The following is a 144,179-nucleotide window of genomic DNA, read 5'->3' on the forward strand; positions in this document are numbered from 1 at the left end:
GTCTGCTGTAATTCTGATGGGTGTTCCCTTGTAAGTGATCTGTTTCTTGTCTCTGATGGCTTTTAATATTCTGTTCTTATATTGGATTTCTGGTATTTTGATTATTATATGCCTGGGTATAGCTCTGTTTGTGTTGTAGGTGGCTGGGGTCCTGTATGCTTCATACATCTGAGTATCTTTACCTTTTGCTAAATTAGGAAAATTCTCTTGGATTATTTCTGTGAGTAGCTTTTGTAGTTCATTTGTTTGTGTCCCTACCTCTTCCTTTATGTTCTTTATTCTTAGTTTATAGATCCTCTTATCATCTTCTAGTCTTTGTATTATTGCTGTTTGTTTCTTTGTTATTTTTAAGAAGTTTTTCATTTCATGCTCCCATATTACAAATCTGCCCTCCAGTTCAGATAATCTATCCTTAGTTTCTTTCAAGCAGTTATTCCAGTTTTCAGTAGAGCTTTTAGTTTCCTGGTAATGTCTTTGAACCTGCTTCATGTATTCTATGTTTTCTCTATTTTCTCCATCAAACAATTCTGCCCTTTTTTTCTGTTCATCCATTCCACCATCTGTTTTTTCTTGGGTAGTGCTTAGCATTTCTCTAACTATTCTGCTTATGTTTTGCTTCAGATCATTAATAACTTCATTCCTGAACTCGTCTATGAAGCTCTGGAGATAGCGCTTTTTGTCTATTGGTGCTGTGTCTGCTATTGCCTGTTTCTCAGGTTTGGGGTCGAGGAGCCTTTTTGTTGCTCCCTCTTCCCATATTCTTTGTTCCTTAAATACAAGCATATATAGGAGGCCCAGCTTCCTTTCCTGTCAGCCACAGTCTGTTTGAATTGCGCCAGCTAGGTGTTCCTGCCCACTGCAGGGCACCAGGGAGTTACGGACTGAGCAGCCTATTCGTGGCCACCTCTCCAGGTCAACCTACTGAAGGCTGCACCGCTAGGGTGCACCTCCAGGCACTGGGACCTGGGTTGTTCTAGCCTACTGGGTCTCAGCCAGCAGCGTCACGTAGGCTAGGCACTGCTCACCAATCCTGCTTGAGAGGGGGATATGTGACAAGGGTCACTGCAGTGCCCTATTCCGGCAAGTCTGCCTGGTCCCAGAATGTCCTCTGTTGGAGCCTCCTAAGACTGTGGAAGAGTCCCAGTTTCCCTCACTCACTGCAGGTCAATGCACAGCTCCCTGCCTGTCCCACTCTCAACTCCATTCACCAATTCCCATTCTCAGAGCTTTTGTGTGTCTCTCTCCCTGCTGAGCTGATTCAGACGCAGTGGCGGCGGCAGGAAACCCAAATCACATCTTCCAATGGCGTGGGCTCCAGCTTCCATGCTGAGGCTTTATCTGTTCCTGTTATAGCACCAGGATTGCATTTCCAGTTGGTTTCTCTCAACCCAGTTCGTTCTTGAGTCAGCAGGGTATATCTCCTCTTGCTTAGGTTTCCTCACTCCGCACCATTCCTGGATTCTAAGCTGGGTCTCTCAGAGAGCCTCGGTAGCTGCTGCTATCTGTCCGTCATGTTCTCCCGGAAGTCAGTTGCCTGTATTTCTAACTGACTCAGCTTCAATTGACACCATGACACCGGAAGAGTGAAAGGACAAAGTTAAAGTGTCATTTTTGCAGACTTTACTTATAAGACTCCATAAAACTTCACCAAAAGTCTCCTAGAATTATTAACCAAATTCTGCAATGTAGCAAGATAAAAAATAAACACAGAAATCAATAATACTCCTATGTACTAATAATGAATTCACTGAAAAAGAAATTAGAAAAACAGTATCATTCACGATAGCATCGAAACTATTAAGTACTGGCAAACCATTGCCATGCATGGGCCGCTGCCTGTAGGGGGACAGCCAGACCCAAGCCTTTTCCCATGAGACAGCACCATTCACATACTGTGTGGGGAGAGAAAGAGAATTCACCAGGAAGCAAGCCCTCCCTGCAAATCAGCATGGTGTGGGGGCTGCTACCCGCAGGGGACTGCCAGACCTAGCCCTTTCCAATGAGAAAGCTGGCAAACAAGAAGAGCTAATCCCACCCACCCTGGTAAGCAACCAGCTGATCTGGAGAAACACAGGCTGCAATGATAGCTATTGAAGTGAAATGAAATTTGATGCTTGTGATGTTTTGGTGTTTCACTGACCTTGCATCTCTAGGAAAAAAAGATGAACAAAACAACTGGGTATGCAGTCTATTCAATAGCATTCCCTCCCTTCTACCAATCACACTTGTGAAAGCTGTGTGTGCTAACTGAAGCCTGCGTAACCACAATTATGATTTCCATCGGGAAGTGACCATGAATAAGATGGAACTCTTTTTATTGGAGAAATGTGGGGCTAGCCAAAGGTTAATGGGGGACAAAACGGGCTAGCCTAGAATTCTTGATAGATTTATACGAATTTGTGTGGTGGATGTTAAGTGCTGCATGGGCTTCCAAAGGAAATGCAGGTGTCTGAGGATTCTGGACAAATAGTAAGGTAAGAACAAGAGCAAAGACAACCTATGCTCCACTCAACCCAGGCAAATTATAAGGGTGAAGTGGTCACTTTTGCCAAGAGTGAATCACACCTGTAAGCCCAGCACTTAGAAGGCAGATCACTGCAATTTTGAGGCCAGCCTGAGCTACAAAGTGAGTTAGGGGCCAGCCTGAGCTAAATAGTGAGTTTGGGGCCAGCCTGGACTACATGGCAAGACCCTATCTCAAAAACAAAATGGTCACTCTCTGAGGGTCAAGATCTTTAACCCTTGAAAACTCACCTGACATTACTCTGAGAACATATGAAACCCATGATACAACTGTTCTTGCCATTACCTAAGCCTGTGATCAAGATGAGAGTAAAGATACCTAAAATAAGGTATTGACCAATCAAGTGGATTCTCACTGCAGACAATGGATGTAACAGTTCCAGTGAGTTCTGATCATTGCTGGCAATAAAGCTTGACAAGTTGTAACTCTGCCCCCACTGCTTACTAGAACCCAATCATAGCTTTGCTGCAGCTATTCTGGTCTTTTTCCAATCCCCTAGAGAAGTCCGATTTCCTCCTCTGAGAAGTTTCCTCTTCCCACAATCAGTATGATCATTCTCCAGGTTCTGCGATGTCCAAGTGCTTTCCTTTTGTCAGATACCAATGCATAAATCAATACCATAGAGTGGACTTTTCACACAACCCTTTTTAAAGAACAGTCTTCCTGGGATATTCTGCCAAGTTCACATTTGTTTCCCTCACTGTATGCCACAAAATGATTTTGTTTATTTATGTTTATTTGGCCATTGTTTGTATCTCCACAAAATATTTTTCATGAGCACAGGGCTGCTTTTTTGTATTGTGCATTACATTCGTCATACCTGGGTCAGTGGCTGGCACATAGTATTTGTTGAATGAATGAATGGTATCTATAGATGAAAGAGCACAAAGACCTTCAGGGGAAGATAGTCCCCCCATATCATCCTAATGTAGGAAAAAAGACTTGTTCAAGTAAGAAAGAATATAACTGAAGGATCTCCTTGTTGGATATCCAGCACGCCTAGTGCTGCATGATGAAAGAGTATTCAACTTCTTCAAAAACATTCTAACCATGGACTGAAAACTATGCGAAGTCCAAGATGGACTTGTCTACAATCCTCATGTCTGAAAGGTTCCATTCCCATAAGCAAAGTAAAATGTTGGGCAGGGGTGGGTTCAGTCAATTACCAAGCAATTCATGGAAAAGGATTTAGTGAGGAAAGGGGCGGGGAGAGTAGAGGGATTTAAGTAGGTTGGGAGCAAATACTGCAGTGTACTGAATCTATCAGTTCTGATGTCTATTCTGAACACATTTGCTATTTTACTCGTGCTCTACTCCACGCTGCATGGTCAGACATTGTCACAGGCTCAGGAAGCTGCTTAATCCCTTCAAATTTTCGTTTTCTCATCTGGAAAAGGATAATAGGGAATCACCTCCCCAGATCCTGTAAAAGGGGGAAGAGTGAGCACTTGGCAGTTGCAGAGGGCTCAAAATGCTAACAAGCACCGTAGTTTGATGGTTTCAAGCCGCGCAAGTGATGATGCAGAAAAAACGTCCACAAGACAAATGCTGTTATCCATCAAATCACGCCATGATTCCCACCCTGCTTCAGAGACAAACGCTACAGTAATGGGCAAGAGTCACTGTCCTGTCGCATTTAGATTTTTAAATGTGGTTTACCTAAGAAAGAGCTATTTAATCACACAACAATACAAAAGTATTGCATCTTTTGCTGTGGATTTATAAAAGGAAAATTAAAGTGATAATAGCTAAGCAAGACGAATAACAGAACCAGGGTAATGTCAATGATCGGGATGGATCCTACTTCAGCCTGTTTTCAGCATGAATTACTAAAGAGCTGTGATATCAGAGGTAAAGAAAGGCAGGGCTTTTTAACCATGCTGCTTGCTTAAAAATTGATTTCTTTCCAACTCGTAACTGCTTTTGAAGGATATTTCCTGAAATATCCCTGAAGCTCTATGTTTAATTTCATCATCACCATAATAATACTGTCAAGGTCACAGTAGTGACTGTTCCAAGGATTAGAGTCACTTGTAACGATAATTGTTACAAACAGCATATGAAATCTACAATGTAATTTTGGTCAGATATAAAAAGGATTATTTGATTTGATTGTAGAATTATGAACTCAAATGTTTCTAATATAGGAGACTGTATTAGTGAAATCAATGACCTTTCTAACACATCTCAAGTTTAGTTCTTAAATTTCAATAATAGGAAATGAAACTTTTATTCTGCAATTTTAATATATTCTTGATCTACCATTGTATACCTAGAGAATTTCTAACATGGGCTTATTTTTAAGCCATGCTTTCATATGTGTTTGTTCATAAATTAGCATGTCATAGACTAAATCAAATTTTAAGACTCTAAACCTGAAAACTTAGTTATTTGAGAACTGAGTCCTAGATAAACACTATCATCTTCACATGATACAATAAAACTTGTGAGTGACAAACACTTTAAAAAATATTCTGGAGTAAATTTAAGCCATTAACAATGTAGCTAATGTCTGAGGACACTGAGGAGGAGGCTTTATAAGTGTATTCAACACTGAATACATGCACAGAAGCATGATCCCTGGTGAGCACCTGTGAAGCCATCCTGCCACTATAGGTTCGGGCAGTACAGAGAGCCCTGATCCAAGTCACCAATGTTTTCCCTTTCAGGACATTCTTTGTTTATGCTCATAACAGCAATGCTTTGCATTTGAGTTTTTTGTCTGAAGTGTGCCGTTAGGTAAATGTAACACTTGGCTAACCAATCCCTTGTCCTCACTAGTGAACCTGATGGCAGATGGTTGGGCCTGCAGATGCTGGCACACGCTCGCTTTGCCACAGTGTGCATAAAAGCCCTTCCTGGATCTATAGAACAATCTGAAAACCCTTTCATCGCATTCCTTGTGTAGGATACAGAAGACCTGTTAGGAAGGGTGACTCCGAAAAACTTTACCTGTGTTCGTCAAGAAAAACAAAGAATAAGCAACATAAACATGGGAGCCTACTCTGCAGGTAACAGTATAGCAAATCCAATCAAAGCTTACAATATCCACTATTTATTTTAATGCTGTTGATGTTTAATTATTATATAATTTTTACAAAGTTAGAGGTTGCTTTTGTTTTCTACTTATTTTATAAAGAATTTCAAAACTGGTTAACATTCTTAGTCTAAATGCTTAAAGGCTTTGACTTTATCATAAATGATAACTAACCTATTTGACATTTTGTTGTTTTAAACTATTATAAATGTCTATTTTCCCACTTGCACAAATAAAAATGAACATTTTCATAAAAAATACAGAAAATCATAACAATTTTTAAAATTACCTAGAATCCAACTAACTTAAATTACATGGCATTGCATTTTGCTGCATTTTATTCCCATTTTTTTCTTTTTTCATTTATTTCAAAGTAGATGAACTGACTCAGAACCAAATGAAAATTTCCCTGCATTATAATTCTTTGTGGAAGAGAAGCCAAAAAAACAAACATCATAAGGTTTTAGCTTGGGGCTACTAACTAAAAGTTCCACTTCTTTTAATAAACATTTAACATCTACTATGTACTCAGTAGTGTACTCTGTATGGACAACACAGACATACGGAGGCCAGATCTGGTACAACCACCTGGAGGAGGCAGCGAACTAAAGGCACACACGTGGTATGCAGAGTCCACAGCAGAGGGAAACAGGGGAGGGTATCAGGGGAGGTCTCTCTGCAGTGGGTGGCACTGGGCTTGAGTCACAGGGATAGAAAAGATAGCAAGATTATAAAGCCTGTATATGCCACACAGCCTGCACAAAACCTCAAAGTTTTTGACAGATTCAAGAAACAATCATTATACACATTTGGGCAAATAAGATGGTTTTCAGTTGGAGATATATTCAACTCAGTGGTTTACTATTAAGGTTTGGAGAAATTATATTATCCTTATCTAGAAAACTCTGTTTTAAATGCTCTATCATCTTGTTGAGATATTGATACCAATACTGACCTTTTGGATTTGAAGTTACGATCTGTGGATTTTTCTTATGTCCTTGACTTAATCCAATCATTTTCAAGGTTGGTCAATGTCCAGTTTGGTTCAAGACTTTTGCTAAAACTCAGCTCAGAAAGAAATTAATCTTGATCAAATTTCTTTTCTTTTCTTTCTTTTTCTTGAAATCTATTATTACAATTAGCTATATAGGTAATACTCCCTGAGTGAGAAAGAAAAGGCTTCTAACTTATCTGCTTTAAGAGTCATAAGCAATCAGATAATAAATGATTCCTTCCTTTATTTATATTTGGTCGGCAACCATGATGAATGCTAATACAGCTAATAAAAGCCACCATAGATGATCAACAGGTTGTGTTAGACCAGAAAGTGAAATAAATATTACTTCCCCTTCAGGACCCAGCTGATTTGGAATGATTGCCTACCAATCAATGGCCAGCAATCTTTTCTTTAGAGTAAGATATTTTAGGCATTGTGTGCCATATCTATGGCAATGTTTCAGCTCTCCCATTATAGTAAGAAATCAACCATATGTAGTACATAAATAAATATCTGTTCCCAATAAAACTTTATTCACTGATTATGGATCATATTTGGTTTGCTGACTCCTGGCATGTAGTACTAAATGGAGAAACATCTCAGCTAAGTTGGAAGGGTAAACCCACAAACTTGCTGTCCTTGTGTCAGATTAATGCCATCTATGCACTGAAACTTGGAAATGAGGCAGCTTAGTTTTGGGGGGGTTTTGTTTTGTTTTGTTTTTTTTAATTTTTGGCACCAGGGATCAAACTCATGACCCTGTACTTGTCAGGCAAGCGCTTGCACCACTGAGCTAAATCCCCAGCCCAAAGCAGCTTAGTTCTAATTCCAGTTTTTTCTCTAATTTACTGGATAATTGTAAACCAATTATTTACAATTCTTACATTGGCTCATGTTTATTTATGATGGCTTAGATGTGCTTTGTCTCTGCCAAAACTCATGTTGAAATTTAGGGGAAGAGGGAAGGGAAAGGGAACTTAAAAAAAAAAAAAAAGAATTAAGATGTGTTATGTGCATGCACTAACTTCACACAAGATATGTAAATATTAAGTACTGAAAACATGTACTAATAACAATTAAAAGTTTTTTTAAAGAAATTTAATTTTCAACATAACAGTGTTGAGAGGTTCCAGGACCCGAAAGAGGTAATTAGGTCATGGAGATGCCACCTCCACAAAAGGATTAATACCTGCTTCCCACAAGAGTTGGTCGGTTGGCATGAGAGTGGGTTATCACCACAAGAACAACTATTTTGTCTTTAGAGACAGCGCCTCACTACACAGTTTAGACTGGCCTTGAGCTTACTTTGTAACCCAGGCTGCCTCGAACTCACAGCGATCCTTCTGCCTCAGCCTCCCAAGTGCTGGGATTACAGGCATGTGCCACCATGCCTGGCAACACAAGAATAGCTTTGAAGAGAAGAGAAAATAGGTAGAAATCTTGAAGACATAGGTGCAGAGAGACTTCATGAACAAAACCCAGACTGCATAGGAAATAATACAAAGAATCAACAACTGGAATTCCATTTACTAAAAAGCTTTTGCACAGCAAAAGAAACTACCAACAAAGTGGGAAAAATTATAGCCAGGTGTCCCTTAAAGAACTTATATCTAGAATATAAAAAGAATTTTAAAAACCTGAGGCTCCTCAAATCAACGATCCAATTCAAAAATGGGCAACTGAGTTGAATAGTCACTTCTCAGATGAACAAATGCAACTGGTAAATAAACATGAAAAACATTCAACATCATTGGTCATTTGAAAGATGCAACACTGAGATTCTGTCTTGCCCAAGGAAAATGGCTATCATCAAGAAATCTACCAAAAATAAATGCTGGAGGGGCTCTGCGGGAAAAAAAGAACCCTTCTTCACTGTTGGTGGGAGTACAGACTGGTGCAACCACTGTAAAAATCAGTACAAAGATTTCTCAAAAAACTAGGATTAGAAGTCCCATCCAACCAACCTATTCCCCTTCTGAATATTTTCCCAGGAGAACTAAAAACATCATTACACAACAATATATGTGCACCTATCTTTGTATCAACACCATTTGTAATTGAAAACAACCCAAATCATGAAAACAACCCAATTGCCCATCAACCAAGGAATGTATATACAGTGGAATACTAATCAGCTATAACAAAAGATAAACTTGAGACCTTTATAAGTAAATGAACACAACTTGAGACCTTGATTTGTAAGTGAAATCAATTGGTAACATGTATGTAAACATCATATTAACTCCTTGGTGTGAAAAGTTGAAAAAGTAAATAAGGTCCAAAATGTACAGTAGATACTATGAAATGGGAAGGAACTCTTCAAAAGGAAAAAGAAATTGGGGTGGGGGCAGGGAAAGAAAGGAAGGGAAGAAGAAAAAAGAAATGCAAGACAGTTAAGATAGTCATACTACTAGTTTTTCTTAGTTCATTGAAAAGAAAAGTTTGTACTAATATTGTTTGGGCAATTTTTCATGCTTATATCTTGTACTCTGAGTAACTCCTTTAATGATAATAAGTCCACAATGGGTAACTATTGGTAGTCTGCTATTGTTTTGTTTGGAAATTTTAAATTTTTTAAAAATTTCTTTAAAATAAACAAAATGAGATTGGCACCTCCCTCCTACAAGGCTCCTTCTGCACATGCCAGCTTCTCCTTTTTGCTCCTGTGTGACACAGAACATGACCCTCACCAAAAATCAGGAAGACACCATCACCTTCCCTGCCTCTAGAACCATAAACCTCTTTCTTTATAAATCACCCACTCTCCAATGCTCTGTCTAGCAACAGAAAATGTAATAAATACTGTTCTTGGTTATAAGTGCTAGTTTGCACTTCAAAGTTATAATTGACCAAGCTAAGATCAACATGCTAACTAAGGAGTAGGTATTCTATCACAGACTCCTTGAAACCAAATCCCTTCACCACTGTGATGACCTGACTAGTGGATCACCTTACCAGGACACCATCACCTACGGCAAGGCGATCTACTGGTCAGCACAGTGTACTTATTTCTGTGTTCAATATCAGAGTGCATGCCTAGCATACAAGAGTTTCAAGGTGCAACACCCAGAATGAGGGGGATCCTGGGAAGATGGTGGACCAGTAAGCAGCAGAGCAAATAGCCTCTCTGAGAGAAACAGTCTAGATGCAGGAATATAGCTTTCTGGAGAAGACAAGAAGGAAAGAAGTGGGTCCCCTCAACACAGGAAGAAACTAAAGTGAGAATTGAAGCCCACTGAGAGAAAGAATTTTTAAAATCCTTAAACAGAAGGTGGCAACTGGTGGTGCTTTCATTGGAGCCCAAACCACCATGCCAGAAGCACTGTTGGAATCCGGAGATGCATGGACACAGTGAAGCTGGTGGCTAGCAAGCCTGAAGGCCTTGGTAGGGAGACACAGTGGCAGAGGACAGCAGCAGACCAGAGAACTGCACTGGCTGGCGATGAGTGTGGGGGACTCAGTCCTCCCACGGGAGTGGGCAGTTGGGAGTGGGTGCCATATTGGAGTTGGGCAGGATAAGCCTGGAGACAAATTAGTGGAAATTTCTTGGACTGAGTCCTGCCTCTCTTTGTAGTCCAATAGCCACTGCCAAGCTAAAGCTATTCCTAACCAACCCAACCACCTGGCGCACACTAATGTGCTGAAGATTTCCTGTGGCTAATCAGCTCAGAAGGAAGAGGCCAGCCTGCCACTCCCCTGCTTATACTCCAGAGCCACCAGCAGACTGGGGAAAGCAGCAAAGAGCACAAACACCTAGCCAACACACTTCACGGTAATTATAACCAATACAGGAAGTGCCTGGGACACCACTACCACTTATCCAGAACAAACTCGAACATGACAAGATGAAGAAGCAAAAGGCAGTCTCTGGCCTCCAACCCAAGCAGTCCTGGTCCAGGAGATGTAAACGCAGAGGAGATCGGGAATTGCACACCTGAAGCTTTCGAAGCAACGGCAACTAAAAATAATGAAACAACTCCATGAAGCTATAAAAGAACTTAAACTGGAAATACTATTACAGGTAAAAGAAGATATGAGAAACATAATAAAAGAATTGCTAAACACCTTTAAAGAAGACACAGATGAAAGAAAAGAGGAGCATAGAAAAAGGAGGGAAACCTTCAGTGAAAAATATAAAACAATTTAGAACACATGAAACAGATTCAAAGAGATTACCAGGAAATTAAAAACTCCATTGAAAGCTGGCAAAATAGCTTGAAAGAAACTAAAGACAGACTATCAAACCTTGAAGACAGGTTTGCAGCTTGTGATCGCAAAAGGAAAGATCTCTTAAAAATAACAAGGAACCAAGAAGTAACGATACAAAGGCTAGAAGATGACAAGAGGATCTATAACTTAAGAATAAAAAATGTGAGTGAAGAAGCAGAGGTAAACACAAAGGAAATACACAGTGTATTTACAGAAATAATTAAATAAAATTTTCCAAGCATAGGAAAAGGAAACGATATTCAAATATATGAGGCATACAGAACTCCAGCCAGCTATAACCAAAATAGATCTATACCCAGACATATAATAATGAAGATGCCAGAAATTAAACACAAGAACAGAATATTAAAAGCTGTCAGAGAAAAGAAACAGATCACCTATAAAGGAAAATCCATCAGAATTATGACAGACTTCTCGACACAAACCATCAAATCAAGAAGAGCTTGGAGTGAAGTATTCCAAGTCCTGAAAAAAAATAAACCTCCAACCCAAATTGATGTATGCTGCAAAACAATGTCTCAAAAGTAATGGAGAAACAGGATACTTGCATGACAAAGAGGAACTTGGGGAGTTCATGACCACCAAATCAACCCTACAAAAAATACTGAAGGATATTCGAGAGAGAGAAAAAAAATGACCATGGTTTCAGGAACAGCGGCAGAGGGGGCTCACTGAATGGGGCAGACAGTGGAATGAAGGGGAAAAGTAGACAACCAATGGTAGAAACATAATGTGGCAGAGCTAAGGCAGAGAAGGTTGGCTATGACCACTAATATGGGTGGCCTCAGTTCACCAATAAAGAGAAACACAGGCAGAGTGGATCAGGAGACAGGTTCTATCAATATGCTCTTTATGAGAAATACAATTAACCCTAAAGAGGGTGTATAGACTGAAAGTCAAAGATGAGAAAACAGTGCTCTGTGTGACAGGGAACTAGATAAAAGTGAGGGTGGCTTGCCCAACAGCTGCAGATTGGTTAGAAAGCCATCACACTTTTATACAGTGAACTACTCAGCTATAAAGAAAAAAACTTGAGGCCCTTATAGGCAAATGGATACAACTTGAAATCATGCTCAAGGGTAAAAAGATTCAGAATCACTTAGAGGAAGAGCAGGCTGCTCCCTAATCTAAACAGTAAAGGAATTAGTGGGATGCAAAATGTACAATGCACTCTGTGAAAGTGGAAGGGGAGGAATTGTCTAAAAAGGGAAGGTGGTGGCCATTGTTAATCATTTATCATGATTTGAAAGCTATATTGTTTTTCAACATTCTGTTCAGTTTGGTTTTATTCTGTTCCGGTTTGTCTTGTATTAGATTTGATGGCATGGAAAGCTATCCTAAAGGTAGCAGGATATTATGGTAACTGTTTCTGATTTCCTATTAACTTAAGTTGAAGCCCTGTATTGCTTTCACTGTCTTGTTTTGACTGATTTTACTCTGTTCTGTTTGATAGTATCAAGTCTGAGGGTACAGGCAACTACTTTGAAGACAATAAGACTCACTATGATACCCATTCTGGTTTGTTTTAAATCCTATAATGTCTCCAATGTTTCATTTTTATTGGTTTTGTTCTATACTGTTTTGTTCAACTTTATTATCCTGATGATGTGGGCAATTGTTTTGAAGATAGCAAGAGACATTATGGTAACCATCGTTAATCACCTTGCATTTTGTTTTTAAGTCATGTAATATGTCCATCTTTTTGTTTTGACTGACTCTATTTTGTTTCGTCACATTTGGTTTTATTCTCTTCAAAAAAAAGTAATAAGAACTGTAGGAGTAATAAAATCTAAAATGTGTAATTGTTATTGTAAAAAAGAGAGAAAAAGAAAGTGCTCTAAAGGATATAACTGCATGTATGTTTAAGTATGTAAGATAGATAACCATATTATTAATTTTTTTGGATCATTGAACAGAACTGTTTGCAGTCTCACTGTTTGAATTTCCACTTTGTATGCTTTAATTTTGTAACTTGAATAACTATTTCTAAGATGACAATATGTAATCTATTAACTAGTGATTTCTTACTGTTTATTTTTTTGAAATTCTGTATTACTTGTATTCTTTTTCCTGTTTTGCTTTTTTTTCTCTTTAAATAAAAAATTTTTTAAAATACCCAGCATGAAAGAGAGAGAGAGAGAGAGAGAGAGAGAGAGAGAGAGACCGCTCCCAATGTTGTGCATTTGAATGACAATGTTTAGATGATTTATCTGTCCTAAGAGTCTGAAAAATAAAAGTTTTGGACTCTGTCTTGGGAAAACAATACTCACTTGTATGAAAAAACCATCAAATTTAAAAATAGTGTGAAAATGGCACTGGGCAGCCATGCATGACAGAAGTCTTTTTATTCTATGTGAATTTCTTTCTAATATAACTGATGTCCCATTGAGACACCAAACTGCTTTAATGTGGTAATGTGATGGATGATAATAATGATGTAAATGTTTAACTGTTAAAGTAAGAGGATATACTTTACTTTGACATAATCCATTGTTTAAAAACTTCCCAAGATTCCAACCTGCCATGCAAGCAGATGCTGAAGTTCATAATAAGCACAGAGCTTAAAGCCTAATTTTATTCTACTTGAAATTCATTCTTTTCATCTCATCTCTAAAGCAATACATTCAGCATGCACCAAGAGGTAACAAAAATCAGGGGAGGTACTACTCTTAATAATAAGCTACTAATAAGCCTTTTCCTAATATACTCTTAACTTCATACAGAAAACCAGCTGATGACATTTTGATTTAGCAAGTTGGAATCTATCTTTACTCTCCTTTTTTTAAGGTCTAGCAGACCAGGGCCTTTGCATCCCTGTGTCCTGTTTGCCAGTCGTGGCAAGTGTCCGTCACACCTTAAGTACTTCATCTCCTGCAGGCAGCCTCTCCCACAAGCCAGGCAGGCACGTTGTTGGCAGCTGCTGTGTTGCTTCCTCACACGCCTTTATTGCTGTTCTCCTCTTCGTCTATAAAGAAAGAGGCCTTTTTATGGTTGTGGAGATAATTGATTCACCAGACTTCCCTCAAATCTTTCAAAAAGCTTCTGACCTTATACCTTATTATGATTGCAATATTCTCTTGTAATTCAAGTAGTAGGGTAATCCTCCAGGCTTGGTGAAATCTTCCCGTCTTTCACTTTTTAATATGAGCTTCTCTGAAGTATTCCCTGATCTGAGGAATGTCCATTCCTACCGCCAGTCATTATAACTTCTGCAATTAAAATCCCTCTTGTTTGCCTCCTTCTTCCAGACTCACCAAGTGTTCTTTTAGAGCATATTTCCCTAATCCAGAAAACAGCTACTGTCATTTTTTAAAGGAAATAAAAGGTAAAATACGCATCTACTCCTCCAAGTCAACTTTAGCACCCATGGAGAACCTGCTCCTTTTTGAAAAAAGACATGTAGCTGGGCATGGTCTATGCCTGTTATTCAGCTATTCAGGATGCTGAAGGAAGAGGCTCCTAAGTTCAAGGCCAGCCTGGGTAACGTAGAGGAACCCCAATCAGTTGTTCAGTCAGGCTGAGTACTTAGTTAAAACTAAGTGAAAGAGAACTTGGGCCATCAGATTCAGGATTCAGTATCACAAAGAAGAGTAAGAGAGACAGAGAGATTATTCCAAATCACCTGCCTTTTATTATTGCTGCAATAGCGGGGCTTGTCACATTGAAATTTTCAACAAATAACTTGATGAATTGATAAATAAATGAAATAACAAAGCCTAAATATCTATATGCATTGTCCCAAACTGTTCTTCTGAGCCTCTATGTTCTACAACTTTCAAGAGCCTAAAATTAAATAAAAATATTGATCGTGAAAATGGAAATTTTCATTAACATCTTTCTTAAAATAAGAGAAATAGAAAGTCATTCACCAAAAGTTGAATTATTTTGGATAGAACATTACATTGCTAGCCTACCCACTAAACGTACCATATCCATTTCCCTTGATGTGAGTGAATAAAACAAAAGTCAATAATGTTTGGGCAAGTCCCACTGCCCTTCAGTTCATTAAGCTAAGGTATCCAGAACTCTCAGATAATAAATCACTCTCTGGTTACAGTTTTTTGAGCCACTGTATATAAGATATGGATTGTTCATTTCATTTTACATTTTGCAGTATAATACCTAATGCCTGGATTATTGATGGGAGCTCATAGCTGTGTTCCAGAGTGTTAATGCACAAAATGTTGTTTGTATGTGTAATATAGGAAAGCAAGAAAAGAATCTATAGATTTGGTGGCAGCTTATCAAATAAGTTAGTAACCAAAAACAGTCCTGCCCTCTAAATGTGATTTCTAGCTGTTTTTGGTTTTTCTTCTTTGTTTGATATGGCCTGACTCAGATGGTTTGAAAGGAGCTAGTGATGATTTCTAAACTACTAGCTTCCTAAGAATTCTCCAGAGCATTATTGACTCACGATATTAACTAATTTAAACTCCTTGTCAAAAACTGTACTATGGAAGACAATGTACAAGAAATTATTCATCCAAGTTGGTAAAAGAAAAAACAAACTTTTATGAGTTTTAAAATGCTTAAATAGTCTCTCCAAAAGTGCCAGTCTGTCATGCAGTCCATACACTACCCAAACCATGGGATTAAAACAGAAAGAGAGAAAGAAAGTTGGCAGCAAGAGGCACAATGTGGCATGTAGAAAGTCTGCACTTTTGGCCATGAAACTGGTGCAGAATGGACTTACTGTAGGAGCTGCTATAAAGAAAACGACTCCCTAAGGACAGGGATAAAAGGCATGTTCATGTAAAACTCAAGTGATGCAAGAGGATGCAGTCTCCAGAAAACAAAAGCCAGTAGATTCACACGAAGAAATGATGGTCCTTTTGTAGTAAATATATAAGCTTTTCTGCTATTATAAATAGGCAGACAGAATTCTTCCCTGTTTACACATGTTTGAGTTTCTGTCTATACCCTGCTGCAGAAATTATCTTCACCTGTGCTTTTCAGCTTGCATCGCTTTACGTTCCCCATGCCACACACAGCTTCAGGGGAAGGCATTTGCCAGGGCTGGGACTAAATCATATTTCTTTCACACCACATGTACCAAGGCACAGTGTGCTTTCTAAGAAATACACCGTACACATAAAAAACCAGAGAAATTCAGAATCAGTATTCTAATTTGTTTTACTCTAAAACAATAAAAAAGAAACCACTTATATTTTTCCTGCACTTCAGGATATAGAACCTTTTTTCTTCCTAAACAAACTCAGATTCTAATTATAAAACCCAATTCCTCATTTAGCAAAACCCTAAATGTCACCTTGGAAGGTGGAGAGCGGACTGAAGAGCATGGAAAGCAGAGCTGGTACATTTTGATTGATAGCACAGCAGGCAAGGGGTGGGCTGCAGCGTTGAAACGGTCTTGAGTGGGAAAGTGCAAACTAAAGTAGCCAGTAACTGGATAATTAGCCAAAACGATCTCCCGGATAGAATTAGGTTTTGCATTTTCAATTACCCAGAAAATTGCCTCAATTTCTATTTCACACCACAGATAGAGATCTGGAAAACCTCTTACCTGGTCAGAGTGGAGGATGAGGATGTCGGGAACAAGTGAATCAAGGGAAAATGGAGGACCACAAAGTTTCTAATAGCTTTAAACAATCATTCTGCATAACTTAACACCAGAAATATAATTTTATACACGGAGTATTTCTCTAGCATCCATAAGATTCAGCAAAAATAATAAAGTATTAAAAAATAAAGCTAACCAGGTGTCATTTCATTTTACATAAAACAGAGATTGCATTCCCAGCTGGTCTGAAGTTAAAACAGCGATTTCCATTTACTATGTCCCTTAAAGCAGTTTTAAAAGTATCAGCTTCTCTGCTCAATTGTAAAATTCCTGCTAGTTTTTGAAGGAGTACTTTGAAGGATGAGAAAGATTCAACTCTAAAATGGCTAAAAGACAGTTTTACGAATCTCACCGTGTCTACAAGATGAAGTATTCAGGCCATTATCATGTACTTATATTTCCAGGATAGGAACAGACAGCTCCTGCCTCTGTATTGATGACTGCTTACTATGCTGGCACCTTTTGTGCTGCACAATAGGTAACACATCTGCAAAACCAGTCTCAGAAGCGGGAAAGGCAGCTGTTAAAATTACACTCTTCCTGCATTAAAACCACCACACCTAGTTGTAAGCCTTGAGAGGACCATTAATAAGTCATCTTACCTCATCCCTCTTGATGAACTGTATATCTATAGCTTTCAGAAAATATTATTGAGGCCTGTTGTCAGTCTTCTGTCATTTGGAAGAAGTCTATCTCTTGTGAAGCAATAGAAGCCAATCCACTACAGTTTATAGATCCCCTAATTCCTATTAGGCAACCAGTTTCCCATTGGGTTGGAAAAGACTAAAATTTGCATGCATATACAGCTTAAACAGAAATATTTATTCCCGTGGAAGAGGACGTCTCAAGGAGGTACAAATAGAAAGTATCCCATTCCTGGCCTCTTATACAAAATCCTAGGTCACTATCCCTAGCAGTCCACCGAATCTTAAGGTTCACCCTGGATTGTGTTCAACACTACACCAGAGCAAACGGGTGTCTTACATGGTTTCCTACAATGAAACCAGTGTCTGTGATTAAAACTGGAGATTGGGTAGAACTCTTCATGGAAATTTCTGCCATTTTCTAGGAGACTGGGTGCCGGGCCAGCAACACTCAAACAGCAATAGCCCAACAGCCTCTCACATTTTTTCATAAGAAATGTGTATTTGTTTCCTGGGGCAATAGTAACAAATTATTGCAAAAGCAACAGAAATTTATTCCCTCACGGTTCCAAAAGTCAAAAGTCTGAAATCAAATCCTCAGCAAAGTCCTTCTCCCTGCAAGTCTCTGAAGGAGAGTCAGTCTTTCTTTGCCTCTTCCATTTCTGGTGACTTAAAATTGTGACCACGTCACTCCAAACTCTGTCTCCATCACAGGGCCTCTTCATTTACTCTTTTTTATAAGTATACTTGTGGTATTTACAGCTCACCCAGATGATGTAGATTAATCTTCCCATCTCAATGTTCTTAACAATTACATCTTCAAAGTCCTTTTTATTAAAAAATAATAATAATGTGACATTTACAAGTTCTAGGGATTAGGATTTATTTCTGAGTGCTCATTTTCAACCTAATATCCAAGACCCTAAACCTTGAATAACTACAAGTTTCTGAGAAGTCCTCAAATGGCCAACTTTGCCACTGTTGACTGACATGAAGCTATTGGATTTATGTTTTTCCCCTAGCATGCAAAGTTTCTGTTTTCTTGGTGCTCCTTAAGGTTTGGATCTCAAATGTCCCCCCAAAACTCACATACTGAAAGCTTGGTCTCCAGCTGAAGGTGCTGTAGAGAGACAGTAGAAGCCAACTGGGCTCTCCTGCGAGAAGGGAGGTCTTGAGAGTCAGGCGGCCCAGGGCTTGCTCTCTCCAGACCTTCACTCCTGCAGCTCGTGGGTGGCAGCTTCCCTGGGCCACACTTCTCTGCCACGATCCTCTACCTCGTCCCAGGCAAAGAAATATAGGAGCCAGTTGATCATGGACTGGAAACTCTGAAACACTGAACCAAACTAAATATTTCCTTCTTTGGGTTATTTATCTCACATTTTTTTCCTTTGGTGATGGAAAAATCATGTGGTGTTTAAGGGCTGACCGAGTCCTTGGCTTGGCTTTCCTTGAAGCTTCATCCTCTCTCCGGTCACCTTCCCTGTGTCCAGCACAATGTTGTCACTTCTGTTAAAAAGAAGGGGAGCCTGTAAAAGGATTTATCATTTTACTGTACTTGCTTCTTCTCAGATGAGTAGTCAGGAAGATGGTATACTCTCCACAGCATCTGTACTCCACAGTGACCCTCTGTTCTATCTCAGTCAGCACAAAACACATTCCTTGTACACCACAGTCTGCTCCATGCTTATTTCTATGCCTCCCTGTTCATAACTGAACCAGGCTAAGAGAATGTGGCTGCCTACGTTTTCTGGCAGTAATAAAGACTGGCAGATATTGAGGTTAGGGGAGCGTGTAAGGCCACAAGTTCCCCCCCAAAAAATATCCGCAAAGGAATAAACACAAAGGGTGTTTTCCAAATTTGGTTGTCTCCTTAAACCTATGATTGCTTGAAATTTGGTTCAGGATCTGGCCTCACTTTCCAACACATCTACAATAAGGAAGAAAGGAAGTCAGTGCAGTCACACCACATCATAGCACCTGACAGTTAGGGCAGTGCAGTGTGCCAGGTGGACAAGAGGGCTAAGGAGAAAACATGAAGTCCTGGGGGTGTTTCTACCACCAATCCATGCATCAAGTGGGATGTATGAATTTGTATTTCCTCAATCAATGTGGCTTCAGTTCCCTAGTAGATTTCAAAATATAAGTACCTTGCTGCTCTGAATATTATTCTAGAATTTAAAAATACACATTGCTACACAATGTGATCCTTAAAACATAGTCCAACTACTTCATTGTAATCATATATGTAACCCTTACAGAGTTGTACATATTTATTGTTCTTTGTAGGTATTTTTTAAAGAATAATCATGACCACTAATGATTTTTCATTGACTTTAAACTTCTGGGGTTAGAACTGAGCTGTGAGGAAAGAAGTAATTAAATAACTAGAAATAAAAGATACTATTGGTAAAATCACATCCTGAAATTGGTCTTATCAAAATATTTTAAAAATCTCAACTAGGGTCAGGGATTTAGCTCAGTGGCATAAGCACCTGCTTAGCAAGTGCAAGGTTGTGAGTATGATTCCCGGTACCAAAAAAAAAAAAAAAAGAAAAACAAAAAATCTCAGCTATAGAAGTGATTTTTCAGGTCACCTAAATCCAGAAGAGATTCTGTATTTGTCAAGATAAACTCAGTTATGCCTCAGTAGTATATAACCCCAAATCATAACAGTTCAAAAAGCTTCAGGTTTGTTTCTTTTTCATATTTATTGGTACCAGGGATCGAACTCACAACCACTTGCTTGCAAGGCAGGTGCTTTTCAGGTTTGTTTCTACTCAAGCTACAGGTAGATTACCTGAGATTCTGACTAATCCTATTCACTGGGGTTGGGGCTGAGCATACACTGGCAGTCGTTTCTCATAAAGGGGCACAGCAAACCACGTCACTTTTATTAAACCTTCTACTTGTGTCCCCTGTCACTTCTGCTTATATCTCATTGATCAGAGCAGGTCACATGATCATTCCTGAGTTCAACAGATCCTGGCATTAGAGGGAAATTGAATACTTAGCAAACTTCCTAAGATTTTCTCTTTAATATTTTCCCAAAAGTTCATTAGATTGAGAGGTATCAGTCCATTGTCAGGTAACTCCAGGGCAGGAACATCATGACAGAAAGTTATGGCAGAGCAAAGCAGCAGAAAGACAGACAGACAGACGGATACCGACAACAGAGAGACAGAGACAGAGACGGAGAGAACATGTTGATGGCTTCCACCTTCTCCCACTTTTATTCCTTCTGGGCCTCCAGCCTAGTGGACTGTGCTACCCACATTTGAGATGAGCCAACAGTCTCCAGAAACACCCCACAGACAGCCTCAAAAATGTGTTTCACTAATTTCCTAGATATCTCTCCATCCAATCAAGTCGACAATTAAAATTGGCCATCACAGTTCCTCATTTTGTAGTCTTATGACATTGAGGATAAAACTTGTTATTTTCTTAGACAGCTCTTCAAATACTAGAAATATCTAAACTCTTCAATTATTTCTCATGTAACAGGGCATTTACTCTCTCCTCGACACTTTTTGGTTTTATAAATCCCTATTCTGCTCATAAATTTCCTTAGAGTTCTCTCTGCCTCACAGAATTTTCTACACTTTTGGCTTCTAGCAATGTGTCTTTACCATCAAATTCACTCTACTCAGCTCAAACGTCTGACAGTGCCTTCCCTACATCCAACAAACAAGATGCAGTGGAAGATATGCGCTTATGGCACCCTAGCTATCTGTGTTCCGTGGCACTGTTTGTACCTCATTAGTAAACATTTTCTTTAAATTATCTTGGATACTCATTAAATATTATCAGCTACTTAGAACCAGAGGATAATTATGAGTTTAATGAAGCGTGCACCAGCTTGCTCAAGTCTAACGTTTGTTTCTCTGCTGGGACTCCATTTTACTTTGCACTTATCCTTCAGCAAAGCTACTCTACAAAGTCACTTTGGCAATAAGAAGTATTTAATTAGATTAATGAATTTTTATCGCCTCTCCTAGGGATTAGGCTTGTTAAATCCTGGCGACCAAAGAACAACAGATTTTTTATTACTAAATGTTTGGGGATGCGCTGGCTGTGCAGCAGTGACAGTCCTCATAAGTCAGCCTGCTCTGGGCAGTTCTACCTTAGATCCCTTGGTAGGCAGTCGATATTTGGCAGAAACAACCTGTGCCTTCAGTTAAATCACAGAAATCAAAATGCAAATGAAATCATGTGCATCCCAGGCAGAGCTTTCGGCAGCTGTCTTGCTGTCAAAGGCTGCTGCCTTATTGTGCCCTCAGAAAATGTGTCTCCTCTTCTTCTCTTTGCAAGTGGTTTGGAGGGAAGCGAAACGTCTACAGTTGGTGCTTCTAGCTCTTCACGACAGTGTGGGTATCCTCTGACATTTTCCTAAGTCACTGGTATAGTGATTAATAATAAAGCACACAAGGTAAATTTTTTTCAGGAGACTTGTGCTATTCATTTAAAGATGTTAAGCAATTATACATATGTAAAACAATTTGGTATGTTTCTTAGCTGATGCTTTGAATTATGGCGATATCTTTCATCTAGGAACTTCAAAGCTCTTTTAAAAACCCAACACATCTCTCTCCAGATGCCTATGAGGCAGTTTTCAAGCACTGATATCCCCACTTAGCAAATTGAACAACTGAGGCACAAAAGCACAGAGTGAGCCAAAGCTGCAAAATAAACCAGCAGGATAAGAAAAGAATGGCCTTGTGATGACAAGGTTGGTGTTCTTTCAGAAGTATACAAATCCAAATGTAAGCATAGGTTTATTGGGAATGGGCCCTCAAAGGAGCCAGTAGGCTTCCTAGGGTGATAAATTTTTTATCAGAGCAGAGAGGGAGAAAACAGAACTAGAGATGTTGAAAGGAAGCATGATGCTACTCCAAGGGAAATGTGCACTGAAAAATTAACTAGGAAGAAATCCTTAAATTTAGACAATTTGTAAACATTTAGGGCTGATTATACAACATCTAAAGTGACCAGATAATTTATCAACCAAACTGAGACATTTCTGAGAAAGAATATATCGTTAACAATTTACACTCCTTGTACCTTTCCCATTACGGTGTAGTTAGCCTAGTAAGCAATGTTTGTCTTTTGAATAAGCATTTTCATTTAAACATTTTCTAAGTTTTACAAAATCTCACATTTTGATGAAGGAACTAGGAAAGAAGTAAAAAGGTTGACTATGGAGACAGAGTTTCCTAACGGCAAAAAAATGCAAACCAAGTTTACAACTGTTTTCTTACCAAGTATTAGTCTTCTTTTCTAACATAGTGTAAGAAACAGTACCTGGGAATAGACTGTACAAGGCTAGTTGCTAAGCTGGGTTCCTCTGCTTTCTATTTTTTAAATAGTACTCTCAGCAGCCCACGTGAGCTGTTTGACTAAAGGAGCAGCAAAGAATGTGCCACTGAAGCGTGCACTTACCTGTAGACACAGACTTATCACCATGACAACACTGTCACTGTTTATGTCCTTTCTGAGAGTTTGGGATAGGATGACTATGAAGAAGGAGAAGCCTCTCTGCCTGCTCACCTTGGTGAAGTGACTTAACAGAAACAGCAGCGTGGAGAAGCTCTTCTCAAAAGTTTTGCTTAAGGATCCAGCATAAGAACCTGCACACCGCCCCTACCTCAGTTCTGTCCTCCAAAGTTTACTGAGCTGATGAAAGTGTTCTCTACCTGTACAGTCATGTATGATAGCCACTTTCCTTGTGAGATATGGAGCACTGAAATGAATCTAGAATGATCAGAGAACTGAACCTTTGATTTTATTTCATTTTAATGAATTTAGATTTAAAATTATGTGCAAATTCAGGCCACCATAATGGACAATACAAATCTAGACTCTTGAGTTTATAAACATTTAATAACATGGATTCCTTGAAATATGGAGATGTTTCACTCTTTCAAGTTTTCAACACTTAAAAGCAGTTAGAAATTCTCTTTAACGAGAAGGAGTCCAAGACTTGGTTCAGCCTGCCAAGCCAGGAGCAGGACACCACGTGTTCTATGGCTCATGATGTTGTCCACCTTCACAGTAATGATACTCCAGCAGGGCTTCAGTGCCCACATCATGGCTCTAAAGGACGCACTCCTGGAGGGGGAAAGAAAGGAATGCACCTACACCTACCCACGAAGTAGAAACAGATGTGAATCTGCCAAAGCACAAGATGCTCATGAAAGAGACTAAATGCTATCTATCACGTCTTTTACCTACAGTTAAGATGTAGTTTGAAGTAGCTGAGTGGTTACCTTTGTGGTGATATAATTTAACACTGTGTTTGAGTGACAGGTCTGATTCATCAGGATAGAAAGATCTGTCCTGGTTTGGATGGCTCATCCTCCAGTGGTAGACAGCTAAAAGACTACAGATTGAGAACTCTTTTTCACGCCTTTTGTACACAACTCTGATAGCAGGCTTCCCTCTACTGGACAGAAAAGGAAGAAAAAACCAAGTATGGTTAAAAAGGACCACACTACTTCCTACATGGGTGTCCTATTTTGTTTGTGATTCAGGAATCTAGCACCACAGGCAAAGTGGATAAAATCATAAGACAGATCTTCATGACATCCTTCTGTTTTGCTAGATCTTGAAAAGTGTGACACTGAGAGATGGCTCACCATGAGCAGCCTGAACTGGATTCTGTGTCTTTTTATAGTAAGTTGCCTTTTTATAATAGGCTCTATGGGTTTTTTTAAAAGGAATAACACACGTCTTATGAAAAATCTGAGTCAGAAAAGCCCTGGAGGAATTTAAATTTATCCAGTTCACAAATGCACACACACACACACACACACACACACACACACACACACAGGCACAAATCAGTTCAACTCATGGATACCAGTTGCCTAACTACCTGATATTATGCCCTTTCATTGCTAAACCATGCTACAGATACAAACATGGGAACTATTTGGCCTTAACCTATATTTGCAGCACCAAAACATCTGTTTTGCTCCTAACACATAACAAGGTCAACTTCCCTTTGCTGTGACATGGTGTCCTAAAGGCCAAAGTAAATCATAGCACATTTCTGACCCAGAGTCATAATATGTACTAGTTCCAAAGGAAACTGAGAAATAAGCATCTATTTCTGACTTTAATTTATTGAACTCTTTAATCTTAACTATTCTACTTTTTTAAAAATTGTGGCATTATGTACATCTATTTTCCCCCATTTCCAAGGCAGAATAAAATATAGAATTAAATATAAACTCAACTAAGTTAAAAAGAATTCATCTTCTTATATCCTTAACAAACAGAAATCATAGCAAGAATTTTATCAAAATAACCAAATGGTATGTAAACAGCCATGATATGCTAGATACTATTTAGCTTCATTGAAATAGATCTCACGCCTGGCCTTGAAGTTTTAAGCCAGACAGTGCTGAAGATAGGTTGCATTCAGAGAAACAGTAATAATCTGGATATTGTTAGAAACAACCTACCACCAATTAATAACAAAGTTAGACAGGTTACCCATTTCATTCATTTTCCCCTGGCTTTATGATAATTGTGCTTTGCCAAAATCCTCACAAAAAATTTCCATTGATGAAAATTATATCACTTCAAACACATTAATAAAGGTTTTCATTTGTTAAAAATGAGCTATTCAAAGGTGGAGGCATGTGCCAGAAACCTTAGTAAACCAAATTCAGTTTCTGGAAAAAATTGAGACTTTTCTAAAACAATTATGCATCCAATTATTAAATCTGCTAACTAGATCTATTAAAAAATCAAGTAATGTCGCTCGCAAAACCACCCATCTGCTAAAGGACAACTGCTTGCAATGACTAAGACAGGCACAGGGCATGAAGAACTATACTATTCTGGGACAGGGGAAGCTTACCCCGTAATGGAGCTTCTTACTCACAGAAGGAGAAATGAGGAGACAGTGTAGATCAGAGCAATAAGGTAGACCAGAAGCCCAAAGCTAAGTTTGTAATTCATTTCCTCTTTAAAGAATAGAAATCATTACAGTAAATGCCCAGCCATAACACGATCAAACTTCAGTACACCAAAGAGTTGCATGGAGGATGGTTGTCTCTAGCTTGTACTTGCCTCTTGTACAGGAGTTCATGATGGACACCACTCCCCACCTCAGGGCTGCAGGCACACGGGTAGGTAACATGTGTCTGTCTTGAAGGCTTCTATATTCCTGTAGGTCTGACAGTCACAGGACAGACTGGTTTTTTTCTTTTTCTTTTTCTTTTTTTTTTTTTTTTTTCTTCAGAATAGTGGTTTCTAGTTAGAATCCTAAGGCCTAGGCCTCCATATACATGAAGAGAGTATTTTTGGACCTGGTCATTCTGTCACTTGATTTTAAAAAAGGCATAGCAAGTGAATGGAGGTAGAGAAATCTGCCTCTCCTGCATTTAGAAACAGTCTCTACCAATGCATTCATTTACAATAATATTTGGAGAGAATGAGGCAAATCTCTTTTTTTCTTCCATCTTTATGGAATGTTTATTTCTCTGACAGAAGAGTTTTAGCAATGCTTGAGAGAAACAGCCTTGGTGGTGAGAAGTGATAGGCACCCCCAGAGTGAAGTTCTGAGGCACAGTGGAGCCGGACTCAGCTGGATCTGGGTCCCCCAGGAATGAGTGGTGCCCCAGGAGATTCTGTTTGGACCCAAGCACTATACCTCATCCTATCTCTTTCTCTCTTCCTCACATACTTTTCCTCTAAAATGAGCAAATATTGACAGCCACGAGGAAGAGGGCCACAGTTCCCCTCTCAGGGGCCACTTCACAGCTTTCTGAAGACTTCTAAAAGCCTAGGCAGATGAGGAGATAATGGCAATGGTGAGCAACAACTATTTCCCATGACAGCATTCCCGTTGATGAGGATTCTATATCTCCTAAGCAAAGAGATTAATTACATTAACAAAGGCTTTCATTTGTTAAAAACCAAGCCATCCAAAGGGAAAGGCATATGGAAGAAAAATCTCTTTAACAGTCATCCATCTTGGGGCCAGGGATTTAGTTCAGCAACATAAGCACCTGACTGGCAAGTGCAAGGTCATGAGTTTGATCCCTGGTACCAAAAAACATTTCTATCTCCTTAAAATTTGACAATGATAATAAAAAGATTAATTGATAAGTCCTTTTGGTAGAAATTCACTTAAATTCATGAAATGAATAGGTCACATTTAACCAATCTAGTATATTGGTCACTTTCATGATCAATGTAGATGAAATCTCATTTTAGTTAGACTATTTAGTTGGGGTTTTTTTCAGAATAGTGGTTTCTAGTCAGAATCATATGAACCACACTTTAATTAATCTGTTCCACACCAAACTACCTCATGGCAACTAGCACATATTACATACTTAGTATGTGTCAGCCACCACCTGACACTGTACATGTATTATCACATTCAGTCCTAAGGGTAGCCTTACAAAGAGGGTTCTTGGTTAGCAGTTTGTAGATGGGGAAATAAAGAACATAGCCAAGGTGGCCTATCAGGTAGGCCAGATCCACAAGATCTCTTTCAACCCCAGATAACACTGACCTTGTAACCACTGTGATGTACTTCATGTGAAACACAGAATCAAGTCATCAATGCATATACATCCATATAATGTATATATGATCAATCACACCTGAATGTTTAGATATACTCAGATACTCAGAGCTGTGACACTTAAGAAATGCACATGTACATCTCTAAAATTTTAAAAGGAGTGGACAGTTGATCTCGGCATCTAGAAAGCAGCCAGTATAAATCTGGTCCATTCGGCTTTATTAACCTATATGTGCAATAATAAAAATTAAAGGAGCTGAATGTCTTTGCTACAATCCTTAGCTGCATTTCTCTTCATAATCTATAACACTATGTATGTTAACAAAAGGGTCTTAATTTCTCTCACCAATCTTTGACAAACCTTGCCTTGGAAGTCTCATTCAGTATTTCTGGTGTCTGATTTAATACCAAAAACCATCCCAACACAATATATCTCTTTATAGAACAAGACTAAGAAAAAGAGGCAGGCGTGAGTGTGTTTTCATGTTCTGGTAGTGCAGATGCGAGTTTAATCAGACATAAAGTTTTCACTCCATTTGCTGAAATGTACTGTGTCAGTGAGGCCATCTCTTTCTCTGTGACAAGGATGATATTAATTTCTCATGAGTCACGTGTGAAGTGACCAGGGGAAGAAATACAATCAATCCATCCAGAACCTGGATCTGAAAGGTACCCGCTAATGGAATGGAAATACCACAGAATCTGCTTAGTGCTAAGGTCTTGACAACATCTATTCTGCTTGGCACTGAGAAGAATTTTTTAAAAGAGAAGAAAGGGGAGAAGGATAAAGTGGAAATTTAATTTTGAGAAATAAGGATTAAAGGTTCCATTATTCGTGCTGTTTTCGCTGTATATACTGAGTTAACAACATGTGATTTTACTGGATGAAAATGTGGGCTTCATGCAAGGTGAGTGTGGTGCAGATAAATCCCCACAGCGACAGTAATGAGTGAGGTTTAGTGTCTGGTCGGCACGAGGCTGTAAACAGTCCTGGGTTTTGAGCTGGTATAATAAGTGGAGATTGTTCCTGGACTTACTGGGGAGCACAGATAGTTTCTGCCACATGAAAAGCAACCCCCCTTGAGGCAGACAGGCACAGCCCTGCTACCTTCCTGCTTATCCTGTTGTAATGTGTGAATTGTGGGCCCCGAAGTGTGAACTCCTGGCAGGGGGGCAGGGCTGCAAGCTCCTCAGAGTTGGCTGACTGTCTTCTTTTATTTATTTATTTAGTCTTTCTACATACTGTTTTGTCAATACTTGAGAGGTAAGTGTTTCTCCTTCTTACTCAACCCATTCCCACCCCCAGGGTGAGGGGTCACGAGAAGAAAAACCACTTAACAAGTTAAGTAAAGGGAACTCTGAGAAGCTCAAGTGTGAATCAATCCAGTATGAAGGGGAAAGAAGAAGGAAAACAGGTTAAAAACCTGATTTCTGAGCCCTGTAATGAATCCAAATCTGTGCAACCTGTACTGAACCCTAAGATCAGATGGCTAACGACAAGTCATGTACAGGGGGAGGATGGCAGCAGGTCAAAATGCTCTGTCAGGCTAAAGAACAAAAGGACTTAACCTCAATATTGTATAGTGCCTGGAATTAAGAAGAAAAAGGAAAGGAACTTTATATTTTCAAAACTGATCCTGGATATAAGTTGCATACATTGCTAAACTAATTAAGTGTCTTTTGACTACCTAATATTAACCATTGAAAAGCGCGCACATCAGCATTAGGGTGAAGATTGGATCAGGCAAGAATCATCAATGGATTTTAAAATAGGAAAAATTTAATGCAGAGTAAAATATCCATGTGGTCTTAAAGTGTCTTTCACATACTATTTATTAATTGCAAGAAAAAATTACTTATACACTGGAAAGTTCAGGCAACATCCTGACCAGATGATCAAAATTAACATCATCTGCGAGAGGAGATGCATTTGCCTTTGGTTAAGCAAACAGGATCCGGCTATTGAGCATGCTGGAAAAAAATGGGCATTCAAGTTAGCCAGAAACTAATCATGAGAGGGCCCTGACAGGAGGAAAAATGTTTTATTAGGAAAAAGATAAGGGCCTGTATTCTGCAAAAATACCAATGTCAAAAAAGATGGGTATGAAAGTGCTCCACAATAAAGGAGGCTGCAGATATAACAACTCATTGCAACGTGTGACTCAGACTGGATTCTCTATTTTAAGAGGAAAATGCCATGCAGGCCACTGCTGGGACAATTACCAAAATTAAAACACGGATCCTAACCTAGACAAAAGGACACAATTGTTAAATTTCCTGAAGCTGAAACTGTACTGGGATTATATAAGAAAATATAATGGTCTGCTCACAAATACTTACGGACAAAATGCAGTACTATGTGTAAATTACCTTTAAATGGTTCAGGAAATAGTGTGAGTATATATGCATATATATAACATTATAGAAAAAGATATATGTACATATGGAGAAGGATTACAAAGAAAACAAATGGAACAGAGTTGTAACAATAGGCAAACATAGTGCAGACTTTGGCATGTTCTTTATATTATTCTACTTTCTGCAAGTTTTCTGTAAATTTGAAATATTTTCAAGTAAGAGGTTTCTTTCAAGAATTTTAAGTTTTCAGCTTGATACGACATCTTCCGTGCTTCATTTGAATAGAGAACATGACACAGAAATGCACTGGAAAATTTTACCCAGTTACTTTGAGTATATCAGTGTACTAGATCCAGCAGATCCTGTTGGATCCCTCACCAATAAAGTAGTTGTAAATGACAGTCACGTACTATATTGACAAAGTTGCATGCATAAAAAAAAACAAATAAAACCTCTTTCTACCTCTCAGAGCCATGTTCACTTCATGGAATTCTAAAGAAATTTTATATTTGGAAATTTCCAATTATGGTTATACATGACATATATTAATATTCCAACCCCAAAATAAGCTATATAGATATACTACATTCTAAAACAATTCGGTGTAAGACAGTGAAACATATATATATACCAGTATATATTATATTCAAGTATATATTATATTCAATTACATAATATATTATATATATATATATATATACACAGTAATATCTCAGTTCATGAACACTTCTGTTCACAAACAATTTGATTCCCAAACAGAACAGTTTAGTAAAATTTTGCTTCCCCCATTAATGAATTCTGCCTTGGATGCCAACACCACCATGAACTTCTTCCCCAGAATCAGAGGACGAATTCAGTTTGTGAGCCGAGATTCCGCTGTATCAGTGTAAGCTGTATTGCTATTGTCCTTTTACTTAACCAGCAACGTGTTTAACTCCTCCGCACTGATATTCCATCAAAAGCCAAGCTGCTGGTCACTTGGTTTCAACTCTTATGAGGCCTGAATGGCAGTCTTTCCTCTCTGTCTTTTTAACCTCTTTCTGATCCTGGTTTGATGAAATTGCCACCATTCTCTTGGAAAACACCCTCTCCTTGCCAAAATGGCAGCTTTTCTTTTCCAGCTGTGCGTCAGTTGTTTAGAATGGTGGAACCAGGTTAATCTACTGCACAGACACATTCAGGGGCGACTGGGGTGCTGGAAGGAAGAACAGTGTGCAAAGATTAGCTGTAGAGGGTGCAGCTGAGGTGCCGGATTGAAGTCCTCCTCTTTGGTCCTGAACCTCAACTATCCACTCAGACCTGTGAGAGCTGGCTCTGTACTTCACTTAGTGGCCCAGTCACTTTCCACGTGGCCTATCAGCCACCTAGCTGCCACTTCTCAGTAAGCAAATTTCTAACAGCCAAGCTCAGTTCACCCCTCCGAAACCTCGCTTCTTCTCAAGATCTCAGTAATCTCTAATCCTTGCTGAGTCCCTGGTTTTTCAATGCCTTTAGATAAATGGTTTAACACTGGTCCATTATTCTCACCAGGTGACTGGGCCAAAATTAATAGTCTACTATTGCTGCATGTATCAATATTATAACTAAGTGGACAAAGGAATACGTAAAGCTTGACCAGAGAGAAACTTTCATCAAGCATTGCAAGTTATGAAAACAAATATTAGAAAGATATAGGTTTTATAGACATATAAAGAACTGAAATACAGAAAGAACTGAATGTACTTATTCTACAAGATATGATGTATAATGGTTGACTGATCATGTCAACCTGAGAAGTTTAGAAGCTTGCCTGAACTGGCTCAGCAGCTCCACACCCCAGGGTGTGGATGGCCGACCCTAGGACAGCTCCTCGCCTGAACGGTATAAGAGGGAGATGCACAAGGACACCCTGGCTTCTGTTCTTCAGAGGAGCTCTTGTTTTGCCTTCAGCTTGGATGTCGTCTCCTGGCTTCTATCACATACTCTTAAGCTCTTACCTTGGATCATTCAGTCTTCCTGTGTAGACTCTTCAGACTTTCACTGCATACCCATCAGCCTCCTGCAACAGACTTGCACGGGACACTGCAGGGAGCTCCAGACTCTGGACTGAACCCTTCAGCCTCCAGTGGCAGACATGCTTCCTCATCCAGCTCTGTGCATGACCACTGTTAGCCAATCTTGTAATTTCTTACACATTTATATGTTTCTCTAATAAAACACTGACTGATACAATATGATAAAGTAAAAACAAATTTACATCTGTTACTGTAAAAGACACATTGTCACTAATCTCCATCTTAGTTACTTTCTTGTTAAGACACAGTGCCCAATACTCACCATTTAAAGGAGAAAAGGTTTATTTTGGCTCAACTGTTTGGTAGAGGTTTCAGACCACAGTCAGCAGGCTCCAAGGCAGGGCAACATGGCACAGGGAGATGGCAGAGGAGAAACAGATTGACAGACAGGAAGCAGTGAGCCATTCAGGGAGGAGAAAGAGAGATACACACCCTTCCGGGCCACACCCCCAGCAGCACACCAGGTGCTCCCTCCTACTTCACACCTAGCCATAAACCCACCAATTGGCTAATCCAGTGTCATCCACACGCATGATCCATGGGTACCTGCAACTTTGGGGGAACATCTAGATATAAACCCTACAACCCCCCTCAAAACACCCCCTCACAAACTGAAGCTTTGATCCCCTGTGCAGCAACATGCAGAGGACGGGACTAGAGAACCAGACTGGATGTTAGCATCATCAATGGATTAAGTGGCACCACAGCTGGAGGAACTGGAGCATGTCTTTGAAGGGTGCATCTCTTCTGAGACTTTCTTCACTCTCGTGATTCTTGGCTTTCATGAGCTGAACAGTCATCCTCTGCTGTGCCCTTCTGTCATGCTTCTGCTTTCAAGTCAACTGACCATAGCCTGACACCTCTGAGACTCTGGGCCAAAATAAACCTTTTCTCTTTTCAGTTGTATACATCAGGTATTTTGCCCCAGCAATGGAAGAATGATTCAGTGAGTTAAAGTAGTTTTTCCCAGCTGTACAACATGAATAATATAGCCGGAGATACTTCCTAGCCTAGGGGCCATATGATAACATTTACTGAGCACTTACTGCATGCTAGGTACCATAGAAGTACTTCACATTTATTCCTTATTACATCACTTGAAGTGGAGACCATTATTACCTCCATCTTACAGAGGAGGAAATGTGGGGGGGGGGGAATTTGCCCAAAAAACACACAATTATTAAGTACTATAACTAGGATACAAAGCCTGGCAGTCAAAAGGTGTCAGATAGAGCTTTGCATATGCACAGAACTCTGTAAAATTGGCCAATATATGTCTGGGTATCCTGGAATCAAAGCAGTGGAGATGGTTACAACTCACTGCTCTTTTATTTTAGTTTATTATTACATGTGTGCAGTACATAATGTTTGCATTCCTGAGTGGAGTTGGTCCATATATATATATATAACACACCCAACTCCTGAAACTTACTTCTGGTAAAGGTGAAATGCCATGTATTTTGGACTCTGCCAGGTTCCTTCCCTGTTTCCAGCATTTGGTGACCCTTGCTATCAGTTCCCAGCCTCTGGCCTTTGCCAATCTCTTCCACTCCCCAGAATATGAAAGGTGCTGACATTTGACTCCTTCCTTGTACCAGTGCTGGGACTGGCACTGCACACCTGTCCCTAATTTGGCCATCACGACCACCCATGAGGTTGGCTTTATCATACCTATTTAATCATCAAGGAATCAAGGACCTGAACCATTCAGCAACCTCTTTTGTCTACCCAGAGCCTAATTTTTTTCACTTATTTGTATGATTCCAGTCCTTACCTGAAAGATAAAATTTGTAGGTGATAGTCTACCAAGAAGCACTTCTGGGATGCTCTAAAATCAGTATCTCAAAAAATAAATAAATAAACAGAAACAAAAACAAACAAAAAAAGAGGTAGAGTCCTGAACTAGAAATAAACCCTTACCAGGGAAACTTCTTTAAGAGTTTTTTTCCTAGATGAAAATCTTCTTTAGAAATAATGAATACCCTAGAGTTCTTAAAAGTTTAACCTATAAACAATGGGAAAACCAACATTGCTATAAAACATGACACAACATACTGAATAAAATAATACAGCTCTAAAGAGTGTGGCACCTGAATTGCCCTGTGTACAGGGAAGGAGACTCTCTTCCTTCCCTTTACCCAGAGTGACCCAGAAAAGGGATGTCCATGTCCACATCACGTATGAGGGCAGCAGCTAACATTGGTTCACAGCTGAGAAATACTGGGGCTCTCCCCGTGGGAGGTTAAGAGAAGCCCAAATAAATGTTAAAGAAATGGGAATTAAACTCTTTCTGTTCATGCCTGGTTATAATGAATAATGTCTGGGGACTGTTTGACAGAGAAAGTAAAATCTGCATTTCATGTTTTAGTGAAAAGAATTCTAATTTTCAGTCACGATAAGGAGGACTCGGGCTGGCTCTGTTGCTTCCTCACACGTCTAGTGTGGCCTTGAACAATCTGCTTAAACTATCTGTGGTTCATTGGAATTACTCTCTCTGTCTCTCCTGAGAATGCTATGGGAACGCAGGCAAAAAGACCTGGGCACCATATAGCTCCCCGACTTTCCTATGCTAACCTGTTAGGATAGGGACCAGTGGGCCCTAAGGCAGTAGGTCTGCCTTTACTAGAGTAGTTCTGAAACTTAACTATGCAAAAAGTCAGGAGGACACGTGTCCTTATTCTGATGCTGTGCATCAACAGTATGACTATAGGCCAGATTCCCCAGGCCCCACTTCGAGGAAGAACAACCAAGGTCTCTTTAACAGTACCGCTGTGGAGGCCAGAATCACACTGGCATTGTACTTCTCTAGATTAAACTCATGAATCCACTCTTTCCCCCTTGTCTGTCTGTTTGCATGGTCAGGCTGCCCCGCAGTCCCAGGTTGCTCCACTCAGGAGTGTTCCTTGTGACATTCGGACACACAGAATGTACTGCCAGTTCCAAGCACACTCCCTGGCTGGTCAGATTTATGGCATCATCAGCTGCTTCCAAAAACCTAAATCATGCCTTTGACAATCTGCAGAGGGGACCTTGAGGCAAACAAAGTTAAGTAGGAAGTGGAATCACGCCATGGCAATTAAAGTCCTTTGAAATGACTTTCACTTCTCCTAAGAACCTTAAAGAAATATTATTACCCACCCCAATGCTTGTGAAGGTTTGCTGATATTACTCTTTAGGAAATATACATATAGATGGTAGTGGAAGCCTACGATTGTCTGAATCATCAAATTCCACAAGCACAACTTAGGTTTCATTTTAGTCAAAGATTTTGTTATTGTCTTTTATATGCTAAACAAAAACAGCCAGTAAGTTAACATGTTCAACCTCATGTACGTGTCCTTTCTTCCATTTTCTCCTGAGTGATTACAGGGAAAACAAACAGTGGTTGATCCACTACAGGAGGAGGAGGAAGAGGGGAGAGGGGAGAGAGGAGAGCACTGGGGTCTGCGTTCCTTTTTATTGCAATGGCAGCGCAGCACACAGGGAGTGTCTGCTCATGCAGCTGCACATAGCTACAGATCCTACTAACGTTTCAGACCCTCGTCTTCACTTCAGATTAAATCAGTGCGTCAAAGCCAGTACCGCAAAATCCTGGCTGTGGATGCAACCATTCCAGCTACTGTTACTGTCAGCTATCGAACAATACATTACAATTGCTGATTGTCCCTGAGTTAACTGTGTCTGTTTTACTGGTGATCAGCTGCTATATGACAATAATTTCTAGGACTATACTCAGTGTTATATGACAGGAAATGTTGTGGCCATAACAATGAAAAAATCAGCCCTTACTCACACAGGTCATGTGCAAGTAGTCCTTCTCATAATAAGTAAGAGTCTTTCTTCCTTTCTCATTCCTCCTCTTCTGTTTCCTCACTTTCATATTCACACAGAAATTCTTCTTGTTCCAAAACACTAAAATCAACATCAATGAGTTGTGTTTTGTTCAGCCCCAGTGTCTTCTCATACCCATTCCTGAAATAATATCCTAAAGCAATCACTTGTTGCTGCAGGGTGAAAGGCACAGCATGAAAAAGAATATCAAATGAGGACTGTGAAATCTCTGAAATTTTCAGATGTGACTGAACTAAACCATCGATACATCTTAGTCAAGTGCAGAGCTCCCCCTAATGATCCATCCATGAGCCATAAGCTTTACATCGTCCTGCATTTCCATCTGCAGATAACGAATAAGCTGCTTGCCCAGTGCTAATCATGTTTAAGATAATAATACTCTCCTTGTTCCCTCACACCTGCCAGCCTGCCAGCCCTAGGCTCCACATTAGAATGCCACTTGTCAAAGTCATCTGGGGGTGGGTCCCCAGGTCCCCCACTGAGACCCAGCTTGTGGCGCAGTGAGACTTTTCACTCTGAACCTAGCCTAGATGGAATCACCTAGTCATAAAGTGTCAGACTTTCACCGTGGACTCCGGAGACCCATTTGAAAAGTTATATTTTTGGTCCTGAATTAAAAGATTGCATTTCTCCTGCAGGCCAGCTGTTGGCTGACGCCAGTGCCAAGAAGATACTCTTGGAGGTGCATTTGTGTTTCTTTACATCACTGCTAATCCTCTTGCTGGAAACCAGCCAGGAAGCCTCACTCAGGGCTTATTTGCTTACTGATAAGGCAAGACCTTTTTACCTACTCTGTGAAGGAACACCTCAAAAACCAAGCAAATATACACAACCCTCCAAATAACAGCAGCCTCCACATCAAAGGAGAATGCGTGTCACTTTCTGAAGTTGGCAGAAACTCCTAGTCTGAGACTCAGAGTCTCAACCCAAGAATAAATAAAACATGGCTTCTACCCAGACATCTCTGTCTCTCATCTTCGCTCAAGCTGTATTCCATTCAACTCTGTAGGTCCTGGGTCCTGCACTTAGGTTCCCATATTTTATGCCCGGTCTTACAACTTGGACTTTAAATGGCCTTCAAAGTCCCCTATGCTAAGTACTTGGTCAAGCCTCTCCTGTTACTGGGAAATGGCGGAGCATTCAAGAGGTGGATCCTCATGGAAGGAAGTTAGGTCACTAGGGCTGTGCCTCGAGATCCACCCCTTCCTGTCCCTTTCTGTGTTTCCCAACTGCCAGCCTACCACACTGTACTCACCTTGCCACCAACCCAAAGTAAAGGGGCCAAAAAACTGGGGTCTGAAATCTTTGAAACCATAAGCAAAAATCTTTACTCCTTTTGAGTTGATTTTCTGAAGTATTTTCTCACAGCGCCAGAAAGCTGAGTAGTAGTAGTACCCCTAGATATCTGCACCCCAGCCCTCAGTCAGAGCACAGCACAGTAACCTGCTCTGAGACCTGCCGTGGGGATAGTTTCACTAACGCACTGACCAGGGGTAGCTCATTGCCAAATCAGCGTAACCAGAGAGAGTTCTAGTTTGTCTACACCTTCAACCTTCACATCACCAGGAGTGAGCCACACACCACGAGGGAGCTGACCCCAGAGGATCCAGAGGCTAGCATGCTGCCCAGCCCACCCTAGCCACCCTGCCACAAGCCACTGACCACAAGCCACGGCAACCATGAATTAATCAGAGATATAGCACATTGACACAGATTGGTTTATTTGGCATCTCTCCCAGGTAACATTTTAACCCAGTTAAGATGCCGGTCTACAGAAGGTTCCTAAGAAATACTTCAAATTAAATCTGATAATAGGAGGGTCAATGGGGGAAAACACTACAGCTTTAAGGGGCTTTCCAGCAGTCCCTCTAATTTCTCAATGATGGTTTCCTGCCACGTTTTCAAAATAGGACCTACTTTGTACTGTCTGGTGGATTTCTTCAAATTAGTTTCACTGAAGACCTAAAAATAGAGAACACGTAGTAACTTTAAACCTTTTTTGGAACAAAGTAGATGGTGCATAAATAAACATAAAATTTTGAGATCAATGGACCTGAACATAAACTCAAGTTCAGGACCTCAAAGAAATACAATATTTTGTTTATGTCTTTTCTGTGTCCTATTTTGCTTCTGATTGGCTTTTAAATAAATCTGTATTCACAAGATAATGCAAAGATGTTTCCTTTGGACAAATACAGTGTTGTGTTCAGCTAAGAAATTAAAAAACCCTGAGCAGACCAAGAGTTATCAAAATATCAATCACTAATTTCAAAGTGCAGACAGCTCAAGTAAAATTTTCAGGGAAAGCAGAACTTAAATTATTTTGTGAAAGAAATTTCAAGGCTACTGTTTTATCTTTCATTCTTTAAAACAGAAGCTTGCTTGGGTGTGTTTATTTTTTTAATTAAATAAATACTGTATTCAGTAGATATGCTGTTTGAGGAATACAAATCTTACATGAGACTGTAAATGCTTTGAAAATAGAAAGTACTCAACTTTTATTGTTTTCCTACAAGCCCTTAACCCAAAACTCTGATACCTCAGAATCACACTAAAATACTTATTGCCTGACCATATACATGAAGCCCTGCTTCACAGCCTATTATGACAAAGCTTGTCCTGTTTTACCTGAAGGACTTTTCCAATTAGAATGGTATAATCAGGAGTTAATCAGGCAGAACATTCATAATACTGTCTCTAATTTTACCAGGAAAAATATATTTGTTCTAAACATTAGTTTCTTAGTTTCTCTACCTTTTACAGTTCTAGAATAGGGTTTTTAAAAATTAGATGAATTTTAAAGTAATTATAAAAATGATATAAAATCTTTTTCATAAAGATGACTAGAAAGGTTTTTTTGAATGGTTTTAAATGTCTTCCCCTGAATCTTCAACTTGGGTAAAAATTTTCACTGACCCAGTCAATTTACCAAATAGTTTTCTAATTTTACCAAAAAAAAAAGCAGCAACAATAAAAATTGTTCATTGGAAATGTAATTTCAAAACCAAATAGCTAATTCAATTTCAACACCTTACATGGATACTATGAGATTATAAAATAAGCAATCATGATTACAACAGAGGCCTTAAAGCACTGACAGGTAAAATCTTAGAAATGACAGAAATTTAGAGGTCATCTAATCTAATACCTCCTTTTAATAGAAAAGGAAGCCCAGGCAGAGGAAGCTGAAATGAACAGTCTAGAGAGTCATACTGTTTAGCAACAAACCAGAGATGCATTCTGGCCTGATATGCCTCCAGCATGAAGAGTCAGTATGTTGAGTATTCTGCATTAAATTAGTGCGACCAAATGTCTTAAACTAACATCCCTCCTACTGGATTCCAGTCCTTGACAGGCTCTTAGAATAAGAATCAGTGACCACGCCCAGCTGTCTTCTAGAAATAGGAGCACTCGTTTATTCACTGATGTTTATTTCTACTTACCATAATGTGCACTTCCTAGACTATGAACTGAAAAAATGACAAAAGAAATGAGATTCCTCCCCACACCTATAGCAACTGACCTTCTCTTAGAAGAGACAAGAAATAAACATGCAAAGTAGTTAACAGACAAGAAACATAATCACACTAAACCATTAGTAGGGTATTGTCACAGGATTAGCCAAAAAACAGAACAGACAGGAGACATCACAAGATGTCCTCTGAGAAGCTGATGCTTGAAATAAGACTCAGACAAAATGTTAAGAGGAGGAGACACAGGAGAAATCAGGTAGAGTTAGACTTAATGCAGTAAAAGGCGTTTGACTAACCTGTTTTCCTCCTTAAATTCATTGCTATCAACAACTATGGGTTCTCAAAGAAGGATCATCTCAGTCCTGAACTCTAGAGGTTCCTGACACACTCCCTCCCCCAGCGCGTGCTCAAGCAAGCAGCATCTGTTCAGCATCTTCTGCACCAGGCTCCTATATTACACGTTAGTGGGCAGAGACTTAGAAGGAACTTCACAGTGTGTTTCTGGTCAGGTTTGGTACACAGGTGTAAATTAACATTCCTAGCAATTGTCAAATGCCCAGTGCCCGTGGCTGAAGGAGGAATGATTTAAAGAAGATGACCACCCTGGAAACCTTCACTGCTTTCTTGTGTAGACACAGGGTCTATCACTTCCATTGTGGCATCAGGGAAATTTTGAGCTAGCACCACAGACCTAAGAAAATGAAAACTGCGACCATTTCATGCTATCTGACAGCTAACAGGCTACACAAGCTCACACTGTCCTCACAGCATCGCTACACGGCGCTGTTGGCACCTATTGAAACAAACTCTTATACAACTTCAACAACATACCTGGATCACATCAGAAGTTAGCGCTGGCCTGAGTGTGAAGTCCGGTGGGCCTGACCGCCCAGTGTGCATTTGCATGAACATCCGCACCTCCCTGAAGAGCATTCAAGGTCAAGAGCCAGAAAGAGAAGAAGGAAAAGGAGAAAGAGGGAGAAGGGTTAGGGCTGAAGGGGGAGGAGGAGAGAGGAGAAAGAGAGAGACAGAGAAAGAGAGAGCCACAGAGAGAGAGAGAGAGAGAGAGAGAGAGAGAGAGAGAGAGAGAGAGAGAGAGAGAGAGAGAGAGAGAGAGAGAGAGAGAAAGAGAGAGAGAGAGAGAGAGAGAGAAAGAGAGAGAGAGAGAGAGAGAGAGAGAAAGAGAGAGAGAGAGAGAGAGAGAGAAAGAAACAAAGTCAAGAAAGAGAGAAAAGAAAAGAAAAAAGAAAGAGAGATTCCATTTGTGGGAGATACAGCTGTTCACTAAAATTAACACTTACCGGGTCACTGTCAGTTAGTGGCTGAGTAATTCAAGAAGGGGGATTCCTCTAATGACTGATAGCTGGACCCGAAGGAAGCCTGGCATGTTATGAGTTCCTGTAGGGGAGGATCGAGTCATCATCCTATCCCCCTGCCCCATTTAGGCAGTGTTTTCCTTGTTCAGTCACAAGTTTTAAAATAATGAATCTTCAGATTTTTGCTTTATGATATAACTATTTTATCTATACTGTCCTTTTAGTTTGCCTTTTAAACTTTTTGTTTTTCCTAGGATGGTGATATAATTTGCTAAAATCTGAACCACAGGCAATTATCAGAAAGGGTGACACCTGCTAGTGTAAATACTGTGAAAAAGAGTGCCCTGCAGTTCCTGGCAGAGTGACAGTTTGTGGCAGACTGAAGGGCATCTCTGGGCATTTGTAGAGTCTGTTCTAAACAAAATGTTCTGTCCTTGGCATGGATCTTTGAATTCAGTATAGATCCTGGTTCAAGTTTTCTTGGCCATGCCCGACATTTAGCCAAGCAGGCTGATGGCCCTACAATATGTTCTGACGTGAGGTCAGCAAGCGGGTGATATGAGAAAAGACTGGCATCACAACAGAATTTTACTTCTTGTACTTGCTCGAGATTCTCTTTTTCCTTTCTCCAAGTTTATCAACAACAGATGAAATTCCAAGGGTCACAAAAGGAATAACAACACTAATCTACCATATTAGAACATGTTTTTTAAAATAATGACAAAATGTTTACATTTTAACTTTGCACACACCAATTTACACATAAAAACTCTCAAAATCCATAATACTGAATTCTGGACTACACTGTTTCTAATATTCTGCTCAGAAAAACTCCTGAAGACTGAGACCTCATGTAGAACAGTTAATCAAGCAGATATTTAACAACATACATATGATCATTGTTATGGCTCTGAATAGTAATTGGATATTAAGACTAAATGGTTCACATAAATTATAGAAAAATGAAAAAGTCACATTATCTCTTCCTCTATATCATGGGTCCCCAAAATGCGTATCTGCAATCCATTTATACCCGGCTTATCTGGAGAGTATTTGGACATTGTAAAGTTCTGCCCCACACTCAAGAGTCAGAGCCAGTAGATCTCGGACACAAGTTTATTTGCACCATAACAAGGATCCGAAGTTCAAATGCCTTGAAGGGTGAGTAAGAAACTTTGTGTATTGGACAATGTAAGTCTATATATAAGAAAATAAATATTTCATGCAGAGGCATTTAGAACGAGAAACTTTTAATACTGTGCATCACATCTACCACCACTTTCTTACCTAGTACCTCTGGAAAATTCATCTGTTACTGAATTGAGGCTGATAGCCTGAAACCTCAGGAGACACTGACATATTGCCTGTATCTTAAGGATTACCCTTGTTGGCACCTGGTAAGTAGCACACAAAGGTATTTCCATCTGGGTACGGCCATGCCCTAGGTCAGTGTTATGCATATGCCTTCGCTCCTTTCTCCACTGAGTGAATTTTCACTGGGCACCTACTATGCGCATCCTCCAGCCTCAACACTGAAAACACAAAGCACAATTTGCAGAGGTAGATCTCATTTTAATGGCCAGAACGGTATAAAATTATTCTTTTGAATGGACATATAAAAACTGACTACTCATTGCCCGAGGGCTGGGGACATAGATTACAAGAAGATGTTTTGAAAGATATTACTCCCCCCCCCCCACATTCCAAGACCCGTTCAGAGGACAGGCTGACTTCTGAGCCCTAAAACTCTTAGAAGCAGACGTTACCTCATGCTACATGGCCTTCCGGTTCAGGGTGGCTCCCAGAGAATGGGGCTTCCAGGACACTCCACCCTGCCAGCAGCTAGGTGATGTATTTGAAATTGCCCATTCCTGGGGCTTTCTAATGAGTGACATTTATAACATGTCCTGCTTTTCCTTGCAAATGATATGGAGATTTCTTTTATCTTACACTCCACCAGCCTTACTTAGTGTTTATATGGTCAAACTCCGGAGCAAGTTACTCAATTTCATTCCAGCACTCACTATTCCGCTTCTGAAATGCAAACTCCCTTGGGTAATTCCAGGCAATTTCTTTGCCCAGAGATCATCCCTGGCCACAGAGCAGCTCAGCTGCAACCCATGCTGTGTGCACTGCATAATACTGTAACATTTTCAGAGTCAGGGAAGATTTATTCAGTGATCAACTGCTTCAGCATCCTGAATCACTCCAGAGACAGTCTGTTAAAGAAGGGACCTTGAGGGAACTGGAAATGTAAGCAAGAAGAGAAATAATCCTCTCTTTCCCTTTTAACCCCCTAAGCCCTTTAAGAAAATAACATTAGCTTTTTATATGCATGGGGGAAGATGCAATCCCCTAAAAAACAGTGAGAGCATTTATCTGCAAAAGGTGAAATTAAATGCGATTTGAGTCTGTTTTTTTATTTTTGCTTATTTATAATTTCTATAATAAACTTTAACTCTGTAGTAAGAAAAATATCTTAAGATGCATAGTAACATATTGCTCTTCAAAAAAACTTGATAAGGGAAAATAGTTGTCTTAGAAACTAGGTCAGAATCTCAAAGACCAGCACGTTACTCACGCAAATGACTGAAAAGTTAAGCAGAACCAGGAAGTAAAGGCAAAGATTGTAAATGATTGAAATCTATATAAGTCAGAATGATTTTCATTGACAATATCCACTAGGTATAGATGCAAAATTAATGTCCATTTGCTTACAAATTCAGAAATAGGTTGGAAGTGTGCTCTACTTGATTAACAAAGATGTGACCCTGGGTCACAGGCCCCACACCAAGGAAGAAAGAAAGAGAAAGGAAGCAAGCAAGCAAGCAAGCAAGCAAGCAAGAAAGAAAGAAAGAAAGAAAGAAAGAAAGAAAGAAAGAAAGAAAAAGAGGGAAGGAGGAAGAAAAGAAGAAAGAAAGAAAATTTGGAAATTCAGAAAACAATGTGTCCAATGAGTGTGAAGAAATGTACAATGCCATGTACAATCCTCTAAGACATTCTAAAGTGAATGTCTAATTTTCCATCTATGATAGAAATAGGCACGTTCCTACAGCCTTGTTCCTAACTGAATGAAAACCTTGAGGGATAAATGACATAATCTTCTGCCTCTGTACACTTTTGGAGCACAGATGTCTTCAAGGACGAAAAAAGAGCAAACTGCAACTTGGATAGTCTTCGAAGTCAAGGTCAAGGTGAGCTGTTTCTTATACACAGACCTACTTTCCTCCAATATCCTGCAGCCAGTCTATGCCCAGGTACACAACTATTTTGATATAATTCAGCTTTTTACAAAAAAAAAGTGTTACTCAGTGTCGTATTTGTCCACATGGTGGCAAGATTTTTAACATTTTTTGTCATCTGACCTCACATGTAGCAGCCATGAGCAAAGGCCCAACAAAGTGTACCTAAGAATAGACACCAAGAAAAATAACTACTAATAAGTGGGTGCAAGCAGACAAGATCCCAAAGAAGGTCACTCAACTGACTACACGGGCGAGGAGTGGCATGGTTTTCAGATGGCAATAAACCTATACATGATCCAATAAAGTCAGACAAACAGATTTATAAAGCCACTAGATGCCAGCAGCAAAATTCAGGTCAGGAAACAGCCATTCACAAACTATGGACTTTGTTTAAACTTTTAACATGAGGGATGATCATTTAGAACTTTAAAAAAGAAAGAAAAAGTCTCCCCATAAAAACAGATCAAGCATGAGCCTCTACTGTAAAGTGAGATAGGCATTAAATTTAAAGCTATTGATGGAAATTTAATTAATTATCATTTCACCAATGTAATAAAAGCACAAACAAGTAGCTTTTTTTAACGTCAAATAAAAATGGCACTCCGTGTAATTAATCATCTTTACCAAGTAAATATTAATCAGTGTCTGGTCTAATTATGACATATCCAATCAGCTCTCCTGGAAAGTTAAAACTATCAGTGTCACAGTTTTATCTTTTTCTCTTAGTAATTGTGAAGAAGCAAAATAAAAGACTTGAAATTAAAAAAAAAAAAAAAAGGAACCAGACAGACAAGGTGAGACAAGGGGAAAGATCACCATTTCCATAGAATTATTTTACCTTGACAGAATATACATTTTTCCCCAGCGCAATTTGCTCTTTAACCATCCCGTGAATCTCTCTTCCTGTGACGAGCGTCCTGCACTCTATCTCCTGATCTTGACAGATGCATCAAGGACGGCACTCAAAAATCAATGTGCCCTCTGAAACAGGATGAAATGAAGATTTTAAAGCCAGATACTTATGTTTATGTGGCTTTAGATTTTTTAATCCCTTTAAAGAAATGTTTCACCAATGTTATCAGATTTGACATTATTTTCTGTTTTTCTAATCACATCTCATAATAAATTTGAGTACCAATGCAAGATTAAAAATGTTTTGAATAGAAAAAAACAGAAAGAGAGAAGGGAGGTGTTACTTAAGAAAAATGTAAGCAGACACCAGGCTCCCTAGCATTCTACCATTCCAACTTCTATCAAGTGCTAAGACTGAAACACCTACCAGGATAATCCGCGCTCTTCTGAGTCATCTAAGACCATCACTGATGAAAATAACTGCTATCTCTTGAGATGGGTTCATGAACAACAATATAGGAATCCAAGCAGCCAAATTGATAAATTTGGAATTTAATTAACTGAGCTCAGGACCACTCGTATACAGACCCTCCTGGGTCAGGGTCCAAATAAGTGGCACCAAACTGGAAAGTAAGAGTTTTTTGTTTTGTTTTTTTTTTAATTGGTACTGGGGATCGAACTCATGACCGCCTGCTTACAAGGCAGGTGCTTATGCCGCTGAGCTAGATCCCTAACCCCAAGTTACAGAGTTTTTAAAATAGAGAATCACAAAATACATCCTGTTGGAAACAATTTAGTTCAAATCTTTCATTAATTTTCAGTTGACACTTGTATCCTGCTTCTTTTGTTGAGCAGGTTATTTCTACTGTAGGTACAGCTCATTCTGCTTTTCTCATGGGACTTATACCCTGAGTAATTTTCCATTTTCCTGAATACAAGGCACTAGTTAAATGCATCCCTTAAGATGGCATCAGTTAGGCCAAGCTACAACATCTCTCTCATCCACAAACATGTGCACGCGCATGCGTACACACACACACACACACACACACACACACACACTCTTGAAAGATGTCACCATGAACAATCCCAAAGGCTATGCATTTATTCATTTCTAAATGCTATACGATTTCACTTGAAGGACAATTAAATATGTATTTGCATTAATGAGTATACACTGGTGTGTGATGTGTGCAAGCCAGAGAAACTCTGCAGAGGTTTGTAGCCAGATTTTATTCACATCAAACCTACCCCTGAAAAACATCCTTGTTTTCTAGATCTTCCTTATAAATTTTCTATTTAATAAGAATGTGAATGCAGCATTTTCTTCTTTTTTTCTTAATTTGCCTCCAAAATAAGCAATTTTGGGGCACAATTTTGACTTAGATTCGCTATGTGGTGATTCTAACTTCCATATAAGTGTGTTAATAAATAAGACACTCCCTCGTTGGCTCTAGCGAATATCTGTAGGTTATAATCTTTACTCCTCTCGCCATTCGTCCATTTGGCACCCATCTCATCTAGCAGCCACAAACAGTCAAGCAAAACTACTCTAACCATTGTGTCTAACCAAGACACGTGGCAACATTTCACTGTTAGGGTGGCAGCACTGTAGCAGAGCCCTCGGTGACATGAAAACCATTTCACTAGCTGTCTTCTCAACTGTGACAGGCCTTAGTCAAAAAACCAGGGAGTGTGACCTGCAAATCACAGGAGCAAGAGACCCGAGGGCCGTATGTCACACAATTCCACAGCCTCCTCTGACTTCCCGTATGAGTAAAGCCCCGTCAGCAGGTTTTCTTACCCATGAGCTGCAGAAACAAGGCTCTTTCTACCCTCAGTTGTAACTTGTTTGGTCATAGAGTCAGGTGAGTTTTGCTGTGGAAATTATTTCCCTTGTGGTATCTGTCATTGTTTGAAATATGCAATTATTGATCTTCTAGGTCCACAATTCCCCAGAAAAGATCATTGATCCAATCAGAGAGCAGCGGAATCTGTGTGTGGCACTAGCAAGATTTTGCCCATCACTACACTGCCAGAAATGTGGCACTGAAGCAGGGGCCATGTCTCTCCTAGAGTGGAAATCAGTCTGTTAAGTTGCTAAGCCCCAACTCCAAGCATCACGACCTTTCATCCACGGATGCAAGCTCCAAGCTTCAAATGAGAAAATGTTGTGAAAACACTCAAATGCCAACACTGCTACACACGTGTTATTATTGCTATTGCTACTAGTAATAATGATATCAGACTCTTTGCTTTGACCTACTGGTACCAGGACTTTTTGCAAAATGTCCTGCAGGTGTAAAGAGAACTTTGGCCTTGACAGTTCAAGGCATTTGAGGTAACTGTTCCCTACATGACCTCAAAGATTTTCTAAATCCTTTCATAATTTCCAGAAGGCTTATCAAAACCCGGATTGCTGGGCCCCCCTAAATAGTTTCCAATTGAGTGAATCCAGGGTCAGGCCTCAAAATTAAATTTTGAACAAATTCTCACATGATTAAGTTCTTCCACTTTAGATTCCTATAACATAACACCTGAGGCTGAATAGCTCATAATAAAAATAGGTGTATTTGGCTTACAGTCTCAGCATGACACCTGCACCTGCTCAGCTCTGATGAAGATACGTTGAGCTGTGTCACATGTAAGATGGCATCATGGCGGGAGCACATGGATATGGGGGGAGATCACAAGAAGCCAGAGAGTGATAGTTTTTGACAGGGGACCAAGCAAAGATGGCAGATAGATAACAGCTGGCTACAAAGGCTCCCTGAGATAGTCAACTTAGAATTCAACATAATACAGTGTGGGGAGACCTGGACAGAGGGAGATGAATTCTCTTATCACAAGAAGAAACTAAGGGGAGAAGAACCAACCAAACATACTGTCCCAGTGCTATTATTGGAACAGCTAAAGGTTCAGTACTCCTGCCACAGTGGGTAATTTGCTGAGCCATCTGAGGTCCCACCAGTTCAACTCACTGGAGGCGCAGTCACACTGAGGTCAGGGTCAGCCAGCGGAATGGAGAGCTGAGCTGGTGAGGAGGCTGCATTGACCTGTGGTGAGTGACGGGAGTGGAGCATTCCATAGAAAGGGGGGCTCCGGCAGATGACATTCTGAGACCAGGCAGGACTGACAAGTACAAAAGGCAGCAGTGACTTCAGTCAGCTGTTCTCTTCCTGAATGGGACTGGTGGAGTGAGCTAGGCCTGGGTCATGCAATGTAGCTAAGAGCCAATAGGTTATACTAATTCAATTCCCTATAGCAGCTGTGCACACGAACCACACTAACGCAGTGAAGCCTCAGAAGTTTGACTGATCTGGAGGGGAAGGGCCGGCATATGTTGCCCTGTCTGCAGTTCACTAGCACAGTGCAGTGGTGCTTCAGAAGAATTGTAACCAACAAAGAAAGAAACTGGGGCCTCCTGGAAGAAACAAAAAAGATGGGAAGAGGAAGCAACAATAAAAAGTCCCCAGGTTCCAACCCTGAAAACATTGACCCAGGACAGGTAAATAAAAAGGACAATGAGAACAGCAAACATGTAATATCAGACACAGCACCAGTGGACATAAGGAGATATCCTCAGGACCTCATAGACGAGTTCAAAAGTGAAATATTTAGCCAAGTAAAGCAAGACATAAGAATATTAATAAAAGAGATGCTAAGCCCCCTCAAGCAGACACAGATGGAAGAATGGAGGAACTCAAACAAAGGAGAGAACCATTTGATGAAGAATATAAAGAAAATATAGACTACATGAAGCAGATTCAAAGAGATTATCAGGAAATTAAAAACTCTATGGAAAGATGGCAAGTCTGCTTGAAAGAAACTAAGAATAGATTATCCAAACTGGAGGACAGTTTTGCAATGTGGGGTTATGAAAGGAAAAACTTTTTTAAAATAACAAGGAAGCAAGCAGTAACAATACAAAGGCTAGAAGACGACAAGAGGATCTATAACTTAAGAATAAAGAATGTGAATGAAGAAGCAGGCTGCCCCCCCCCCAATTTAAAACCAAAGGTCTTGGTAAGACCCAAAAACTGTACAGTGTACCCTGGGGAATTGAAAGGGGAGGGAGAGTCTTTAAAAAGATGGCAGAAGATATTGTTAATAGTGTATCAGGATTTAAAACCCACAGTACTCGCACCACTCTGCTTAGAGAGATTTTATTCATTTTTTAAGATTTTATTCTGTCCCAATTTGTCTACTTGCATTAGATTTGAGGGCACAGAAAGCTATCCCCAAAACATCAAGATATAGCACAGTAATCATCTTTAATTTCCTATTATCTTAATCTAGCACCCTGTATGACTTATGCTGTTTTATCGTGACTGATCTTAGTTAAATCCAATTTGTTTGATCAGTTTGATATTGACAGATTTTATTCAAAACTGATATGATTGATAGTATCAAGTCTGAGAGTATAGGCAACTACACTGAAGATGACAAGACTCTATGATACATATTCTGGTTTGATAACTGCCTGTTTTTGAAGTTTTATATTATATACAAAGTTCTGTTTTTATTAATACTGTTATGTACTGATATATTCAATTATACTATGTCTGATATATAGCCAATTCTATTGAAGATAACGAGACAACACAGGAACTATGGTAGAACTCCTTGTACAACGGTCTTATATGTCTTTTTTGTTTCATGTGTTTATAGGAATATGTTTTGTTTTGTCTTGCTTTGTTTTGTTTCTCCCTCTAATATAGAAAGGATAGAAATACATGTCAAGACTCATGCTTGTAGAATCTATAGACAGTTTGAGAACTGATCTCATGACACATGATGAAACTAACAAATACTTTGAAGAAAAAGAGACACTACAATACCCAGTGCTGATCCTGGAGGGTCATAATATAAAACCCAGCAACAGTATCATTCTTTGTTCAGAGTGATATTAGCCTGCTTGGGTTTGTTCAATCTCAACATAATTGAAGATATGGATAACTGCTTATATGTTTAAGTGTATAAGGTTGATAAAAATATTTCTAAGCTTTTGTTGGATAGTTGAACAGAACTGGTTGCAGTCTTACTGTTTGAATCCCCACTTTATATGCTCCACTTTAGTATCTTGAATAACTATTTGTAAGAGGACAAATCTGTAATCATCAACTAGTGATTTCTTATTGTTTATTTTTTCTTTGAAAGTATGTATTATTTCTACCCATTTCATTTTGTTTAGTCTTTCTTTATATCAATTTTTTTAAAAAGACACTACAGTACCCAGTGCTGATCCCACAGTATCATGATGTGAAATCCAGCAATACTATTATTCTTTGTTCAGAATAACTTTAGCCTGCTTTAGCTGGTTTTATCCCAACATAAATGAAGATATGGATAACTGCATGTATGTTTAAGTGTATAAGATTGACAACCATATTATTAAGTTTTTGTCGGATAGTTGAGCAGAACTGTTTGCAGTCTTGCTGTTTGAATTCCCACTTTATATGTTCCATTTTTGTAAATGAACAACTAAAAGGACAATATGTAAACATTAACTAGTGATTTCTTACTGTTTATTTTTTTCTCTTAACATATGTATTATTTCTACCCGTTTTCTGTTTTATTTAGTCTTTCTTTAAATAAAAAAATTTTTTTTAAAATGAAGAAGCCAGAGAGCAAGAAAGTGGTCAGTGTTGTTCTTTTATACAACACTCTTGAGAGACCTAACCAAGTTCTACAAAAACTACCTTAATCTTGGCAGCATACCCAATGATCTGAGCACCGCCCAGTAGGCCCCACCTCATAAAGGTCCACTATGTCAATGCCAACACACTTGGGACAAAGCTTCCCATACATGAGCCCTCAGGGAACAAAACAAAGTCCAAATTGTAACAGCAATACCACTGGCACTGATTTTGAGACTGCTCTTCAAGATAAGTGGTTATAAACAAAGAAATATTTATTTGGAAAATTAAGTGAAGTAAAAACAACACATTATAAGCTGAAATGTGTGTTATAGGTGAAGAGAGGATGCCAAATGTTTGTATTAAAGAATTACCAGGCTATCATATATAGAGCTCATCTAGTTTAAGTTTCATCTAGATGTGAGTTAGCTGAGGCAATGGGCTGGCCCATCAATAACAGAGCCAAACCTAAAATGTAGTTCTGTATTATAACTGGATACTTTCCAGTGCAAAATATTTCCAGTAGTTAAAGCACAGAGACTTCTTGTCCAGGGGAAAAAATTTTCACTGTTTTTGACAGAGAACTTGACCTCATATTTGATCTGTTTAAGGAAGAATAATGCTCAGACATCCCATTCTGGTCACTCACACTGGAAAGGAAGAAGAAAAGACAAGGCACCATGAGATAAAGTGAACCAAGCTATGCACAGCAAGGTTGCCAAGGAATAAGAAATTACTGACCAGCATTGGTGATGTAATAGTTGACCTAACATTGATTTTTGAACTATCTTCAGTACCTTGAATTCACTATCCCAAAGGTTCTAGGGTAGCACCATTTCCTGCATGATTTTTAACAGTGTCCGCTTTCACCAACCATTCCATTTCCACCTGTGCTTGGCAGAGACTGAGGCTGCACTTGCCCTGGAAGCCTGGGCCAGCTCCCGGGACTGAGTGACAAATCTCCACTCTTTTTAGGAACGTCTCCACATAAGAACTGTCTGGTAAACTGACCAGAGGCCGCCCACTGCTGTTTAATCTGCTTCATACTGGCTGGAGAGAATAGCGTCTTCCCTCCTGTTTGCTGTGAAGATACCGATGTCCTCTTCAGACCTGAGAGCTTGTGAATGGAGCAAATAAATGGGCATGAATTCATTTTGAAACTACAAAAAGTTAAAAGCATGAGACAACTTTTAGTATTGTTAATTGAGGTGGGTTGCTATAATTCAGTGCCTTGATAATAAGTGCATTTTAATTGGTTGAATTGTAAAGACACATTTACTATAGGGGCATTTCTTTTCTTAGGAACTAACACAGTTCATGCTTTCATTTCTTCATCTGGAAAAAGCAATCAGTATTAACTCCCAGATACTGTATGGCAATGTGATGAATGCATTAACTACTCTGAATTTCTTCCAGGTAGCAGATATATATTTCAGGTATAAAATACTGTCTATAATAGTAGTCAGACAGTTCTAGAAAGACACATCTAATGTGTTCATCACTACTAATAACAATAATGGAACAATACTGTCAGATTACTATAGTGTAGACTTACTATAGAATTGCTTACATGTCTTACTGGGCATTCCCCAACACTAGAAGTATCAAACTCTAAACTTTCTTTTAGTTTGTTTTCTGGTATCAGGGAAGTTAGTAAAACAAGGGCGGGAGCAGTAGACTGCGGGTGTATGCTGAGCAAATGGCTCTCCGGGGAGTGAATGACCTGAGTCACAATGTTCGCCAATTTCTCTGGTGTAAATACTCCACTATGTTCAATTTTAGGCTGTCAACCATTTAACAACTGACTTGCAAAGTTTCTGACAAAAATTGGCTCTCATGAGCTGCTACAGGCTGGCACTAGCACAGCACTAGATAGAGAAGAAATCGTATGTGGTAAAATCAGCCCTCATTGACAGGACTGCCCCCACCAAAATATATATATATATATCGGACTGGTGAACTGAAAAAAGATTACTGTTTTAGGAGGTAGGTACTGTAAATTATAGTTATTTTTAACAAACAAATAGGTAAATAGCTCAGTAATATAAACAGTTAACTGAATTGGTACCAACTCATTGTATCTGGAACTCAGTAAAATAAAGCATAAGTAATTATTTAATGAGGACTGAAGAAAACCCTCAAATGCCTGTCTTGACATTGGCACGAATTGATCTACCTGGCACAACATTTTAAATTACCAGCCACGTGATTGCCTGTGCTGTATTACCAGGATCAAATGGAACAGTGAACTGGGACGAAAACATGCCAGACACTGAACAAAATGCAGTTTTAGTACCTCTATCAGATGATCTTCAGACAATGTAGCCATTCTAGGTCCTCGTTTGTGCTATCTGTAAAGTATATACTCCCCCTAGATTTTCTTCTGACTCTACTGTGCTAAACTTCTAAACAGAATTTTGTTTTAAAATTATTTCTTTGGAGTTTAAAACTATGCTGTCTTCAGGGTACTGGCAGGGGTAGGGGGGGACAAACCTTTGAATAAAAACAACAAACGTGTCATTAGGGCTTCATTTGGAATTGATATACACTCAGGCAGAATCACCACTAAGAGCCAAAGTGAAAGGAGGGAGGGGTGCGGGGAGACCATCATCCTTATTCTGTAATGGTTTCAGTCTGGAGGACTGGCATTCGTTTCTGAGCTGCACGTCCACCCAATGTAGTGCCTGCTAATGACCTAAATGGTCAGGTACACACATCACCTCTCCCCAGAGCACAGAAGGCCTGTCAAAAACAGCTTTGTTATTTAAGGCCCAGTGGCTTCCTTACCAATGTAGCCAAGTGTCTTCTTGATGCAAAGTGTTAATTTTATGAGATGAATTCAAATCTTTATCACTCCAACTAGCTATTAAAACTACATTAAAGGTAACATTCTGGACCAACTGCATATAATACTGTTGTCTGTTCATTGTGTGATCCATTCTTGAAGCTTCCTTAAATTTTTGAGCCTACTTTTAAACAATGAATGGGAGGGCGTGGGAGTTTCCAGATGGGGTACACAGACCTTGTTATATAAGTCTGTGAAGTCTGGACCTAGGTGTCTAGAGATACAGTTCACAGAACAGTGAACAACAAATGATCTTAAAAGCAGAGCCAGGTCAGAATTTTAGATTCAAAATAACAGCTGTAATCCAAAGTTCTCCAGGTATTATTAATTCATGAATTAAAACTATACTTACTAAAGCTTAAATATTTTGATCTCCCTGATTCAATCACATTTATTTATCTAAAACAACTAAAATAAATATAATATTAAGCAAAATTACCAAGATCATGCTCTAACAGTTTTTGTAAAACGGGGAAATGAGGCAGTGTCAGAAACAGGGTGCAAAGGACCCAGGCTCTGGGTAGAAGGAAAGACTGCAAACCAAGAAGTAAGATTCCAGGGCATTTACAGTGTAACAGTCCTAGAACAAGAAAAGCCTAGCTTTGAGTCTTCCTGGTTATAAAATTTTCAAGGAACAACAACAGCAACAGAAAAGAACTTCATTTAATCAGGCCCTTAGCGGGTTGGCTAAGCACACAGAACCCTCGCTCGCCCTACAGATGTCTGTCGGAGCTGCCACATGGCAAGGATCGGCGAGGGCCCCAAGGAGCCCAGCACAGGACCCGAAACTTATTTTGGTGCGAGTTCCAAAACTCCTCAGCCCCTTCCAGTTCATTACAAACACCTATTGTTTGCCATATTTATCTGCCATCACTGCTGTTTGTTAGCAAATGGAAAGCGAACTGCCAGGACTGAATTTCAGCCTGCCCTCAGAATAGTGCGAAGGCGCTCCAGGAATTGCTCGACAGATGGTCTCTGAATGATATACAGAACCTCTGCCCTTGGGCCCGCTTTGGAGGAGATGTTTTGGATTGTTGCTTGTAAGAGTGGGAGGTTGTTGTGTGATATGTGATTATCCTATAATAATTTTAATTATTTTGCCTGTTTTCAAACAATAGTCTCAGCCTTTTTTAATTTTTACACTCACTGAGTTGTGACAAGAGCATTCTTCTCTCTATGTTAGCAAGGATTAAAATCAACCCCTGTATCCCTTCCCATTTTTTAAATAATCCATGTTTAAATAAATTACCTTGGTCTGGAAAACCAAGTTATGTGGAGCTCTCCTGGCGTGCATGCTAGCAAGAAAAAACACTCCTTATTGTGGTGTCTGGCTTGAGATTGTCACAGTAACAAGTTTCAAGAAAAGCCTGCTCTTTGCCTCTTTGGAGCAAGGCTCTGGCGAAGGAAGCTTCATTTACATGCATGTGGGGATCCGATAGGAACTGCTCAAAGGTACAGTCCGAGGCAGTCAGACAGCATCTGATGTGCATGTAAATGAAGCTCCCAAAGTGGGGTGTAGGCTTCTGGAGAGACACAGAAAATATGCCATCTCCGTCTCATCCAAATCCAGAAGAAACTTCTGAGTGTTTTCTACAGCAGCAGGAGCCAAGGAGAAGCAGATGCTAAACTTTCAAGGCATTCAAATACATTTTTCTTTACCAGATAGATTTGTTAGCTGAGCACAGACAAAAAAAAAAGAAGTGTGAGGTCAGAATCTGGGCTTCTGGTTTCTGGTGGCTTTCAGTTCCCAGTGATCCAGACCCCAGGGGTCTGTAGCAGCCTGCAGTAGATTCCTGCTCCTCACCTAACAAAGGACACCACCCTGGGAAATTCCAGGGCTGCCAGGAGCTGCATAAAATATAAAACATGCAGTGACTCTAGACCACGGGAGAGTCTGGGAGTGAGTTAATATTCAAAAGATGGCATTTTACAGAACATACGAATGTGTGGCTTTACCTGGAGTTTCTTAGTCATGAAATTCTCCCCTACAGTTGAATTCTGTCTTCCCAAATAGGCTTGTGATTCCAGTTGTAAACAAAATCAAGCTTTGGATAGCTTCCAAGCTGACTGATCTGAACCTTGGTAATAAGAAAGAAATTCTCCCCCTTGGTTTCCAGCTAAGAGATGGAGTTACCTGGAAAACAAGACCCTCTGAGAAGTGGGTTTACTAGGAGAGAGAAACAAAACAAATCCTAACCTTATTATTTGATAGAGAAATCCCCCATACAGTCTTAAGTGCTTCCCAACAACTGTGGGTTTAATCCAATAACAGCAGCTCCTCTAACGGAGAGAAACCCAACTCACACAGCAGTTAATACCCAAATGAAATTCAGATATCTCCCACTGTGCTGCCAGAAAGGATTGGGGAAATGTCCTCTACTCCTGCCCAAGGAAGACGTGCCTGTGGTGAGATCCAGCCTGTTTATCTTCCTAGAAAATAGTCCTACTACCCTTTCTACCAAAGGCTGGTGTGCAGGGATTTTCTGGCTACAGGGAGCACACATTCTGAGAGGAAACACATAAATTAATGTGTAATGTCTCAAGGAGCGACAAGTACTTGTCTTTCAAGGCGTAAAGGATGCTATCAACGAGGACTTGCCCTGCTTGCTGAACTATAATAGCTTTTGTAAGAATGCAATTGTTAAAAATTTTCATTAAAATGTGTGATTGAAACAATAGCTTTCACTAAATCAGTAATCAAAACAGTGGAGAACTACGTTCCTGACCTATCTAAAACAGTGAAACTCTCACCTAAAATGTATTTATACGTGAAAACCAAATTCCAGTACAGGTCCAAGCGCTACACACACAAGGTACTTACACATTATTTCTATCTTTTTAACAGTCAAAAAGATAGTTAAGAAGATAGTTATTAGGACACCCAGAGAAGGACTGCAAATCCAAGTCCAGTCTGAGCAATATAGTAACTTAGCAAGAGTCTGTCTTCTTTATTTTGATTTTAAAAAAATTAAAAAGGCTGGGTATGTAGTTCAGTCCAAAAACCATGGGTTTAAATTCCAATAAATAAAAAGAAAGAGAGAAAAAGGATTACTTATTGTCCTTATATAAATCAAATGAGGAAATAAAGAGTCTCATACTGATTAAATGACTTAAAGGTCACACACAATAAAAAGATGAGTTGGAATTTGAACTTTTATTTGTTTAATTTTGAAGACTATAGATTTTCATTGACCCATGTATGTATGGGGCATATGGAAAGGACGGAGGAAATATTTCACATATGGCATATAGCTTTATGAAAACGAATGCAAATTTCAGCATACTTTGGATTCCTAAGGAAAGAGACTAACTATGTACATTCTCAATGTTTGGTATGTGAATTCTTATTAAGTACTTATTAAGTGGAATAGTCCTTTAAAGATATATAATTAACAAATAATTGTTTGTTTCAATCATATTGGCTTTATTTGTTATTTCAGATTTTTATCCTGGCTAAACTTGAATTCTGGAATATTTCCCTGGTTGGGAAAAGAGGATTCAGCCAATGCAAGTTCACATGGACCAATTCTAGGTAAGGTACTGTCCATACCTACGCTAGAAATGAAGTCAACTAGGATCTAATAAATACCTGCTGAGTGTCCATGGTCAACTGTACCCAAATTTCTTCTGATAAAGAAATATGGCAAAACTTAATAAATAAAAAATTTAAATCTCTGTCAAACACAATCAGTTCTGATAATCTGACAAAAAATATTTATTGATTGTACAAAAGAATGAGACAAATTATATTCAAATAACAAATTTCACCTTGCATTTTAATATTAAAGGCTTTGTATTAAATTCACATTATCTAGAAAATAATGCTGTTTTAATATGAACACACAAAATAGATGGTTATTTGCTTCAAAACAATATACCCTATTCAAGTTCAAAACATGAATAGTGTAGGTCATGGTTAGATGAGTATCACTGAAACAGATGCATTTTTTTTAAAGCTACATTCATATGTTTGCTATTTTGTCACATTTTCTGTGAGCTCTTTTTTTCACTAAGATCAGTAGTCAAAAGAGTGACACTGTTGGGACCCTGCAAAACCTCTATGGGTGACAATCTTAACCGTTAAAAGATTGCACAAAGTGCTTTCCTTCTGATCCACATGTGAATTGGGCTCAAGCATAAAGCAAAAATAAATAGGAATTAGAGGGCAACTCACAGAGGCATTCCAGCTGGGGAGCAAATACCACCAGGAAGTCCCAGATGTAATTTGCAAATACAGCATTTGAATTTTCTGTTTTACAAAAAATGAGGCTAATGGAATTACATTGGAACCAGCCATTTAATCACACACAAATTTGCTGACCAGTGTCTCTACATCCAATCCTAAACTCCTGTTCATGTCTGTAACCTTGCCAAACTTTCAGGCCAACAAGAGAAAGCTTTCACCTTTTATTCATTTTCTTTTTAACGATGGGTAGGAATATAAGCAGTTGGTGATTCCAAGTACTCTATGTCTCATGGTCAAATAGGATCTCTCCGCTGTTAGAGAGAAATATGAAGTGGGAAGAGGGCTCTGAAGATTATCTATGGCAATAGTTTTCAAAGTGGGAAGTACTTTGGAACTGCTTTCCACACTGATTGTCTTGTCACTTCACTGGTCCCACATGCATTCTACAGGGAACCGGACAAAAGGAAGTTCCACTGGATGAGGTGCACCACAGGTGATGATAGGTGACAAATGTAAATTACTGTTTTATAACAAGAATGACGAACATTCGCTTTTATGTAGCAGTGTTTAAATCTTGCAACAGACTTCTCAAAACCCTTTACCCGAGACTAGACCCCAATGGGTCTGCAAATTTCCATGTACTTATTGCTCCTATAAGTTAAAAAGCTTATGTCTACATGGTGAAAAAGCATTCATTCATCCATCCCAACAATTATTTAATTTCAGATAAGCCAAGGAGTAAGAATTAACTGTTTTGTCTCTGAAAACATAAGAGAGCACAGCAATGACCATTCAAATCGGGAATTGCGATGTGTCCTACATTCTTGTTGAGACACAGTACCAGACACCCACATCTTAAGGGAGGAAAGGTGTGTTTTGATTTACAGTTTGTAGAGATTTCAGTCTATAGTCCACAGATTCCAAGGCAGAGTAGCATTGCAGAAGAGCATGGCAGGAGAGAAACAGCTCATAGAATGGCAGTCAGGAAGCACAGTGATCAAAGAGCTATATCCTGCCAGGCCACGTTCCCACTTCTGCCTCCCAAAGGCACACTCATTTATCAACTCATCAGTGGACAAATTCACTTGTGAGTATCACGCCCCAGTGATCCAACTGCCTCCCTAAAGCCCCATCTCTGAGCACATGAGGTTTTGAGGAGACATCCAGGTATAAGTCATAGCACTATGTGGCAAAAGTTTCCTGGTTTGACAATTCGGTGTACTTCACCACAGAAGCTCCCACACTAAGGTCTCCTCAGTCATTTCATGGCTGCTCCATGTCGCTCCTCTCCCTTCAGATCCAAATGCTGCCACCACTGAGCTGGAATCCAGAGTCTTTCCTAAGGCTCAGCCAGAGCTGCTTTCAGAGTTATTGGAGGCCATGCTGTTACCAATGGACAGTGTCAGGGAAATCAAGTCCCACAGAATTGAGCAGGACAATCACAAGAACAATAAGAGAAAGATTTATTAAAAGTGAAAGCAGTAAAAGCACCCTCCTCGGGATGGACCAGGAGCAGAGCTCACGTCCTGACAGGACCAGGTACTAGGTAGGACTCCTAAGGTCTTGAGTTCAACAGGAGCATAGCCAACTGTGTACCTGAATTGTCCCACCTACGGAGGGGTAATTTTTGGCCATGCGAGGTTTGTAGAGGTGTCCAAAGATGAGGACAGGGTGTCAAAACCAAACACAAATGAGGTTGGACACAGGCCATGGCCATGTGCTTTTGGTTTATCTGGGTGACCTTTGTTTGTTGGTTTTCTAATATTTGGCATAATCATCCACGTTCTCTGTTTCCTCAATTCTTTCCCCACTGCTTTTCACTGTTTGCTGGTTCTTCCTCTGAATCCTGCTCTAGTGTCACTCCGTTCTCCTGTCACCTTCCCCACTCCTCCAGCACCTTCCTCAGCACCAAGCTGACCTGCGGACCTTTTCCTGCTTGCATTTCATAATGTTTTGGATCCTAAAGAAATTCTATAAAATGTACTACAAAGTAATTTAAGGCCTTTCCCTTCACGATCATTGGGTTCAGACCCACAGAAATGGGACAATGTGAGCTTATCTAAGAAATGAATCAAAGCCTCCCAGGAGACTTCTTGGCCTCCTTGAAAGATTCTCAAGCTAGGCCAGCCACTCTGCCAGCTGTGCAGACATCACCAGATTTGCCTGAATTTTGAAAAAATACAGAGCTTGACTTCTTTTCCCAGGAGGGCTCTTGGCTGCAATGCCCACCCATATGTACGGGGGTCTCTCTTCCACCAGGTTACAGATATGCCTTGGTGCACGTGACTTCCTCTTCTGCCCCATAAGGCAACACCAGTGAACCCAGGAAGGAGTGCAGCTGGGGAAAAAGTGGCCACATCTGTAAAATACCACTGAGAAGATAAGAGTTGGAAGGCCAGTTGTACTTATTAGTCAGACAATCAGTATGCATCACGGAGGGTGAGATGCCAAGAACATAAAGAAATATTGGATCAGAATGGAAAGACTAAAATAAGTATTGTTTATTCAGAGCAATATATGTCCACTTGCTGCAGCGTGATAATTGATGTTGCGAGGCGAGATGCAAGCAGAGTAGTAAGGGTCTTTATGGCGTGGGACAGTTTTTATGTTACACAAAAGAATTCGTTTCATGAGCAACCTTCAAAGAATGAACTGAGTGATGGTTTAGTCATATTCATCCATCAAAAATATCACTTTGCTAATAGTGGTGGATTCAAGGCTAGGTGGACTAGGAGAGGAAGAATCAGGAAGACCTGAATGAAAGGGGCTACCATGTGAGAAAAGAAGTGATTAGATATTGTGGCCAGAAATCTGAGATGGCCCAGAATTCCTGCCCACCACTGACCACATGCTATATAATTCCTGCTCCTGAGTATGGCTGGGGCCTGTCAATGTGATGAAATTCACTCTTATGATACGTGATATGGCAGAGGAGACGTAACTGAAATCTCTGATCCATTGATTTTTTTTTTTTTTTTGGTTTATCAAAAGCAAAACCATCCTACATAAGCCCATCCAAATTGGTAAGCCCTTCTTAAAAGTATCTGGAGGTCAGAGACTAGAAAAAGCAGAGACATTGTTGGTCTCAAAGAAGCACATTGGTGTATTACAAAGGAGACTGTGAGAGGCCACACAATGAGGACTTCCAGAGGCCTCCAGGAGCAAGGAGCTGGTGAGTTGTGTCTAGGCTTCAAACATTTGTGAGCCTCTCAGTTTCTGATAATTAGTTATGCAGCAACAAAAAACAAATACAACTCAAAAGAGACAAATAAATAGCATATTCAGGACAGAAAACTGGTAGGAAGCAGTTACATCCATAAGAAGAGAAAAACAGTCTCTGAAGTGACGGTCTGAAATTATAAGTGGTTTTATTTTGGACATGCTGAGTTTGCTACGTCTGTAGGATATTTAGGTGGCCATGTCTAGCATGCAATTTGGATGTAATGGTTTAACACCGAGGAGAAACCAAAGTCCAAACCACAGAAAATAGATCGAGCTTCAGTGTTCACAGCTGGGGGCCAAGACCAAACGTGGGAGCCTGGGTGAGGCAGGCAAGTGTAACCCCGATGGCTTAGCAACATGGGAGATGGAAGCGCAGTAAGGAGCCAGCTGAGAAAGTGGCCTGAAGGGCTCACGAGGACCCCAGTGTTAGTGCAATGGCTCTGGACGGTGTGGCTCTCTGTGTTGTTGTCTAAAAGAAGCAATTTAAATCAGATAGTAATGTGATCTCCAGGGAAAATATAAGGAGAAAAGGAAGAAGGCAGGCTTGAAGGCTGTGGTTGAAGAATCATCCAAGAGAGATTAAGAAGAAGCCCAAGAGGCAAGGAAAGAATGAGAGAGGTCATGGTACTGGCTGGGATATGTGAAAGGATTTTCCCTACATAGGACATTACAGCAGTGGGAGGCGGGCCAAGGGACTTTTACCTGGAGGTCATTTTCCCCACCTTTAGGCAACTTACCTGTGGTGTGAAAAGAGCTCCAATCAGCTACTCGTGGATCAGCAATGCCACCATTAGGCACCACCCCAGACAAAAGCTCTATGTGTTCCCTCCACATCATGTGTCCAACAGAGAAAGCCAGGCCCCCGACAGTCACGGGATTTCTCGCCGAGTTCTTAGAATAAAGGCCATTTTTACTTTATATTCTCTTTCTTCTACTGTGCTAAAAATCATATCATCTGGTTTCCCGACCAGGAACAGCAGTTTGAATGACTCCTGGGGTCCTCCCAGGTTGAGTCTCCCTGCCAATTCATGGGCTGGACCACATCCTGGATTAATTCCTCATCTCTCGACACTTGGGAGCTGCTCAACTTGTCGCCTCTGGCCTGCAAACAATACCAGCCTAATTCATTTACCTCAGGTGAGCCAACCTCCATCCCAGGGTTTCTCCGTGACCATGGGCCAGGCTCACACCAGATTACCCATTCTGTCCCTGAACTGGAGTAGCAATTCTCACGTTCCTTGGACAGTCTGAGGCAGAATCGTTACTGTGGTCCTCTGGGACTCCACCCATGCCTTTTGGTGATGGCCAATAGGCACGAGTTGGAGCCCTGTGTCCAAAAATAGGTGACAATCTTTTTTCTGGTTAGGCATGGTCTGGCTTTTGGCTCACCTTTAATTCAAGTGTGGGAAGTACTTTTTCCTCTCCCCAAAAAACACACCTCTGGGTCGCCTGGTTCATAACCTTGGTATCCTTGGCCTAAAGAAAACCATAAGAATTAAACAATTAATCTTTTACTGTCAGGAGGCTGGCAGACCTATGCGAACTTAATGGCTGAAAGAGGGGACTTTGACCCCTGTATTCTCAAAAATTTATATGACTTTTGTTACACTGGTGATATGTTAGCAGAAATTCCATATGTACAGGCCTTTCTTACCCTAAGGACGTGCTCTTCTCTCATTAAATCATGTATGGCAGCTCAAATATTTTTAGCTAGTTCTACTGCACCACAAACTTTCCCCTCCTGACCCCCAAGACACCTTAGATGATGTGCCCCCCATCTTTAACACCCCCATCCCTGAAACCCCAGCAGCCTTCTCAGCCAAAGGTTTCTGTACCCCCAGGGCAGTCCTCTCCTCATCCCTCCCCTAGGGTCTCTAATCCTTCCCTTAGACCTCTGATCCTTCCCCTGGGGCCTCTGACCCTTCCCTGAGGGTCTCTAATTCTTCCGCTGGGGCCTCCAATCCTTCCCCTAGCATCTCTAATCCCTCCCCCAGTGTTTCTATCCAGTCTCCACCAACTTCTCTCTCCCTGCTGCTGGAGCTGTCTCTCCTGTTTGAGGGTTCTTTGTCCCCTTCCTCTGCATTGCCATTTTCTCTACCTGCTCACCATACTCTGTCTCAGGTGTTCCAGCCTTCCGGTGGGCCACACGGTGGCTGCAGCTAGTGTGGAGGACAGCCACCATCTTACGGCCCTCCACCACGTGGCAAGGTACCACCATCTTGGGACCGGTCTCACGGTCAATGGCAGCCCCCTGGGGGCTCCTCGTGTAATCAGCAAAGCATCCTACTGCGGGTCACATCACATGATAACTCACCATGCTGCCAGCAGCAGCTGGATCGCTGTGGGGCACACAGTGACACGCCAGCAGCTCGTATTTCCTTGTCTCATGGTGATGAGCAGCCGCTTTGTAGCCAGTCATTGGATAATTGCTCGCACATGCCTGCCGGTTGGTTGGCTGCTCGATGACCATCTACTCCACAGTCTTTCCTGGCTCAATCTCTGCTGCTATTTCAAGAATAGGTTGGCTATGTGGGACTTGTTAATATACATGTACTTTTCTCCCTTTCCGACTTATCTCAGATTAGGTATAAATTAGGTTGCTTCTCTGTTGATCCACGGAATTATATCAGAGAATTTGGATTTATAACTACTTGTTATGACTTACATTTTAAGGATATATATGTGATTCTGAACTCCACCCTCAGCTCACAAAAGCGATCTCAGCTGTGGCAAGCAACTCGAGAAGAAGCCAATCGCAGACATAAGGCAAATACCACTGAAAATGACTCTGGGCCTACTGTGGTGCCAGAACAAGATCCTAACTGGAATTACCAAAATGGAGAAGGTTCTCATAAAACGCATAAGATGACTGAATGCCTAATTGTGAACCTTAATAAAATTGCTCACAAACATACTAACTATAAAAAACTTTTAGAACAGGTCCAGGAGGCTAAATGAAAACCTAGCTGTGTTCCTAAATTGGCTTAGGAACACCTTAATTAAGCTTACTAATGTAAACCCAGACTCTCATGAAGGGATGATTGTTGTTAACTCTTATTTTATTTCTCAGTCTGCTCCTGATATTCGTGCAAAGTTACAAAAGGCTGAAAATGGCCCTCAAACTGCACAAGGAGACCTTCTTAATTTAGCTTTCCCTGTCTTCGACAACAGTGAAAAAACTCAAAAAGAGGAAAAAGAGGCACAGAAAAAGAATTTTGCTAAATATCAGTCTGATCTCTTAGCAGTGGCACTTGGGGCTCCCAAAACAGAAAGCCAAAACAAGGCAGAGTTGCCTGAGTCCCTCTCGGACCATGCTTCAAGTGCAGCATAAAAGGACATTGGGCAAGAGAATGCCCCAGTCCTGACATTCCTTTGGGGCCTTGCCCCTATTGCAACCTCAAGGGCCACTGGAAGAGCAACTGTCCTAGCCACCAGAGGGCAGGTAAGCCGTCCTCTAATTCCTCACCCTCACAGGAGACGCCATCACCACCAGATTCATCACTGACTGATCTGCTTGGACTTGCTGCTGAGGATTGACGGGGCTCAGGGCCCACAGCCTCCATTAAGGTATCCTTCTTGGAGCTCTAAGTCTCATTGGAGGTCTCAGGTAAGACACTATGTACTTGTGGACATGAGGGTGACTTTTAGTGTACTTCCTGAGTTTTCAGGTCCTTGTATTAAGTCCTCAGTCTCTGTGGTGGGTGTGGATGGCCAGCCTACGCAGCCTTGGCCTATTCCATGCAGATTCCAGACTCTCTTCTTTACCCATAGCTTCCTAGTCATTCCAACATGCCCCACACCCCTTTTAGGTAAAGACCTCCTTCAAAAGCTTAACTTCTCCTTTACCTTCTCCCTCCCTACAGCTCTAGTCCTCCAAACAGCCTCACAGTGTGCCGCAAAGTCATCCCCTCCCCTTTCTTCTTCTCTGGTTGATCCCATAGTTTGGGATATTTCCAGTCCCACCCGCACTCCCCATGCCATGCCTATTTTAAATCATCTCAGGTATCCTTCAATTTTTCCTTGTGTTCCCCAATATCCCGTAGCTCCCAATCATTTACAGAGGCTTAAACCTATAATTAAGCTCCTTTTAGACAATGGTTATCTTAAACCTACCCATTCCCCTATAATTCTCCTGGTACTCAAGCCTGATGGGTCCTATCGCTTAGTGCAGGACCTTAGGGTAATCAATAGTGCTGCTACCCCAACTCACCCAGTGGCGCCAAATCCTTATACCATGCTGTCTCATATCCCTCCTTCCACCACTCACTTTACAGTTGTAGATCTTAAAGATACATTTTTTAACATCCCCCTACACCCTGATTGTCAGGATCTCTTTGTGTTTACATGGAGCGATCCAGACACTCTCAGGTCTCAACAACTTACTTGGACAGTGCTCCCCCAAGGGTTCAGTGATAGTCCCCACTTCTTTAGCCAAGCACTCACTGCTGATTTTACAGAACTTGATCTCAAACCTAGCATCCTCCTTCAATACATAGATGACCTTATCTTATGTTCTCCATCCCATACGCTGGCCACACAGCATTCAGCTAGTTTCCTTAATTTCCTTCCCAGTCGTGGATACAGGGTCTCTCCTGCTAAAGCCCAAATAGCTTCCCCAAAAGTCAAATATGTAGGTCTCTCTCTCATGCCTACCACTCGTTCCATCACTACAGATTGTATAAGGCTGTTCTTCTAGATCTCCAGGCGCCCACAACTAAACAACAGGTTACATCTTTCCTAGATTTAGCTAATATCTTTCATCTCTAGATTCCTAACTTTGCAGCTCTAGCTCAACCCCTCTACAAGGCCTCTAAGGGTCCCTTATTAGGACCCCTAGACCCCACTATGCCCATACATGCCTCCTTTCATAAATTAAAAGAGGCTCTCCTAAGAGGTCCAGCCCTTACCCTTCCTGACCCCACCCAACCTTTCACTCTATATACTACCTCTCAAGGCCACAATGCTGTAGGTATATTAGGACACAAGAAGCAGTAGCCTACTTGTCAAAACAGTTAGACAATACAGTAAAAGGATGGGCTTTCATCAGAATAATGGCAGACTTCTTGACACAAGTCATCAAGTCAAGAAGATCCTGGAGCAAACTATTCCTGAGAGAAAGCCCTGAAAGAAAATAACCTCCAACCCAGATTGATATACCCTGATAAATTGTCCCGAGAAATTAACAGAGAAACAAGATGCTTCCAAGACAAAGAGAAATTTGGGGAATTCACAACCACCAATCCAACTCTACAGAGAATACTTTAGGGCATTCTAGAGAGAAAGAAACGTACTAGGATTCCAGGAACCGCGACAGAGAAGCCTCAATGAATGGAGCAGAAAACAGAACAAAGAAGATAAGCAGACAACTGATGGCAAAAAAGAGCTTAACAGAAATGAGGCCGAGACGGTTGGTTATAATCTCTAATATAGATGGCCTTGATACACTAAATAAAAGAAAAAAACACACGTGGAGTAGATCAGAAGGCAGGGTCCACTGACATGCTATTTATAGGAAATATAATTAACATGGAAAGAGTATATGGACTAACAATCAAATATGAGAAAACAATGCTGTATGTGACAGAGAACCAGAGAGTAACAGGGGCAACTAGACCAGTATTTGTGGATAGGTTGGGAAGACAGGCTTTAATAGGTAAAGGAATACAATTACAGATCAAGTCCAGGAGAGAGAGGGTTCAGAACCACTTAGGTAAATAGCAGGTCCCCCCCCCCAAATTTAAAACCAAGGGCATTCATTGGTCAGACCCAAAAATGCACAGTGTAATCTGGGGAAGTGAAAGGGGAGGGAGAGTCTTAAAAAGATGGCAGAAGATATTGTTAATAGTGTATCAGGATTTAAAACCCACAGTACTCGCACCACTCTGCTTAGATAGATTTTATTCTTTTTTTGATAGATTTTATTCTGTGCCAGTTTGTCTACTTGCATTAGATTTGAGGGCACTGACAGCTATCCCAAAAACATCAGGATATAGCACAGTAATCATCTTTAATTTCCTATTATCTTAATCTAGCACCCTGTATGACTTATACTGTTTTATCATGACTAATCTTAGTTAAATATCGTTTGTTTGATTACTGTTTGGTATCTACAGATTTTATTCAAAACTGACATGATTGATAGTATCAGGTCTGAGAGTATAGGCAACTACACTGAAGATGACAAGACTCTATGATACATATTCTGGTTTGATAACTGCCTGTTTTTGAAGTTTTATACTATATACAAAGTTCTGTTTTTATTAATATTGTTATGTACTGATATATTCAACTATACTATGTCTGATATATAGCCAATTCTATTGAAGATAATGAGACAACACAGGAACTATGGTAGAACTCCTTGTACTATGGTCTTATATGTCTTTTTTGTTTCATGTGTTTATAGGAATATGTTTTGTTTTGTCTTGCTTTGTTTTGTTTCTCCCTCTAATATAGAAAGGATAGAAATACATGTTAAGACTCATGCTTGTATAGACTCTATAAACAGTTTATGAGAACTGATCTCATAAAAGAGACACTAAAGTACCCAGTGATGATCCTGGATTGTCATAATGTGAAACCCAGCAACAGTATTATTCTTTGTCCAGAGTTATATTAGACTGCTTGGGTTTCTTCAATCTCAGCATAACCGAAGATGTGGATAACTGCATATATGTTTAAGTGTATAAGATTGATCACCATATTACTAAGTTTTTGTTGGATAGTTGAACAGAACCGTTTGCAGTCTCGCTGTTTGAATTCCCACTTTATATGTTCCAGTTTTGTATCTTGAACAACTTAAAAGGACAGTATATAAACATTGATGAGTGATTTCTTACTATTTATTTTTTCTCTGAACATATGTATTATTTCTACCCATTTTCTGTTTTGTTTAGTCTTTCTTTAAATAAAATTTTTTTAAAAAGAAGGGATGGAGACACAGACATGAACAGGAAGAACACCACGTGATGATTGAGAAAGCGACTGGCATTATGGAGCTGCAGGCATGCTGAGGGCTGTTGGCAGCACCAGATGCTGAAACAAGCAAGGAATGATCACCCCTGAGGACCTCCACAAGGAGCTAACCTTACCAACACACCTTGACTGGAAACTCTTAACCTATAGAATTGTGAGAGGATTAATTTCTGTTATTTTAAGCTACCCAGAAAAATGATGGGCTCCTTGTGTCTGAGCTCTTGCAGCTGCAGCCCTACTGACACAGGAAGCTAAGAAGTTTACGTTAGGGCAGTCTATTACAGTACACTCACCTCATCATCTAAACAAGCTCATCTCACACAAGGCACTCCCTGCTCTGATGGCCCGTTCTCAGCTTCAACAGGTACACCTAGCCCTCTCTCAGGACCCTTGTATCTCTGTTGCAACTAGTGGCCCTCTTAATGTGGCAACTTTACTTTCCACCTCCCAGGGCCATCCTCGCCGTGATGTGTTGAGGTCTTACAGATGACTCCCACCCCTTTCCCTCACATTAGTAGCACACCTCTCTCTTTAGCCTTTGACACATGGTTCATAGATGGCAGTTCAACAAACACAGACAGCCAAAAAACAGCAAGATATGCAATAGTTAACTCTTCAGTAATCTGAAGAATGGTAGCCTTTAGAGAAGGATGTGTGACTACTGGAGCTGAGTCAAAGTTATAGTCAAAAGTTATGAGTCAAAAGTTATAGAGGCAAATCCACTGCCACCTAGGACCTCTTCCCAGAGGGCAGAACTTGTTGCACTTACAAGGGCTCTTACACTAGGAAAAGACAAAGTCATAAATATATACACTGATTCAAAGTATACGTTTAGCATTTTACACTCTCATGCCTCTATCTGGCAAGAATGGGGTTTTATTAACTCTCAGGGCACCCCCATCATTAATGTACCTCTTATCCTTAAACTCCTAGAGGCAGCACTGCTCCCAAAGCAGGCAGCAGTTATTCATTACAGGGGACACCAGAATTCTGCAGATCCCATTGCTCAAGGCAATGCTTTTGCAGATTCACAAGCCAAGTTAACTTCACAAAGGCCGCATCCTTCTCATCTTCTCCCAAACAGTCTACCTCAACCTAATTATTCACCAGAGCAGCTACAGCTACTTCATAAGCCAAGTTACATGCACAACACTCAGGGATGGATTTTCCAGGGATCAAAACTTGTTCTCCCAAATCAACAGGTTTTAGACATCATTGCTGACTTACATAACTGTTTTCATATAGGATAGCAGGCCCTATACAAATTCAGCCCCAGTAGTCACACATCCTTCTCTAAAGGCTACCATTCTTCAGATTACTCACACCTGTCATCTCTGTGCTAGGACCTATCGTCAGGGACACATACCACCCCCTTCCTTTCCTACTCATCAATTTCGAGGACACACCCCTGGTCAGGACTGACAGGTAGGTTTTACACCTACCTGAGTTTTACACTACAAAACTCTCAAATATCTTCTCATCTTTGTTTGTACTTTCTCTTGATGAATATAGCATCCTAAGGTTTGGCCTACCTCAGAGTATTCAGTCAGATAATGGTCCAGCCTTTATTTCTCAAATCACTCAACAGGTATCATCAAGCTTACACATCACCTGGCACCTATACATTCTGTACCATCCACAATCCTCAGGAAAATTAGAAAAGGCAAATGGCCTCATAAAGACACACCTTAAAAATCTCATTTTAGAACTACACCAACCTTGGCCCCAACTTCTGTCCTTAACTTTAGCCAAGCTCAGGGCACTTCCTGGGCTCCTACATTTTTAAGTCCTTTTGAACCTTATGTATGGCTGACTGTTCCTACCTCACAGTCTTCCTACTCCCCAAAGTCCCCCTCCTCTTGCTGACTATATCCCAATCCTCTCCTTCCTCCAACACCTTTTAGGATAACATGCTTATCTCTGCCTTCCTCAGCTCTCTAAAGGGGCCAAACCAGATCCTCCCGTGTCCCCAGGAGATCTAATTTATCTCAAATGTTCTAAATCCACAGGACTACAACCAAGGTGCAACGGCCCCTACTTGGTCTTCTTGGCAACCCCTACAGCAGTCAAAGTTGCTGGACTGCCATCCTGGTTCCACATCACTCAGGCTAAGCGGTGCCCTCCCAGCCCTAAATCTAACCATCCTGAGTGGTCATCTCATCTTCTGTCGCCCACCCATCTCTGCCTCACCAAGGCCTCACAGCCACAACTCTCAGGCTAAAGTCATGTTTTATTATCCAATTTGGTTCCTAATTTCTTACATTCTATTAATTATCTTTTTTACAGCAGGACTCCTCCCACATCATGTGTAAGATTGTCCTTATGTTGTTCTATATGACAACTGTCTTAGTTCTCTCCACCCTCAGCTGTTTAGTCAAAGTGAGACCCCTGAAGGCCTGGGCTCTTACCTTCCTTATGTGACACAGCCATGGCCCTCACCACCCCTCTTATTCTTTCCAGCTCAACTGCTGGACCAGAGATAAGCCCTACCTACCTACACTCTTAACTTCTACACTTTCAGATGGGGGAATAGTCACCTCTCATAACTTCACTCCTAGAATAATCACCTCTCATAAGTTCACTCCTCCTAACTACACTTATTTTTCAGAATTCTACTTCACCATGGCAATGATTCTATCTCACCGTGGTCCTGATAAAATGACATATCTAAATCAAAGACACAGTTCCTTCTACGTCACCTGGGTCCTTAAATATGACCTCCTCAATGCACCTTGTCTTTTTGTTTTTCCAGTCTAACGTGCAGGCATTCACCAACGATAAAGTTGTTCTGGCTGAAACACCTGGCACCAGCTTCTTCATGGGCATCAACCTTCATCCCATCCACCTTCTTAAACCCCAATCAGCAGGAAGTAGTAAGAGAGAGAGACTTCACCCTTTTTCTAACAATAAAAAGACAAGAATGAAAGGATTTTTCCCTACATAGGACATTACAGCAGTGGGAGGCAGGACCAAGGGATGTTTACCTGGAGGTCATTTTCCCCGCCTTTAGGCAACTTACCTGTGGTGTGAAAAGAGCTGCAATCAGCTACTTGTGCATCAGCAACGCCACCACTAGGCACCACCCCAGACAAAAGCTCTGTGTGTTCCCTCCACACCACGTGTCCAGCAGAGAAAGCCAGGCCCCTGCCAGTCATGGGGTTTCTCTCTGAGTTCTTAGAATAAAGGCCATTTTTACTTTATATTCTCTTTCTTTTACCATGCTTAAAATCCTATCAATATGGTCATCTGGAAGGCCATCACTGAGAGGAGGCTGAGCATGCCCATGGGATTACAAAAAGAGTGGAATTTAATGTCAGTAAAAAGCTAAAGTCATGCCCTAGAAGCCACATCATAGCAAATGCTTCACTCTCAGCCTCTGTAAAATCAGAGTAATAAAGGTAGATTAAATACCTGCCTTATTTTTCTTATGAAGTCAGGAATTCTCCCCTTTTCTACTCTGAAAGTTCAAATGCACAGGGACTAACTTTTTTTAGCTTTTATAAATCTAGTGAGTTCAAACTTGTTGCAAGCTGCTGTTATGGTTTACATCTAAAATGTTTCCCAAAAGTCTCGTGTGTTTGGGAGGTGGTTGGATGACAAAGGAACTCTTCTCATCAGTGGATTGATTCACTGATGAATTCAAGGCCAAATGAATTGTTAGAAGCTGGATCCTGGTTGAAGAATGTGGGTAACTTGGAGTGTAAGCTAGAGATTCTCTCTCTCTCTCTCCTCTCTCTCTCTCTCTCTCAGTCTGTGCCATGCTACCATGCCATTTCTGCTAGCCAGCCACAGACTAAACTCTCTAAAGCCATGAGCCACAATAAACCTCTCCTCCTTTAAGCTGCAAGTATCAGTTATTTTGTCCCGGTGACAAGAACATGACTAATACAGTAGCTTTTTCAGTTTTTGAGTTATTCCCAACCAATGCCTTTCTGAAAGGAGAAGCACAAAAACAGAAAATTTTGCTGACCATTCTTAATCACCAAGAAGTACACAAAATTGGAATGTAGAAAAAAGAAATCACACTTCTCTTTAAAGATACATCAGCATTTTGTTTACTTGGCACTTGCTTTATTGAAAATAGCTGAGAATCAAGAAACAAACAAAAGAGACCTCTGAGCAGCCAACATCTGCATCACAGAGCCCACCCTTGGTAATGAACTTCATGGAAAAAAAAATGTCCTAGGGCCCTGAGTTTCCTCTTCAGAATATTTTAAAGGTTTGTTGATGTGGCTTCCAATTGAACAGCCCGATGAGAACAGTAAATTAAAATAAAAGGACTACGGCAGAGAGAAAGAGACAGAGAAAAAGACAAAGACAGAGACAGACAGAGGAAAGGAAGAGGGGAGAATGGAGGAGGGGAGGGAAAGGAAGGGAAGGGAAAAGGGGAGGACTGCAGGCGCATCAATCAGCAAGAGTGAGCTGATGGCCCACAGCAAGGGTGGGAATGGGGAGGCCAACTACACACAAACAAAAGCAGCTTAGGATCATTTAGTACAAAATAAAAACATTTTACATACTACCACAGACTCCTGAGGGCACTACAACTCAGCATGGTGGCCTAAGCTGTCATTATAAAAAGTTAGATTACATTTGGTATACTTTTAAAAGGCAGAGATGTTCACAAACTATGATAACAGTAAGCAGAGACTTATAGCGTGATCCATTTGTTCCTCAAAAGGCATTTCTTGTGGAGCAGACATGTGCCAGGAAACGTGCCAGCAGTAACCATGTGCCAGGCAGAAAAACATAAAGGAACAAAACTACAATTGTGTCTGTTCTGAGTAATCTTCAGATATCTGAGCAGCTCAGCTACGGTAGTCAGAGAAATGGATTCTCTGTGAGACATCCTTGGGAGTGTGCTTGGAGAGAACATTTATTAAAATACCAATGTTCTCAGAAAATCTAAATGATTCAGGCTTCCCTCATTGGCAAAATCAGGCCGACTTTATCTAAATGGATTACATTTGCTGGAAAAACAAACAAAATGTGAAAATGATTCTTTCAGTAGAAGGACTCTTATTGTTTACTTATGTGTAGAAAATATCTTCAATAGTAAGAAATTAATTTCATGACTTTTTTTATAGTTTTGAGGTTTACAGATTAGAAAAAGGAGACACTACTCCAAAAATATTTCTTACACAGCTATATTTTAACTGTATCATATTTTGTTATTATGGGTAAACTCTCTTGGCAATAACAGGAAAGTCACAGGAAACCTGAAACTTTTCTTGTAAAAATTAAAGTGCCAAATAATGCTTGTCAGACTTTGAAAATAATGCCAAGTCTCTCCCTTTTCTCTGTCTGTCTGTCTCAGAGTGTGTGTGTGTGTGTGTGTGTGTGTGTGTGTGTGTGTGTATTCATGCTTTTGCAAACCCAGATAAGATGAGAAGATGAAAGAAAAAAAATGAAGAAGCCAGAAATAGTCTCATTAAAAAGGTTTACGGACCCTGTGGAATGTAATGAGTTAGAGAAACTGACATTATATGTAATTAAGATGTCTAGTATTTATTTCAGCCCAGGGGACAATGCAAATGCTATGAATAGCAATAGTTAAATAACAGTAATCTGAGTTCTTAGATCCTGAGGTTGGGTTTTATTTTGCTTTGCTTTGCTTTATGTTGAGTGGCTGTTGCTTGTGAAGTTCTGAGACATGAAGCAGAAGTTATCCGCCTTGGTTTCACATGCTGACTTCCAAGCTGGAAGAAGATGACTGCATACATGTCTCCTGCCTGTCCTAAAAGCAAAGCTTTTCCTACCCTCCTGTCTCATCTGGAACAAAGTGGAGGACAGACAGGATACAGTGGTGACTCCACAGTGCACACTGCTCTCTAGCAGACGAGAATGGCTTAAGTCCTTTGCTTGCCTGGTGTAGATGCTGCGTTAGATCTCCCTGGGCATTTGGCACGAGGAGTGAACTGGTGAGCCAGCAAGAACTCTCTGTCCACAGGGCAATGCGCAAGGAGCAGCAGGCGATGGATACTTCACCACACTAGAGCATGGCTCTGTCTTCAAGGAAATCAAAATCTAGCTGGAGGGAAAACCACAAACATCAGTTAGGGAATTGTATGCCATAATTCATGATTAAGTAATAAATTAATATCATACTTGTTCAGCGAAGGAAAATTAAAATGAGAACAATTGGGAAAAACTTCATGAAATTCATGCACTTGGGCTTTGAAGGACGGTGCCAAAATTAATCTCAAATGCATATGTAAGGGAAGGACTGGCCTTCCTGTGTGGAGTTACTTGTGTGCAAAATGACCTTTAAGATTTTTCCCTGCTTTTTATTTCTCATTAATTAAAAAATAAAAGAATGCCTGTGCCCATGACCATCACCTGCAGGCATATATAAGACAAAGTAGTCAATTTAACAGATTCTGTGTTCTCTAGTCCATCTCCAAGCCTTTCAAGGTTTTAGGAAACACAAATCAAAAACAGTAAGCAGAAGACAGAGAAGGCTGCTGTTGGAAGCAGAGAGCAGTGGCTGCTAATGACCGCGAATGAAACAGAACAAAGAAAGCTGAGCAATTCGGGCCTGTGCACAGCTGGGGAAACGCCACGCACTCCCCTCACCCAGCCCAGTAGCCCCGGGCATCAGAGCTCTCCTGAACGCGCTTTCTCTCCTGGCTCCAATCTTCTTTTCTTTCAGTAAAGAAAAATAAAAAGGAGAAAAGAAAGCAATAGAGGTTATTTTATTGATTCATTCATTTAGTCAAGAATCATTTACTGAACACCTACTATTACTTCAAGTGCTCTAAACAGAGCCATAAATAAAAGAAACAAAATTCTTAGTTTTGAAGCTTTAATTCCAATGCAAAGAGAATTCTCCAGCTTAGTTTTTTTTAAAGAATGAGACTAAGAAACATGGACTCTATCTTGGATCCACTTCCCCATGAATCATTAAAGGTCAACCTAGATTTAAAGAAGAAACAGAACAAACACATCTATCCCACAGGGAGAGTTCCCTCTCTCGATCGGAGTCGTAGGCACGTACCTGTGGGTCCCCTTTCTTGCTCCCAGTTAGCAGTCTCAGGCTCTTCCGTGTGGTGGAGCTGGCCTTCTTTGGTTCACTTTTCCTCCACTTCTGCATCTTGTTTTCCTCAAACTCCAAAAGGTCATACACGTAGGCAACTGTGAAACTCCAAATTAAATTACCTGACTCCTTCATCCAGACCGAGGATCTGATGGGCTGAGCCTGCTGTCAGCAGCAGCCATGAGGACTTCATAGGCGCGTGGCCCTGGTGTACTTCAGGGGCTGAGAGCAAATGTCCTGGTTTGCAAGCTGTTCTTTTAAAATGGGAACCTAAAACCCTTTTCTTTTCTTTAATGAATTATTCTAGTTTTTCTTTGAGGCCACAGTGCTTGTTATATTTTCAGTTGTCTTTTTTCCATAACTCCTTTTAGAAATAAAAATAGGAAATGTTATCTAGCCCCTAGGAAGAAATATGTACATACATTCAAAAAGCAGTTTCATGCAACCTTAATAACCTGAATTCTATTTCCCTTTCTGTACATGATGGATGAAATTACTTTGATTATGCTGGCTTTCCAATTATTCATTTGTGCCAAGAAAGCTAGCCCTTGGAACCTAGTCACCTTGTTTATTTCTTCCTAACCTTGCCCTTCACAATCAGAAAATCAAAGAGCGTTGGAGTGGAAGGAGCTTCTGTGATTCCCAAAGGAAGGATTAAACTTAAAAGTCATACATACTGATTGACCGAAGTTTCCTAAAATTAAACCTGAGTGATTATTTCAATACCAATTTTTAAGCTGTAAAAATGATTTGGAGGTTCAGAGCTCTGAGTCATATGAAAACCTTGTACATATATAACCCATTTCTGTATGATGTATTTGGAAAAGATTTATTCTCATGTGTTCACTCTGTCGAAATCAGTGCTTTTCAAACTGGGTTCCTTGGAGACTCAGGATCTACCACACCCAGTGATGACAAGGAACCAGTTTCAAAAACTTCACATTCTCTGCCTCTATTTTGGCCATAGGTTCTCTGCTTTTCCTCTGTCTTATAGGTTAGGTTCTCAAGCACAAGTTTATATAAGTAAAACTCCTATTACTATTAAAAGATCAAAAAGAGGTATGAAAAGATGAACTTATGGAAATGAATGTATACACACACAAAAATACAGAGAGTCAATCATAATTATTGTTTTTCCACAAATACACAGACTAGAGCTAACAAAGGGTCTAGGATTAGACATGCATAATTATCCCTACTTGGAGGAATTCTTCACCATCAAACCCCAGTGCTCACCACTAACTTCCTAAGAGTCAACTCAAAAAGCATAAACAGTTTTGGCTACTTAGAATCCTGCAAATCTGTCTGTAATTTGTACCCATTATTACTCTAGTTAATTCAACAAAGCTTAAAGTAGGACTCAAAGATAATAAAGACGTACTACTTGTAGGCAACAATTTTTTAAGCCAGTGGGAAGCTAGACATGTAAGCAGATTAAATTACATGTTTTAAAAGAAGACCACCATTTTATACAAGCTATAAAGATAACCTGTCTTGATTATTTTTCCGGGTGCTAGGACCAAATATCTGACACCCAAAGCTGAAGAAGGAAAGGATTATTTAGTCCATCATTTGCAGAGGTTTCAGTCCATAATTGGCTGGCTCCAAGGCAGAGTGGCATGGCAGAGGGGCATCACAGAGGAGAAACAGTTAATGGCAGTCAGAGGTTGCAAAACAAGGAAACTTACCAGCTTTTTTTGTGCTTTTATATCCATGCCAGGCATTTTATATCTAAGCTACCAAAATTAGTGCAGTCAATGGACTGATTTAGTAATCACCCATCCTTAACCAAGTACCCTTAATCCTAGCTTTGTACCATTAATCAATCACACTCTCTAGTTTCAGCCATTACTTGAAAAGTCCCACCTGTGACCACATGAGGCTTTGGGGGAACATCTAGACACAAGCCATAACATCCCACCACTGGTTCCCCAAATACTCATGCATATACATTTTCCAATAAATAAACAGATTAAATGACAATATATTTTAAAAGGAGACCATCATTTTAAAATGATATGCACAAGCTATAATAGGAATCCCAAAAAGCCATACTTTGGAAGAGCCAGGAAAACCTCACAGAAGCAATGCTGGCAGTGCTCCAGGTCGAAGCACAATGTGAGGGGTGCCAGGAAGAGACCGGCTGGACAGGCCTGGAAGCGTGTGGTTCTGCAGTCACACCACGTAAACGACCTCATAGTCTACCTAGTTTGCAGAAAATGGGTAACCAACAAGCTTTTTGACCTAGCATTATTAAAAAATGGATAATTTGTCTACATAATGTGCAGAAGATGCGTAACCAACAAGAGTTTGACCTAGTATTATTGAAAAATGGAAGTTGTTTCCATCACGTTTTTCTTTTGTACTTTAACCCATTTCTATAAATACCAACTGCACCACTACCCCAGTCATAAAGAAACCTCAAAGTCATTACGTTCCCTGAGGCCACAGATATGGTGTCACCTCCCCATCTAACCTAGTAGCCCTTTCAATATTCACTCCAATTGCCCAATATTCCCTGAGCGAATAGTCTTCTCTTGATTATAGTTGCTGATTGCTATTGAGATTTTCAACCACGAATCAGCAATGGAATTTTTTTAAACTGCAGAAATACATAATACAAGTAAGGAAAAGAGTTAAAAAGGAAGCTCTTGAAAACATTTAAAATAGCTGCACAGCACTGAAAATCAGCTTAAGGGATGGCAAATGCAAATGGGCGCTCAGACGGGCCCGCTCAGTTTGCAAATCCTTTGGTAATGAAAATAGATCCACACTTTAATTTTTCAAACCATAAACCTCCCCGAAGCAAGTAAGAAAAGAGAAGAAACGGAGGGAAATGTTCTACAAAGAAAGTGGGTTTTGCATTTGATGTTTTTGAAGAACTCAGGACAGGGCTCCAGAAGCCGTGAAGGAGGCGGGGTTGGGCTGCCACCCCGGCTGCCAGCTGCCATCTCCGCTGTCTGCTTGGGTTGGGAGCAACTTTCCAGGGTCCTTCACTGTCCTGGGTCCTCTCATCTCCCTTCTTCCCTCAACAATCACATCAAACACCACTGCCTGGAAAGGAGACAGTACCTTCCTGACATTAAGCAATGAATGATTGATAACAGCTTTAAAATGCTATTTCTTCGATGGGGTATTTGCATTTTAACAGAGTACAAAATCTCCAGCCAAAGGAAGACTCTTATAGATGTGAACACATGAAAACAGTTTGCAATGATTTTTGCCATTTCCCCACAGACTCAAATTTACCTGGCAAAAAGTAGCTTGATTATTTAACAAGGAAGAAACTGAGATTTAGAAGTCACTGAGCTCTACCTGGAATACTTTCACAGTGTAAATACAAAATGAGGGTCAATGCATGTGGCTCCACCAGTGCTAGATGCCTACAGAGTCTCCTGGTTCCCTCTCCGGGGTGTCAGACAGCGTTTAGAGGTGCTGTGCTTCCCAGCAGAGAAAGGCCTTTCTCTGCGTTCCAAAGGCTGTTTCCAGCAAATTCCTGTTGCACACCATCTCAGCAAGCCAAAGCCATGCCCCCTAACAAGGTCTGGACCGCTGCCCTGGGCCTAGGAGGAGGGCTCTGCCTGAGATGCTCCTAGCCACGTAGGGGAAAAATGACAGCTGTCCTTTCTGTCTGTTATTCCTGTCTCAGAAATTCGCTTTTTATTCATTAGTCAATTCTCCATTGTTACAGTCTCCTATTAACATCAATAACACTTTGCATGACCCTTTCCCTGTTCAAGTTAAGATAAAAACAAAATAAAGTTTTTGTATTTGCCTGAAACTTGATGTTACAAAATTCTGCTCCCTTGTCTCCTTCATATATGTTCATCTCTGCCCTTCTGACGGTACCAGCAGATATCATTAATTTTTGCCAAGTTATTCAAACAAAGCAAAACACCTACTTCTATGGCCCATGTGTAACATTCTGGTGTATGAATTCACCAACAGGCACTGGCTCTGGGCAATGTCCTGAGCGTGTTGCCTTCTTCGAGGCCCACGTCCTGGAGGAGCCAGGTAATCTTAGTCATTGGGACCGCTGTTGGCTTTCCTACAAGTTCTCTGAAAAACCCAGAAAAATGGGCCATGGAAAAAGTAAAAATAAATAACTACTCTGGATTATGATAAATAAGTCATTTATAGAAAAATGGATACACTTGAGAACATAATATTAAGTGAAATAAATAAGACACCCAAACTTAAACATCACATGATTTGTCTTACGTGAGAAATCCAAGTTGTAGATAAAAATAAAAACAAAAATTAATAGGAAATAGGGAGCTATATCTTTCTCAAAATGGAAAGGGATCAAGAGATGAAGAGAGAGCAGGAAAGGGGGATGAAAGATGAAATGCAGGTGTGTTATGTACAAATACTAATACACACAAGGAATAAAACATTATGTACTTCAAACATGCACTAATAAATAAGAAGTAAAACAAAAATTGTGTGTTTACTTGTCACATAATATGCTGAAGAAATCAGCAAGCAAATGTCATGGTTACTTTCTTCATTGCTGAGACAAAATACCCACCACCCAAAATTAAAGGAGGAAAGGTTTATTTAGCTCACAGTTTGCAGCGGTTTCCGTTTATGGTTGGCTGGCTCCAGGCAGGGTGACTTGGCAGAGGAGGGCTGCAGGGGAGAAGCAGTACATGGTGGAAGCAGAAAGCAACAGAGCTGAGAAGTAGGACAGAAGCATCACCTGGCCTGCCTTCCTCCTGCCTGTCTATACTACGCACTGTTTGAGTGCCGTCATCCACAATCCAGCTCGGTCTTCCCATTGTCCACACCTAGAGCTATGCCACATAAATCAGTGAGCTGATTTAATAATCCCACATCCTTAACCTCAGGACCACACACCTACATCCAGCCACCTCTGAACAGCACACCTACGATTGCATGAGGCTTTGGAGGGACATCCAGACACGAGTCATAGCAATGACGAAGACAGAAAACAAACTGCCTAGGGTGTCGGAAAAAGCTGTGAAGAAGAAAGAGACTTAGAAAACGATAGCTTCTGTAAAGAAGCTTTCTGGAAAAGAGAGGCACAATCTTAGTAAGTACTATTGTAAGTTACAAACTAAATCTTTTTAACACTTCATGAGATACAAGCAAAGATTGAAGTCACTTTTTCTTGTGGTTGCTGGATTGTTTCTTTAAATACAAGACAAGTCTCATGGATTCTTGGCTACAACCAATAGGCTACCCAGTGTTGTTAATACTTTAGTACACAGTCTTTCAAAAACCCTACTAAAGTGCCTAAGATTCTAATTGTGAACCTGAGAGATTCAAGTCACCCATGGTGATCATACTTAACCCTCATAAGCTAAGCTCCAACACTTGAAATCCCTCTGAAAGACACATCTGTGTCCAACAAAATTATCTATGCATGTCAGTCATAGATGGATGTCCATAGGTCTCATATGTCAGCCTGTAAACCTCTCCAGTGTTTTGGTGGGGTTCTTTCAATGTGCCAAATGCTTTCTCAACTAACTGGTAAAGATTGTCACTATATAATAGATCAGCATAGATGCAAGCATTAGTTTACCACCCCCATCTGTTGCACCTTGCCAATTGATGCATGCGTATTTCAGACTAATGCAATAAGCATATAGTAAAAGAGTATGCACCTCACTTTTGTAAGAGGAATGATGGGATCCGTTCCATTTACCTTGTTCTCAAAAGCATATGGGAGAGAGTTAGGCACACTCCTGAGCTTTCCGCTTTTTATCTTCCATGGTTGCCTCCTGCCTGGTACACAGGACCTATCATCCAAGACCTTCAGTGAGGTGCCTGCTTCTCCAACAAGTTACTTCCATGAGTCTCCAGTAAGTAAGATTTCTCAGATTTAATTCATGTTGGAATCCTTTCACCATACTGCTCCCATAACTGCGTTTTCTAATGCATATCGATCATTCTGGATGGCTACTACCCATTCCTTTTCCTTGCTCTTCTCTGCTATCTCATATCCAGACTTTGCTTTGGGAGAATAATACCCTGGCTATCACCATCATGACTCTCTCTGCCAAGGGTTAGTAACTTGTCTTATTTCTTACAATCCTATTAATCCACTATTTTCTACCCCAGCACTGAACCAGACCATTATTTTCAATTCCTCGTTTTTCTCCCCTCATTTTAGACCAAAAAGATCTCATTTAATGCAATGGTTACGATTTATCCATTTTCCCAAAGCCTCTTCATTAAAATAAATACATAGTTCATCTAGAGGTTGCTGCCACTAACATACTTTTATATTTCTCTAAAGCAGAAGAAATCATGGCAGCTGATAAATGCAAGGAGAACTTTGAAAACAAGTCAGTGCTTTTTATAACCTAATTCTAAGTCCCTGAGATCATGGCGGTAACCTTTGCTAACTGGCTGGTGCAAACCCACACCCCATTTCTTACTTCCATGATTCCTCCCACTATAAATCAGACAACAGTTAAGTACACCTCCTCCTAGGATCCCTTATAGATAGGAGCAGCCTTGTGCACAAATCTGAGCGAGAATATGTGCCAGAAATCTGCTGAGGTCCTGGAAAAGCTTTTGGTTTCCTGAGAAAAAGCTTTTTCCTGAGAAAAGCAGCAAATATAACTGGTTTCATCCCATTTCCCCGTCTTTCTGCTTTGAAGTGAAGACATTACCTGGATCTGAAGCAGCCACTATGGGACTGTAAGTAACAAACACAAGAGAAACTCTGTCTTGACCTCGTTTCTGACCAAATCTATCAGCAACTCTGATGCTTTTTCTGTGTGTGAAAAAAGTAACAAACAGTGGTTTTCTATAGCACTCTTTAAAAGTTTCTCTACCTTTTCTCACTATGAAAAAGACCCCATCTTAAATAATCTCCATTTTTCTGAAAAATCATTTTTTTCCACTTCAGCATGAAAGATTTTTAGGAATTTATTTTAGGAATAAATTCTTAGACTTTGTGAGCTCTTGAGCTTTACTATATCTATCACTAAGCTGACATTGTGTTATATCATTATTACAATTATGTTAGTTATTCTTAAATACATTAAAATTGTTATTAAGCCCTCCCTGCAAACCAGCAGCATGCGCAGGCTGCCACTGTCAGGGAGACAGCCAGACCCCAGCTTTTCCCTGTGATTTAGCACCATTCATGAAATACGGGGAAGAGAACAAGAAGTCTCCAAAAAGCAAGCCCTCCTTGCAAATCAGCAGCATGCACAGCAACTGGCTGGTCCAGAGAAACATAGGCTGTGATGATAGCTATTGAAGTGAAATATAATTTGATGCTTGTGATGTTTAGTATTTTACTGATTCTGCAGATCTAGGGTCTAGGATCATCTAGAGGATAACAATATGCAATATAGCATTTATGAGGTGTTTCCTTCTGAAGGCAGTAGCCATTGTTAATTCCCTATTAACTTGTTTTGAAGTCCTATATCATTTTCATTGTTTTGTTGGGTTGGGTTTTGTTCTGTCTTGTTGTTTTTGTTGTTTGTTGTATCTGATAGCATGGGAAGCTATTTCAAAGATAGCAAGATATATTGTGGTAACCATTTTGGATTTAATATTGTCTTGTTTTAAAGTCCTTTATTGCATCCATTGTTTTTTTTTTATTGGTTCTATTCTGTTTTGCTTGATTTTTACTACATCTGAAGTTTTCTGCAGCTATCTTGAATACAACAAGAGACATTAGGGTAACCATTGTTGATTTCAAATTGTTTTGAAGTCCTATGTCACTCTGGTTTGTTTTGGCTGTTTTGGTTGGCTTTATTCTGTTTTATTTTCTTGGCTTTATTCTTTTTAAAATGATAAAAATATATAAATAAAACTAATGTGATTGATGTTGCTATATATTTCATAAGTAAATTTTGTTAAATAAAATTATCATTCCATCTATCATATTTATTGTCAATATATCATTATATTCTCATACTATATAACACAGTAATTGTCTATTTATTGTTTTTCTTCTTTGCTAGAATGAGTACTAATAACAGTGCCTAGTACCAAAAAGCCATGTGGGAAATATTTGTTGAATAAGCAAAAGAATCTTACCCCCTCCCCCCCAAAAAATGCTAACTTAAATTAGCCTGTTTCAAGCAAAAATATTTCAATGAGTATGTTATTAAGAGTTCAGTTTAAATGAAGAGTTCATCCTGACCTCATACAGAAGGAGCCTGGTAATTAGTTTTAAAAATAAATTACATCATTTTGTTATTTCAATTTCCCATAGGCAATTAGACTTTTGATTTTAAAATGGCAGTCTGGGAAAATAAGTCACTTTAGTAGACTCCTGTTGTGGCCGATGTCTGTCTCAGATGTCGTATCTAGAGCACAGAGTCATGAAAACAACTTCTCTCTTCAGCCTGAGGGGCCAGGGGCAAGACACTGACCCATGAGTTCTGCCAGTTAGTTTTCAAATCCCATTCAGAGCTCCTTTTATGATTACCATCATCTCAAAGTATATGCCCTCTGATTTCCTCTGTGCTAATTTTTAAAAAGAAAAACTTTATGGTTTTTTTAGTTAATCCTCACTACTAAAAACAAGTGAAGGCAGGAAAGAAGAAATCTGGTAGCACACAGTCGTTTCATATCAAACAATTAATGGTTGAATTTTGAGAGCACGACTCACTTGGTGAAAGTGAGCTCATGTTCAAGCATTAATTCTGGGCCACCTCAAAGGTTACCCACAAGAAAAGGACCCAGAAAAGTTCTTCATGGCTGTGGCTGGGCCGGTGATGGGACCTACCGCAGGACACACATCAGCTGCTGCTGTTACCCTCATTTGCTCAGCAGGACACTGCTGAACACTTAGCAGCAGCCTGAAGCCTCGTGCCGTGCACGTGGGAAAGCCAGGACAGCCTGTCAAGTCCTGACCCACTCTCCTGTCCCCAGAAGGACAAGACCCAGCCAGAGTTTCCACTGCAGAGTTCTGCTTTGGTGAACTTGACAGCCGGACTGCAGCCAACTCAACTCCAAATCAGAAAGGTTTTTCCCAAAGCTAAGCACTTAAAACATTTGTTTTTCTTATAAATCCCTGCAGAAAAAATTATACAAACTTGGCAATTTAAAGCAACACACCTTTTTCATCTCATGGTCTTAAAGAGTCAAAAAGTTTGGCACAAGCTCTCTGTATCCTCTAACTCAAGACATCTTATGAAGCTGTAGGCAAGGTGCCAGCCAAACTGAATCTAATATGAAGGCTCATTTGAGACAGGATATGAATTGAAGCTCACATAGCTGCTGGCAGGACTCAGGACCTTGCAAGCTGTTGGGTAAGGAGCGTCAGCTCTTTGCTGACTTTCAGCCAGAAGTCACCTTAAGTTCCTGGCCATGTGGGTCTTTCCACAGAGAAGTTTCATAATGCAACAGTTTGCTTCACCGAAGGCAACAAGAGAGAACTGCTCAAACCAGATACCGTCTTTCCAGGTTTCAGCTTCATTTTCTTTTCTCTCACATTCAGCCACTATGTCCTACTGACCCTGACACTACAGGGTCTCTCAGTTCTGTGCCCTCCTCCCACGCAAAGTGCTAAGAACTCATCCTCTCTCTATGGAGTGTGCACATTAGAGACAGCCATCAACCTCCCAGAAGGTGGGGACAGCCGAGGTACAAAACATGCTGACTTCCAGACTGTAAAAGTCACGATCCTGGCTCATTTGAAACTAGCATGACACCACTGAACAGTGTTGGGAAGACAGGTTCAGTGCTGTCTCCACAATATAGTTTGTTTTTAACTTTCAGAGGAACTTTTAGAAACATGGTGAAAAACTAGAAAGTGACAGCTTTATCTTATTTTCTATTTTAATATAATTTAATATCTAATAATGGTTATATTTTACAGTCTACTGGGAAAATTCCTGAAATCTTGACCATCGGCTCTCACAGCTGATGCGCCCACACACTGCCGGTCCTCCTCCCAGCATTCACGGTGTTCTCTAACCAAAACAGACACTGCAGCACAGAACTGATCTGACCACTCTCCCTGCTCTGCTTGTGGATTTTCATGGTCCAAATCCTTTACCTGTGTGTGTAAAAACCTTAATCCTCTCACTGAACCTACGACTTCAGCTGTATTTTCGGTCAAAATTAAACACAAGTGATTACAACACTTACCAAAACCTAAGCCAGGCCTAGGCACTCAACATGTGTGTGTTAAGTGTATATGCAATAATGATAGAAGCTAGTCTTTCTTACTGTCTGCATTTTACAGGTGAAGAAAATGAAGAGTATGAAGTGACTTACAAAACTTCACGTACAGAATAATGAGGCTGGTCCAATAAGCCCAGATCCTCAGGACTAGAATGTGTCCTCAGCAGCTGAACACTTCCCACATACATTACGACCATCCTATCTTCTTCCTGTCACACGCATTTCTTCTCCCCCTTAGCATGCCATGTCCCCAGCGACTCCGTGAACACAATCAACCTGCCCTATCTTCCCAAAGAGCTGTTACTCTAGGACAGTTGCATGGTGCTCTGAACTGGGAATAAGAGAAACTCAGAAGCTCAAGAGTTTACCCCTGAGAGTCAAGCAACGCTGCAAACAGGGTTGGTGTGGGGCTAAAACGCCTTTATCAGCAAAACCGAAACCTCATTTGCTCAAGTGCCAAAGCTTACAGAAAGTAGCAAAGGTGTCTTAGAGTTGAAAATAGTCAAAATGTCTTCTAGTAAAATGTGAACAGGGTCTAGCTAACTGTGTGTGTGTGTGTGTGTGTGTGTGTGTGTGTGTGTACCCACATGCGTGCTTGTACACACCCCAGGTTTTGTCCATGTTAGATGTATGTGATACCCCTCAGCTACACACCCACCTCTGTAACTGTCTTTTACTAATCTACCATTCAATTAGCTAGAGAGAAAAAGGGGGAGGAGAGAGAGCTAAGAACGGGTAGATGGAGAGATGCACAGAGTAGATGAGAGAGGAAGAGAACTCAGAACGCCATCCAAAGCAACAAACTTCACCTATAGATAATCCATTGCCAGGATCTGTGTGATGTGTTAAAATCTAGAGAAGTCTAGAATATTACAGCCCGACCTCATGTCTTCTAAGTATTTCTTTACCCACTTTGGGATAATAATTTCCAGACATAAGGGAAAGAATTGGACAGAAACAGGTGGAAATTCCGCTGAACCTCCTGCAAGACATTCTGAGAGGTTTACTCCACATATGTAAATGAGGTGAGTTGGGCTAGAAATACAAAAACTCTTGAGAAGCTGCCCATGAATTTGTTTCCGTCTTCTCAGGTTGGCCTGATAAACTGAGTATTCACAGACTGGATTTCAGTGGGACAATTCTTTGGATTTCTCCAGAGGCTCAGGCAGGTTGGCACCTCTGAAAGCCAGAGTAAAGTGGGCAGGGGACAAAGAGAACTGGGGTGTGCTGGGGACCTTGCTGCAGAGGGAAAAACTAGCACTACTTCTAGACTGGGCGCTTAAGCAATGTGGGGATCTAAGTTTGTCTCATTGGGGTCTCCCTTGAGGCATAATCACGCAGAAGAGTAACACCTTTCTAAGTCATAGGAAGCCTCCTTTCTGTTCTCACGCATAGTGTAGAGAGCCAGCCTGCGGAGAACTCGGTCTCCAGGGGACCCTGTATAGCTCCAGAGTAAGCAAATGGTTTACAAAGGCCTATTTTCCTCAGTCTCAGACATTCTCTACACAGGTCTAAACACTTAACGTAAGGGAGAACCCAAGCAATGTCCTGCAACAAGTTTCGGATAAAAAATGTGATCACGTCAGATGGGGCAAAATGTGAAGCCCAGTGCAGATGCATCTGGGATCCCTGCTGGGGCTTGAGCTCCAGGTCCTGACTTCTGGTGGTGTAATCGGAGTATCTGAGACCATACAGCCAGGAATGCTCTTTCATATAATTTAGGCAGACTTTGTTCTGAGGAGACGCAAGGTTGAGTCACGAACAGGGGAGGGGAGGGCACACAGACCCTGCAGTCTTGGTGAGCCCCAAGCTGATCCAAGGTAGCTGAACCCTGGAAGTGTGTGCGGCCATGAGAACTCTGAATTAGCTGCCAGACAGAGTAAGTGCCCTAAAACCAAGATGCATTTTAAAGCACTTGCATTCTGAATATTTATGCACAGGTCAAGCCTCATATTTCATTTCATTAATGCATTCATATTGCACCTGTTTGCCTCTCCCGGCGGTGCTTTACATATCCAAATGAACAGATAGGGATTCACTCCAGGTGCACTGGCTCTCTTCCCTCCCGCCTCTGACACTCTCCTCCCCACACGGGCAGGAACCCTGCCCTCTCTGCCCTTCTGGGTCAGGACTGCAGCCCCAGGCTCCCACCCTTACAAGTGCCCACATGTCTCCTTTTGTTTTGCCACAAAAGATGCTAGGCCAGAAACGACGTCGCTTTGATTTCAAATCTAAGCATTAAACAGTCTTTACCAAGTCACCGGGCCCCTTGGCTCCAATGAGGAGGTGATAAATGAAAAACTTGTTAATCCCGAGTGCTGCGTTTGTCAAAATTCTTTAAACAGCCCTTTGTCGTTGAACAAACTCGGTTGATTAGCCTGACTGACCTTTTTTAAAAAATCACCTCCCCTAGTTAGCATAAAAATCTGGTCTCCAGGTAAATTCCATTGAAACAGAATCAGAAATCTAAGGACTGGTTCCCTTGTGGAAGGCTGCACTTAGAAATCCAACACAATTCAACTCCTCTGTGTTCTTCACTACCGCAGAAAAGTAACTTCTTGGTTTATCTCCAAGCCACCAGGCAGTAATTATTTCTGTGAATTTCTTATTAATGTGTACAAGTTTCAAATCCACAACTCATAATTTTTTAAAAACTGAACACATTTGTGTAGCTAATGCCAGATTGAGATTTAGAACATTACCAATATTTTAGGAGCCTGCTTTGTCTCTACCTAATCACTAAATCAGCCAAATGTAAGTACAATCTGGCTTCTATCTATAGAGATGAGCCTTTTCTGGTTATGAGCTTTATATAAACATAATTACACCACATGTGTTCTTTTATGCCTGACTTCAGAGGTTATGACCATGACATTAATTACATATTGATGGGCATCATTGATTCATTCTTTTTAATTGCTGTATTGTATTCCATGATATGACCATCTCACAATATAGTAATCCATTCTACAGTTGATGGATTTGTGTGATTTCCAGTTTCAGCAATGATAAGTAATTCTGCTGCTAATATCCTAGTTCATGTCTTCTGGCATATACATTTATGAAAGTTTATCCACTTTACACCTTAAGAGTGGAATTGCTGCAGCATAGGATATATATATACTCAGCTTTATAAAATATTATCAATGTTTTCCAAAGTGATTTTACCAATTTACATAACCATGAACAGTGTATGAGAAATTATATCCTCCACATCTTCTTTAACACTCAATAATATCCAACTCTAAAACTATAAGCACTCTCATGAGTAGTTAGTAACAGCTCATTGTGTTATTCTACGTTTTCCTAATAAAAGTTGATATAGATCATACTTTTTAATGTCTTTCATTTTTGGTGATATTCCCTTTTTTAAAAGACTCTTGTCCACTTTGGATTGCATTTTTCTCCTTTTCCTTATTGATTCATAATTTTTTTGTAAATTTTTGATGTTGGTCTTTTGTCTGATACTTGTAATATAAATATTTCCTTCTGCCTAATGTAAATATCTTCCCCTGTACAATTCAGCCTCCCTCAGAAGACAAAAACCTTGCTTTTAGAGAATTCAGTTTATCAACCTTTCAGTTTCCATGTTTTGTTTTGTTTTTGTGTCCTACTTAAAGAAACTTTATGTATCCCAAAGTCTTAAATACATTCTCTGCTACTTTTTAAAAAATGAATTGTTGTCTTCTAGAAAATGCATTTCACATTAAGATCTATGATGCACTGATGGTTGGCTTTTATGTATGGTCTGAGATAGAAGACCAAGTGTTTTTTTCATATTCTTATCCAGTCGATCCATCTATGAAAGGAAAAAGTAAACCATCTTTGGCACTGCACTGCTGTGGCACTTTTGTCATGAATAAATTAGTCTGGGATATATACAGGACTTCATATGCTATTCCCTTAGCCAACTGGTTTCTATCTTAAGGCTACAAAATAGTATTAGTTAATTTGGCTTTATAAGAAGTTTTGACATCTGGAATTCAACAACCTCCCACATTGGTTTTGTTCAAGATTTCTTCACTATTCTTGACCCTTTGAATTTATGCATAGATTTTAGAATCCAGTTGCAAATTTCCTAGAAATTTTTTCCAAAACTTTGTGCATCTATGAGAATTAAAGAGGACCTGGAACATGCTAGGCAAGTGCTCTGTCACTGAGCTGCATGCTGCACCCTTAACTACTAAAATTGTAAAGATGCCTTTGGATCTATAGATTGCTTTGGGAAGAATTACAACATTTTCAGTACTGAACCTTTAACCTGTGAGTATATTATAGTCCTCTACTTAGGTCTTTTATTTCTGTCTATAATATTTTATGATTTTAAGTACAAGCTTTAGATATATTTTGTTACATTTTCTATTAAATATTTGTATGCCAACAAAATTGTTTTCTTTTAAACTTTTTTAAATGTATTGTTTCTATTTGTAAATACAATTGAATTTTATGCATTAATTGTGTCGCATAGTGGCTTTACTAAACTAGCTCATTTTTTTTCTTCTTCTTTTAGAACTTCCAAATGTACAAATCCTACCAATGGAAAATAAAATGTTTTATTTCTTCCTACATAATGCTTTTGTCTTTTGTTTCTTCTTTTTACCCATTGCACTGGCTAAGAACTCCTTAATTATGATGAGTTAAAGTGACAGTAGAAGCATCCTTACCTCATTTCTGACATCAAGAGCAAGATTCTTACTGTTTAATCCATAAGAATGATGTTAGTTATTATTTGTTTTTTAATATTGTTTATTGTCAGGATTGTCTATGCTTAATTTGGTAAGGATTTTTTATGAATTTGTGTTGTTTTATCAAGTGCTGGCTCATAATCTGTTACTGTAATCATATTCTTCTCTTTCTATACATATTGTTAAAACTAATGCAAAATTCCACTGTGGTCAGAAACCATGCTGGGTATGATTTAAAATTCTGACATTTGCTAATTGAAAAGAAAATGTGTGCCCATTCATTCAGCAGAGACTTTCTTATAGGCAGTTAGGCAGATCTTGGAGGTCACAGTGTTCGTATTTCCCCTATGCTAATTTTTGTTCTTTATAAATCAATAACAGAAAAACTATTTGAAAATCACAAAACAATAAAAACAACTAGAAAACTAAGCAATGTGTGCATCAAACAAATACAATGAAACTTTAGCAAAGCAGTGGTCAGGAAAAAAAACTATAACCTTTATGCTTACGCTAGAAGAGCGTAAAGTTTCAATGTAGCATCATTTTATATTCCTCTAATAAATGATCCTTTTAGCACTGTGAACTGTCGCTTTCTCACTGTTAACAGTCCTTCTCACTTGAGGATATTTGGTAGTGTCTGGAGATGCTCTGGGTTGTCACGGCTGTGGCAGAGAATGCTACTGGCACCTAGGACCTGTGGGCCAGGGATGCCAATGACCATCACAATGACAGGATAGTCCCTCTCCGACCAAGAAGTCTCCATCTCAAAGTCTCAACAGTGCTAAGGAAAAAAACCACCCTGTTCTGTAATCATATTTCTTGTTCTAAAATTTACTTTGTCTGTTTTAATATGATTGCTTTTAGCTGGAAGTACATGCTGTATCACTTTATTCCTCAACTTGCAAATATTTGTGTGCACATACACTTAAATTACAATCTCTTTTAAGCAGAACATATCGGCATCTTGTTTTTCATCTATTCTGGTAATCTTTAATTTAATTTGGAAGATTAAGTTCATATATATTTTAATATAAAGATTGATATATTTGAGTTCAAATTTAGCGAACTGCTATTTATTTTTGTGTCATTTATTTCTTGCTCCTGTTTTCTCTCCTCTGGTCCTCTGTGTGATAGCTCTTTTTTGGTTATGTTCATTCTCTCCACTAGCTTGTTACATGTGCATTATTACATTTTAGTGGGCTTTTTTAGAGATTACAACAAATGTTCTTAACTTATTATAGTTTACCACATATGAACACTTTTACCACTTCTCAGAAAAGATAGGGGCCTTTGAAACTTTAAACAGTTGGTCCACTTTTTATGGTATTGTCATCATATATTTATATCCTACAAATATTTTAAATTTCTTAATATTATCATTGTTGCTTTATGCAGGGACTAATGATTTATATTTTTTATACACTTACCATTCCTCCTCATTCTTTCCTGAATTTCTACACTTCCATTTGAGAATATTCTCCTTCGCCCTAAAGAAATTCTTTAGCTTTTTTGTTGTTGTTGTTGTTGTTGATCCGCTACAACTGAATTCCCGAAGCTTCTATTTGCCTCACAGTGTCATTCCAGCTCCCATTCATTTCCTCTTTTGCTGTCATTTTTATTTTTATTAGTACATGTTGCAGCACACACTTACTGCATTCCATCCTGGGGAGTGGTACAGGTTCACAGCTGGTACGGCTGTGTCTAAATGCCCTCCCAAAGCCCTGTGTGGTCATAGGTGGGCTTTTCAGAGGTGGCTGCACCTAGACTGTGTGATGCTGGGATTGAAGGTTACTACTAACTGAGTCCACTGATTGGCCTGGCTTAGTTCTAGGCATGGATGGCGGCCCAGCCTGTGCGTGAGGGCGACCCACCCTAGGGTGTGAATGCCGTATGGAACAGAAGGAACGGGCAGAGGGTTTCTGTCATCACTGCGGCCTGCTGCTTCCTTCTCACTTCACGGCTTTCTGCCTGCCATGAACTGTGTCTCCTCTGCAGCAGCCCTCGGCCACGCCGCCTTGCCTGGGAGCTAACTGATTATAGGCTGAAACCTCTACACACTTTGAGGTGCAGTACACCTCCTTTAACTTTGGGTATTAGGTATTTTGTCTCGGAAATGAAAAAGTTACTAAGACAATAACACAACTTAATTCTTTTTACTTTTCCTTTTGTTCTTAAAAATCAAGTTTTGATCATGTTGCTGCTTCTGTAAATATGTTTCTTTTCTTTCTGGTACCTTTTAGATTGTTTTAATCCTTTTTTATCAGTTTTATTATGATATGTCTAGATGTAGTTTTCTTTGCATTTACATCACCTATGAGACTTAAAACTTTTGCCTGTGTGGTTGATTCTGTATGAGTTTATAAAAACTCTGAGCTGAATGTCTTCAAATATTGTTTCTGACTAGTTTTGGCTCTATTCTCCTGCTGGACTCCAGCTGCATATGTTCAGGCTTTTACAACCTATATATTTTATATTTTCCACCTTTTTTCTCTCTGTGTATCAATCTGGATATATTCTGCGGGCCTCTCTTCCAGTTTAATGATCCTTTTACTAAGCTATAAACTTATTAAACTCATCTATTAAATAATTTAATTTGGGCAGAGTAGTTTTAGTTAGAGAACTGGATTCACCTTTATAAACTCTTGCTTCCCAGTGAAATCTTCACTGTTTCCTCTAGCTCACTGAATGCTTTTTCACCATTATTCTTAAGTAGGCTTGTGTCTGAGAAGCTCCCAACCCAGACAACTCGTGCTTCTACTCAGCTATTTGCCTTTTTTTCCCCTTTGGTTTTATTACTGGAGTGGGAAGAAGGGAACTCGTCGGCTTTCCATCAGTGTGACAAAATACCTAAGAAAATCAACCTATGGAAGACTTTTTGGCTCACGGTTTCAGAGGTTTAATTCAATGGTCAGCTGGTTTCATTGCTGTGGGCACGAGGAAAAGCAGAAATCATAGCAAAAGGCCATCAGGCAGCAAAGCTACTCACGCAGGGAAGCCTCGGGAGAGGAGGTGAGGAGTATCTCAGGAAATTTCTCCTGCTTTCGGTCCATCTGGGCCTGCCCTACTGGAAGGTGCTGCTCACACTCGGTGAGCTGCCACCTGACTGCGCTAGCCCACATACCAGTTGTCCCTGGCGTACCCTGTGGTCACACCCAAAGACAGCCAGAGGTGCACTCTGCTAACGGCCAGGCATTTCGCAAGCTCATCAAGTGGAGAGTCAAGCTAACCGTCACTGGGGGTGGCGCTGTTTGAGGGTTTTTGCCTTCTTTATTTGTGCTCACTTGGTTCTTCTCCTATTACTATGTCTATTTTTTGCTGTTGTTTCATGTTCCTTCTGTTTTTTAAATGCATAGGAAATCCTCTTTGCGAATTTGGTGAACTAGATCATCCCAACTCAGGCTAGATGAATCTACTTCTAGTTTTCTAATGTTCCTAGTACTGACCCTACAGGACTGTTGATAGAAATGTAACCCTTCACCAGAACCCCCGCCTGAACTCCCCCGAGCCTCCCCGCACCACTACACTACTGTGTCCTTTTAGCTTTTTAGCCTCTTGCAGCTGTAGTCTGCTTAGTTTATCACTATCTCACTCCATGTGTGCACTTAGCACGCGACAAGTGAGTCAACAGAAACTGCAAGCAGAACATTGAGCTCAAGTTCTACAGTGTCCTTTCCTCTGGTTCTGGTTCCTCCTCTTTCTCTGTGGTTGCCTTGGAAACCTTGAACTGTGTATTTGAATCTCAGCCCAGTGATCATCCTGTCACAAACTTTCTGCATATAGCTTATGTCCCGTCCCCAAATTGTCTTTCCCCAAAAAGAAAAATCGACAGTGAATGTAGGACTGACTTTAATGTACTTTCCTTCTCTTGTAGATCTTGTATCCAGTCCTGGCTGCTGCCGTAGTCTCCCTTTGACTCCTGCGAACATGGGTGTTATACTTATTCTTAGCAGGAGGGTTAGTCTGATACTAGCTACTCCATCTTACTTGAGAGCAAGAGTAGTAATTACTTTTTAATAGGCTACAAGCAATACAAAGTTAAGAACTAATTGGACTCATTAAATTATTTGGTTAATTAGACTAACAACTACCTTGAATTTCCATAGCACCATTTTTCTAAGAATTTCAAAGCTCCTTCATACATTAACAATAGGCCATTACTAGTTCTCTCAGCCCTAATTTATAAATTTAAAATTTGTACAAGAAATAAAGCAACTTAAACTCATGATGGTAGGTAAATCAGTATCCAGAGAAATCAAGTAAAAACAGACACCAGACATGCTGATTGCCATAATCATGAGACTGATTTAAAATCGCAGAAAGTGAATTCCCCATAAATGCACCATGATTCATTTAAGCGCATCACTCCTAATAACCTCTAGTGCCCCAAAGGGATATAGAAACTACATAGCCTATGTTAAGTACTGGTCTGAGTACTTCATCAAGCAGAGTAAATGCATTAGGATCAAGATCACTCAAAATTTTTGAAAACATAATTATAGTGAAATAGTTTTCTGTAAGACTTACTAGACAACAAATACTGTAGTTTAAGTCAGAGCCAGGTTTCTTGTATAAGTGAAATCATAACAGTATTACAAACCATATTCTGTTTATCCTTTTAAGCTTACTGTGGCTGAAGCCTTTGAAGTAACACTTCACTCTGAAGATTTTCCCCTGCCTTCACTCTAGAATTGGCATCAAACCTGTATGTCTTACAAATCTCTAGCAAATTCATTCCAGAAAGACATAGTTAGCTTATTAAAAAAAAGTTTTTTAAATGAATAGGGAGACAAGCAAGTAGGCATCTATGGACTCTAAATCATAGAAAATAGTTAACAAATGAAACACAAAGCACACAACAGACCCCCAATAAGTATTTGGTGGTATTATTTCTTGCATCCTACAATGACTTTTTAGTGGAGCTTTGATATTAATTGGATACCTCATCTTAATACCTTGACACAAAGGAATTTGAAATAATCCATCATAGCATTTCTCTGAGATTCCAAATAACAAGCACCACAAACTGAGTGAGAACAGGTTGCCCTCACAAGATCCCTTATAGCCTTGTGACTTAAAAATTAATAATATATGGAGGCCAGCATTTTTATAGACAATTTCTGTCCAGAATTGATAGTATCTCCCAGGCACTGATTGGACTTCCTACGTTAACTTGAGAGATTATGAAGAAATGTGGTCATGCTCATTTTATAATTTGGCAAGCAAACAGAAAACAAATAGCAAAGATCACACACTATGCCCACCTTAGCTAGAAAAAAATGTCTGGGTGTCTCCATTACCAATCAATAAATTATTGATTGATATTGACGGTCTGCTTACTGTTACTGCTTACATTTTATTTTAGTTAGACCAAATCCTAACTACTGGATCATTTTTAATACACTTGTGTAATATAACTGTATCATTCTTATTTATGTAAACTGATCACATCTGGTATAATTCTTGTACTGCACAGCCAACTGCTTGTAGTCCACTTAGGAATAAGTAGTGAAAGTGAGGAAGAGAACAGAGGCTCTTTCATTCTGCATTTGCACACTCCAAAATAGTTCTCTCTTCTTAAATGTTTCTAGTTTATCACACCCACAACGAATTCTAAAAGAGGATGGTTAGTAAGGCATTTAGCAGAACAATAAAATTAATCTAGACTCTGAAGTGCACACTTCATTAAACTTCACAATTTAAACTTTTAGAGAGTATGAGTACTATTTGAGTTTATGCAATGAATAAATCAAATGTTTGTCATTTCTCCAGAACTATAATTCAATTGCTCACATTCTGCAGTGAAAGAGGGTCCCAGGGAGATGGCATGAACCATTTCCTACTCTTTTTGCCTGTCTGTAAATTCAGCTATGCCTTTGGTTAACAGTATGCAATATGCTAAACTTCCTTCAAAACCTTGAAATTCTCTCACCAGCCTCAGGATAAAAGGGAAATTGTGTCAGTAGCAACCAAACTGCCAAAAGGAACAGCTCAAATGTTTCTCGATATTCAGTCAACGCCTGGCACATGTCTAGTGGCTGGAAGAGCTCGTGTGCCCACTAGAACAGATGTGGAAGGTGGATAAGGTGAACACATGTCCCATATTGGAATGTTGCTTGCTTTGTTTGGTTTGCTCATGTGAGCTGCCTGCCACCTCTTTATATTTCTACAGCCTTTTCTATGGGAGGGTTGGCAAAACACGCAACACTAGCTGCCCTCCAGGGAAGCCAGAAGTACACGCCAGAAGTGCAGTGGGGTCAGCTCCCTCCCACATTGCAAGAACTGCTGGTCACCTACCCAGGCAACTTGCTGAGAGCTGGGCTTCTGGGTACCTCTGGCTTTTTTCGTGTTCAGTTTGCTCATTCTTTCCAAACAGGACTTTGCTCTAGATTGTACTGTTCACTTCATTCTACCATTTCTTAGATTGCATTTAGAATCAGAAAATCCAAGAAATATATTCACAGATGTTCCCTTGTTTATTTGTTGACTCTGTATAATTTGCTTGCCCTAATTTGTTTTTGTCTACCTTGGGACTTCCCTTTTTAATTTCCCTTTCTCTGTTTACCCCTCTTTGTGGAGCAGCGGTCTGTTAAGCTGTGAGAGGCATGCGCCAAATTAAAAAAAAAAAAAAAAGAAGGAGAAGGAGAAGAAGAAAGAAAGAAACAGCAGTGCAGATTGTTTTAAGCGTGGGCTGCCCCTTTGGGCCTGAAGGCCTTGCTTGAAGCCTGCACCTGCTCCTCCTCCTGAGACGTGGGGCTCCTGATCTTTATCCCTTGCCTTTAAGCTGCCTGATTCCTATTATCCAAAGTCAAACAGCGTTCTCTACATTCACGCCTCCAGCACTTGGCATGAAATTAATAAGCCTGGCTGATATATTTCCCTGGAAGCCTGCCACTCTTTAACAGTGGTGTTAGATTAAAAATTTTGGCATGGTTAATGAACAGGGAAAAGCTGAAGCCAAAAGTTTCAAGCAGCAATGCAAAGACTTGGGGGTTATGAAAAGAATACCAACTTTCCTCATATTTTCTGAATGCCTTCCTAATTACAGGGCTAGATAACAAACACAACTAGACAGTCAGTACTAGAAGAAAGGGTATATTCTCAGGCTCTACTTGTATTTAGATTTTATCATCTGTCTTTTCAATCACATGGTCTTCTGTTAGACTGGGTTATCTAAAATTGTAATAATAGCTATTTGTGCTCTAAAAGGGCTTCCCTCCTCCCAGGTCACTATTTTTCTCATTAAAGAAGCACTGTGAATGAGTTGCAGGCCAAAAATTGATCTTCCTGACGTGAAAGTCAGTCTAGTGAGAAATGATTTTGAGCTTATTAAAGACTATTGTCTCACTGTTGGAGTTACAAACTCAACTAGTTGCTTAAGTCTCTCTCCACAGTCCCTGAATCATAGAAGCACAGCCTTCCCCACCTGACCTGCAGAGAGAAATGAGCATTAAGCTAGATCAACCTTGTGCTCCATATGCCTTTCAAAACACAGTGTCAAGCTGGAGAAAATGAAGGCCCACCCAAAAGATGCCAGATCCAGTCACTTCCATGCCTCCTGCATGAGGGCTCCACGGCAGATCTGACTAAGGCTTAGCAGAACCCAGGAAAAGTTTAATTTCCACTTACAGGGTCATCTCAGTGCTCGATTCTCAGTGCCTGCCTCTACATCTAAGGCATTGATACCACACAACCAACTGGCTGGGGATATCTAAGGACTGGAATGTGGTGAGATCAGGAAAGAAAGTGATGTTTGAGCAGGCAAAAATGTCAAAAGGACCCCCAGGAGGTGGAAGCAGTCAGCACCTCTATTTTACATTGGGGGTCCTTGTCTGGCTCGCTTCCAACAACAAAGAAAGCCAGGGCTCACCTCTGGTGGTCTGAGATTTTCATAGCCTTTTACAGGCAGGAAGTAAAGAATCAGAACTGCAGGCTTTTGATGGGGTAGGTCCTGTGACTTTGGGGAACAGGTGAGTCCAACAGGAAATGCAAACATAGTGCCCAAGATGTCAGCATGGATAAAGAACCAGGAAGTAAATTTCAGGCATCCAATAACAACAAGTACTGAGACCCTGTTATACGGGACAGGTCGGAAAAACACAAATAGAATAAAAAGGGCTTTTCTGCTTTAATAGGAGGAAAAAGGAAAGTTAGTAGAAAGACAAGGATTCTGTACAACCTTGTTCTGACCCCCGAAGAATGACTAAGATTCGGAGTGACCAACAGGCACATGACACCTCTCTTCAGAGACTTTTGGTTGTGAGCCTCAAGACCCAGCAAAGGTAGGGCTAAAGGACCTTAGATTTACTCAACTCTTTGGTCCAATTAGGAAAGCCCAAGAAAAAGACACTCTGCTCATGAAATGCGAGATTTATTTTTCATGTGTACAAACGTATTGGACAAAATCAAAGTCAATATGTTTATTATCTACGGGATAATAAGAATACAAAAAAATGCTATTTTTAGTTTTTGCTTTCATTCCCTAATCAGTGGGATAGCGTAATAAAAAGCATCATGTCAAAACCATCAGCATTACTCAAAAACATATTTCCAATTGAAAGCATTTGCTCAGATGTAGATGCATGGGAATCATGTCACCTCCATTGTAGTGGCTAATGTGACAGCCACTCTGTCAGAGATACACTATCTAATCCATGGCTTAAAGAACAAACATAAGTGGTAAATATCCTTCCTTGGGCTGAAAATAAGGAGAATGACTAACTTTCTTCTTTTAGGTTCCTGGGGGCAAAAGATTTTTAAAGCATAAGAGTTTCATTAGGAGACAAGAGTTTGACTCTTCAAAAAGTCAACTCAGTTTTATAACAACCCATTACAACAGGCATCTACTGCATTTGTAATTGCAGGATACTTCAAAGCTTTTTCTCAACATAAAGAAAACATAAGAGATCAGAGCTTCCAGATCACACATAATGCGGTTCAAAGTTGTCCCAACATGTCCCTGCATGCAAGACAAATAAGTTAAATATATTTGCAAATGTCAACTGAGTATCAACCTTGTCCCTTTTCATGTCTCTTAAATCAGGTCTGTTTTGGAAACAGAAATAGGATGACTCATAGTTACTTCTTTGGCTCATTACTCAAGCTTAGATAACAAAGCAACTCAATTTTGAGCACTCTGGAGTTGCCCTGTGGTCCACATCCTGCAGCACTGGTACCCTGTGAATGTGTGTATTCATAACCTTGCTCCTTTGTTCAGGTTGCTGCTATCGTACATTTGCGTCATTATCAGTCCCCTAAAAAAAGTAACCTATTTTTAAAACTTACTTAATTCCTCTGGTCCTAAGAGTAAATGCTGGTTTGCTTGTATCACTGCAGTTAAAATCTTTTGTCTCAAACCAAACTTGCCTTGATCACTAAATTTATTTCAAAGGAAGATGGACTTTTGCAATAAATAGTCATTCCATTCTTTAAACAGTGATTCCAGTATCCCAAGTATATATTTTGTCTTTTATCCAATCTTCTGGGAAATATTATTGGAGGAAACAGTACTGGATTTCAAAAGCTGACTTTACCTCTCCTCAGACAGGATTGTCTCTCCTGTGTCAAGCCCAGCCAGAATTGATTCTAGCTCTCATCTTTCCTCGAGATTTCCATGTTCTTATCTTCTTTAAAAACCCCCACTGGCTCTCACTCGCTGGCCCACCACTCCAGCACAACTTTCCTGTTTTCTTTAACGCCCCGTGTTCCAACCAAATGCTCACCTATCACTGAAGCGGCCCAGTTACATGTTCTCATCGCACCTAGTACTTCATGCTCGTGGAACTCATCACCACAGAAATTGCAAAATCATTTCCATAAAGTTTATCAACAATATATCCCTGAGCCTTGCCCGTGGCCTAGCACACATAGGAGCCCATCCTAGAGCTCATAAAGAAAACAGTGAATGAACCAATGCCCTTCCCTGCCTCTGTAAATTGCTCACTGACCTGTGTTTGTCCACAATTACAAGTCATGCCTGTATACATTTTCCCTTAAAGCTCAGCTCAGATCCAATCATCTGCAAATCCACTCTTGCATGATATGTCCCACCTCCCTCAAACATTTACTCAGCACTACTCCACGGCGCTGCTCTTTCCCTCCTCTGCACTCCCGCTGTTCAATGCTAACACTCTTCTCAGGGAACCTGCTACACCTCCCTGGAACAGTCATTGGATTTCATCTCTCTCAGCTCCTCCACCAGACGGTAAGTACTTCAAGGACAGAGCTCAAGCTCTCTTTTCCACCTTCCCACAGGCTTTCATTTCCTGAGCAGGGGAGATGCAGTCTCATGCCAGTCTATGCAGCAAAAGCCTTAAATTAACCTTAGTGTGAGCCAGTAATCCCAGCGCTGAGGAATCTGAGGCAGGAAGAGCTAGAGTTCAAGGCCAGCCTGTGCCACTCAGCAAGTTTAAGTCTGGTTTGGCCTATAGAATGAGACACTGCCTCAAAAAAGAATGCTGAAGTTAATATGCATTGGATAAATAAATGAATGGACTATTTTTTATGGTCAGACCAGTGCTTCCAAGGCAAAACCTTTTTTCACAATTTTTCATGTGCTGAATAGCACAAACTGCTTGGAACAATCATCTAGGATGAATTAAAAACACAGGAGGATTTGAAGTTATAAAGTAGATCTTGGTAGTTTAAAGGAGAACAGGAAAAAAAACCTCTCAAGAATTGGGAAAGGCTTCACATCTCCATATTTCTCATCCCCCTGCCAACCTATGTGGTCCAGTTTGGAAATATTTTGCAACAACTTACCAGACCATCCATCCCTGGCAATTATGCACTGCTGATAAATGACCAGTACATACAACCAAGAGTCTCACCACAACACTGAACTCAGGGAAAATATAGGGGACCTGGCCTAGATTCCCAATCTCCCAAACGAGTATACAGAGAAGGCTTAAATAAGTGAGACAAGTGGTGTGACTTTAGGGCTCCAGGGGGATCAAAACCTTCATAGAGTTTCAGATTCCGTGGGTTAAGACAAGGAATATCTCTGGGCAGCCCATATTTATTGTTTTTATACAAGGACAGGGTTAGAGTGGAAAATGCAGGAAACCTGAGCAGGACCTTGGGAATGGTTCAAGAGCTTTTCCAAGTAACAGACTGTTAATTCAGGAGAACTAACTTAGGAGAAAGTCTCCAGGTGACTGTTACTACAGCAGTGAGATGCCTGCAGCTACAATCTCTGTCTTATTAATTGGGGTTGGAGCCAGGAGTCCTCATCTGTGGCTTATCTTGCCCTCTGAGGCATCTCTTTGTTCCCAGTCCAGCCATGCCCCGGCTATACCACAGCGCTGCATGTGTATTCAGCTTCGACGGCTCCCAACAGTGTGCTTGTGGGCCCTCAGCTTCAGGAGCAGACAACACTGAATTAGTTTCCCGTTGCTGCTGTAACAAATTCCAAATTTAGCAGTTTATGACAATGTAGCTTATTATCCTAAAGTTCTAGATTTCACAAATTCAAAACAGATTTCACTAAACTAAAATCAGCATCAGCAGGAGTAAGCTTCTTCTGGACGCAGTAGGGAGAATCCCTGGCTTGCCTGTCCATGGCACCTTTTCAAGCCGCTTTACACAAGTCAGTCATGGCCCCGTTCTATCAGTCCAGCTCCCACTCACATTGCCATCTTTCGGGCTTTCTTATGCCACTCTCTTCTACTTATAAGAACTCTGATGATTGCACTGAATTCGTCTTGATCATGTTTTCATTTCAGGATTAGCTAATGAGCAAAATCACTCCGTCTGCAACCTCAATTCCCTTTATCATATAAATGAACATATCTGCAGATTCCAGGGACTGGAACATAGGTGTCTTTTTTGTGCCTTTATTTTGCCACCCCTGTATAGAGAGCACGAACAGCAAATTCCTAAAGTCCTGGGAGGCACTAATTCAGGATAGACTGAGGAAGACACAGACCAGAAAACATTGCCAGTGGTGAGCCCTGATGACTATGTCAGCACTGTTCTCCCAATGAGCTACCAGTGCACCTGCTTTCCAGGGGCTCCATCTCTCCTTCAGGAAACACCAGGAAATAATGAACTCGTTAACTGCTGAAGAACTCCCCGTGAACTTCCCATGATACAGGAGCCTCCTGAAGAAAGCTTGACACTTGGCACAAAGAGATGTGTTACCAACAGTAACAGGTTGCCCTTAATTAGGGATGTTACTTGGATGACTTCTCAAAATACATCATGTTTTACTCCTCAAATCTCCTTTGTAATTAAGCTAACCTTATACCAAAGAAAAACAGATCATAGATCATCATGTGTAAGAATAAGAATGAAGTTGATCACAATGGACCAACACACACACACACACACACACACACACACACACACGCACATGTGCCCACACACACAACTTTCTTAAATTGTTCTGAGATAGCAAAAGGAATTCTTTGTCTCAAATAGAAAGTTAAACAGGAAGACAGTAACTTCTCCATTACAATTTGCTACCACCACCCTCTTGGTGGTGCAAGTGTGGGTTAGTTAATGTTCTGTGACAAGCAGGGGTGAGAGTCTTTATAGGGTCATGTTTATCCTCACCATATGTTTTCTAGTGTTGACTGAGAACATTAATTGGCGTTTTAGGAATCGGGAGGGGGAAGATCAAGGGCTTCTAGGGAGACCTCATCATCCAGTGTCTCCCTTCCTCAATTAGTAGGTTAACACATGTCTAAATGCTCATAATTTGTGCTGATCTACTGCTTAGCCAGCAAATGGGTCCCCTTGGAATGTGCTATATGTCAACCTTATAGTTTCATTCTTCTAGTTTACTTAGGAAAAAAGAGAAATGTTATCTTTTTTAATATGGTGGCTGCAAAATGAGAGTGATTGAATATACCAGATTCAAGAGCAGCACCTGGGTGTGCTGGGTCAGCCCCTCCTAGAAAGATTCCCATTCTGCTTCCTGGCGAGTCTCTACTTTCCTAGTCCTCTTTCTGCATTCCCACCTATCTTCCGGAGCATGAACCATCCTTCCATCCCCAGTCTATCCTGGCCTTCCCATCTTCCTTTACAAATCCATATGAGTCTCAAAGCTTCCTGCATACTTTTTAAATATTCACTTTCACTACAAATTAAGACATTTGGTTTAAAACTGCATGGTGTGAGAGAGTCTCCAAATAGAGCAGATTCCATAACAAATGATGCTCTATCTCCCAAGGTGTGAACAACATCAGTAAACATCTGCTGCAGTGTGGAATGCTGGGAGCAACTTACAGTGTGGGATGCTGGGAACGACTTTGACACAGTAATCAAGATCCTGTAAGTATTCTCATGCTTTGACTTTGTTAGGAATTTATACTAAGAAAATAAAGACAAATGTAGTCAAAGACGTATGTGCAGTGCTTTTCATCACTAAGTCCTTTAAATTTAAAAAGTCTTTGAAAAATGAATTCTAGTAGGAATGTAAGAAATGATGCCATTAGGGAAAATTATGATTTAGAAAAATATTTAATAAAACAAAAAGTGATGACAATATAATTCTAAATAAAACACAGGATACATTCCAATTCCCAAATTTATTTAATGTATTGAATTATTGATCAAAATTTTTGCTTCAGATTTTGTTTTGTTGCTACCCTCCCTCATGTGGTACTAATTCCTCAGGAAAAGGTAACACAGCAGGAAGCAGGAAACCCAGGAATCATTCTTGGCTGAGTTGCCTTTGCTCTGACACAGGCAAACTTGGGAGATGCCCTGGGAAGAGGAAAACCTGCCCCACATGCCCCGCGAGAGTGAGTGTGTGTGTGTGTGTGCGTGTGCGTGTGCGTGTGCGTGTGCATGTGCGTGTGCATGTGTGTGTGTGTGTGTTGGGGGAAAGCATGAAGGACGATGGATGATGATAGGTTAGAAAAGCTGACAGCGAAGGGGCTATAAGCTCTCCTGGGCAGACCCCCAAGAATCAGCAAAGTGGCACCGAGTTCCTAAGATCCAGAGAAAAAGGCCATATGCTGTGTCTACGCTGCTTTGTCTTTAACACAGTGACTCCTAGGAAAGCACTGCAGGAACAAAACAAATTAGTGAGTCTGAGCCGTAGGAAGGCACAAAGTGGATGGAGTCTCTGCAGTCAAGAGCATCACCAAAACAGCCAAACAGCACTGAGGAGACTGAGGGAGCAGGTGGGAAGAGCCAGGAGACAAAAGTCCTGACGAAGCCTGGACCAGGAACCAGGGAAGGTGCATCAGCAGCCTACACGGTGTCTCCCAGTTGCAGCACAGGTTTGTGACATGGAGAGGAATGGGCTCAGCTTCCCTCAAAGCCTGAGCATGCACGGTCTTTCTCACTCGTTCACCAAAGAGCAAAAATAAAATTCTCCAACATTTTGCATATCATTATCAATGACCTCACCCAAAGTCAAATTTAAACTCCTGACTCAGGCCTCATCACCTGTCAAACCCTATCTCTGTCCCACTGGGTCCATTCTGACTGCACTGCTCAGCTGAAACCCTCAGAACACAGGCTAAGACTCCTTTTCAGCTACATTCTGCTCGTGGCTGCATCCAGTGCTGTGCTCTTGAAACTCCCAGTCCTCTGCTCAGGAACCTCCAGGGGATTCTCAGCCCTCAGCCTAGGCTTCACTTGCCTAGGCTTCACTTGTCCGTAAGTGACGTGGTAACCAGATCTCTTTGATACGTCCCCCTTAATTCCCCCTTCTCCACAACAGAAATCCTGCTTCTGCTTCTCTTCTTGTCTACAGCATATTTGCACCCAGAATGAGCCACTCTTCGGGAATCCCAAGGTCTCCCGCAATAGTTCTCCATCCTTTCAGTTCCCACGTCGATTTCCCACTTGACTCCTATAGCACTCATTTTTAAATTATTCCCTTAAACCCTTAAGCAAATGTGGCCCATATTTTTCATAACTGTACCCTGTCCTTACATTTTGGCTGCTTGACAAAGCCTTACTCCCTGTGGTCAGGAATGGCCTTTTCCTTCAGCTCCCCGGGGGTGACAGCACAGTAAGTTCCCTAAAGTGTTCCCTGGAGTTCATAGACATCAACTCATTCTCTGGTTCTTCATCAACAGACTCATGAAGACAGGAAAGCTGGGTAGTCTTCACAGGAGTAACAGGCAAAGAACAGCCCAAGAGAAGATTCTCAGCATAGAGGAGATGCCAGATCCAGAGCACAAACCTCAGACTGCTGTAAGGACACAGTGGTGAGAATTAAGTATCTGAAAGTGCTAGAAACTCTTCAGGTGTGTATGTCAAATCCGAGGTAGAGGTAAAAGGAAAAGTTTTAAAGAGAAAAATTGAAACCAAAACTTCTTTATTGAAACACTTTAGGCACAATTTACCCCATTACAGTGCCAAGCAGAGGTCACAGAACTTTCACATGTCTCTGTATGCATATGTGTGGTTATGGTCGAGAGCCAAAAGTTGGTCCATTGCATTTTACAAGTGTTTAACAAGTGAATGTTGAGAAGAAAAATAAAAAGCACACCTACAGCAGCAGAAAAATATAAGGGCATGAGCAAGAATATCTCTCTCTCCCTCTCTCTCTCTCTCTCTCTCTCTCTCTCTCTCTTTCTCTCTCTCTCACACACACACACACACATAAAGTTCAATAAACCTAGGAAAAACATCCTACCTCAAAAACATCCTGGTGCTCTATCAGCACCAGACCCAAGCCTTTCCCGTGAGTCAGCACCATTCGCAGAGTGCTGGGGGTGAGAAAAAGACTGACCAGGAAGCAAGCCTTCCCTGTGAACGAGCTCCATGTGCTGGCTACCGCCCAGTGGGACTCTGACCCTTCCAGCACGCAGGCTGGCAAACAAGAAGAGCCGATCGCACCCCACCCCCACCCCCATAAAAGATCAGCTGACCTGGAGAAACACAGGTTGTGATGACAGCTACTGAAGTGAAATGTAATTTGATGCTTGTTTGTTTTGGTGTTTCACTGACCTTGTAGGGCTAGGGCCAGTGGTCTGATCATTTGTTCAGGGGATAGTAGTACCCACTGTGGCATTTAGAGGGGATCTCCTTCTGAGGGTGGTAGCCATTGTTGATTCCCTATTGTTTTGTTTTGAAGTCCTGTATTGTTTTCATTGTTTGTTGGGTTGGGTTTTGGTCTGTTTGTTTTGTTTGATGTTGTTATATCTGATGGCATGAGCAACTGTTTCAAAGATAGCAAGATATAGTATGGTAGCCACTTTGGATTTACTAGTGGCTTGTTTTGCAATCCTTTATTGCACTCATTGTTTTGTTTTTATTTGCTCTGTTCTGTTGTGTTCTGTTTGGTTTTTATTGTGTCTGAAGGTATCTGCAGTTATTTTGAAGACAACAGAAGGCATTATGGTAACTATTGTCGGTTTTGTATTGTTTTGAAGTCCTGTATCACTTACACTGGTTTGTTCTGATTGTTTTTATTCTGCTTTATTTTCCTCAATTTTACCCCAAAAATTATTTAAAGTAGTCAATCAAAAGTCTCTTCTCCTTGAGTCCTTCTCTTTGACGTAAGGCAGCAAACAGCTCAATTGATTTCTTTGTGTGTAGCTTGGGGAGACGCTGGCTGGACAGCAGCAAGCTCCAGCACAGGAGGTGATGTGGTCCCCTCTCAGCAAACACGCGCCCACTGGGCGGCTCTAGTTGTCTCCCAGCAGCAATGATGCAGTGACCGCAGAAGTGGCTACATTTCCTTCAGACCCAGCCCGCTCTCTCCTTCCTTCCATTCTGTCCCTATTTCTAATTTAAAATCACTACAGCTACCAGTATCACAAGGACTACAGAAGGGATGTTATGTAAGACTAGAAAATTTTCACAAAAACTGCATTTGGCTTTTACTTTTCACCAAAGTGTTAAATTCTAGAATCTGAGAATTATGTACAAGTGTACTTGAATTCAGAAGTAAAAATGAGCCATTTATTTTTGCTGCCTGAGTTAACTGAACCAGAGAGCTGCAGTAGGCAAACACTTCACAGATGAAAAGTCAATTTCCTTAAAGGAATTATTTTCTTTCTAATAAATCATGAAGCATGATTATAAGTCACTTTGCACATATGTGGTGCTGCGTGACTGATACGTAACAATCGTGCTGGTGGCCATCTGGCCCACAGCCAGTTCCTAGTCAGAAGCGAAATCAGAAACAAGGAGAAAGACACTGGGGCAGGAGTCTGATCTCAGATCTCCAACTACAAAGATGCACCGCTTGAAGTGTAGTCTGTCTCACTTGCTTTGCTTTTTTTTTCTCTCTTGCCATCAAGTAAAGTAAACACTCCATGTTTTCTTATGAGAAGACCTGGAACTTCTCCTAAGGAGGCAGGGCAGGAGTTCAACTCCTGAGAGCTCCTGCTCACCTTAAATGCTTTCTACTGCTGATGGAGAACATGACTGGAATCAAAATGCCAGGCTGAGGTTTGTGGAGAAGAGCTCCCAGATTCCGGCCACCTTCCAAAAGAGCAGAGTCAACACCCAAAGGTGGGCCTTGGCTCTCAAACAGTACCACATTCTGTTAAAGATGAGCACATTTGTGCTTGGCTGTGAGTGATTGCAAATCTGTTGTTTCTGCTTGGAAAGGCTATCTGATTAACTAGAATAATGCAACGCATTGAATCAACTCTGCTGGGAAATATTCTGGAGAGAGGCTTAGACCTCAGTTCTGTAACTGAGGAGAGGCCGGAGCACTCTGCCATTTTCTCTGCATGAGCAGCATACACTGGGCCAATTCAGGCAAAGTGGAAATCAGTCAATGCAATTGCTTGGCACTGAGGAGTCATCACCTTGATGTTGAAAGGTACTGTGATGCCCTGAACTGGTCAAGAACCTACCATGGTTTGCTATTTTTCAACAGTTAAAGCAGTAGAAGCTCATTTTACCTTTCAGAATTGTTTCTTGGTACTCAAATTACTGAAAGTATTCATTGCCACCCCACTATCATTCTATTTTATTTTAATAGCCATTGCTTAAGCACTTGCCAGGTGATCAGCAGGCACTGTGCTAGGCATAGCAGAGCCAACTGGCACAGAAGCTTCCTCTGTAAAACTCACTAGGAGGATTCTAAGTTGCTACTGCAGGCCACCTTGCAGTATGTTATGACATATCTACACCCACAAAAGCCTCATGTGCTCACATGTGGAGCTTTTCAGAAATGGCTAGATCTAGGGTTGTGAATATGGACTAAGGGTGTCTAATTCTGAGATTAAGGCTGTATGATAACTAAATTAGTCCTGAGATTGGTTAGCATAGTTCTGAGTGTGGATAATGAGAAGGCCTACCCATGGGTGTGGATGGAACCGACCATTAGGCTTTTAGTCTAGATGGGCTAAAAAGACCAAAAAAAAAAGACTGGATCCTTACTATTTGCTGCTTGATCCTGCCCTGCCACGGACTGTTTCTCCTCTGCAGTGTCCCTCTGCCACGCACTCTGAGTGGAGCCAGCCAATATAGGCTGAAACCTCTCCAAACCATGAGCTGAAATAAAACTTTCCTTCTTTAACTTGAGAGTGTTTGGTATTTTGTCTCAGCAATGAGGAAAGTAACTAAGACATAGTCTAAACATTTAGACTATTTAAAGGTAATTCCTCTGCCTCTATGGGAGATAGTATCCAAGATACCCTACAGTTACCAAGATCTAAGGATGTTTGTGTGTCTCATAAAAATGACTTAGTATTAGCACATAACCTATGCATGTTCCCTTGCGTATTTACTTTTCTTTTCTTTTTTTTTTTTTTTTTTTTTTTGGTAATGATATTTGAACTCATGACCTCACACTTGCCAGGCATATGCTGCTGAGCTAAATCCCTAGCCCCTACATTTCATATTTCCGATTATTTCTATTTATAATATCTAAAACAATATAAACACTATATTAAATAGAAATTCTACTGTATTGTTTAAGGGAATAATGACAATGAAAAAAATCTACATATTCTGTATGGACACATTTTTTTCTTCAAGTATTTTCTATGAGAAGTTGTTTGAATCCATGGACAGAGGGCCCGTGGAGATAGAGGGCTGTCTGTATTGTTCTTGTCAAAGAAAAAAGGCAAAAGCCAAAACTTTACCCAAATCATCTCTTTGGGTGATGAATGAAAATGTTTTATAACACTGAAGATCCTTCACAAGACGCTTTTACTCCCAATAAAGGGATCATTCCAGGTGTTTCTGAGCAAAACGGAAGGTTATTTGTTACAGAAACAAGGCTGTCAAGAGAAATGCTACTACGTCATCTATCGAAGACAAGGTCAGTCAGCCCAAGCAGCCTGTTGCCAGGTACAGTATGCAGCTGTTCACACTGTCTGGTGAGGTGGACCCTCCAGAGCCCACCGTGGAATCCCAGGCACAGAAAAAAGGCCTGTGCTCAGACACACCCATGCTTTTTATCACTTTGAGTTTAAGAACTACCCTACTTTGAAACCTTCCCTGAACAGGATCCTCTGCCATGAAAATAGAGCCATGAGAAAAATGACCCATCCTGCCAAGGAACGCAGAGAAGCCCACAATGTTTATAAATGTTACCCTGCAAACTTCCCGGGTTTCCGAGGCTCCCTCTCCACTCCTAACATTCTCTAACATCTGCCCATGGATCTGTAGATGTCCACATGTACACTTATCTTTATCTGAGGCAGGGGCAGGGCCAGCTGTGCCTTTGTGAATGCCCCGGAAGAGGGCCAAAAGAGTAAGGTTTGCCTACCCTCAGCAACACGCCAGGGATTACATGACCCCACAAAACCCAGGCCAGCTGGGAGCAGGAACATAAGGGACAGGCTGCCTCTAAACAACCTTGTCACCAATGCCAGCTACATAATTTACAGAAGTTAGTAAGGACCCTTTTTTCAAAAATCGTTAAGAATTTCTAGACCGTGACAGCAGAAACTCAGCGCAGGACGCCTTTGAATATGGAGCCCTGGGCAACTACTTTGTTTGAATCTCCTGAAGCCAGCCCTGCTTGTCACCCTGTTGTCTCCTCTGCACAAAGCCATCAGACTGCAACACTGTTCTGGTCTGATCAATTTTGGCTGCAGTGACTTTAGCTAAAGGGAGAGAACAAAGTTAATGCCCACGACATTTTTATGACCCTGACAAAATTATAGCTGTAGACTGAGATGCCATCAAGTTCTGGAAGATCATACTGAGCCAGTAACAAAAGCCATTGATACCACTTCCTGCTAGATAGCAGCTCTGTGCAAAGCAACTCATTTAGCCCTCAGAACAGGCTGCCTGACAGGGTACACACTATTGGTGTCTGCATTTTCCAAAAAGGAAAACGCAGTTTCCTGCAGTTACAGAACCTTCTGAAGGTCACAGAGGAAGCTGATGGCAAGACTCACATGAAGGTCCTTCTAGAAACAAAGTCCACATTCGACATACTTACTATCCCACAGCAACCAGGCTTCTCTGAGTGCTACCACCAGAGATTTGTTGTTGGGAGAAAATTCACCTACAGAGCTGCTTCCTCTTGTCCACAAAAGTCTTTCCTCCTTCTCCAAGTTAGTTGAAACCCCCACGAAGACACCACCAAGAAGCTTTCCTGGGTATCTTCCTTGCCAACTTAATTAATCTTTTCCTCCTCTTCACCCTGTATACGTAGTGCTTACCCCTGTTACAGCATTAACCTCTCAACTGAACTTTGTATTTTTTGGTTCAACAGTGAATCCTTTGGGGATAAAAACTGTATCTCATTGATTTGTATTCTCAGCTCTTGACACCAAGCCTGATACAGAGGTGCTCAATAAATATCAACTTAATTTAATTCAGTGGGATGGAATAGAATAGAATAAAATGTAATGATATGCTCTGGATCTGTCTTCTAGTCTAGGGATTCTAAGCAACTTTGAGAAGTTGCTTTAAAAAAGGAGAAGAAGAAGAAGGCTAGGGAACAATGGTTTAAAAGAAAAATCCATAGCTCAGTGGCTGTGACCCTCCTACTGAGAAGCCAAATTTTATTGTTTGTTTCAGTCTTTGGCACATAGGTCCATCTCTATAGCTCTTCTTCCCTTCTAAGTTGCAAAACAGGCTGAGCAAGAACACTCTAGGCAGAAATAGAACAGACACAGTTACCTTTACCAAATTGGCCCATTTTCTGGCTATAGATATTTATTTTAATCCTTAAAAAAATCACTTTAAGAAGTTTTGCCTAGTGGCTGCTTTTTAAGAGAGTCTCTTCTCAGAGCACTCGCAGGGGTCTGCAGGCTGGGGACTGGGTCAGTCTGGCTCCTCGCACTGCATTCCCTGAGCTCTTACCTCTGGCTAATGGACTCGGAATCTGTGCCATGCAGAGCCCTCTCCTATCAGCATTGGTTTGCTCTGGGTATCACATTGGGGTATTGTCATTCAAGCTTTAATTAAATCTCATCTGTTAAGGTGTCAGTGACCCATGTTGGCAGCTAAAAAGGTAACACATGAAAATTAATTTCCTAAGGTCCTAGAGCACAAAACCCTGACAATGTGCAGGGGATGAACGTTTGAACTCACTTAAAAAGAAATGTGTTGAACTGGCCTATTCTGAGTGAACAGAGAGAAAAAAGAAAACTGCCTTTGATCAATGTGACAATGTTTAGAAAAATCAAGATAAGCCCATTCATTAAGTCTATTTGTCTTGACTTCAATCTTTTATGCTGTCACAGTCTCAGGAAGCAGGTGAAGCTCATGGGGAAATTGTTCACATGGAAGAAAGTATTTAATAAGCTGACTTGGATTAAGGAATCACAGAAATAGAACCAGGCAAAGAGAGCTACTCAGGCTGATTTTCTACTTCTGAGTTTGTGTTGGTGTTTATGGTAATCAGCACAAACTTGGTGGCTTAAAGCAATGTGGCATTAGTATCACACACCTCTTCAGGTCACAGTCCAAAACCAGTTTCACTGGCTAAAGACTGAGGGGGAAAAGAGATGTTTTCCTTTCTGGAGACTCCACAGAATAATCCATTTCCTTGCCTGTACCAGCATCCAGAGACAGCCTGAATTCCTTGGCTTGTGGCCTCCTTCCTCCTTCAAAGCCAGAAGCATGACTTTTCCATGACTATCTGTCCATAGTCACATCTCCCTCTGATCAAATCCTAGAAAGACAACCTGATCCTAAGAATCCCTGTGATTAGATTTGACCCACCCAAGTAATCATAAGCAGGCTAACTCCCCTTGGGAAGCCCTCAGTTTAATCACACATGAACACCCATTCTGCCATGCCAGGTTCACACGTTAACAGGCTCTGGTATTGGAGCACAGACACCCTGGGGTCATTATCCTGTCTGTCACCAGTACCAAGGCAGCTGCTCTGACAGTGTGATTGTAGGATAGATACCTTCATCATGATTCTACTTTAGCAACTAAGCCTTCTTATTAGCAGAATCTTTATTCTTCATCATCTAAATCTTTCTTACTATGACACACTCACATTTTATTATTCTCCCTCTCTAACCCTTCAGAAACCCCTAGTCCAAGGTTTCAGTCCCAAGCTCCTCCGATTTTAGAGCTTTTTAAAAATCTCCTCTGAGTCCGTGACTGATGGGAACTAACCTATGTCATGATGTCTGGCCTCTTTTCCTTCTGATTTTCTTCTCCAACAGTCCACAGGCTCTCTGTACATCTCTCTCCTTTACACATACTTCCTCCTGCACGGGCTGCACGTCCTTCAGTTCCCAAGTCCATGTGGCCATGAATGCCCCTCCTGCTGGCCTGAGGCTCTAATCACCTTCCATGGGAAGTGTCTCCCATGCCCTATCCATCTGCATGTCCTCCCAGCCCTCCAAGCGTCCACCTCAAGACAACCACAATCCTTATGACAACCACAGCACACACAGGGGCGGTGTGCCCACAGGTGGGACCCCAGGTGGTGGGTGGCTTTAAGCACCTCTGTTCACGTGTAGTCAGGAAGCTGGACGAGCTGGAGTACCCTTTTAGTCTTATAATTTTCTCATACATGGCATTTTAAAGTCAGTCGATTGTCCAAAAGTAAGAAAACTTCTTTGGAATGTCAACAAAACTATTTTCATTGCAAGCAGATAAGTACACAAATCTAACCCATTAATGCTTGTTCACTAGATTTCTGTGCTGAGGTAGGGTGATAACACTATAAATCTGTACATCTAAATGTATTTTAGCTCACTATAGCCACTGACAAATCCGTGACAGATGTGACTTCTCTCTTATCTGTCCTAAGAGATTTTAAAATTCACTTTTGTCCTCAACAAAGCTGAGTTGGCTTACAAATTTTCTTTCTTTTTCTTTTTATTATTCCCAACATCCCAACAAATATATGTGTTACAACTGTTTGAAGTTTCACTGTTTGAATGTCCACTTTGTATGCTTTGATACTGTGACTTGAGCAACTATCTCTAAGATGATAATGTATAATCTATTAACTGGTGATTTCTTACTGGTTTTTTGTTTTGTTTTGTTTTGTTTTTGTTTTTGTTTTTGTTTTTTTTTTTTTGTAGTTCTGTATTACTGGTACCCTTACACCGCTTTGTTTTGTTTTGTTATTTCTCTTTTTCCTTTTAAACAAAATTTTTAAACAATGTGTTAAAGCTCATTATTGATATAACGTTTTCTCTGTTGTCAATATATATTTAAATTATAAGCAGAAAATCATGAAGTCTTCAGTTACTTTTCTGAGTTGTATAGGATGCTTCCTAAGGGTTTCTATTTCTGTCTCTGTTTCTGTTTGTGTGTCTGTCTGTCTGTCTGTCTCTCTCTCTCTCTCTGTCTCTCTCTTTTTATCTCTGTCTTTCTTAAATACTTCTCCCTGCTTTATCTCTGAGTTTTTCTACTTTTTTAAACTCCCATATCAGACTAAGTGTCTATCACAGGTTATTCAGCCCAGTGGGGAACATTGTCTTCCTTTAAGATTTGTCAAGCTTTAAGGTCTATGGTGAGAATTAGCCACAGCCACACCACAATGGTGAGGAAAGGGCAGGTCATAACATAACTCCAGGACCTGGGAAGACCCTGGAGGAGAATTAGAAGATAAGGCTCTCTATTTGTGCCTGTTCCTGACAAAAAACTGTGAAACCTATGTATTTCTGTATGTGTCTCTGTAGCATTCAAGAAACAAATGAATCAGTTAATAATTTATTAAATATAAGCACAAAATGTTAGGTGCTTTGAGAATACAGTTTATTACTTTCTTCAAGTATAATGAAAATGAGAAAGAAAATGTAAAAGAAGGGAGATGAAAGCATGGAAAGAAAGGACATACGTTTTAGGCATGTACCACAGTCAGGTAATTCACATGCATTACCTCTCATATTGTCCTGGCTTGCTATTGTCAAAGTTTGCAGTAACAAGGAGGCAGCTGAGTATGTTTCTGTAGCTTGTACAGGGTGATATCACCTCCCAAGTCCACTCCTTGTGAGCTGTTACATGGGGCGCCCATCAGTGCGTGTTAGAGCCCTGGCCACCACACCTTACTTCTGGTGAAGTCTTACACTAACACACTAACAATCCTCTGGATGCATGGAAATGTTACTTCTACCAACCTGAACCCTGAAGCATTAATGCAGTCCACCAGCATTAAACACTTCAAGCAGTTTCCATTGTGAACTGGCTATCCAGGATCCTCCTGCCTCCCACCCCAGTGGAGCTGAGCCCCGCTCTGGCACCCCCAGGGGCTCTCCAGGCTGAGATTAGGCCCTAGGGCATTATCTGAGGGGTTTTAAGTCTTCCTTTCAGTGGTTCCGAGTAGTATGAATTTTATCGGCTGCAACTTGAGTTGGTTTCCTACGTCCATGGACCGCTGACAGCTGTCAGAGGAGCAGGCCTCCCTCCTGCCGCTGGCCAGTCCTGAGGCTCATTCACAGAGACAGGAAAGGAGTCCAGATTGACAGGCTGTTTTGGCTGTTTTCATGAGCTCCTAGCAAACTGGGTTTGGCTGCAAGTGGTCTCTAAAGTCAGCAGAACATGCAGGCTTCTCAAGTGCCAGTTGACCAACTGACCATGAAAGGAACATGGATCCGTTCACAGTCAAAAACTCAGCCCTTCCCACTTGATGATTTCTGTTTCAACCAAGCACCTTTTTCTTTTATTTCACTAGCACCTTCCAAATCCCTCCTAGGAGTTAAAGACTAGGCAAACAGTCCTCCAGGATATGTTCTGCCTAACTTGCAGCCCATAAAACATAAAGTAAAAAGGAACTTTATCATCCGTCCCCCTATTAATCATTCACATATTCAGTAAGCACTGATACTGACTACACTGAAAAGCAGTGTACTAGGCAATGTGGAAAATAAAAGGCAGCTCACCAGATACGCTGCCCTAAAACAGTCACCCTTTAATGCAGAGGAAGAGCCACAGATGAGCTAAGGTATTGTGTGCAGCGAGGAAAGTCCAGCTGAAGAAGGAGGGGTCCTAAGAGTAGAAAGATATTACAGACATTTGGGATATCAGGGAAGCTGTTTAGAGTTTAGGCTCCCCAAAAGCAGATCCTGAGATAAGGATTGGGAACAAATTACCTGGGGAAGGCAGAGGATGTCAGAATACACATGCAGTGTCAGTTGAGACAGAAAAGGGAAAAAAATCCACAAAGAATCCTGTAGAAGGAGCAGGTTACTACGATGAGCAACTGCAGCTCAACCGCACCAGGCTAAATGGAGCTCGGAATAGTCGCAATGAAACATGAGGAAAGAGATTTCCCAATTCAAAGAGCTTTCTTCTAGTCCTACAGATGGGTTAAGGAACAGTGAGCAGGGCTGCCCGTAGGTGCTACCAAGGTCTCCTTAAAGAATCAGTATTTGAAAGAGACCTAAAGAAAGCACAGGTTTGGTTGGGCATATGTTGCTGTGGTATGATGTCTTTAATTCTTTTAGGAAGGTATCAGAAGAGGAATAGCTAGGTCAAGTGGAACCTATTTATGGTGACATGATTTGTAATAATTAAATCTTAGAAACAGCCAAAATGCCCATCAACTGATAAGTAAATAAGAAGGGTTTTTTTATACAGTGAAATACTCAACCATAAAAAAGGATAGGTAAATAGATGCACCTTGAGACCAGACTCATAAGTGAAGTAATTCTAACACATGTGTAAGTATCACACTGTTTCTCTGGAATGAGAAGCTGAAAGTGTAAATAAGGACCAAAGTGTATATTAGATATCGTAAAATAGGAAGAAAATGCTCAAATGGGAAGGAAAACTAGGGAGGGAAGAAGGGGAAACAATTATTTTAATTTAAAATTTTTTAAATTTTAAAAATGAAAAAAGAATTCATAATAACCATATCTTGGAAACAACCCAAATTTCCATCAACTACAGAATTAAAACAAACCTTTTGTAAATAAGGAGGGGAAGAAGGCTTGAAGGGAGAGTAAGGAAAATGAAACAAGGATTGTGTCACAACACATCCAGGTGCAAAGTCCCCGTGTTGAATGGGATCATTATGTACATATGAAATGTATCAATAAATCAGAGTGCTTCAAAAGACACTTTGTATAGAGGTGGAAGAGAGGTCATATTTAGGACTATTTTGTTTGTGAAGAGAAAAAAGCTGAATAAGCTTGGGCCTGTATAGGGCAGGGGGATTTTAGGTAAAGCCATATCCTGAGACAAAATATAAAAGGATCAGGGAAGCCTGGCCTCAGGATCCCCACAGTGAGGTGAAAGAAATACCATAGAACAGCTGCGAGACAATTGATTACTCATAAACACACAGTAGCACTAAAACATAATTATTCTATTTTGAAATTTGGATCATATTTCAAAAGTTGAGTCCCTGCACAAAAACCTTATTCTAGTCACTTGCAAACGATTTCAGTTAGAGGCAAAATCAGATCGAATCTACTTTGCTTTTGTGGCTACAATTGTGCCTCCAAGTGGCCTCCAGTATTGATCATGAAACACTGTGACTGGCAATTTTATGATCCACAGAGATGCTTTGAGTATGCCAGTGGTGTGGTTCTTGATATAGGTAAACACTTTCTTTTTTTTAAATTTTATTTAAAGAGGAAAAAGCAAAACAGAAAAAAGAGTAGAAGTAATATAGAATTTCAAAAAATAAACAGTAAAAAATCACTACTTTATAGATTACATAGTCATCTTAGAAATAATTATTCAAGTTATAAAACTAGAGGATACAAAGCAGACAAACCCGAGACTGCAAACAGTTCTGTTCAGTGATCCGACAAAAACTTAGTAATATGGTCATCTATCTTACACACCTAAACACACTTGGAGCTGTGTCCTTTAGAGCACTATCTTTTCCTCTCTTTTCTACAATAACAATTACATATTTTGGGTTTTATTATTCCTACGATTCTTATTACTTTTTTTGAAGAGAAAAAAATCAAATGTGACAAAACAAAATAGAGTCAGTCAAAACAAAAGGATGGACATAGTACATGACGTAAAAACAGAATACAAGGTGATCAACAATGGTTACCATAATGCCTCTTGCTATCTTCAAAAGAATTGCCCATATCATCAGGTATAATAAAATTGAACAAAACAGTACATAACAAAACAAATAAAAATGAAACATTGGAGACATTGCTGGACTTCAATAGAATCATAGTGACTCTTATTGTCATCAAAGTAGTTGCCTATACATACCCTCAGACTTGATACTATCAAACAGAGAAGAATATAGTAAGATCAGTCAAAACAAGACAGAGAAAGGAATGCAAGTCTTCATATTAAGTTAGCAGGAAATCAAAAATGGTTACCATAATATCTTTGGAATAGCTGTCCATACCGTCAAATCAAATACAAGAAGACAAACTGGAACAGAATAAAACCACACTAAACAGAACAATGAAAACAATATGGGTTTCAAATCATGAATGGCCACTGCCTTCCCTTTTTAGAGAGTTCCTCCCCTTTCACTTTCACACGGTGCATTGTACATTTTTTTATTTTAAAATGATTAAGATAAAAGAGGACATAACAAAACAGATCAGAACAGAACAATTTAAACAACATAGTGTTTGACCACAAGACAATCTGACATAACAGTAGCTACCATAGTGTCTCTTTCCTTGAAATATTTGAGTATAACTTCATACACTATAGTACCAAACATAAAAAGACAGTATAAAACCATTCAAGAGAATGAAAGTATTACAGGGTATTCAAAACCAACAAAAAGAAAATGAACAATGGTTACTATATTATCTCCTTGTCCATAAAAAAATTTTATTTACACTATCACACACAATAAAATCCACTAAGATACAACATGATAAAACTGATGGAGACAGAAGAACAAAGGCTTGGTAGGTCTTCAAAACAAGATGGTATCAACTCAGCACTAGCTATTATAATGTCTTGTTTTCTTCAAAATAGCTGTTCATACCATCACAGACAATAAAATCAAACAACACAGAATAAAACCATTCCAACTAATGAATGAAAACATTATAAGGATTCAAAGCAATATAATGGCTAATCATGTTTACCACGTACTTTTATGTATTCTTACCATTTCTTACACACAGGAGACTATACGGTATTTATACATGTGAGTTTGATTTATTTCACTTATGAGTATGCTCTCAAGCTGTGTCCACTTATTTATAAATTTCCCAATGTGATCATTCTGTATAGCTGAGTGGCACTCTATTGTATAAAAATACCTCATCTTTTTATCCATTCCTCAATTGATGGACACTTAGGTTGTTTACAAGATCTGGCTATTATAAATTGTGCTGCTACAAACATGGGTGTACATATATCACTGTGGTGTGATGTTTTCAGTTCTTCTGGGAATATGCCCAGAAGTGGAATAGCTGGAACAAATGGGACTTCCAATCCCAGATTTTTGAGGAATCTCCAGACTGACCTCCACAATGGTTGCACCAGTCTACGCTCCCACCAACAGTGCAGGAGAGTTCCTCTTCCCCACAGCCTCTTCAGCATTTGTTGTTGATAGTTTCCTTGATCCTAGCCATTCTTTCAGGAGTGACATGGAACCTCAGTGTGATTTTAGTTTGCATTTCTCTAATGAGTAATGATGATGAACATTTTTTCATGTATTTATTTGTCATTTGTATTTCTTCTTCGGAGAAGTGTGTATTCATCTCAGAGGCCCATTTTTGGATTGAATCTTTGAATTTTGGGGGTCTGATATTTTAAAAATTTATACATTTTAGACAGAAGTCCTTTGTCTGAGAGATAGTTGACTAAGATTTTTAAAATTTGTGGATTTTCTTTTCACTATGCTGGAGATTTATTTTGACATGCAGAAATTTTTTAATAAGATATGATCCCAGTTATTGATTCTCAGGAGTATTTCCCATGCAGTTTGATTCCTGTTCGTGAATTGTCTACCTATCCCTATGTCTTCAAGGTTTTTACAAATTTCTCTTCCAATAGATTTAGTGTTTCTGTTTTAATATTCAGATCTTTGATCCATTTAGATTTTAATTTAGTACATGATGATAGGCATGGGTCTAGTTTTAGTTTTCGGCGTATGGAGAGCCAGTTTTTCCAGCACAATTTATTAAAGAGATAATCTTCAGCAAACATGTTTGGCCCCTTTATAAAAGATAAGGTGGTTGAATGTGTTTGTAGTTGTGGTTGTATCTTCTAATCTATTCCATTGATGTTTGGCTCTGTTTTGATTCCAGTATCATGCTGATTTTACTAAGGTTGCTTTGTAGTATAACTTCAAGTCAGGGATTGTGATGCCTGCTGCCTTGCCTTTGCTGCTTAGAATTGTCTTTGCTATTCTAGGTCTCTTCTGGTTCCAGATGAATTTGAGGAGTGATTTCTCTACACCTATGAGGTATGTTGATGGTATTTTTATTGTGATTGCATTGAATCTGTATAACAGTTTTGGGAGAATGGCCATTATCACAGTATTTATTCTTCCTATCCATGAGCAAGGGATATCTTTCCACTTTCTGAGATCCTCTTTGATTTCTTTTTCAGGGTATTATAATTTTCCCTGTATAAGTCCTTCATGAGATTAATTCCTAAGTATTTCATTTTTTGGATGCTAGTCTGGAGGGTGTGGCTTCTCTTATTTCTCTCTGTGATTTCATTGCTAGTGTATATAGCTAGTGAATGCTATTGATTTTTGAGAATTGATTTTGTATCCACCCACATTGCTGAATTTATTTATTATTTCTAGGAGACTTTCAATGGAGTATTGGGAGTCTTCTATGTAGAGTATCATGTCACCTGCAAATAATGATAATTTAACTTCCCCTTTTCCTATCTTTACCCCTTTTATTTCTCTTTCTTGTCTAATTGTTCTGGCTAGTATTTCCAGTACTATATTGAATAGGAGCAGTGATAAGGGACATCCTTGTCTTGTGACTGATTTTAAGGTAAAAGTCTTCAGTTTTTTGGCCATTTAGTATGATTCTGTATGTTGGTTTGTCATAGATGGCCTTTATCATAATGAGGTAAAGATCATCAATTCCAATTTTCTGTAAAGTTCTTATCATGAATGATTGTTGGACATTATCAAAAGCTTATTCTGCATCTATAGAAATGATCATGTGATTCTTACTTTTGGCTCTATTGACATGGTGGATTACATTTATTGATTTATGTGTGTTGAACTATCCCTGCATCCCTGGGATGAATCCCACTTGGTCATGGTGTATAATCTTCTTGACAATATGCTGCATCCTATTTGCCAATATTTTATTGAGGATTTATGCATTTGTGTTCCTTAGGGAGATTGGTCTATAGTTCTCTTTTTTAGTTGGGTCTTTTTCAGGTTTTTTTACTAGAGTAATATTTGCTTCCAGGAATGACTTAGGAAGGATTGCTTCCCTTTTGATTTCATTGAAGTGTTTGAGGAGTGTCACCATTAAGTCTTCTTTGTACTTCTTGTAGAATTCCAAAGTGAATCCATCTGGGCCTGGGCTCTTCTTTGTAGGTAAGGACTTAATTACATTTTCAATTTCATTAATAGAAATTGGCTTATTAAGCAGTTTTAAATCTTCTTGACCTAGCTTTAGTACTTCATATGTTTCTAGGAATCTGTCCATTTCTTCTGTGTTATCAAACCTATGAGAGTAGAGGTTTTCAAAATAGGTGTTGATGATCTTCTGTATTTCTACAGAGTCTGTAGTGATTTTACCTTTTTCATTCTTTATTACATGAATTTGAGCTTTTTCTTCCCTTTTTTTAGTAAGGTTGGTTAGGGGCTTATCAATTTTATTTATTCTTTCAAAGAACCAACTCTTTGATTCATTGGTTCTTCAGATTGTTTTCTTAGTCTCTATTGCATTAATTTCTGCTCTGATTTTTATAATTTCCTCCCTTCTTTTGGCTTTGGGTTTGACATGCTCTTCTTTTTCTACATGTTTGAGGTGTAACATCAGGTTATTTATTTGTATTCATTCTGTTTTCCTGATGTGGGAACTCAGTGCAATAAATTTTCCTCTGAGAATTGCTTTCATTGCATCCCACAGATTCTGATAAGTTGTATTTGTATTTTTGTTTGCTTTTAGGTATTGTTTAACTTCTTCTTTAATTTCCCCTGTGACCCACTGATTACTCAAGAGGATCTTATTCAATTTCCATGTGTTTGTGGGAATTTTGCAGTTTCTTTTATCATGAATTTCTACTTTCATGGCACTATGATCCAATAACATGCAAGGGATAATTTCAAATCTTTTGCACTTATATGAATATGTTCTGTGAGCTCATATGTGGTCTATTTTAGAGAATGTCCCATGTACTGCTGAGAAGAATGTGTATTCTGATAGTGTTGAATGAACCACTCTGTATATATCTATCAAGTCCATTTGTTCACAGGTGTGACTCAGTTCTGTTATTTCTTTGCTGATTTTCTGTCTGGTTGATCTGTCCCTTGGTGTCAATGGTGGGTTAAGGTCTTCTATTATAATTGTGTTATTGATAATTTGATTTGTCATTTATATTAATATTTACTTTGTATAACTTGGTGCTCTCGAATTTGGTGCATATGTATTTAAGTTTGTTATCTCTTCCTCTTGAAGTTTACCCCTAACCAATATCTAATCACCTTATCTCTTCTGATCATTCTTGGTTTGATGTTCACATTGTTTACAAACAGAATAGCTACCCCCACTTTTTTTCAGGTTCCTGTTGCATGAAGTATTCTTTTCCATCCTTGGACTTTCAGTCTGTGAGTATCCTTTTGGGTTAGATGGGTTTGTTGTAGATAGCATTTGGTTGGATGTTGTTTCTTGATCCATTCTGCCAGTCTGTTTCTTTTAATTTTGGGGCACTGAGACCATTTACATTAATGGTTATAATTGTTATATATTGGTTTATTGTTGACATGTTATCTTTCTGCTGTTGCATCTTTATCTTTCTGTTCTGTTTAATTGTCTGCTTTGCTTAATGGTTTTTCTATGTGTATCTAAACTATCTTTCAATGTTCTTTGCAAGGTTGGCTTGATGATTATGAAGTTCTTCAGCTGTTCTTTGTCATGGAAGTATCTTGTGTCTCCATCCATTTTGAAGGACAGTTTTGCAGAGTACATCAGTCTAGGTTAGAAATCATTTTCCTTTAGGATCTGAAATACTTCACTCTATGCTCTTCTTGACTTTGTTGCTTGTGCTGAGAAGTCTGCTGTGATTCTGATAGGTTTTCCTTTATTGGTGATCTATCTTTTCTCTCTGACAGCTTTTAATATTCTATTCTTATGTTGGATTTCTGGGATGGTGATTACTATATGTTTTATTTTGGATATGGCTATTTGGAGTTCTATATGCTTTACTGATGCTGATATCAGTTTCCATTCTCATGTTTGGGAATTTTTCAGCTATTACTTCTCTAAATATCCTCTTGTTATCCTTTGTGTTGTCCCCTTCTTTTTCATTTATCCATATTAATCTTATGTTGTTTTTCTTTGCATCATCTTGCAGTTCCAGACAAGCCAAAGGGCAGACAAGAGCTCTGTGAAGAAGTGGTGAACCCAGAGAAGACAATTCCTGACATACGAGCTGAAGTGTGTTATGTACTGCTCTCTGCAACATTCCACCTAGCTACATAGTTCACATAGCCCTTAAGAAAGTGTTTCTCAAGGTTTGGGCCTGCCTGTGCCACCTGCAGTGACCCTTCTCAATCTGGGGAACAGGGCAGCCAGAGATGAGTGCCCACACATCATCCTGAGCCCTGGGAATCTAAGATCATTGTTTCCAATGGGCAAGAAACTTCCCAGGTTCCTGGCACACTTGACCAGCTCTGCAGGTCTTGGGCCTGCCTGTGCCACCCGCAGTGACCCTCTCTCAATCTGGGACTTAAAGTCATTTTTAGCCACATATGGTAGCACATAGTTGCAATATAACAGAAAATGTGCTGTTCCTCTCCCCCAGCCAATATACCTCAGTTTCTTTGTTGCCCTGATAATAGTTCCTATTCCACTTCTGGTTGCTTCTGTCACCTAGGAACTGCTGGTCACTGTGCTAAATATCCTGGTCACTATGATGCATATTATAAGACCCAATTCCCAATTGATAAGTCATTCTGCCTCTGTTCTTCCTATTTACTTATCCTATATAAACACTAGACCACCAGAGATCAGGGCCTGATATTTCAGAAGTGAATCCAATCAGTGTTCATTGACATAAAGTAAATCTGCTTCCAAATCCTGGGTGTTATTTCAGTGTTTTTGCTTGCCACTGCAGTAAGACTGGCACTCTGAGAGGCCAAGGCAAAAGGGTTGCAAATTTAAGTCTAGTCCAGGCAATTTAATGACTTTACAAGGCCCTGCTTCAAGATCAAAAACTGAAAAAGAGAGTTTCAAAAATGGTGGCTTGCTAGGGGGTTGGGTGGAGAGTCTCTGCAGAGAAATCAGATTAGATGCTAGAATATAACATGGAGAGGGTCAGACAAATGGATAATGATTCTTATTAACCAAGGCAGTAACTGAAGAGAAGAATAAAACTAGGAAAAGGAAGAAAAAGCACGGATGGAGAGCTGAAGCCCAGTGTACTCACTGAGCCCTGTTCCATGCTGTACTAGGTGCACCCAGAGGATTTAAGGTCATCCTGAGCTGCTGATAACGGGAGTCTGTGAAACTCACACCGTTAACATGGCACACTGAGCAGTGAATCCCAGAGGAAAAGCTGTATTGGCTCTTAGTGACTGCTAGAAATTGAGACCTGCGACCCCATGAAGCAGCCAAAGCCACCTAGCTGCACTGGAGGAGACTGTGAGAAGCTCCAGAGCTCTGAAGCCGGGCACCGTGAAGTTTTCTGACCGATATGCACTGTGCTGGGAACACAGTGAAGACAAGCAGTGCAGTGTACAGTGGACCCAAGAGGAAGATCTACATTGAGTTCTGGTGAGTCCTAGGGACTGGGTCCCATGGCTGCTGTGCCTGGCTGGAGGACATCTTGGAATTGGGCAGACCTGACACCACGGTGACATCAGATAGTCACCCCTGGAGCAGAGAGGTCTGGTAGAGGATAGCTGGGATTTGGGCAGAGCCCTGTGCCACAGTGACATTAGTCAGCCACTTCTGGTGCAGAGAGAACTGGCAGGATCTGCTGGAGCTGAACCAAGCCTGTGGTTGGGACCAAATAAACAGATACAAAATAGTCACAACTCTGTGACATCCACAAGGTACAGTCTAACTTGCGGATTGACTGGCACAGAGGATGGAGGCTAGCCTGCACCATCCCTGCATCCCTGCCTACCTCAGATAACAGCAAATTGGGGAGGGCAGCAAAAACTCAAGTCAGCACACTTCAGAAAGGCCCTAAGAAATATGGAGAGGACCAGAGACCCCCAGGACACACTAGTCTGAAAGAAACCAGAAACACGACAAGAGATAGAAATAAAAAAAAAAATCTCCAGCTGCCAAATGTGAGAAAATAAGCCCAGGAGAAGTAAACACAGAAAAGAACCAGCACAGTAACCACCCAATACTAGACACAGCATCAGTCGAAATAAAGAAATACCTTCATGACCTCATAGACAAATTTAAAACTGTACTTCTGATCCAAATGAGGCAAGATATAAAGAGATTAATTAAAGAAATGATAAGCCCCTCCCAAGAGAACACAGATGGAATAACAGAGGAAATCAGAAAAGAAAGAGAAACTTCTGAAGAAAAATGTAAGCGTAACCTAGAATACATGAAACAGATGCAAAGAGATTACCAGGAAACTAAAAACTCCATTGAACACTGGCAAAATGCCTTGACAGAAACTAAAGTTATCCTTTTGAAACTTGAAGAGAGATTTATGATATACAATCATGAAAGAAAAGACCTCTTAAAAATAATGAGGAACCAGAAAGAAACAATTCAAAGGCTAGAAGATGACAAAAGGATGCATAACTTAAGAATAAAGCATGTGAGTGAAGAGGCAGGAGCAACCAAAAATGAAATACAAATATTCACAGATATATTAAAGGAAAACTCCCCAAGCATAGGAAAAAGAAATGATATCCAGATAAATGAGGCATACAAAAATCCAGCCAGCTACAACCAAAACAGATCTACCCCCAGACATATAATAATCAAGATTCCAGAAATCCACCAAAAGAACAAAATACTAAAAGCAGCCAAGGAAAAGAAGCAGATAACCCACAACCTACCATGGGAAAATTATCAAAATAACAACAGAATTATCAACACAAACTCTCAAATCGAGAAGGGCTGGGGGGAAATATTCCAAGCCCTGAAAGAAAATAATTTGCAACCAAGACTGATATATCCAGAAAAATTCTTTCTCTCAAAATTAATGGAGAAATAAGATGTTTCCAAGACAAAGAGGAACTATGAGAGTTCATGGCCACCAACCCAACACTATAGAGAGTGTTGAAGGACATTCCAGAGAGAGAGGAAGGGATATCAGGAGTCCAGCAACAGTGTCAGAGAGGCCTCAATGAACGGGGCAGACAGTGGGATGAGGGAATAAGGTGGACAAATTGTAGCAGTAAAGTGGAGTAGCAGACATGAGGCAGGGATGGTAAGCTATAATCTTTAGTATAAATAGCTTTGATACACTATAAAAAAGGCAGAGGTCATTGTTAACAGTGTATCGGGATTTAAAAGTCACAGAAGTCTTATCGCTCTGTTTAGTTTGAATTTATTTTGTTCTGGTCTGTCCACTCATATCAGATTTGAGGGCACAGATATCTGACCCAAAAATAGCAGGTTATACCATGGTAACTATCCTTACTTTCCTATTAACTTAAACTGAAATTCTGTATTACTTACATTGTCTTACTATGACTGATCTTATTTGAATATGATTCGTTAGACTGTGGTTTTGCCTTGGCTGATTTTATTTGAATTTGGTATGCTTGATAGTATCAACCCTAAAAGTAAAGGCAACTACTCTGAAGATGACAAGATATAAAAGATATCCATACTAGTTTTGATTATTAACAGCTCTCAAGTCCTACAATGTTTTCAAAGTTGTGCTTTTATAAAAATAGCTATGTAATACTATGCTTAACTATATTAAGCCTGATGATGTGGACAAGTCTATTGAAAATAACAAGAGAAAGCATAGTAACTATGGTAGATCACCTAATATTGTGGTCTTATGTGTCTTTTTCATTGTATGTTTTTCTAGGAATTTGTTTTGCTGTCTTGTTATGATTTGTTTTTCCCTATAATACAGAGAGGATAGATATACATGTAGAAATTCACACATGGGAAGATTTTTTAAAACTATTTACGGGAACAGATTATATAATGCAAGATGTAATGAACAGATACTCTGAAGAAGAAGAGACACTAAGAAACCCAATGCTAATTCTGTAGCATTACGATATAAAATCTAGCAATACTATTATTCACTGTTCAGAGTGATACTAGTCTAGTCCCTTAAGTTCAGTTTCAGCATACGTAAAGATAAGGACAGCTACTACGAAGAGAATGAGAGACACTATGGTAGTTATTATTGTCCTCCCCAATGTCAGATCATGAAGACCTAAAAAGCCTTCATCATCCTGTAATGATTTGATTAGTTCTATAATATGCAATATGTATTTAATGTGTGTGAAGATGGGGACAACTATTTGGAAAAAACTAGAGACAATTAGTTAAACAGTGAAGATCTCCAGTGGACTTGCTTTGAAATCTGTATTTCTTTAAATTGTTTCTTTTTGAACTGTTTTGTTCTGTTTTGATATGTTTAATGTTACCCTCTTTAAGATAAAAAAAAACAAGTGTGTAGGACTGATAACCATATTACTAAATTTTTGTTAGATCATTGAGCAGAACTGTTGGCAGTGTCACTATTTGAATGTCACTTTATATACTTTAATTTTCTAACCTGAACAACTATTTCTAAGATGACAATATGTAACTTATCAACTGGTGATTTCTTACCATTTATTTTTCTGTAATTCTGTATTATTTCTACCCTTTCTTTCTCCGTGTATTTTTTTTGTTTCTTTCTTTTTAAATAAAAAAAGTGAAAAAGAGTTGAGGTTGTAGATCACTGTGAGGGCCCCAAGTTCATCTTGTGCCAGAAAGAAAGAAAGAGAGAAAGGAGAAGAAAGAAAGAAAGAAAGAAAGAAAGAAAGAAAGAAAGAAAGAAAAGAGAAAGAGTCATTTTTACTCTATACAATAATAATACATTTATAGTGTGAATTATTACATCCCTTACATCCAAAATCATCACTAGCATCTTATAGCTTTCTTTTTCATTTTTTTTTTTTCATTTTTTTATCGGTACCGGGGATCAAACTCACGACCGCCTGCTTACAAGGCAGGTGCTTATGCCGCTGAGCTAAATCCCCAGCCCTCTTATAGCTTTCTTACATAAATCTCATTGTGCTTTGGGATTCTTTAGAGTGAAGCAGTTTTTTTATATATATGACAGAGTTCGGCCTTTCTTGCCTCCTCTTCTGAGTACTGGGATTACAGGCGTATGCCGCTAACCTAGCAAGAGCACATTTCTTTAAAGATGTTTTCATTCCCCGAGGGCCCCCTAGCAGAGGTGGGCACTGGCCTGAATGTCGAGGACACAGCACAGTCCCTGTGAGCTTCAGGGTGGAGGATCTTCCCCTCCTCCCACCCCTGCGGAACACTGTCGTGGGATTACCTAGAGACATCGAAAGGTGGGAATTTTTAATGCCGTGCAGAAAGGGTTACAGGAGTAGGAATTTAATGGACTAATGAAGAAATTGACCTCTATTGATCTTTTTAGATGATTTGCAAAGGGAATATAAAACCATAAGTCCATATCCATGCTTATTTTCCTTAAATGAAACTGAAAAACGGTTTGTCAGATGAGCAATCTACATTTTTACTGCCTCTCTAAACAAAAGTTCATATTTTTCTTTGTGAGAATTTCTATTGCATCTTAAAATTCTCTTCACAACTCAAACTTTAGTTGCTCTTCAGACCACCTCATTCTTTTCTGGCATCTCAGACTTTGATCAAATCTGTTAGATCAAAATCCTTGAGTTCCCAAAGACAAGCTATTAGAAGAAAAGTAGGAATATGCAGTGGAAATATTTGGCTAAAATTCTCACCAGCACTCTGAGACCCACCTGGTTTTCACCCTTCACAACACTCTCAGGCAAGCTCAGCCCTGCTCCTAGTGCTGAACCTGTGTAGGGCGAAAGTGGTGGGGTCCCTTTGGGCCTCCTCTGTCCAAGAACATTATACAGTGTACTTCCTGGAGCTGGACCATGTTAGTCCTACCCACCGGTAGAATACCTGCGGATTTTACTGTCTAGTTCACAGAAGATCCACGGAAAGCCATAATCAGTCCCAAATCCGTGTGGTTCCAAAGCCCGTTCCCTTTCATTGCACCACATATCCAATGCGAGACTCATAGTCCCCTCTTGTGCTGTTTCTGTCCTCTCTGAGTCCTCACCCGGGGCCCAGTATCTTGCTACCCACACACAGTTCATAGAGATTCTGACTTCTCCCTCCTGATATCTCTTCTTTCCTAGAACCTCCAGAGACTTCAGTTTGGATCTCCTTTGATTGATGGCATGGCTGGCCTGCCCCAAACTACTCTTTGCTTACTCTTTGAAATCTTTGCTGTGCTGGTCAAACCAGTCCTCCCTAAGCCCTTAAAGACTGACCAGGAACAGTTTTGGGCCTCTTCTCGATTCCCTTCAAACCACTGTATCTGCCTGTGAACACAGCTCCAGGTTTCCAAGAATGGAAACATCATAACACTAGAAACATCACTTAAGAGGCCATGACAGAACTATGTCCAGGAGGCCAAGCAGAAGCTGTCTTCCAAATAAGTGAATGAGTTGTGGCTCAGAACATTCTAGAGTTCTAGTCTTAGGTACTAGAAAACTATTCCACCTTCCCCAAAGCTTGCATAGAAATTCATCTACCATAGGCAACCTGGGCCAAGCCAGCACTAACAAGTACAGAGCCACTAAAGCAACTTTCTTTGAATTGTAGTGTAAGACCTTCCTGAAGTGAAGCCCCACTCCAGGCAAGTCCTCTTGATATTCAGAGATTCCTAGACAGGGCCAAGGAAGCGCCACTTGTCCCAGAGGGCAGAGGATTGTGCAGACTCTTGATGAAAGTCACATGCTATAGGCTCCTACACCAATTCAGAAGACTATTTCTCTTCAAAGCTGGTTCATTCCATCTCAGAACATTCTCTGAGCTCCAACTGTCTTCAGGTCACAACAATAGAAATAAAGTGGTCTGTTGAGCTAAAGCAATTCTCTATAAATATCTCAGAGCATCTGAGTAAGATATTTTCTCTTTAATACCAGGCAAGAGACTCCAAAGCAGAATGTTCCTTCTCCAGCAGAGTCAGGAATCACAGGAATTCACCTTAGCGCATCAAAGTAAACCAAGCCCAAGATTCACCCAGAAAGTAGCTCCCACAGAGGATTTGAAGGAAATAATGAGGAAGATTATGTGGTCCCAAAGCATCCTGTAACTGCAAAACTAGTTCAGTCCAAGTGAGTTTATATTTTTTTCACAATTACCAAAGGAATACAGTCATAACTCAGTACTTGTAGTATTCAGAACTCATCAAAGTACTAGGGTCACTTATTATGACAAAAAAAATTCTTTTGGCACTCAGCACTTGTGCCAGTCTCACAGTACCTCAAGAACAGTTTGTTGCTGCTGCCTAGTATTTCTGTGCATTTTACGTGCTAATCACAAATAGCAAAAGATTGAGTGATTCTACTAAGCCTAAAAGTCTTGTATTAGCCCAGTTAAAGGGCCCAGTAGTAGCCCCGTAATGTGAAAGTTCGGAGAAACTTTCACAAAGTATTTCCAATTACTTTATTTCTTATGGGAAAAGCTTCATTACTCAAAGGTTTTGTCACTTACCATGAGTTTCAAATCAAATTTATGACAAGTACTTGGTATGACTATATATGCTCACAGTAGAAAATTAGGGATAAGAAAGCACAAAGGTAGAATTTTAAACTAACTATAATCTAGTAACTTAGTGATAGTCCTTATTATAAATTTAGTAAAAATATTCCAGTACTTCCTGTGCATGATTATTCATCTCTATTTTTTTATAAAAATGGGAGAATATTTGTTGTTTGTATTTCTTTTTCAGAGAAGTGTATGTTCATCTCAGATGCCTATTTTTGGATTGGGTCTTTTTTGAGAGCTTTAATTTTTTCAATTCTTTATATGACCTAGATATTAGTCCTTTGTCTGAAGAACAACTGTCTAAAATTTTTTCCACTCTGTGTGTTGCCTTTTGACTCTAATTTTACCTATAAAAGCCTCGAGATGATCCTTTCTATAGCTGAGTTATATTCCATTGTATAAAGATACCACATCTTTTTCATCCATTCTTCAGTTGATGGGCATTTTGGTTGTTTCCAAGATTTAGATATTACAAATTGCACTGCTATAAACATGGGTGCACATACATCACTGTGACATGATCTTTTCAGTTGTTCTGCGAAAATACCCAGGAAAGGAATAGCTGGATTGAATGGAATTCCCAATCCTAGTCTTCTGAGAAATCTGCATACTGATTTCCATAGTGGCTATACTTCCACCACCAGTGGAGAAGTGTCCCTTTTTCTCCACAGCCTCATCAATATTTGTTATCAGTTGATTTCTTGGTGGCAGCCATTCTTTCTGGAGTGAGGTCAAATCTCAATGCTGTTTTAATTTGCATTTCTTGAATGACCAGTAAAGGTGCACATTTCTTCATGTATTTATTTGCCATTTTTGTATCTTCATCCAAGAAATGTGCGTTCATCTCCAATGCCCATTTTTGGAGAAGGTCTTTGAATATGGGGGGCTTGATGTTTTTCAGTTCTTTGTATATTCGAGATATAAGTCCTGTGTCTAAGGGACTGCTGGCTTTCCCATTTTGTGGGTTTTCTTTTCACTTTGTTGGTGATTTCTTTTGAAGTGCAAAGACTTTTTAATAAGATGAAATCCCAGTTATTGATTCTTTTAAATATTTCCTGTGCAGTCTGTGTTTTATTCATGAACACTTTGCCTACCCCTATGTCTCCAAGATTTCTACCTACTTTCTCTTCCAGTAGATTTGGTGTTTCTGTTTTAATACTTAGATCTCTTAGCTATTTTGACTTTATTTTAGTGTACAGTGATACACCTGGGTCTAGTTTCAGTCTTTGGCATGTAGAAAGCCAATCTATCCAACACCATTTATTAAAGAGGCTATCATTCTTCCAATGAATTTGTTTAGCTCCTTTTTCAAATATAATGTGGCTGAGTGTCTTTGCAGTTGTGTTTGCATATTCTAATCTGCTCCATTGATCCACAAGTCTATTTCTTTGCCAGTACCAGGCTGGTTTTATTACTGTAGCTTTGTAATATAATTTCAAGTCAGGAATTGAGATGACTCCTGCCTTGCCTTAATTGCACAGAATTGCCTTTGCTATTCTAGCTTTCTTCTGTTTCCAAGTGAATTTTAGGAATGCTTTCTCTAGATCTATAAGCTATGTTAATGGTATTTTGATTGGGATTACATTAAATCTGCATAATAGTTTTGGGGGTATGGCCATTTTCACAGTGATGGTTCTTCCTAACCAAGAGCAAACAATATCCCTTGATTTTCTAATATTCTCTTCAATCTCCTTTTTTAGAGTAGTATAATTTTCTGCATATAGATCTTTTACATTCTTGGATAGGTTGATTCCTAAGTATCTGATTTTTTTAGGTATTATTGTGAGAGGTGATATTTCCATAATTCCTCAGTGAGTCTGTTGTTTGTGTACAGGAATGTTATTGATTTTTGAGCGTTGACTAGTAGGCCACTTCATTGATGCTTATTAGTCTTATATTGTTTCTCTTGGCCTCATCTTGAAGCTGTTGAATTGCCGTTGCATGCTGCCTTGTTAATTTTTTAAGTTCTGTCCTTTCATGATCATTAACTGCGATCCTGTCCTTAAGGTCCGAAATTCTACCCTCAGCTTCATTTAAATAGTTTTGCTTTCAATAGAATTTTTCATTTTTTGGCTATCTCTTTGAGTTTGTTTCATGCATTCTGCTTGTTTCCTATATTGTTCATTCAAGGTTTCCATCACCTTCCCATGCTCCTGTACTTTTTTATCCACGTCTTCTCTAGCTACGCTGAGCAACTCCTTTATTAAGAGTCATTTCTGTCTTTACATGAGAAATTATTTCTAATCTGATTTCCTTTATAGCCTCATGGATTCATTTCTTTATTTCACTTTCTACCTTTTCAGACATTTCAGGTGTATGACTTTTAATGTCCTTTATTTCAGTGTCTCCTGTACTTGCCCCTGATGGACCAGATGTTTGAGGCTGCATTTTGCTTCTTTGTTTTGTCATTTTCACCTTTCAGGCTAATATTTGGTCTTTCAGTCCCACTACTCTCAACTGTCAATAGTACATATCTTAGGGTCCTACTGTGTGGCTGATGTTTGTGCAATTGCTGAGTACCACAATGAAGAAGAAGACCAGTCACTTGAATTCCCTCTTCAGGGCCTGTTGGGTGAGTCCTATATTCTTCCTTGGCTGACTAGTCTAGGAGTGTTGATGTAATTAAACCCTTAGTTTCTGTTATTACTATACCTTCAGGTTGTTCCAGGCCACCCAATTCACCTGGCTATAGTGTTTGCCCCAGCTGGAACTCTGCTATGTCACTGGGTGTCTCTTAAGTCCTTTTAATTTCTTTCAGGTTGGGGAAGACCTTATTGGCACACTCCTCAACACACCTGATGTTCTCTGTATGGAGGAAGGACTCACTCATCCTCTTGCCAGGCTCACAAGATCCTACAGCTGGAAGGGATTCCATTACCTCTCTTGTCCTCCCACTGATGTCCGCTAATTTAGGGGCAAACTGACACACTGATGAAAGCCTGCTGAGGTCCTCTGTTTGGTTGAGGGGTTACTAAGTCTCCCAGCCACCCACCAAGGTTAATCCATTGCAGTCCAAGGTTCTGGGAGGAGGAGAAGCAGCCAAAGATCCATGCAGTACTAAGTCCAGGAGGTGGGGGGAGCCGATGAGGATTGGCCACCTTCTGAGGTCCGAGGTCTGAGAGGAGAGGCCAGGTAAGGATCTGCAGCCCTCCAGGGTCCAGGGTCCAAGGAGGGAGGGAAGTATTTGTTTTAACATTTATATCTTTGATCCACTTTGATTTTAGTTTGGTGCATGGTGAGTGTTGTAGTCAAGCTTTTCAAGGGAAATAATTTAATACAGAACACATAGTTTATAGGATTATTTTATTATAGATACCCAAAGAGCCAAGTACAAAAGAATGCAGGAAATCTGTCTACACACTGAAGACCCAAAGAATCTAGGTGAGGGCCTAGATCCTTCAGCAATGTCCTTCAGGAGACTACCTGAAGATCTAAAGCCCATGACAATGCCATCCATAAGTCCAGCTGGAGGCCTGGAGCCCACAACAATGTCTCATGCAAGTCTATATTAAGTATCTGATGTGGGAAAGCCCAAAGATCATTGGTGGAAGCTATTAAGTCTGTGCTAGTGGAATGAAGGATCTATGCTAGCAGGCCGAGGGATCTGCACTTGAGCCAGAAAGCAAAGCTCAAGGTAAGGACTGGAGTTTCCTTGAGAAGTACCACAGCCATCCTCAACAACAGTGAAGTCCTGAGCTCCACCAATGATGAGAACAACCAAATTCATATCAGAAAAGTCAGCAAGCTTCTCCAGGAGAACCAACAGCATCACCTCTTCCTCTCCAATTCTCCTTTTTATGTTGTAGGCAACAATACACAGGTGGGCCTTCCACACCCAGCACCATGCTGATTCAGTTCAGTTGGGTCTTACAAGTTGACCATCGGTTGTCAATCCACAATGAGAAACATGGATCTAGTTTTAGTCTTTGACATGTAGAAAACAAGTTTTTCCAGCACTATTTATTAAAGAGGCTTTCATTCTTCCAGTGAACATGTTTGACCTCTTTGTTAAAGATAAGGTGGCTGAGTATATTTGGAGCTGTTTCTGCATCTGTTCCATTAATCCTCAAGTCTTGATTTTCTTTTGTTTTAAACAGTACCATGCTGTCTTTATCATAGTAAATTTATAGTATAATTCACAACAGGGAGTGTGATGCTCCCTGCTCTGCCTTTGTTATCTAGGATTGTTTTGCTATTCTATGTCTCTTCTAGTTCCAAACAAAATTTATGAATGTTTCCTTGAGTTTTATGAGGTGTGCTAATGGTATTTTGATTGGGATTGCATTAAATCTGTATAATCGTTTGGGAGTATGACCACTTTTACTATGTTGGTTCTTCCTACTCATGAGCAAGGGATATCTTTCCCTTTTCTGATATCCTCTTCAATCTCCTTTTTTAGTGTACGGTGATTTTCAATATACAGACCTTTTACTTCCTTTGTTAGATTGATTCTTAAGTATTTCATCCCAATTGTTCTTTCCTTTTGAGCTATTGTGAAAGATGTTGTTTCCCTAATTTTTTTCCCAGTATATTCATTGTTCATGTGCAGGAATGCCATTGATTTTTGGGTGTCGACTCTGTGTCCAGCTACTCTACTACATTTGGTTATTAAATCTGCAAGTCTTTTGGTGGAGTTTTCGGAAATGTAAAGTTTTGGAAAGTTTAATGTAAAGTATCATGTCATTTGTGAATAATGATAATTTGACTTCTTTCCTTCCTATTCTTTTTCTTTTTCTTTTGTAGTTTTTATTTTAAAGACAATGAAACCAAGCAAAACAAAACAGAATGAATACAATCAAACCAAAACAGTGTAAGTGATGCAGGGTTTCAAAACAAGATAATAGGAAATCAACAATGATTACCATGATGCCTTTGTTGTCTTCAAAATAGCTGCAGGTACCTTCAGACATAGTAAAAATGTTTACTATCAATGGTCAGGAAATGTAAATTAAAACACTGAGATTCCATCTCACCGAGGAAAGAATGGCAATTATCAAGAAATTAGCTAATAAAAAACACTGGCAGGGTTTTGGGGAAAAAGGAATCCTTCTCCAATGCTGGAGGGAATATAGACTGGTACAACTACTGTGTAAATCGGTGTGGATATTCCTCAGAAAACTGGGATCATTTGATCCAGCTATTATACGGACCTTCCCAGATGAATTAAAAACATCATATCACAGCAATATATGTGCACCTATGTTTATAGTGGCACCACTTATGGTAGCTAAATCTTGAAAACAACCCAAATGCCCACAAACTGAGGAATAAATAAAAAGATGTAGTTTTTTATACAATGGAATACTACTCAGTCATAAGAAGGATAAACTTGAAACATTTCTAGGTAAGTAGATGCACCTTGAGACCATACTGTTAAGTGAAGTAAATTGGACACATATGTGTAAATATTGGGTAGTTTCTTTGGTGTGAGAAGCTGAAAGGATAAATAAGGACTAAAGGGTCTAATAGATACTGTGAAATAGGAAAAAATTGTTCAAAAGAAAGGGGAACTAAGGAGGGGAAATGAAGAAAGGAAAAGAAAAGAAAAATATTAAAAAAGAATAATGGAAAAAGTTTTGTAAATAAGGAGCCAAGAGGGTTGAAGGAAGGGGAGGGTATTGGAGGGAAAGGGGATCATGTACAGACGTAAATTCCTGAGATGACTGTGATCATTATGTATGTCTAAAGTGTACTAATAACCTTAAGTTTTAGAATGGAAGGGTACTGTAAATGCTGTTTGTCCATGTTATTCCACTTAGAGATATGTATTAAGCAATTCTTCATGACGTTAGTTTTACTTACAACACAATTTTAGTGGTTATATACAACTTACTGTTAGATATTTCTAGTTGCTTCTAATTACCTCTGTTAGAAATAGTATCAGTAGGGGGCTGGGGATTTAGCTCATGTCTTGCAAGCACGGGCAGTCATTGGTTCGATCCCTGGTACAAAAAACAATAAAAAAAGAATCAAAGCCACAAACACATCTTTGGGGCTGGGGATTTAGCTCAGCATCAGTAGTAAAAGTTTTGTGCGTAAGTCACTCTCTGTATCACTAATTATTTACTTACAAATAATTCCTTAAGGCAGACATACTAAGAGAACATAAATGTTTGTAAGTTTTTAATTCATAATTAACAATTTAGCTATCAGAACTGCGCACGTGTTTAAAGTGTGCTTCCTTCCCTGCACCCTCGCCAACACAGGACATTTCCTTGTTGTTGCCAACAGAGTAGGTTAAATTGAGAGCTCACTACTTTTTTTTTAATTTTAAAGAGATTAAAAGAAAACAAAACTGTAGAAACAAAACAAAACAATAAAAATTATATAGGATTCCAAAACAAGATGACAGGGAATTAGCAATGGCCACTATATTGCATATCATTATCATTGAAATAATTGCTCAGATTCAAGATTCAGGCATACAAAACAGATCAAACAAGGTAAGCTCTCACATTGTCTTTCCATGAACCAATAGGAATAGTAGTCCAATGATCTCAGCTATCTCATAGGTGTAAATACATGTATACATACTTTTTAGCCCTTCCTTTTTCCCCATCCCCATTGTTCTTTCCCTTTGAGCAGTTTCTTTCTTTCACGATATCTACTGTAGATTTAGGAGTTTATTTACTCTTTCAGTTTTCTTACACTAGAGAAACAATATAGCTTCTACATGTGCAAGTCTGACTTATTTCACTTTCGAGTATGTTTTCTAGTTGCCTCCATTTACCTATAAAAGCTTTGAATTTATCTTTCTTTATAGCTGAGTAATATTCCATTATATAAAAATACCACAACTTTTTCATCCATTCTGCACTTGATGGGCATTTAAGTTGTTCACAAAATTTAGCTATTACAAATTGTACTGCTATAAACATAGATGCACATACCTAGCTGTGGTATGATGTTTTTAATTCTTCTGGGAAGATACCCACAAGGGAAATAGCTGGATTGAATAGGACTTCCAATCCTAGGTTTTTCAAGAAGTTGCACACTGATTTCCACAGTAAAGTGCTCCTTTCTCCCCACAGTTTTTTTATTTCTTGATGGTAAACATTCTTTCTGGAGTGAGGTGGAATCTCAGTGTTGTTTTGATTCACATTTCTTGAATTACCAATGATGTTGAACATTTTTTTTGTATATTTGCTTGACATTTTTATTTCTGCATCTGAGAAGTGTGTACTCACCTCAGATGCCCATTTTTGGACTGGGTCTTTGAATCAAGGAGACTTGGCTTTTCTTAATTCTCTTATATGTTCTATATAGTAGTCTTTTGTCTGAGGGACAGTTTGCTAAGAATTTTTTTCCCAATTTGTGGATTTTCTTTTTACTTTGTTGGTGATTTCTTTTGACATGCAAAGACTTTTTAGTAAGATGAAATCTCAGATACTATTCTTTGAAATATCTCCCATGAAGTTTGGTTTTTGTTCATGAACTTTGTACCTACCCATGTGTACTCAAGATTTCTACCTATTTTGTCCAACAGATTTAGTGTTTCTGTTTTGATTTTCAGATCTTTGGTCCATTTTGACTTTAGTTTAGTGCGTGGAGACAGACATGTGTCTAATTTTAGTCTTTGGCATGTGGAAAGCCAGTTTTTTCAGCACTGTTTGTTAAGGAGGCTTTCTTCCAATGAACCTGTTTGACCACTTCTGTCAAAGAAAATTAGTGTGTTTGTCGTTGTGTCTGCATCTTGTATTCTGTTCCATTTATCCTCAGGTTTGTTCTTTTGCCAGTGTCATATTGACTTTATCACAGTCGCATTGAGTATAATTTCACGTCAGGGATTGTGATGTCTCCTGCCTTGCTTTTATTGTACAGGACTGCCTGTGCTATTCTAGGTCTCTTATGGTTCCAAATGAATTTAAGGAATTTTTTTTAGATCTGTGAGGAATGCTAATGATATTTTGTTGTAATTACATTAAATCTATATAAAAATTTTGGGAGAATGGCCATTTTCCCAGTTTGTTCTTCCTATCCATGAACGTGGAGTATTTTTCCATTTTCCAAGATCCTCTTTGATTTCTTTTTTCAGAGTGTTGTAATTTTCACTGAATAGATCTTTTACTTCCTTTGTTAGATTGATTCCTATGTATTTCAATTTTTTTTGGATGCTATCATGAAGGATGTCATTTTCCTAATTTCTCTGTCAATGATATTTTTGTTTGGGTGTTGACTTTGTATCCAGCTAACTACTGAATTTGGGTTTAAATCTAGAAGTCTCTCAATGGAGTTTCTTGAGTCTTCTATATAGAGTATCATGTCATCTGTGAATAATGACAATCTAACTTCTTTTCCTATCTTTGCTCCTTTTATTTCTCTCTCTTGTCTAATTTCTCTGGCTAATGTTTCCAGAATACATTGAATAGGAGTGGTGATAGTGGGCATCCTTGTCTTGCACCTGATTTTGCATGTCAGTTTTTGTCCATTTAATATGATACTGGTTGTTGGTTTATCATAGCTGGCTTTTATCAAATGGAAGTAAAGATCATCTATCCCAATTTTCTGTGGGGTTTCTATCATGAATATGGGCTGGATTTTATCAAAAACTTTTCTGCATCTGTTGAGATGATCATGTGATTTTTGTCTTTGGTTCTATTGATATGGTGTTTTACATTTATTGATTTGCGTGTATTGAACCACACCTTTCTGGGAAGAATCTCATTTGGTTGTGATATGTAATCTTCTCCATGATTTGCTGCATTATTTTTGCTAATATTTTATTGAAGGCTTTTGCATCTATATTCATTAGAGAGATTGGGCTGTAGTTCTCTTTTACGGTTCCATCTTTCTCCAGTTTTGGTATTGGGGTAGTATTTGCCTCCCAGAATGAATTAGAGAGAATTGCTTCCCTTTAAATTTCCTTTAATAATTTGAGGAGTATTGGTATTAAATTGTCTCTAAATTTCTTGTAGAATTCAGCTGTGAATCTATCAAGACCTGGGCTTTTGTTGTTGTTGTTGTTGTTGTTGTTGATGATGATGATGATGATTATAAGCTTGTAATTATGTTTTCAGTTTCACTAACTGATATTGAGTTATTTAGAAGTTTTATATTTTCTTGATCCAGCTTTGGTAATTCATATGTTTCTAGGAATCTGTTATTTCTCCTGTATTTTGATCCTATGAGAGTAAAGGTTTTCAAGTAGGTATTCATGATCTTCTCTATTTCCACAGGATCTATAGTGATTTCACATTTTTGATTTCTTATTGCATGAATTTAAATTTTTTCTTTCCTTTTTTTAATATGTTTGGCCAGGGATTTATCACTTTTATTGATTCTTTCAAAGAACCAACTTTTTGATTCATTAGTTCTTTGTATTGTTTTTCTTAAACTCAATTGTGTTCATTTCTGCTTTTAGTTTTATAATTTCCTCCCTTCTTTTGGCTTTGGGCTTGACTTGTTCTTCTTTTTCTAGAGGTTTGAGGTGCAGCATTAGGTTATTTATTTGTGTTTACCTGATGTGAGGATTCACCACTACATATTTCCCTCTGACAACTGCTTCCATTGTGTCCCACAAGTTCTGGTAAGTTGTATTTGCATTTTCATTTGATTGTATATATTATTTAATTTCTTCTTTAATTTCCTCTGTGACCTATTGGTTGTTCAGCATGGTGCTATTTAATTTCCATGTGTTTATGGGGCTTTTGCAGTTTCTTTTGTCATTAATTTCCAATTTCATTACACTGTAGTCACATAATATACATGGGGTAACTTAAAGTCCTTTGCATTTACTTAAGCATGTTCTATGGGCTAGCATATGGCCTGTTTTCGAAAGCATCCCATGTGCAGCTGAGAAGAATGTGTATTCTGATGTCATTGAGTGGAACACTCTGTCTACTAAGTCCATTTGTCCACAAGTTTGGTTCAGTTCTAATACTTCTCCACTGATTTTTGTCTGGGTGATCTGCCTCTTTGTGACAATGGGATGTTTAATTCCCCTGTATAATTGCATTATTGCTTATTTGGTATTTCATGTATATTAATATTTGTCTTACATAGCCAGGTGTTCCTATGAGAACTCACCAGTATAATTGGCCGTGTTTTACTAGTAAGATTGAACATTTTATCAAATGCTTTTCAGATACTTGTTAAATATTTTAAAATATTTTATATTTCAGGTACTTATCTTTTTCCTATTAATTTTTAAGAGTCCTTTATGCATTGAAAATACTGGTCTTTAATCTACCATAAATGTTTCCTCAGGCTATCACTGCTGTTTAGTATTATTTAGATTAAAGACATTGCTTACAATTCAAATGCCATTCTGAAAGCTCTCCAAGTTCAAAGTCAGACACTTCCTACATAGAGATCCTCATGTCTTACGGAGGCTCCTGTCACACTGAAGTGATTTGAATAATGCCCATGAGTAGAATATCAGTGTGCAGTGGCTCTGGAGTCCAAATGAATTGCCCTCAGAGACCAGAAAATGGGTGAGGCGGACTGATTTAAGCTTTTCCTGGCCTGATGGAGTTCTGACCACTGACAGAGGACAGGGTATGGCAAACGTTTTCTGTAAAGGCCAGGCAATCGGTGTTTTAGGCGCTGGGGACCTAAATCTCCATTACCATTATTCAGTGCTGCTGTACCAAAGCAGCACTGACAATACATGAACGGAGCATCTTTTACCTCAATAGAACTTTATTTGCAGAAACACTACAGTTTAGTCTATGGCCATACCACCCTGAACACGCCCAATCCCGTCTGATCTCGGAAGCTAAGCAGGGTCGAGCCTGGTTAGTACTTGGATGGGAGAAACACTAGTTTGAATTTTATGCAATTTTAATGTGCCACAAACATTTTTATTTTTATTTGTTTCAAACTTTTAAGAATTGTAAATAACACTAGCTCCATGGGCTAGATTTAGCTTGTGAGCCTTCATTTGCCAGCCTGTAATGCCTAATCAATGTGTGGTTCATACAGAGCTGCTATAAAAAGTAGTCTGAGAGAAGAGAACGCTTTGGTTTGTGAGCAGAAGAGATGCGCACCATTTCCAAGTAGCATGTCTGCAAGCTATGCTATGGTTCCACCATACCACCTTTCCCTCACTGCTAGCAGTGTGCTTACTGGTCAGCCTGAACCCCAAAGAGGATGTGTGGGACCAGGCCACAGCCAACCCACACTGGCCACAATTGAGAAACAAACTGATAGGATTTTCGGTAAGAGAATATAAAGTAAAAGTGGTCTTTCTTCTAAGGATGCGGAGAGAAACTCCGTGACCGCTGGGGGTCTGGCACGTGGTGTGGGGGGCATACATTTAGCTTTGGTCTGGGGTGGTACGTAAAGGTGGCATTGCTGAAGCCCAAGCAGCCCGTTGGAATTCATTTCACGCCACTGGTAAGGTGCCTAGGGGCGAGGAAAATGACCTCAAGGTAAACTCCGTTGGTCCCACCTCTCACTGCTGCAGCGTCCTATCCGGGCAAAATCCTTTCAAAAACCTGCATTGGCACAGGTCACATGGTCACCTCACATCCCTGAGGTTCTGCTCACTAAAACACACCATGCAGCTGATTCTGTGTTTGCACTTTCTTAACTCCCATAAGCACTCTGGTTTCAAAATCATTTTGAGCTTTACTCGATTATCAATAAATTTTCAATCCTATGTACTTTCACAAAGTTGTTATGAGGATTGAAATGAAATAATATGTATGAAAATGCTTTAAAATTACAAAATATTATAGAAGTGTTTTTATTGCTTTTAACATCAAATTTCCATAAAATAAGAAATAATTACAGTGCTCTACTGTAGAAGTAAAAAAATATTGTGAAGAGAAGATGACAGAAATCTTCAAGGGAAAGTGACATTTGAACTAAATATTGAAAGACTGGTGGCTCTCAGCAGGACAGACACACGGGTAGGGGATGGCCCTGCCCAGGCACAGTCTCAATCCCTTCTTCACTGCCCTCCTGTGAGGTGCAGAGACCGGCATTCATTCACTGGCTTTGGGAAAAGAAAAGAAGTTGCTTTACAGGTAAGAGAGAATTCTGAATGTTCATTCTGAAATCCTGTGCTATATTTCAAATTATTTCATTTCAACTCAGAATAAAGACAGCCCAGAGGAGTTAGCTACGTAATTGCTCTTTTAACAATCCTGGCCACCCTTAGCACATTTAATTATTCCATAATTACTCATACTTACGGCCCAGTGTGGAAATCATATGCAGATTATCGACCTTTAGGATGAATATAAAAGAAAAGCAGTCACTATTCTCAGTCCCCAGAAGAGCTCCTCGCTGTCGGACTGAGAACAAGCAGCTGCTCCCGGCCCCCGACAGACGTGGAGGACAGGCTTGGAGGCCAGGAGTCCCACAGCTGTGAGCTCCTCGAAAACAGTAAAGATGCAAAAGGCTTAAAATTCCCGGAGCTGTCTCACCTCAGATTTATCTTCACCAATCACAAATGCTAAAAGACACACCCAACCTTTCAGTTAGGAAAGGTATTACAAAATCCAACTTTCATGAGAGTCAAAAGCACAGCAGCCTACTTCATTCCAGCCAGTCCACGTGAGCTCACTTTCACATTAGGAAATAAACATGAGATTTAAGTCTATTTAACAACTCCTGACTGGGCTAAGCCATTGAATTTGAACCTTAAACCTTCAGTCAGACTTAAACATCTTCTGAATCAGAGTTCAGCAATTAATAGAAAATCATACAAATAGCACGGACATCCCCTCGGCTGCCCGTCATGAATCCTAATGCCACAAAGAACGGAAAGGACCTGCTCACAGCTGCTGTTGCCACTTTGCAACAGCTGGCTTTGTGTCCCCAAGAGAACACAAACTTTCTGTTACTCTAAAATATTATTATGTTTTACTGAATAATTTGAGTAAAGTAGACTTTGCCTAAGACCAGTATGTCTGCTGACATTCCACGTTACATTGCAGATCTTACCTATTCCGAGAATACCATGAGCTTCCCAATGGCCCACAAAGTAGGTATTTTCCTCCTTGAGGTTGCTTTTAAGAGTCAGCAATACAGGGCTTCAAATCAAGTTAATAGGAAATCAAAAAAGTTACTATAATATATCCTGCTAATTTTTTTATTTTTCCCCTTAATTAAAAAATAATAATAATAAAGTAATAATTATTTTTAAAAAGGGGGAGATTGAGATAAAAGAGGACATAACAGCATAACCCTGTATGCTCCCACCATCTTGTTTTGACTGATTTTACTCTATTCTGTTCTGTTTGATAGTATCAAGTTTGAGGGTTTAGGCAACTACTTTGAAGGCAATAAGATTCACTATGACGCCCATTCTGGTTTGACTATTATCTTCTTTTGAAGTCCTGTAATGTCTCCAATGTTTAGGTTTTATTGGTCTTGTTCTGTACTGTTTTGTTCAATTTTATTATACCTAATGATATAGGCAATTGTTTTAAGGTAGCAAGAGGCATTATGGTAACCATTGTTGATTACCTTGTATTCTGTCTACATCATGTACTATGTCCATCCTTTGTTTTGACTGACTGCTTTGTTTTGTCATATTTGGTTTTATTCTCTTCCAAAAAAAATAAAAAGTAATAAGAAATATGGGAGTAATAAAACCCAAAATGTGTAAATGTTGTTGTAAAAAAGAGAGGAAAAAAAAGTACTCTAAAGGATACAACTGCAAGTGTGTTTAGGTGTGTTAAGATAGATGAACATATTACTAAGTTTTTGTCGTATCATTGAACAGAACTGTTTGCAGTCTCACTGTTTGAATGTCCACTTTGTATGCTTTAATCCTGTAACTTGAACAACTATTTCTAAGATGACAATATGTAACCTATTAACTAGTGATTTCTTACTGTTTTTTTGAAATTCTGTATTACTTGTACCCTTATACTGTGTTGGGGTTTTTTTCTCCTTTAAATAAAATTTTATAAAAAGAGTCATCAAGTGTAAAATAAAGCTCTGAGCACTTTGTTTCTTCATTGTTTCTGACTGAGGGATCATTATATTCATTCAAAGGCTCTTCTCTCCCGAGCCTTGTTGGAGAAGAAGCCAGAGAAAGGAGTCATTACAAGACAACCCGAGTTCCCAGGCAGGGCACACCTGTAATTCCAGCACTCTGGGAGGCTGAAGCAAGAAGATCACAGGTTTGAGCCCAGCCCAGGCAATTTTGAAAAAATGGGAAGGAGAAATTTTGAGCAGCAGAACAAAGCGACTTCCAGGCTACTCAATATGCTTGAATGGCTCTTGAGCAACTCCTAGCAAGAGACTTCTGCCCCTAGAATGCTGCAAGGATGTCTAGGGAGGTGGTGGGGACCCTGTCCACGGCCAGACAGACTTCTTTTCCCCTGTGAAAAGTGGGCAGCAACATTCTCAGTGTGCTCAGTCCAGCCAGGCCCTGACCAGGGCTGCGCCCGTGAGGCTGGGTGCAGCTGAGTCCACCCCAAGGTTGCACCGTGAGAGATAAGATCAAACAGGAAGCTGGAGACAAACCCTGAGGGCCACGAGATGACGGGCTCCAGGGTCCAGATGCCAGCCGAGGTACGAGCAGCCCCCATGGCCCTCTGCTTCGGTCTGTACCTGGGTGAGTGGTTCAGAGCTCAGCCTCAGTTTCTCACCTTTTAAGATGAACGTCGTGGACTTCCGGGAGAACATGGCGGACAGATAACAGCAACTACCGGAGGCTCTCTGAAAGACTCGGCTCAGAAGCCAGGAATGGTGCGGACTAAGGAGACATAAGCAGGTGGAGATATGCTCCGCTGACTCAGGAACGAACTGGGCTGAGAGAAACCAACTTGGAATGCATTCCTGGTGCTAAAACAGGAACAGAAAAGCCTCGGTGTGGAGTCTGGACCCCGCGCCATTGTAAGCCGCGATTTGGGTTTCCCGCCGCGCGGCGGCTGGCTGCCTCTACAGTGGCTCGGCAAGGAGAGAGACGCGCAGAAGCTCTGAGAACGGCAATCTGCGAATGGCAGGGAGGCGTGCACTGACTTATGGTGAGGTGAGTGAGAGAAGCTGACACTCTACCACAGTTTGACTCCAGCGGAGGACTTTCTGGGCCCGAGCAGTCCTGCGGGAGCAGGGCGCGGTGGCGACTCCAGCCACACATCCCCCTCTCGGGCGAGATTGGTGAAAAGTGCCTGGCCTGCGTGACGCTGCCGGCGGACCTGGTAGGCTGTCCCAACCCAGATCCCAGAGCCTGACGGTGGCCAGGAGGGGAGACGCGTAGGCTGCCTGGTCCGTAACTCCCTGGTGAGCAGCGGTGAGCGGGAACACCTAACTGGCGCAATTCGATCAGGCTGTGGCTGACTGGGAGAGAAGCTGGGCCTCTTATATAAGCTTGCATTGCATATATAAGGAACAGAGAAGAAGAGGCAGCATGGGAAGAGGCAGCAACAAGAAAGGCTCCTCGGCCCCCAATTCTGAGAAACAGGCAATAGCAGACACCGCACCAATATACATAAGGCACCATATAGAGAGCCTCATAGACCAATTCAGGAATGAAGTTATCAACGACCTGAAGCTAGAAGTATGCAGAATAGTTAGAGAAATGCTAAGTACCACCCAAGAAAAAACAGGCGGTGGAATGGAAGAACAGAAAAAAAGGGGAGAATTGTTTGATGGAGAAAACAGAGAAAGCATAGAATACGTGAAACAGGT

The 144,179-nt window shown here is 40.0% G+C and overlaps 2 long non-coding RNA genes across 10 annotated transcripts; both read right to left on the reverse strand.

Annotated features, from left to right (window-relative positions):
* Positions 1-28,312: 28,312 nt before the first annotated feature.
* Positions 28,313-69,657, reverse strand: LOC134472147 (uncharacterized). 8 transcript variants are annotated; one of them, XR_010042033.1, is made up of 7 exons: positions 61,911-62,106; positions 60,986-61,072; positions 43,691-43,833; positions 39,593-39,689; positions 39,123-39,213; positions 36,736-36,780; positions 28,313-34,878 (listed from the first exon to the last, which is right to left on the reverse strand). It is a non-coding gene; the product is annotated as an uncharacterized LOC134472147 (long non-coding RNA). The 8 variants fall into 8 exon arrangements; XR_010042036.1 differs by having other exon boundaries at positions 28,313-31,043; positions 31,229-36,780; XR_010042030.1 differs by having other exon boundaries at positions 28,313-36,780.
* A 2,396-nt stretch (positions 69,658-72,053) lies between these two features.
* LOC134472148 (uncharacterized) lies at positions 72,054-78,503 on the reverse strand. 2 transcript variants are annotated; one of them, XR_010042038.1, is made up of 3 exons: positions 73,569-78,503; positions 73,148-73,216; positions 72,054-72,602 (listed from the first exon to the last, which is right to left on the reverse strand). It is a non-coding gene; the product is annotated as an uncharacterized LOC134472148 (long non-coding RNA). The 2 variants fall into 2 exon arrangements; XR_010042039.1 differs by having other exon boundaries at positions 73,148-73,211; positions 73,569-78,499.
* Between the last annotated feature and the right edge of the window lie 65,676 nt (positions 78,504-144,179).

The sequence above is a fragment of the Cavia porcellus genome, unplaced genomic scaffold (genome assembly GCF_034190915.1).
Source record: "Cavia porcellus strain 051 isolate PalLab524CR breed Dunkin Hartley unplaced genomic scaffold, mCavPor4.1 scaffold_22, whole genome shotgun sequence".
NCBI classification, from domain to species: domain Eukaryota; kingdom Metazoa; phylum Chordata; class Mammalia; order Rodentia; family Caviidae; genus Cavia; species Cavia porcellus.